Here is a 144,179-nt window from a genome sequence, read left to right on the forward strand (position 1 = left end):
CATTTTTAGTTTGGAGGTGAGCCAGTTCCTAAGATTGAGCACTGTATGTAGGGATTACCTCACCCATGTTGACAAACAGGCAGCACTGTTGGTAAGAAGCCACTTAATGACTGCAAAATATTTTTAAGATGGAGTTGGAGAGTAACTTTAAATCTGAAACAAGCAATCCCTTTTCTGTATTGGCAGCACACAAATGCCTTGGTTTGAATTTTGGCTGTGACATTTGTGGCTCAAAAGGAGAAATTAATTGTTGTTGCTAGGTCTATATTAAAGAAATGAGGGGGAAAAAGTAGCCAGCATTTATCAATTATTTCTATACACATCTGGTTTTCCACAAGCATTCTAAGAGCTCTCGTTTTAGGATCAGGAGAAAATCTGTGCACACGGCAGGCACCATTGTGACTGCCACACATACATACAGGAAAACTCTTTTTGAATAGATGAAGCAATAACACTATTAGCAAGGATTTTACCCATATCTAAAATTGTGAAATAAGAACTCAGGATCTGTGATGGCTTTTTACTGCTCTTTTTACTGATGAAACCATGACACCCTCTCTTCAGACTTCTCATCTTTCATTTATTTTGGTGTACAAATTAGTTAGATCAAAAGTCATCCAGTTATGTAAAAAAAAATATCATGGAGTATTGGTAATTGAGGAATGGGAAGAAATGAGACAGCTACAGCCCAAGAGAATGTTTATTTGCCCTCAAATCTCTGATGGGTTGCATTGGAGTCATGGTAGCCTCCAAAGAGTGATTGCTCCTGGCTTTCTGAAGCTGGTGTATCAGCTTCGCCTGGCTGGGTTCTGGCCAACCATCTGTCAACAGAGCTTGCATTGTTTAGCCTAGCAAAACAAAAGCTGAGAGGGAATATAGTGTCTCTCTATATAAACACTTTGGGGATAAACAAGGGAGATGAATAATAACTATTTAATCTAAGGGACAATGCTGACATTAAACCAAATAGAAACAAACTGGACATGAATAAATTTTGGTTAGAATTTAGAGGGCCTCTCACAGAAGTACAGTTCCACTATAGCATTCCTGCAGCTGTAATAGGAGTTAAAACAACTTCAGGATTTTCAAACTTGAAGTTTACTCCATTTATGAAGAGAATTTTATGATATTGTTTCCAAAGCTGAAGTAAAATGCAGGGGCTTCCTTCTACTCTATTCCTTCAATAACATTGGTTACAACTGCAAAATTAAAAAAATTATGCCTCTGTACCAAAATATTCACCACTGATCATTACTTCCATTCATATTGCCACAAAACAGTTGGCTTTTCAAGGCCGAATGAATTTTAGTTTCATAAGACCACTGATTGGATGCACTTCTGAACACACCTTTGAACTTTGCACTATCTATTTGTTTTAGCACAAATTCTGGGGAGTAGCTGAAGCAAACTAAAATGACTTTGGCTGCAAGCATGAACTGTGTCAGGTAAGTGGCATTCCAGTTCTCTTTGAACAATTGGTGGTGCTGTCACAGGTAACTAAATACCACCTTTAATGCAGACCCTGTAGAATTTTAGAGGAACTTCTACATAATATGACCAAGACATATATGCAGCATGATACAAAATACTGACTATGAGGGACTGGAGGGAAGATGTACATTCCATTAACTTTCTACGTAAATCCTAATTCAACTACATGAAACCTTGACCTAACTCACTAGGTAAATCCATGCTTGGATAAATCTGCAATTAAGGCAGAACTTCAGCATTATCTTCACAAAATTTGGTTTCATCAAGGCTTCTGGCAGACTCACATTGCAGAACTGACTGAATGCACCTATTAGTTTTTTGCTGTAGCAATAGTGTTGTTGTGGTAAATTTGCTGCTGATTCTCGGATTTGTCAGGCACAATTTGCCCTTAGTGAAATGCAATTGGTGATGAATGTCTGAAACAGTTCAAAGATTTGGGTGCTATGATAAATCCAAAGAAGGTACGTTTGTGTCCAGAGAGCAGCTGAGGAAGTCAGATGTACATAATTAACTTATTTGTGACAAGTTTGTGTGATTTTTCATATAGAAATCATTTCCATGCACGAGCTGCATATGAGAAATGTTTTCATATCTTTTTTATTTACTCAGTATGGAGGTATGGAGGAACTGAAGACTTGCAGCTTTCATGAAATTGAAAACTAAATTGTTCTTCATTTGTTTAAACACTATTCTATACCTATCCTTTGCAACGTCTTGTTCTGATCCTGAAAAGAAATTTCTGCAGAAAAACCTTGCAGCTGACTAGATTTCTTCTTTTATTTTACTTACTGTGACACTCATCTTGTAAATTTACATTTCATGTACACATAATACTATTCTTGAAGGAGACAGCAGCCACCAGTTAGATACAGATGCAGACAGCACTGAATGTAGAAAGAAAATGATGGCCAGCATTTCCTGGGCCATAATGGAAAACTTAATGGAAAACTGTAATGGCTCTTCAGAATTTAGGTTTAAGCCAATGTTTCTCTTTAGTTATCAAATCAGATATATGCTAGAAAATTCTTCATTTGCTGTACTACTAGTAGCTACGTTTTCACCTGGTGGGCAAAAGTTACATTGCTGACACCAGTAAGACTCCATTTAGAACTGCTAGAATAAAAAAGATGAATTAAAGTTTGACCAAAATACTTTCAGATATGAGCAACTCAATCCAGCATGACTGTTTCTTATCACACTTAAAATATTTGCTGTTGACTTTCATTGGTGAGTCATAAAAATGCTCTAATTAAGCATGGTAGACCTCACTGGAGCTAAGAGTTGGGAGCTAGATTCAGTGATGACTTCATACTTGCACATAAGTGAACTTGAATCTACCTATAGGTTTCCCATTTGGAAATGCAAGGGAGATCACGTTTTGCTGTATTAATTAACATGCAACTATTTGAACTCATTATTAAAATTTAAAATATCAGATAGAAAACAGGTGCTTAATGGAGCTAAAGGTGCTGTGTGGAGTCAGTTGAAAACATCTGACATTTCAAAGTGGCTGATGAAAAGGTCAAAATAATCTTTAGCACTGTCATGTGAATCCCACTTTTACCTATTTGTGAATCTCACAAAAATGCTCGTATTTTCCTGTGGTGGTGAGATGCTGCTGACAGTCCAACCTTTGCAGAACATGCTCATTGTTACTGAATACTAATCTTTTTGCTTGCATGGTTATTATGGAATTAAAAAAAAAAAAAAATTCAGACACTGCCTAAGCATAGTAAAAGGTCTTTACTTTTTTTCCAGAAATTCAGTATTATAAAATAGTCAAGACACAGCAGTGAGAACACGTGACTCTCACTAAGGATGTTTACCAACACCACTCTCAGGGATCTGGGTAGCCTGGGGCTCCCTCACCCTGCACATGGCCCAGGACCTTATGTCAGCTCCTGGGGCTCCCCCTGCCCTGCCTACAGCCCTGAGCTCCATGTCATCCCCCCTGGGACGTCAGCCCTTCCCCCAGAGATGCTGCAGCAGGGCCAGTCCTCCATCTCCCAAAAGCCCTGCCCTGCTGTGGACCCCACCAAGCTGGGCCAACCCACAGGCCCATGTTCCAGCCTGGCTTCAGCCCATCGTCACCCCATAGCTTTGCCCATCCATTCCAGGGCAATGACTGCCCCTGTCCTGATGTCCTGGCTGGACCTTCTACCCAGCCCATCACCATGATACTGTCTTATGATGTGGGACCTTGGTTGCACCTGGCCATGATCTCTGGGTCTGCCCTGCTCCCTTGCTTAGCTGTGCAGCTGAGCCCTGTCTTTAAGCCCCTGCCTGGATGGCACAGGGACTCCTGGGCTCCCTGCTCCCCGTCCATGCTCTGGCTGCTCCCTGACAGCCGTGTCCTCTCCCTAGCACTAGCTATGTAGGTAAATCCAGAAAATTTGCTGCTTATCAGCTCTTTTTCAACAGAAGGGATGTTTTATACGGTTATTAAATAGTTAAGATTGTTTTCATTCTACATTCAGTTTAAACCATATGTACAAGCTATATACACACAGGAAACTGGAAGGGACAAATGCTGTTGCTCAGCAACAAGAAACTGGCAAAAGCTCAAATACTCCACATTTTCAGCAGACAATGGCTCTCGGAGCTCAGCAATCAATAGCATTTGATGCAAAGGAAATGCCCGGTTTATCACACTTGCCGTCTAATAACACCTCAAGTGTATTGTGGCTGACACACATAAAAACATATCTGAACTCCAGCTGTTTGAATAATGTATTGAAAATTTCACCATTTTTTGTTTGAACGCCAGTTACAACAAATGAGTTTGTTATTTGTAAGGTATTCAGTGAATAATTTATGGAAACAAATGCCACCCTATAGGTTATTCAAGAGATTCAGTTTAACTAGTCACATGCCAGGCTATTCAAAGATGACTCCAGTCCATCACAAAATGAAAATCTGAATTATGTCTCCTTCTTTGTTCAACAGCCTCTTCCTCCAGGGTTCTTTATAGATCACCTTGTTTTTCTGCATACACAAATAAGCCCCACATTCTGTTTCTTCCGTTACAGCTGTTCTTTTCCTGTCTCTCCATTTCTCTTCAAGCTTTTCCCTTCAAGTTGTCTCTTGCTGCTTCCATAATTTCTTCTCTCCCCTTAGGGACCACTAGTATCTGCTTAAAAACCAAGTTTGTATTATCCCACCCCCATATACAGCAAGTTGCTCCTTTGAGGCAGCGAGTTTCTCACTTGGCACCTGGCAGAGGCTGGCATGGCCTCACAAGCTGCCGCAGAGGTGGAGCTAGGAGCTGCTGGTCCTCAGGGAGGAGAGAAGGTAGCAGAACCAGCAGACAGGAGCCATGGAGCTTGGAAAGGTTCTGCTGCCAGTGCCAGGATACAGCACAGAAACACTCCTTAGAGAATCTGAATTTCCTGGTGTTGAACTACTACGATGATAACTTCATTACAGAATGAGGTTTATTGCCCTTCATTTTACTAATAAAAACTAAGGCGTCATCTTCTTGTCATCCAGATATTACCAGAGCCAATCATGAAAGAGAGGGAGAGGCATTGCTAGAAATCACATTATCTGTGTCTTTCAGCAGGAGGAACCAGTGTCTGGCACTACCTATTTTCTTCATGGGATATAGAGGGATCCTAAACAATTAACTTAGACCAGGTGCCTAAATTTAAGAAATTGAATGTTGGATGAGATTGATCCCTCCAATTTTCAAAATTGCATAAACTGTCCATAGGGTTTAATTATTTTTTTCCTTGCAATCAGAATTGCAGGTATTGAAAAGGATAATAGATATGGGGCCAAGAATTCCTTCAGGGATTCTTCTGGAAATTTATAGTGGTGGAGAAAAAGCTTTCATTAAATGTTGCAGTGGTTAAATGTAGCTTCCTCATCCTATCTGAGATATGCTGAGATTGGTGAGATATGTTTATGCTTAAACGTATTGGTATATGTTTAATTTAATTTCACACAAGAATAGTGAAAAAAAGTTATGTCAGCGAAAGAAAAAACACAGGAGAATAGGAGAAGGTTGACCTTGTGAGGACTATGTTTTATCATTATGCGTAGAATGGTCCCAAAAAACATGTTAATATTTTAAAGGCCCTTTGTTCCTTTTTATCTCTAAAATGTAAGATTTCCAAGCCACTCAACTTTTGGTTATTAAAGTATTAATATTAGTGATATTATTATTCTGTTAAAAACAATTATATGTGGTCTTAAATCAAGCACACTTTGGTTTGTAGATAAACAGACTGCCTAAGATAAAAAAATACCTTTTGAATTTTCCTACCTTCATTTGTCTGGAAAATGCAAATAACATGAAAGATATAATCTAAGTTAGCACTTCTCATATCTTCATTCTTCCTAAGGTTAAACGAAAGTCTTGTTTCTTTGCTTTCATAACAAAAAAAAAAAAAATCATATGCAAGACTCAGGGAACTTTTTGCTTCCTTTCACTGAAACAAAATCATGTGTGTCTTGAAAAACATTTTTTCTCTCATGTGTCTCGAGATTTTGATCCTATATGACTGAAGGTATAACCTCAAAAAGTGTAGGTCACAAAAAACAGCTATAAAAAAACCCCTTTGAGGTTATTTTTATTTGTTTTCTGGATTGTGTGCCTTTATGGGCTTTTAAAGTCATATTTGTTAGTTTTTATCTGCTTCTATAAAGATGGGATGTTTAATAAGGAAGACACACAGAAAACACTTGCAGCTGAAACTCTTTAAGTACACAAATGCAGGAGATGGTTCTAGAAAAACAATATGTGATTAAACCAGTAGATTTGGCAAAGGCATGATTTAGGGAAAGCACTCAAACATGTCCTTCAAGTAATCCTGGCTTTAGGTTTCAATGACACAGTTAAAGTTGAGCATGATTTGAATCAGGATGAATTATTGAATAAAGTCAAAGTGAAGTCAAAAAAGAACCTCACAAAGCAAAATCCTGGCTTCTTTTAAAGCAACACAAAATTCTTACTGATATTGAGTTTTCTTTTGCAATTGATATATTTTTATTAATTTCTAAATAACACTTCCTTTTTATAAAGAATCAACAGAATGGTTTTATTTTTGTACTGTTGTTCCTATATTTTATCTGCTAATGCTACCATTTGTATTTTCATATGAAATACTATTCTCATAGATTGCATGAGAATGCCTTTCAGTGGATTTTTAGTTTATGGAAGTTATTTTTAAGATTTAGAAATTGAAATGATACATTTTACTGTATTGTTTTATCTATTCTTATCTATTTTGTTTTTATGGCACTCATTAGTTTAGTACCTGAGCAAGTCACAAGTTACAGGCTTTTTGTAACAGTACCTTTGTGAACAATAGCAGTGAAATATAACAGTAATACCATCACTTAATGGTGAAAAACTAAAGCAGAAAAAAAGAAAAGATCAGATTCAATAAAATATTTCGGTACATCAAACAAATGTTAAATACTATAATATTAATTCTTTGATGTCTGCAAAAAAAAAAAAATAAAAGAAAAAGAAAGAAAAAAAGCTTTGAATAAAGCACTTTGCTTATTGACTTGCTGGGACACACAGTCAGCAGATAGCCCCCTGGACTATTCAGAAGGCAGAAGGCAAAGACCCTAGCACCGCAACCAGAAAACAGAGGCATGCCCTGTGGCCAGAGTCCTCCTTTCGGAAATGCTTTTGCCATATATTCAAAATCTTTTGCATGAAAAGTACAACCACTCATAGGAGTGGAGGGTAAAAATCTTTGATCACTTAGTCACATGGGAGCACCCAAACCATCACAGTCCATCATGGTCATGCTGTCCATTCACTATTAAGAGAAGAATAAGTTAATTGCTGTAGAGTGCACAGCTTCAATTGAAAAGCTGGAGGGTATTTTCACCCAGCCTCTAAACGAGGAGTTAAATGACTTGCGCAGAATGTATCTTAGGTTAGATTTGAATCACTTTAAGTGGAAGAGGAGAATTAACCCAAGATTTTAGCTATATATCCAAGTGCTCTGACCATTAATTTTCTAGGGGTATCACATGCTGGTATGTCATAAAAGGTGGGGTTCATCATGACTGATTTTTAAGTACTACTAACTGTATTGGTTTGTAAGGTATTGAAAACATCTAATATTAAATTTGTCAAAAGAGATGGTTGAAAGAACTGTCACTACCAACTTCAGAAAGCCAGTGCTTATTCCTGGACTCCTATTCCTTCTCTTTCTTCCTGTATTTTTTGAGTTGCAGATATCTATTTAAGTAATAGTTTTTAGAATAATTATAAAGAACCCATGGATGAATCCCAGATCCTTTAAGATTATTAAAATAGCAATTGTAATAAACTAAATTTTGCTGGTAGTCTTGGCGAGAAGTCTATGAGGGTTGGTGTCTACTTTTTGTTGAAGAAACCAGAACTGGGATGTCCAATATTTGCTTACAAAGTTTCCTGTGACCAACAAAAGAGAATAATTACTTGTCAAAACAAGAGAAGATAAACCAGAGTTAGAATTTGGGTTGATGCCCAATATTTCAGGTAAAAGTACTTCTGATTTGTTTGCTTCTCTGATGATACAGGATACTTTCTTAATAAAGTTGATCTAGATGACCACCAGAGTAAAATGCCCATGTACCCTAAAATACACGATTTTTTTCAGAAGACAGTTACAGGTATACTGAAGACCATAGCTATAAATTCGCTAAACCAATTGACCCAGGGGATTTTGATGGGTTAATCCCACAAGACAGCTCTTTTAAACAAAACACATGCTTTATTTTGTTCAGGTGTTTCTTGCTGTAGGAGACGGTGCACTAACCTTGTAGAAAAAGCAGCTGAAGAATGCTTTAGTCCTAGAATAACTGTCAGTTCACCTTTAGAAAGAGATAAATTTCCAGTGGTGGAAACTTCCTAGGATTAGGACTTGTGGAACAATAATTTCTCATCACTTGGATCAAATTCTTTTTCTACTGCTTTCACTGATAAATTCTGACTAACTTTGGTGGGATTATGACCTCTAATATTCTTCTGTAGGATATTGATTAATAAGTATTAGTATGCTCCAGTTATGCACATAAATATTCAGTTACTCTTCACCAAAGTATCTTATCTCCAAAGTATTTACAAGTAATCATCTGTGTTAAGGAACATTAGCAACTCCAAGAGTTATACAGAAACTATGGGAGTCATCATCAGCTTCTTTCATTCAATTTTTCATAACTTTAGTTTCCATGACAACAAAGGCGGCAATTCCTCAAATCCAGCAGCTCATTATTTGAAACAGTTTGCTGCTTTCTCTGGAGAAGTGAGAAACTTTTTTTTTTTTTTGAAGTCTCTTGTAAGAAATTCATAATTCAATGGATGAAATCTAAAGCAAAAATAATTTAAGCGAAGCCCCTTTTTGGAAACAGGGCATATTTTCTGAAGAACACTTACTGAGCCTTATATTGGTTCTTTCTCCACTCCCAACTCACTGACTTGTTTTACTAATATTTCTTCTGTTGTTGACAAAATCTGACATAATTTGAACTCTCATTAAGAAAGAAATACTTGTAAGGTCAGGAAGAAAATGTTTGAAAACACAGGATCTAGAAGAACTCTGCAGTTCCACAGTCAGTGACTGAAAGTACTGTTGATCTCAGCCATGTGTGTACTACCCTTATGTTAGGAAACATAAGCTTTTATAAAAGTAACTTTTTATTACTAAGCAAGATCCCAAGTTCTGCTATGAATTTTTTAAAGGAGTTTTTTATTCTTATGTGATACATTTGAGGAATCCACATAAAGGAAAGCACTTTTCTGAAGAACTCGCAAATCTGATTTGTTATAAAAATACAGACAGTAAAGCAAGGTTTCTTTATCAATGACCTGATTCTATCCCTGGAAAAATATCCTCTTAGGAAGGATATTATTGCCATGAAGAACATGGCATGCCTTCCACATTTTTCACTAGTTCTCTAAATATTCCACATACAGGCAAGACAAGAGAAAATAAAAAGCATCATGAACATTTGAATCATGAAATGTAAGCAGAAAATCCTATAAGAAGCAGCTTTTCTTGCCATTATCACCATTTAGAATGCAATACCAAAACACATGAATATCCAGTTTCAGGGTTTGGTTCCAAACAAATTCTTCCATGGGTTTTAAAAGGTCACGCTAGCGGTGACCCTAGTCAGATCTTGTAGGAAATTGTTATTTTCTTCACAGCCTTCATATATCATTACTGAACAGTACTTTTTATGGCTTGAAGATAGCCTTATTATGACAACTTTAGAAATGCTGAAAGCCTGACACCTCTGTTGAGCAGTAAATGTATTGCTTGCAATGTTGCTTGCATTTTCTAGTTTAGCAGATTAGCTGCACAGAAGTTCAGGTCTGTTAAATCTAAATTCATCCACAGTTTGTGTTTCCTGATATTGCATGATGTTCTTGGATCCTGGAAGTTTTAGCTAGATGCCAGAAAAAAGAAATTAAAAGCTTCACCAAAAGAGAGGAAGTGTCAAGTATCATGTAGTGACACAGCAAGGTCTTTCAACAAAAAATGTCTAAAACATTTAGTAAAGAAAAATGGCCTGTGCAAATGGTAGAGGGGTCTTAAGTAAAGCAGCAGCAGAGGGATGTATGAGGGAACCAACTCTTCCTCTTCTTCAGCAATAAAAGTACATAATCATAGGATCAAGTAGGTTGTAAAAGACGTTTTAAGATCAAGTCCAACCTTTACCCCAGGACTGCCAAGTCAACCACCAAACTATGTCACTAAGGGCCTCATCTACACTTTTTTTGAACACTTCCAGGGATGGTGATTCCACCATTTCTCTGGGAAGCCAAAGTTTCCCTGAAAGCTATTTCAAACTTCTCAGATTATTTTCTGATGCAATGAGCATATCCAGCTCTTCTTCCTTAGACTCTGTTCCTTATTGTTTGCATGTGAATGCCCATAAATAAATCCTCCTACATGGAATTGACTCTCCCTACTTCTGGTGACCTGAATGGCCTCTCCTCAGAATATCCTGCCCACTGTACCAGGGCAAAATGGTATTTATGAAACCACTACATTAAGAAAATTGTGACTACATTAAGAAAATGCTGATTTAAAAGGGATCCATCTAGAAAGATGTCTAGCGAAAAGATGTAGATACTGCCCTGACTCTATTTCCCTCCTTCCTGAATGTGATTTGTAGCTGCTGGTTTCCAATCTTTAGCTGCTTCTGACTTGACCTCAGCATCCAGACCCTAGTTATAAGTATGATTGCTCAATAGCACACACTGCTTTTTGGCTTGTTATCCACACATTCATGAGTTTCCATGAACTACTTGTAGGGAACTACCAAAATATGACAACCAAAACAAACCTAAACAAACCAGGACTATATATTTTCATGCAGCAAATCTCTTTGTCTGGGTTTTTTTTATAAAGTATTGTATGTCATCACTGGAAAAATTCATGTGTGTAGACCACAACTAGACACAAGAACATCTGCTCAGTAATGCAATGGTACGCTACAGTAGGATTGTAAAATGTGTAAAAACTGACAGATATAAACAACCTAGACATGTCATTATTTTTGACTGAACTTATGCTCCATTTTACACTAGCATGAAATCCACCAGTGAATTTAAATCCATGAAGCAGTAAAATTAGTAACTGCATAAGTATTGAGATTCCTCTGTAGAATTTTGCAGTTTGTTTTCAGAATTGAGTTTTGTAAATGTTTTAGTGACCTTGTGGTTGAATGCAGAGACATGTTTATTCAGACTGTACAATTGCTAACAATGCTTTGAAATTACATTTTTGGCTTTCTCTCAAGAAAATGTTATTTGGGATGTGCAAAGGGAATCTGGAAACATATGATTTCTGTTAAGATTGTACTTTATTGTTTCTGTAAAGGATACAAGAAAGATTCGTTCATCTGCCTCAGAGGTGAACCGAGAGCACCAAAATTAGAAGTTATTGGAATTTACTTTCTTTCTGAAATGCCCTGAAATGCTCTCTACATGCTGCATGAACACAGCATGTTCGCAGCATGTTCTACAAAATGGTTTCCTGTACCATTGTCACACCACCAAACAGATTTGCTTTTCAAAAAGATGGCCCTGAGTGCACATCTGAGGTGAGGCATTTGTTCCTCGACACCAGAGGGAAGGTGACTTAGGTTTGTTATAGGAGGTACTACTCCCTGTACACTGATACATGGTATTTCCAAACAGAGGAAGAAGTCTCTAGCTGTAGCTATTTGAAAGAGGGGGTGTGGTGGTATAATGAGAAATCAGTGGTTCAACATGAATTGACTGCATTTTCCTTTGAGGTCATAAAAATCTGTGTGTTCTCTATCACAGAGCCAGCAAGGTCTTGACATGCTGTGTTGGTGTTGCCATCTTCACACACCAGCAAGAAGAAATAAAACGTGTTCATCTGGAGATGTTGCAAGCTTGCTTTTACAGTTAGAAAGTTACTGACACATCAAATTAAGAGCTATGGTCCACCAGATCTATCAGGTCTTACGATCAGATCTTTGAACTCTATCATTTCAAGAAATGAAAGACTGGAATGGGGGCAAAAAAGGTTAACAAAGAAATAGAACAGAAAAATTTGGCTCACTGAAAACACATGGCGTAAATCTAATTGCCTTCAATAGAACAAAATTTTACTCCAAGAATCAATTAAATAAAATGAAGTTAATAAGCTGACTCAATTATGACTAATCATCACACTTAAGCATATGCCTTTTTTTTAAATATTAAAGTATCTGGATAATTTTACTACTGCTACTATGTCTTTATGACAGAAATCTAATTTTCTTTTAGCAAATAAGTTTTAAAAATATCCTGTTTTCTCATTAGAATAGTTCTAGTGAGTTTAAAAATCAATGGAACTATTTTTTGTTATTTTATTTTCCAGGGGATATCATGATTGTTATACTATGTTAACATGTAATGTAATAAAAGAAATGTTAACTCCACAGGGCATTGCTGCCTGCTATGAATTTTAACCTTGTTTGAAACCTACCCATTATGAGTAATGGCCTCATCTTGCATTGAGTTCTGCCACTCCCGACTGCTCTCTTGATCCATGTAACTACAAAGAGGAGTGCTGGCAGATCCAGCAGTGGAGACTGAATCCAGGGACTGTGTTTACACCAGTAAATTGCAAAGCTAAAATTCCAAAAGGGATCAACTTCAAACAAGTCTGCTTCATTACTTGGAGATTTCACTTTATTCCACGTTGGAAAAAAGGCAGAGGCCAAGAAAGCGGGCTTTGCTGACTTGAAGAGGAACCAAGAAGAAAGCTGATCAATCTGGAGAAGATGTGTTGGGTTAAGGCTCTCTGAGGAAAATAATGTCATGGAGCTCTGTGGGAAAGGGATATTAATAGGAAAAGTAGGGGGGAAAAAAAGTTGGTGTTCCTTCTTTTTTACCTTTGAAGCCAGTAAACCCCCAAATCAAGAAGCATAACCAAGATATTGACTTGGAAAGAGCTTGGAAAGAACATTAACTTCATTCTATTCACTCAAGAAAATTGGCCAGCTACCAGAAATATCAGGTAAGATTATTGGTTTCTGTTCACCAGTGGATAGCCTTTGTTTGACAGTTACTTTTCCTCTGAGACAGGCTAAAAAAAGGTTCAAACTAGTTCTTCACATGATGGTCAGAGTGGAAAAGCAGTATCTTCAGACTTGAACATCAGTTTTCCTGATTCCGGGCAGAAAAATTCCAGGCTATGACAGGCCCAGATGAAACAATCTTACCTCCAGTTTTCAGGTAGTGAAACAAGAGAACCAGTATAGTATTAGAGGAAAAGGAAAAGTATCTGAACATTGTTAGTATCAAGTACTGCAACAAAAATAACAACAGACTTCAAAATAGATGGGAAAAGGAGAGCAGGTTCTTCAGTGGTATGGCTTCAACTCTTATCGCATTTTCTTAATATCATCTGCTTTGAAACATTATTTTATACCTTCGCATAAAGAACACAATACTCCCCTGGAACTGATCATTCTTAAAGCAGATTAATTACTTTACTTGATAGATCCAGGGTAAAATCAGACAGTGGAAAGTATGTAACAACGCTGAGTATGTAACATCTTTGCATTTTAAACATGTACACACACACCTTGTCTTTTTGGTCTCTGCAGGTCAAAATTGCAGAGATGTTGAAGACTGTAGAACATGTAATGCTACAGATAATTCTAACAGATAACCCTAAATCACCCATATTGACTTCATGAAGGTACACTAAGGAAAAAAAAAATAATTGCTACCTACTACTTACCAATCATTTGGTAGAACAATCAGAATATATGTGTAATATCAGATGAATATATAGTAGCAGCTTCAGTTGTACCATGAGTGGATGAAGATGTGCATAACATGCAGGCTGAATTGTGTTTCATAAAGCATTTGATAAACAGTGATGAATAACTGATATAACAGAAAACAGGAGAGTCCCTTATTATTTGCCCCACTCTCTCCTGCTGCCCACTGATGGACTGGTTCTGCTGGATGCTGTTCAAAGACAAAAAGACTATCTACACCACACAGGAGAGAGCGGTGCCAAACCAACATCATTCCTACCTATCATGTTTGCCCCTTAATATCAGCAGGCAGGCACTATCTTTCAGGGAGGAATTTACAGAAAGGAGCAGACTTGGCGACCCTCTCCGCTGTTCAAACTGAGATGACCCTTCAAGCTTCACATGACAGACACTACACTGCCACGTTCGGGTGGTCCTCCCCACTGTGCCTCACTTCAGGGCTGCATGAATTGCTACTTTACTTCCTCAGGTACGGCTGTAGCCTACGGATTCTAACCACAAATAAGCACAATTAACCTAAGTGGGAGTCAAAGAAATCACAATCCCTAGAATTCAAATTCAATGGTCTACAAGGATTGTATATTCAAGAGCCATCTGAATCAAAACCTGACATTTAAAAAACATTTGTTGTTATAAAATATTCCCTGTTGTACATACACTGTTGTTGTTAGAATAATGCTAGAGCTCCAGCAAACAAAATAATCCTTCAATTACGGTTTTCCCCAGGAATTTTTCCATGATATGTAAGTAATTGTACTGAGGAGTTTGTCAATCAGATTATGTAAACAAGTTCTTGGTTATGAGTTCACTTGGAAAACATCTATTTACTCTTAAAGCTCCTAAGAAAAATCAAATCTGCAAGTTGCCACGGTTTATGCATACTACACATTTTTTCTCAGGAGAGGAATAGTCAGGGAAAAAAAATCTGCATAAATGCACAAGGGCACTTTTTCTTGTAATTTTCTGTATAAGTTTAGTTCATTGTAAATCTACAAGATAAAAGTTTCAGAAATCAGAAACAAGCTATCTAGCTATTTTACAACCTTATAATGTAATAACCTTATATTATTTTGCTAGAATTGAGATGTCCCTGAACGGGGTGTCATGGTTTAGACCCAGCCAGTAACTCAGCACCACACAGCCTTTAATTCACACACCCCGTTTCCCCTCTCCCCAGGGCAGGGTGGGGAGGAGAATCAAAAGAATGTAAACCCCACGGGTTGAGATAAGAACAGTTTAATAACTAAAATAAAGTAAAATATAGTGATAATAAAAAGAATATCAACAAAACCAATAATAATTATTATTATTATTATAACAATAGAAAACAACAAGAGAAGAAATGAAAGCTCAGAAAACACAAGTGATGCACAATACAATTGCTCACCACCCACCAACCGATACCCAGCCTGACCCGAGCAGTGATCTGGGCCTTCTGGGTAACTCCTCCCAGTTTATATACTGGGCATGACATGCTGTGCTATGGAATACCCCTTTGGTCAGTTTGGGTCAGGTGTCCTGTCTCTGCTTCCTCCCAGCTTCACGTGCCCCTCCTCACCGGCAGAGCATGAGACTGAAAACTCCTTGATCAGAGTAAGCATTACTTAGCAACAACTAAAACATCGGTGTGTTATCAGCGTTGCTCTCAGACAAAATACAAAACACAGCACTGCACTGGCTACTAGCAATAAAAAATGACTGTTACAGCTGAAACCAGGACAGAAGTGTATGCCAGGGTAGTACTGTATCTTTTGAAGTATTAGAAGCTTACCGCTTGCTCAGCATGAATTTTGCACATCACAAATATAGTCAAGTCGTGATCACTGGAACTAAGCTACAGAAATTTGTAATTCTGTGATGTAACTCATCATCTGTCAGGATGAAGGATAAGACCTGATATTACGGCACTGAACGAAATGATTTCCAAAATAATTATATAAGATTTTTAGAATAATCTTGGTACAGCAAACAACATTGGTTCTAAAATTTTCAGTGGAAAGGCCTCTTTTTTTCCAGCTAGATACTCTACATTTGGAGCTCTCCAGGGTAACATAGCGGATTTTAGAAAACAGTAAAAACTACTCTTTAAAATATTCTTGTACTTCAGGATTGTTAGATGTCACAAGTATAACAGCTATTACTATCTTTATGAGGAGTATCACTGCCTCTTTTTCTATGCCCATTTTTTCCAGTAATACTGAATGAGCTGAATCTATGCACATAAATTAGTACTTCTACATTTTCACTTTTATTACATATATACATCACAGAGTTTTACAGATAAATAAAAAAATCCTTTTTATGTTCAAGAGAGCAGAAAAAGAGATGGATAATGAAATGAATAGCAATAAGAAATTGTAGAAAATCAATAGAGGAAATGAAAGGATAAAAAGGAAGCTCTATAGCTGGCAGTAAGGAAAATAAAACTAATTTAAGGACTATTTAGGACAAAAGGAATCCTATCAATGCTATTTCAGGAACAAACTGATTAAAAAAATCATAAACAAACCTAATTTTAATAAATATTTTTTCCCCACTACCTGGGGAAAAAAGCCAAATGAGATAAGCATTGCATATTTACTGTTTGAAAAATGATTACTAAGCAGGTTACTAGATAGGTAAAAAGCTGCTAGATGACTGCACTCAGTGAGTTGTGGGATGCTACCTGGAGCTGGTGACAAGTGGAGTACCACAAGGGTCTGTCCTGGGACCTGTCATGTCTAACACCTCTATAGTGACCTGGACACCAAAAACGGCAGATACCAATCAGACTGCCATGAAAGTGCTGTGAGAAGGTGTGTAAAGAGACAGAAAAGACAAAAGTCTCACCCAGGGGTAGGATTATTGAGACAGCATCATTAGTAGCTCAAAGATACAAGAGAGAAAATGGCAGCATGGGAAGGTTTAAAGTCCTAATGGGGGGGGGGGAGGGGGAAGTAGTGAGGATCATCGGTCTGGTCTGATTGGTTGAGATCTAGCTGTGAAGCACTGGGTTAAATTGCCAGTGTCATCAGGGTGGATACAGGTGGTGGCAGACAGCAACTTGAAGCCTGGAGCTTATGTGGTGGCATCCAACCCTTCCCTTTCCTAACTGATGCCAGCCTCTCGGCAAAGATCCATCATGCCAGAGGTGGTGGGCACACTGATGCTTAGGCTAATAGCTCATTAACTCTTAGCTGTCTCTTAAATGTAAACTAATACATTTTTGCTTTGATACTTTAAAGGTGCATTTACCCTGACTGCTGACTGTCTTTGTGCCCGGCTGAAGATGTCTGAGTGAACCAGCCCAAGGAACAGCCATAACAATACTGCAGCAGCACACCAGTCACTTGGGTTAACCTTGGGGCACCGACCTGTCTCAACAATGGGTCAAGAATTGCCAAGACTGCACTTACTAACTGGAATTCCTCTGCAAACTTTCTCCAACCATTTTCCAGGAAGAAGGAACACAGAATAGGCATCTAGAGACAAAATTGCAAAGTCTGATCTTGTGCCACTTGTCCCTCCATTAACTGTAGTTGACTATAAGGCTACCTGTCAAGCCTCCACCAGGACTTGACTTTAGTTTTTCTTCCCATACAGTTCCACAAAGAAGAGCTTATACAAAGTTGCTTTGAGATACACCAACAGAGGAACAGCCAATGGCAGATGTCGCTACCATTAGAGCTGAGAGGCAGAGGTCTGAAAATTTGTCCAAGGCTCAGGAAAGGAGATTAGGCAGAGATTAGCAAATCCCAGCACCTCACAGCACTCCGTTAAAAATCCATATACATATAAATGGCCTACCACCTCCAGTTCTGTCTGTGAGGTCGCCAGCCCTGTTGAAGCAACTCTTCCAGTTGAACCAGCGCAAGGGGATGCAGGCACACCCTCTTTATCATTTCAGGTTGGTCCTCAAGAGCAGAGGCTCACCTGTCCAAAAGCATTTGAGCTGTGACACTGGGACCACCAGAATTTGCAGCCACAACTGGCAGCACACATGGGAGAAAGCTGTAGGGGGAGGCAGCAGGTGTGGTTAGCTCCTGCTACTGCTCTCAGTTTCTTTTACAGGTAGGGTTGTTTGGTGATGCTATTAGCTGGGCTAATTAAGTTCAGATGAGAAGTTGAGGGGTTGTGGATAAGTCTCTTATTTAGCATGGGATAAGTATATAAGGTAACAGAAAACAAGATGTTGTGCAGCCTACAGTGGCTTGTGGAACAGTTAGCTTTGCTCAGCTTTGGTACCCCTAATAAGAGAAAAATGTTGATAAACTGTCACTTTGCTCGCAGAAGAGCCACAAAATTACTGAAATAGACTCTATAATGCAGATTAGGAAGCATAAATACATATGTAACATACATAATGAACAGTATTGTTCATGTAACTGGCACAGCTAGAGCAGGATATGGCCAAAAGTGTAACTGGAGAGCATAAAATGAGAAATTAGAGATACATCTGAGCAGTTCACAAAAGTTTTCCACAGATTCTCGAATTCCAGAAATAATTTCAAATTATAATCAGTAGGTTTTAAGGAAGGCGAGCAAACTTCCAATAATGATCAACTCTTACAGACTTTGTTAAGCAAGTCTACCTAGTTTTGATCTTAATGTCCCTTCCTCTTTTTACATTTATTCATCTATGAACGGCTGTCTCCTCATGAAATTCAGCTCCATGCCTCCACCCAGTGGGCTTTTTTTCACCAAGAACAAAAAGAGCCCCTGAGACGTGCTTGAACACATGCAGTACCAGTGGAAGCACAGGTGCTGCAAACTATTTCTTTCCACCCTTTCTATGGAGTGGCTCAGCTGAAAAGTAAGCAGGTATTTGATACTACCTTCTGAAGTTAGATAACTACAAATGTGACATGTTCAAAAATGTTTTTAAATTATCTTCATGTTTGTTGTTGCTATAGAAACAGTCATTGAGAAACATCCAAATCCAGTTGGCACCAGGGAAAACTAAAATTTCAGTGTTTGGTTGTGGGGTTTTTGTCTCTGTTTGTTTGTTTGTTTAATCTAAAAACCTGAAATGAGTTTCAAGTATTAAAATAAGTACAAAACAGATCACAACACTGGCTTTCGGTAATAAACAACCCTTTGTTTCGCAGTACTTATTTTCCACACTTAAGGCAGGGAAAAGTATTTTTTTCCCCCCAGTTGAGATTATTTAGCTACTTGCAATGACATCCCTGTTTTAAACTCAAAGAAATAACCTGGATATATACCCTAAAAAGCTTATAATAAAGTAAGTTCTGTAGATGTAAACTTTTCTGTTAAATTACACGAGTGAGTTATTTCACTAAATATATGCACTGGTTTGTAAAACACTAGTTTGTATGAACCTGTATGCCGAATATTACTTTTATTAAGAAACACACACTCATTACCAGTTCTCCCAACTGTTTGTGCCTTTCATCCCTTTCTTTTCTGTTGGGCCCCCAACTTTACTGTCATGGGTCGCTTTCCATTGAAAAAATATGAGCTTATAAGGAAGTGCACTCTTAATATATCAAAGAAGAAAACACAGTTTAGGGAAACACTTTTGTCCCAACCCAGGAAGAACAAGATCTCTTCCTTCATGCTGGTTAGACAAGTGAAAAATACACTTCTCTGGTCTCCCATCACTTTAATGATCTTCCTTACATCTAATACCAAAACCACTCCAGAATAAATCTCTCCTTTCACACACAACAGCCCTGCTACTGTCTGCAAAGAGCTGTTTACGATTTAATCCTACCATAGAACTGAAACTAAAAGATGATGATTAAAGGACAATGAAAAGCTTTTCTGCCTGTAATTAGTCCACAACTGTTAACAGATGCAGAAGTCTGCAGTCTCCAGTACAAATTGGATTCTGGCGGAGTAGGAATAATGCCCCTGAACAGATAATAATTCAAATTGCAAACAAATCATCATCTCTGATATTTTTTTTTGTAGCACACATCAAAGAATCATTTCTGTATAAAGTTCATAATATTTAGATAACACCTTTTTGAGAGACACCTAATGCAAATGGGCTGGAAGAGATACTTCTAGCTGTTCCTGCATTTGTTTTTTGAGGGGGTTGTTGCTGTTTTGTGGTGTTGTGGGTTGTTTTACAGTTGCCTAAGGACCGGGGTAGCTTAATTTCACACTTGCCAAATGACATTCTGAGGAAATAAAAGACTGTGACAGTCTTACCTGCCCATCATATTTTCAGGTTAAGCTTATTTCTGATTACTTTTTTTCCTGGTTTTGCTGTTCAGTTACAAGTTTTTCCCTAAATAGTAAATATTCAGTCTTCATCATACCCATGTTTTCGTTTGCGAAATCCGAGGCAGGTGATGACCTATTGTGAAAGAGTTTCTAATATACCAAAGAATCTTCAGAAAGTTAAAAATATTAGAAAATTAGGGGTGCTACTGTGAAAGTTGTGGCTATATGTTACTTTTGCAAAATACCTCTACCTTTCAGAACCAAGGAAGTTGGCAAACAATCTTCATTTTTATCATATACAGAATATTAAATGTAAGCCCACCTTCTAGCCAAAAAACCTTACTATTTCATCTGTTGTGAAGGTTGAACATATGAGCAATATTCAGAATTTATTTCAGATTTAAAACTTTCATGCAAAATTCCTCCTGCATGCTATTTATTGCCTGTGTGACCTCAGGATTCCCACAGAAATATGTTTAATTCTGATATATCCTGTCAGTGCACTCAAAAATCTGGAGTTTCAGTGAGCTTCCAACATGGTACTGCTCTTAATGAGCTGTGCCTGCCTACCACCATGGAACTACTCATTTGTATTTATGGAGCAGTCAGGTGCAATGTAATAAAAAGTACTCTGCCAGACAGAAATACAAACCATAAGACAAAGATTCCAACTTTAAAAAACCCCCAACCAAACAACACGAGAGGTCAGAGGATGGATGGGGTAGCCCTTTTCTTTCTTTTTTAGTTTGTCTTACTTTGTATGACGAACTTTGCTTAAGCCCCACTGATTCAAGATGAGCCCATTCCTAAGTGTTGTTCTAAGCAGGGATGGGAAGTGAGGGCATATGTTGAAAGAGCTGTCTTTCTCCACCTATGCAGCTGAAAATTTGGCAACTTGATCTACTATTAAGTATGATGCAGCAATGGAAGGTGTTCCTGTGTGTTGTAACTGTGTTTTGTCCTCTTTGTATACTCCCAGAGAAAATATTTGTTAAATACAAAGTACCATTTTTTGCATGATTTATTGCTCTTAGTGCAAAAGTAATTTATCAGTGTACCTCCACTGCCATCAGTGCAGAATTCTGTAAAAAGGGATCTAGGAGCAACAGCTCATATATGTGCATGTTCAGAAAGCCAAATTATCACAAAATGATGTATATAATCGGTTTTAAAATAACACTGACAACAGCAATCACTATCATCTGGACAACAAGACATAGTTTTAACATTAAAAAATGGCCATCTTACTGAATTACCTGAAAATCAGTCCACTGGTTAGAGATACCTATATGTGAGTATGGATGTGTATGTAATTTACATCCCCTTCCCTTTGTTTTAATCTTGAGCACAGTGGATATGAAATACTGTTTTGTGTTTTCAAATCTGCAGTGCAATCCAACATGTTGACACCTATACAGCAATTATAAAAAACAAACCTTGAATACATTGACATTTCAATGTGTATTAGTTTATCAACCACTATACTAATAAATACCAGATTATTTTAAAAGGAACACTGTTCTCCTCATTAAACCCAAATACCATTTTCAAGCTAAGGTACCAGCTTTATTTATACTATTTATAAGGGGGAAAAAAAAGGGAAAAAACAAAAACAAAATCCCAAAATAAAATAAGTAGCAGAAAAAAACCCCCATAAATATCAGTAGAAATTATGATGCTGCATGAATTAATGCTTTTTATACCTATAATTTCTACAGATGGACCATTATTTGGAGAAATCAAAACGGCATTAAAAAAGCTGCATTGTTTTTGGAGAATGAAATGTATGTGCTGTATTCAAAAGCAGAGATTATATTATAGCATATTTCTCTGAGATGGCAAAAACACACATTAATGATTATAATGGAATATAAAATATCATATATTACAGCTTTATATCTGAGAGGAGACATCCTACCTCCAGCAGATATATGCTTCATGATCCTAACTGCAGAATGTTGCTTTTTTTAGCTAACATCAGAAAATAAGATACAAACTGAAAAAAGACACTGAAGCAAAAGCAACTGCACTTACAAAAAAATAAGCTCGACTTTAATTTATTAACAGGTAGGGTTATGAAATATTAGATGTTAGCAGACTTTTTGTATCCAGTAATGTTGTCTGATGAAGTTTGATGACTTAACATTTTCACATAACTTTAAAATACCTAGTAATGTGGATGCAGACTTGAATACTGCATTGCCAACTGCCAGGGATGCTGAGCAAGCTAGTTTTGTGCCATGTATGTAAACGTGCAGTAAAATTTCTAGAAGCTTCAAATGCTAAGTATCTGTACAGATCAGCTGTAAAGCTTCATGTCATAATTCCGATGAGTCTGGGCCAGATCAGACATACTGTGTGTGCACTGAATGCAGAGCTTGTATGTCCACAGTAAGTCCTAAATGCTCTAAGTGCTGAGACCAGATGAATTCCCTGCCAATGAGGCAGCCATCTGTGGAGGGCAGCTACTTCCATTCCTCCCTGGAAAATCCTCAACAAAAATACAGCAGTCCTATCATCTGGGAGCAAACCCAAAACTGGAATAGGTAGGAAACATAAATTTTAACATAACAGCCTGAAGACTGATTTAATTATAAGCACTCAGTGTATGCAGGTCTTGGGGAAAGAAGTTTTAACAGCACCAGCCTTACTAGTTGGGTGTATACTTCTACATCCAAAACTGCAACCAGTTCTTGAAACGAAGAACAAATTTAAAAATTCATTGTTAAGTATTCAACTTAGGATTCTATTCTAAAAAAAAAAAATAATTTCTTTATTTTACCTTTTATTTTCTCTAGCTGAATGCGACAATAAAAGAAATTGAACATAAACATTAAACATTAGCAATCGAATGATAAACCATGAAGGCTTTACCATAGTCTGGCATTATCTTGCTACTGTACACATTTCATTACCTGCGTCTCCTTAAAGACATCTAAGCCACATGTGTAACTGATTTGAGTTGGCCGTTGACCTAAAACATACTATCTCTTACAATACAGTTTTAATTTTTTAAAATGTTAATAGCTTCCCAAATTATTAGTGACAGCTTTTTCAAAATGAAATTCTGCTGGTAGCTACCGAACCACTGCTCTTATTGGCCAAATACCATAGCTATTGGTATTTGTCTATAGCTCTGTCATGTCTCTTTTTTGGGAAAATATACAAATCCAGACTTGAAAATAATTATCCAAATTTCCCAAGAAGTTACCTGCAAGAGGAGTAAGGGAAGCTTCACATTCTCTTCCTCAGAACTGAAAAGAGAAAATTAATGTATTGTACCTGATGCTTTCTTCCCTCCTGATTTCTGATTCACAGTTTTACTGGTCTATAATGAAATAAAATGAAAGAAAAAAAAAAAAAGAGGTGTCTGAAGTTGCCTCTATGCACTGACTATCCAACTTGGAGAATAGAATTTCAAACTGTGCAGCCCTAGCCCTTCCACTTCATCTTACACAGAAGATGTACTGGAAAGAAGACGTAACTACTTGAGATCTGCAGGCTTTCAGAGAATAGAAAACAAGCTGCTAGAGTGAAGTTGAGTGTGTGACCGGGGGAAAATAAATAAATAAAAAAAATGAAGAGTGTCCTGGGTTCAGCTGTAGCAGTCATTTTTCTCCTTCTTAGTAGCTGGTGTAGTGCTGTGCTGTCGACTTTAGTCTGAGAACACCGCTGACAACACACTGATGTTTTACCCTGATCAAGGACTTTTTTCAGTCTCATGCTCTGCCAGTGAGGAGTGGCACGGGAAGCTGGGAGGAAGCAGAGACAGGACACCTGACCCAAACTGGCCAAAAGAGTATTCCATACCACAGCACGTCATGCCGAGTATATAAACTGGGGGAAGTTACCAGGAAGGCCTAAATCGCTGCTTGGGCCGGGCTGGGTATCGGTCAGTGGGTGGTGAGCAATTGTATCCTCTCCCCTTGTTATTTCCCTTATCATTATTACTATTGGTGGTGGTAGTAGTTTTGTATTATATTTTAGTTACCGGACTGTTTTTATCTCAACCCGTGGGGTTTACACTCTTTTGATTCTCCTCCCCATCCCTCAGGGAGTGAGGGGGGAAATAAAAGCAGGAAGCAAGCAAGCGGCTGAGTGGTTCTGAGTTACCGGCTGGGCTTAAACCACGACAAACAGCAACAGGATTTAGGCTGCCCTTTTTCACATTTCAAAATCTTCACTACATATTCATAGCAAAGTTTAATGAAAAACTAGTACAAGTTTCATATCCCATTGGACTAACTGCTCACATGTTTAAAATCAAACCACACAGTTGAAAGCAGCAGCTTTGCTTTTATAGGTGGCCTCCATGGACTCATAATTGCTATTGGACTATTTCCATAGAGATCACCATATCAAAAAAAGTAACCAGGTCTTTTATTTCCTTCCTCAAAATATCCCTTCCCTTCATTCTTCACACTTTTCTCCATAAAAAGATGATGGGTCAATTGTTACAGTGCTACTCGGCAAATGAAAGCAAAGGTTCCATTCTCTTCGCTGCCTGTATGACCTTGAGCCACAGTGCATTACCACTGTTGCATTGCCGCCTTCCAGTAGTACCAAATTAATTTAAGAGGCTTGACAGTGCAGAAGCGGGGGCTCAGGAAGCAGCTGAGACTGGACTGCACTGGCTTCTCATGACTACTCTCCTGGGCTGCTACCTCATGGTAATCAGCAAATGACAGTGTGAGGAAATACCCAATTTTAACATCTTCCTTTTAGAACTGTTACGTAAAGAATCAAATTCCAGTGGAAAAAAGGTCTCTCGTATGAATATCTGTGAGAAGGTAGGCTTAGCCACAACCCCTTTTTATCTCCAAATCAAATAAACCTATGAAAGAGAGAAAATGATGGGGAGAAATGACAGAAACTTCTCCTCCTCCTTGAAACCAGCAATGCTGGGCTAAGATCGGGTACTGCACTGCCTTTTTATTAAGCACTCTGCCTGATCAGGTTATCTGAAGCACTGCGAAAGAGGGAGGCATTTTCAGTGCCTTTTCAGAAAAACTGTTTCATGTTAACTATCACCAAGAACATGGAATAAAAAGACTAAAGATTTATCACCAAGCACAAAGTATATGTTAAGTCTAGGAGAATGACTAATAATAGCCCTCCGAGTATAATTTATGTTCTTTGCTTTCATGTGCCAAACCCTATCCAACAGCACACAAAACATTGTGTGTTTGATACTCTGAGCCTTGGCAGTTCATGAGGTATCAATTATGTTGCGTTTATCATTTTATTCCTCTCTAGTAAGCATAACTTCAGTAGCCACAATTGCAGGAAGTGTTAGAACTAGAAAATAAATGCTTTACACTATGCAAATGCATGTTCAAATGGTTCTACGCGCTAATGATTTGGAATTCAGGATATTAATTAGCTAATAGAATTTAAGTTTAGAAATACAGACCATTTATTTTCAAGGTACGAAATCTCTCTCTCTCAGCACGGAATACCTATTTTCAGGATGAATATCCTCCAATATTGGACTGATGAGATAAAACAAGCCAATGGCAAAAGTCGTACAGAAGCTAAGACATCATTTATTAAAAGTAATCTAAGAAAGTGTCCACAGGTAACTCAAAACCTGCAATTAAGATGTATGCAGAGGTTTATGTATTTTGTTGTATTTTCTGAAGAAGAAACTCCACTTGTAAGTTTAGATTTGGCTGTCCTCTTTTTGTTTTCTTACTCAGTATTTTATAAGCTTCCATTTTCTTTTGCTTGTACAAACGTTGAGCTGCTTCTCTTTGTTGTTTTATTCTTTCTGCTTCCTAAAATTAAAGAAATAAGTAAGATTAGGAAATAATTACATACCTTCTATAACTATGAAGCTATCTATAAACAATAAAATCTCTTTTTGCAAAAATACTAGCAATTAGGTATTGTACTGACACTAGAAACACCATTAACCTCAAAGCTTAATCGGGACGCTCTTCTAGCACATACTGCAATCAAAACATTATATTGTCTAAAGCTTCAAGAAAAGAGACAAGTTTTCCTCAGTAGAACATCCTATGACAAAGTTTGTTGCTAAAATTCATCCTACTTCCTTTCTGCAAAATGAGCTCCTTGACTTTTCTCCTTAAATGATAAACTGGCAAAAATTTCCCACTTTCTCCTCTTAAGCACAAGAAAAGAAAAAAAAGAAGTTATTCAGCAGGCCCTACGTAAATGTCTTGCCAATCCAGATAAGTTAGGATGCTGGACACATCTACACGGGACTGGCAGATAGGATACGGGACATATCTGGAGCTAGAAGTTGGGCAGGTTTGTGATACTGCGACAGCACCACAGGAAGCATTACCTAGGGCAACTTGATCAGGACCAAACTGTTAGTGACCTGTCCTTTTCAAAGCAACACAGACTCCTGTCTTTACTGAGAGAGAGAAGGTGGGGGCAGGAGATAACCAAGTTTTCAACTGTACAAACCTTCCATGTTGAGGGGACAGCACGTATGCAAACAAAACGCTATGGATAATCATCATGGTAATGTGTTCAGGTTTTTATCAAACAGCTTACACCCTCTTCTATAGCGTTCTGATTTTAGTAAGCAATTTGGGCAAACATCTACAACAAGCAAGTTAACTAGCTTCCTTCACATATATGATGTCCTCTACGAAGATATGCAAGACCTCACAAATCAAACTGAAGGGCTGGCAGCTTCAGATCATTTAAATGATTTCTTCTCAGAAAGGTTATTTTTTGAAATGCAGTACCATGCTGACCACAAACGCAGATGTTTCTGCAGAATGCCCAGATGATAATTTATCACGTTTTTGTTTTCCATGGCATAGTAGTTTCTGTGATGTACAAAAATTATTAAGAATGTCCCATGATGTAGAATATAAAATTAACTAGAAATAACCCAAGAAAATACTTCGAAATAGACATCTAAGAGGTTTCAAGGAAAAAAAAAACCAACAAACCAACAAAATTGCAAAGATACTATCTCTCCATTCAGAACACTTCAGTTATTTTCCTGTAACGATGATTAATATCATTCATCCCTTTTTTTTTTAAACCAGAGTAGCATCAACTCTAACTTACCTGTAATTCACTTCTGATCTAATAATTTTACTGCTGTTCAGCATACTATTGTAAACAACATCCATTTAAGCTACCAACCAAATGCTTACTCAAAGCAAGAACATTCATCTTCCTTAGGTGGTTGTTACTTACATTAGTATTTTTTCTGCTCTCTACTAAATCTTACCTTTCTTATGGAGTGTGGAAGCCAAAAGTTGTGCCTTTAAGCCTATTCCTTTTCCCAAAATATATAACAGCAAATCCAGAGTGTGCTAACATATGTGAGGATAAAGTATGTGATCATCATACCAGTATTCCCCATAAATGATTACTGTTATTTTGGCACTTGGCTACTGTTTGTTTTGCCTAAATATCTTGAATAAGACAAAACATGCAAACACCTCCCCTCAGACAACTCATGTGCTGCTCAAAGAAAACTCCCTGCAGTGTTGCTGGGTTTTTGTTTATTCACATTTCCTCTAAATAAGCTGGTCATAACATTAATTTGTTTTATTATAATCTCCATCTGATATTCAAAACAGCAGCTCTCTGCTGAACAACCATGTAACTCACCCAGAATCATGAATCGGTTGGCATAGAATTACTCTAGTTTTCAATCAGCTAAACTAAAGAAATAATACCTTTTATCCAGCTATGTATTTCTATAGTATTTAAACAGTAGTTATTGAAATTTAGTTGGTCAGCAGTGAGTTACACAATTTCTACAACGTTACAACGTGTGCCCTTTTACAGCGCAACAAACAACATACTGGCAGAGAACAGAACTAGTTAAATAAGGGTGCCTCTAATGAGTAACTCGACTGACTATTCAACAACGTTAAGATACACTCTGTAAGAATAAGTCCCACTAAATTAGAATGAGGGGACAAATTAGATTTTGGCCATGGATACTATTACGTTTAATGGCTTCACTGTTGGTCAAAGAACATAAACAGGTAAAATGAAGCCCGCATTATGGTAACACCCTAAGAAAAAGGAAGGATATTTCAGTTTTCATCACGAGAGTATGGTATTGTTATTACTTCCCCTTCTACAATATTTAAGAGGTTTAGTATAATTCACTGGGATATGCAAATCAAGCTCTAAGTTTTTCTCGATGTACCAACTGACATAATAAAATCTTGCTAATGGCAATTGCAAGACAAAAATAGTAAGAACAAGAAGAATGATAACTTTGAAGACTTGCATGCCTGAATATTACTGTCAAGTTGAAAAAGGCTAAAAGAACACCAATACTTGTGTTCCTCTCCTATGGTCCTATTTGGGTCCAGATGGAAGACTGACAGGTAGAAATGGTAATCTAGTCTTTGTCTACAATTAAGAAATATCTCTGTTTAAGATTTACCTCTTTCTTTCTAGCACGCTCTGCCTTTATTTTCTCATACTCTTCTTTTGCCTTCTGATTAGATGTTTTCTTCTTAAACTTCCCTTCAGTCATAACTGACCTGCAAGCAAAAGTACATGTACTTCAGGTACGGACTATCACCAAGTACACATAATCATTTATCCCATTTCCACTGCAGAATCAGAGTACGGTCTTCCACTCTTCCACTATTTTATATGCATTTGGGGAAGTTGATTAGAAATACAGATTTCAGAAGGTTTATCCTTCCACACTGACTGGATACGTAATTGCACCACTCTTACATGATGCCCAACACCATTACACATCACGAAACGAGCAGCTCACATGAAAACACAGCAAACTAAACTCCTTCAAGGCCAAGTGTACCAAAGACTGGACTGCGCACAGCTTTTAGGAACCCATATCCCTTATCTGCTGGATCTTCACACGGATGATGCTTCCTGAAGTTTAAAGAGCATCTAAAACTTTTCTTCCCCTATCATACAAGTTCTTCAGAGCTACAAAAACTGAATGCACCAGCTTAGAGCTATATTATCTCTTTCTAGTGCTGACATACGGATGCACTTGCAGAGATATGAGGAGAGCCAGCTGTTAGCAGACTGCCTGCCAGAGATGTCAGGCTAACACGGCAAGCAGAAAAAGCATAGTAGTAACAATGCCTTTCTAAAAGATTCTTCTTGAAGAAGATGGAATTATTATTGTCCTTAATGTTCCGAAATTAGGAACTGAAATTACGTTCCCTCCAAATTTCAGTATTAAAAAACTGCGCAAGTATCTTTCACCAAAGGAAACAGGAAAAGCAGTTTCATTTGTCTGGTGTTTACGGTCACACTACTTTAAGTGGATTCTTCTTGTTATTTAGTCCCTTTTTTTTTTTTTTTCTGATTCACACCACAGCCATTACATAAACAGTGTGGCAGCAAAGGCACTTCACACCTGAAAAATACATACCTTGTTAGATTTTTAAGAACTGTTCAGAAAGCTTTGATTACTCTATTACATTTAAAAATTTGAAAACTCGCCATCATCATCTAGGAGATTTCAGACAGACAATCAAAAAATAAAGAGAAGGCATTTGCTCACACTTTCATTTAGAAATACCACTCCTCTGGAGAAAAAGAAAAAAAAATAATCTTTGCTTTAGTCTCATCTCCATCTTGTGGCAATATTGTGTAATGACACTTCATTGTCCCAAGTACAAAACTACTTAAATAGCAGTGTGTGCGAAAAATAGAATTACCTAACCAAAGTCTTATTTTATATTCTCATAGTACACTGAAGTCTATTTAATCGACTCTATGCATTACACCACCTCACAAATTAGCAGTCACACTCGTGACTGAAATTCGTGGAGAAATACTAATTCTGGTTTACAACCGTAATGACCATAGCATAAACAAAATTAACGCACCCTCTGGTTTAAAGAAAAACATCAGGCCTATTTCAGACACCTCCACGAATAAGCTGCCTATTCTAGACAAAAACTCTACCTTTCTCTCACTGCTGACCTCAGATCTGACTGCCTTTCCCCACTCTCCTGAGCACTCTTCTCAGGAAAGTTTAGATGTAGATACACCTTGGAATTCAAAGACTTAGGACACTCCTTGTACTGAGAATGAAAAAGCATTATCTCAGTCACTGTATTTGAATGCTCTTTTAAAATACTGCCATGATAATGTTAGACCTGAGTGACTACACTTTCCATTTTACTGACATAACTAACCAAGATTTCAGGGGTATTACTGTCACACAGGGAAAAAATGGTTTAAGTTGTCTGACGTTTGTTAGACAGCAAGTGAGAAACTCCATTTGACTTTTCCCAGCTATTATAAGTAAATTAAAAACCAAACAAATAACCCCAACAAAACCCCCCACCATTGGCAAGCTATAATGACGTATCTGTTGTTTAGATTATTACTTTGATAAAGAACACTTTACTGCCTTAAGATTCTATTAAATCCTCCTTTAAGTTCATAGTTAAATTCCCCCCAAAACTAGCCATACCATGAAAGGGTAACTGCACACAATAATGCTCATTCTAGCAGAAAAACAGTGCAATATGAAGACAACTTACCAAACTGGGAATAACCTTTCTGAAAAGTGACATTAATTTTAAAATACTGAGAATCAATTCAAAGGAAAATTCTGCAGACTCAGAAGCACACTACCTGAAAAGCAGGCTCTCATCTTTGTAGATATGGTAAGAAATTAGGCAAACATTTACTGCGCTTGGGCTGAACCTTGTCTTTAAAGTACAACGGTAACTGTGATATCGTTTCTGTGGAATCAAGCCCTAAAATACTGCTTTCTGATTCTGATGCAAACACAACAAAGCTGTAGGTTCAAATTTTTTAACAAATAAGAAAAATATTTAAGACCTAATGGCATTTTAAGCAAATCACCATACTGAAGTTCAGGTAAAGTGTAAGATCTAAAATATTTCTTTAATGATGGAAACAATTACTTGTTTTTAGAGACATTTACAAAACTTACTCTACTGGTTCACTAAGTTTTTCTTCTGATAAAACTGAATTATCTGGAGCCCTGCGCCACCGTTTCTTGAGCATTTCTTCCTCAGCTAGGTAAAGATGTTTCAAGTGCTCTGGATAAGTATCAATAAACTGATTATCCTGTTGTGAATGGACCTTCCTTCCCTTTCTCAGTAATTTCCTGTATTGCCTTTCGACCTTTTGTTTTCTCCGAAATGCAAATCCTCGTCCTAAAAACATAAGAAAAAGGGAGTTAAACAGACCTGCGCTGAAGTTTTATCAAACCATTCAATTGTTACCAGGACCATTTCAATCCATTTACTTTACAAAAACAGAGAAAGACACTACTTGTGCTAATTTTAATAAGGATCAGTCAAAAATTCACGGAAAAAACACTTTTACAAACCTGCCTCCTACTGTAATATTGCAGCTTGTACAGATTTACTGAAAATTACTGCCTAAAACCCTTGAGAGAACATGCCATGGCAAACATACTACTTAATAATGCACGCTCAACATGATATACCTTCGGGAATGCTTTTTAAACCCAGTGAAGAGCTGCATTAACATTTCACTTCCCTCTTACTTCTGACAGCTTCATAAGCAATAAAATAGATTCCAAAATAGATTCCTAAAGATAATCTCAAGAAGGCACTGATAATAGTAACACCAGCTGCCTGAGTAGTCTGCAGCTGCAATGCCACAGGAAAAAAAGCAGCCTCTAAATCATTATATTACACTGTATTAATATCCCATTATATCTTTCCATACAAATAGTATTTTTATTGCTACTACTTTTTTTCTACACCTGCCGAGGAAGAGCTCTTCTACACTTGAGAAGTATGCTACATCACAGAGCTATTTAGCCTGAAAGGAAACAGCAGAGAACAGCTGTTTCAGTCTCAATCATTGTATAATGACTTATGATCCTGAAATTAAACGTTTTTTCCGAATATGTTAATATCTTATTTTTATTGCATTAGTCTTAAGAGCTACTGACTTCTATAATATTCATTTTAAAAAGTTTCCAAAGGCAGCAAGTCCAAATCAGTCGCAACTTTTCCTTTGATCCTTTCTCTAACGTTGACATTTCAGAAAAGCGCTGCAAAAGCCATTCTGTTTCCTGTTCGTTTTTACATTTGCATAACTACCTTTCAATAATGTGAACCTATTTCCACATATGCCTCTATCTGAAACACGCAGCTCACACTGGCCGGCCCCGCCAGCCCTGCAGCCACTGGCCCCGATCCGTCACGGAGGTCCGGCCCCAGCCGGGCCGCCAGGGCCGAGCCAGCTCGGAGGCACAGCGGGAGGCCGAGGGCCGCGACCAGCGGGGCCGGGCTGGGCCGGGCCTCCCTCGGCGCCGTCTCTCCCACCGTGACGCCACCCCGGACCCGCCGGGGGCCAGTCGCGGCTGCTCCCCCACCCCCGACTCACCCTCCTGGACGCTTCCCACGACGTTGCGCATCAGGTCAGGCCTCCACAGCCGCTTTCGCCGAGGACCTCGGGCGGCGGCGCCCGCATTTTCAGCCGCCGCTCCGGGCCCCCCGCGCCGCGCCGCCTCCATCGCTCTGCGGGCGCCGCGCAACGAGATGGCGTCACCGAGCTGCGCCGCCGCCACTCGGCCCTCGATTCACCCGCCTGCGTGGCGGCAGCCCCGGCGAGCCCTGCGCGGGCCCCGACGGCGCCATGTCTCGGCGGGCCCGCGCGCTGCCGCCCCAGCTGTCGCCGGCGGCGGCGGTGCGGACGCTGCGGCGCGTGTCGCGGTTCCTGGCGCGCGCGCTGCCGCTGTGCCGCGCTCACACGGTGGAGTTCTACACGCGCGGGCTGTGGGACCGGCTCGTGGCGCCGCGCCCCGCCGCCGTGCTCCAGGCGCTGCGGCGCCCCCTGGCGGAGGCCTCCGGCGCCGCCGCGGCGTGGTGGGGTGAGTCGGGGCAGGGCCGGGGCTCGGGACCGCGGGCCTAGCCGGAGGGACCGGGTCGGGGGCGCGGCCCGATGGGGGTCACGGCGCCGTTGCTCGGGGAGGTGCGGCGGACTGCGGAGCTGTGGCGGCGGCAGAGCGGCCTGCTGCTGCGCGTGGGCTGATGGGGCCGCCTGTGGGGCGCTCGGTGACGGCCCCGCCATCCCCGCCTCACGGTGACATGCCTCATGCCCCGCCCGTGGCATCGCGTTCAGACCTCCTGTCTTTGTTAAAACCGATCTTCCTCGCTTGAATAAACACCACTCTGCCGAGCTGCTCTGATTTTTCCTGCACTTTCACTCTCTGGCTTCCTGCGCCCCCCCCCCCCGTTGATCCATTACTCTGCCGTCTGCCAAAGCCGCTTTTGCCCTTTGGTGCCGGTGCTCTCACCAGCGCTGATTAAGTTGTCCTACCCTTTTCCAGGGTAACGGGGTGTATGTGGAGCTGTCACGGCTCAAATGAGGTACAGCCATGTTGGGAGGAGTTGCCCTTTGGGAGGCTCTCGGTCGTGGCAGTTGTGCTGATGGTCTCATTTTATAAGTTTCATCCTGTTGGCTCACAAGTGAAACTCCTGTCAGGCTCCTTTGCTCTGACTAATTACTGAAGAACGGAAATAAAACGAACCCCCACAAAAAACTCTCCACATGAGTGCAAAGATGTAACAGTTGAAAGTCCTTCAACTGTTGAAGCTCTGGAAATGTGGAGGACAGCTGGAAAAGGCTTAAACACTGCTTCCCTATGTATCTGTAATAATGAGTGTCTGGCAGAGGAAGAGAGAAAGCAGTTTTATTTCTGACAAGACCTATTTAAGAAGCACTTCATATTTTTAGTAATTTTCAAGTAGATCCAGAGGAAGCCAGCTATGAAACTGTGTGACTGAATTTACTGCAGTTCTAGCAGACGGGAAACATATACCACTAATATGCTTTCAGGCAGGGCACAGAAATGAAGATAAAGCTTCTGAAAGGTATGGCATTTGGGGGGACTGAGCCCAGGCAAAGAGATCCATTTTGGAACGAAGGTAGTAAAATCTCTGACAAAGCACTTAGCTCAGAAAAACCTGTATCATGCCAAAGCTTATGGAGCACAGATAGCTCTCACGTAGCATTCGCTCTGAAATGCTGCATTAAATGACACATGAGACAGGAAAGCACGTTGAGTGCAAGAGAAGGGTCCACAGAAAGCAACATGTGGAGCTGTGCACTTTTTGGCATAGAAGACAAGCTAAGATAATGATTTGGATTTGGAAGGAGATTGAGGAACTGTGAATTGCTACATCACTTGTAACATTGCTCTCTTGGATCTAAAGACCTTCAAAATATTAACTGTAAGAGTCATTTTTAAAGGGTTGAGCTACCTGGAAAAAAAAGAATAAAACCCAAAACACAGTTTATTTGTGCATGAAAAGGACACTGGATTATGCATTAACTTTGAGAGCCAGATGGAAACAAGACAATGTTCCAGTCAGCAAGCAAAAGTGTTGGGAAGCAGTAAGGAAAAATTTCTAATGTTTTTGACAGGTAGTGTCAGAGCCAGAACTCATTCAGAGGAATGGGACATAAAATTAAATGTAAATAGAGGCTGGTGCAAAACTAATTACTAGATGAAGTCATTAAACAATAAAATGCTAAAGGAAAATTACCCTGATTTTACCTGTTTCTATGAGAAAACCCATTAAATGATTCAGACACTGAAGTCGTGGCTGGTAAAGTAGGAGGACAATCAGGAAGGCAGAGCATTGTTCTGCAGATTTTTAAAATTGGAAAATCATTTAATGATCTGTATTCAAAATGCGTGTTGCAGAATTTGACACAGAATTACTGCAACAAAAGACACAATTTGCGTATCTTTAAAATGAAGACTCTGTTTTAGAAGGGTATGAAGCCTTCACGTTGTGGCCAAAATATAACATTTCTTTGTTGGTTTCTGCTTATGGGGAAAAAAAAAAAAGAGAGAGAAAATTGCTCTTTTTTCCTAGCCTCAAAATTATTATGTGTTATTTAACATTCAAAAGGTTTTGAGACAATCTCAAAATTCCCTCCATATTATGACAAAATTGGAGGTACTGTAAATGAACGGTCATGTGCTTGCTGTTTTGGGAATTCATGCCTGAGTTGTTTGACTGCATGGTATCTGTCCACTGAGTCATATGATGAAAGTACATTATAGTACAATATGAATTTTTCAGTGAAGATGCCCATGAACATCTACCTATATTTGAAAATGAATGCTTTGTTAGCCTGTATTAAAATTAGGATTGAGAAATTTACTATCATTATTTGAGCGCCTCAGTACAACTTACTGACATTCGAGATCAGAAACCAAGCATTAGAGATCTTAAAACCCAACATAAACAGAGTGACTTCCTTATATTCCTCTCAAATATTAACTCTATGTGTGGTTGTTCTTCAAAATTATCAGATACATTAATGTTTGTTATTTATGTTTTCCTTGAAATGGGTACTAAAAGGCTCTCATAACATGCTGTCATTCATAGAACTACATTTTTTTGGAGTGTGGCTATGAGCGTAGATTTATTTTGCATGCCCAAATGACACTGTGGTCATGTACCCCAAATACCTTACTCAAAATATGTGTTAAATGACATTTTGATTTCACAGGGTAAACGCTTTGCTCCCTAAGAGTTTGAGAAGTTTCACATTTATACATTCACAATCCCCAAACTATTATGACAAGTTTTCTAGAATCTGTTCTATTACAGATCCCAAATTAAATTATAGGGTAACATAAGCTACATTTGACAGAATTGATGTGAAAATGTGAAGTTGTCAGTTCGTACTCACACAGCTCTTCAAACTAAAAAGTAACATTATTGCAGATTGGCACAAAACTGTTACTCTGCACGATATTTTATGTTACTATAGGGATTTTGACAAATTTATGTGCTGAATTGTAGATTTAGAAGCTAGCAAGCAAGAAATTACAATTCTGTTGTACAGTATTACATGCAAGAAGATAATCATGCTATAGAACATTACATCTTCTGTAACTCAGTTTTAAAGAATATTTTCAGATGCTCATCAGATGATGTTTCATTATAATGACCATATGAAGGGTGGAACCCTTGTTTTCAGTTGGACCCCACAGAAAAATTGCAGATCCATTTTTAAAGATAGAAAACTGGTTTATATTTTTATACATCAAAAAGCTGACATTTGCCATATTGCATCTTGTTTATCATGTCATTGCTGTAAATTGGACACAGGCACAGAAAAATCTGTGTTTTAAGTATTTTCGTATTTTACTGTAAATTACTGTTTGTAATTCCAAGTTTTTTGGCATATGTTTCTTTCCTATGAAGATTTATTTCAAATGGAGGGACTGACTGGTTTAAAGACATACTAGGTTTCATTTTATGAGCAACCAAAGTAGAAACATTTTGAGAAAACTAACATTTTTAATATTCATAAATATCACGTAGTCCACAAACTGCTTGAAGTCATGCTTCAGATACCTTAATGTAGTTGGGTTTTTTTCTTTCTTCTAGTTGGCAAGCTGGGACAACAATTTATATTTGATAGGAGTGGTATTACAGACGATATGCTAGTGATTATACATGAGATCCTACTAGTTCTGTTCATGTTCTTCCATCAAATAACTGAATTCATGGAAGTTATAGAACATGAGTATTACTATGTTTAATTTCAATTAAGTGAGGTTTGTAAGGAGAGTTGATATGTTTTATGTTATATTGTCGTAGAATCATCAACTGATTTGGGTTGGAAGGGACCTTAAAGCTCATCTAGTTCCAACCCCCCTGCCATGGGCAGGGACACTTTCCACTAGACCAGCTTGCTCAAAGCCCTGTCCAACCTGACAGGTGCTGAAAAAGTGAAAGCAGACAGGCAGTGGGTTTATAAGCTTTTTATGAGTTCTGAAAAAGAAGCAGAAAAGTCCAAATTTCAATAGTCAGTCTTTAACCTAGGAAAGTGATGAAGTTTCAAGGTAAGTTGTATTTTTGTGATATAGTGGGATCAGCAGGCAGTAAGGTAAAAGCAAGGTTGGGTTGCTAAATCTCGTGAACTTTAAATCTGCAGAATATTTGTTTATGCTGTTGATGTTGGTGAGCTATTTGAAAGTTAGATAGGAAAAATAAGGATAAATTTCTTCAAGAGTATAGGTTTAATGGTTTTCCATATCAGTATCAGGGTCGTGTGGTATAAGATGGGTATGTGTGTGGTTGACCACAGTTTTCTTTTTATACCGTAGCAAGTTTGTATATGTAATTCCCATGATGGTTATTTCCACGGTGAGTCTATAAATTTTCTGGAATGCTGTTCATTCACAGAAAATCTAAAATAAATTAAATGAGTGAACCTCCCTTAAAAATTAACTGAAATTTTCTTATTCAGCAATTACTCAAGCTGTGACATTTTCTTGTAAGAACTTGCATAACATTTACTCAGCAGAAAGCAAAAATACTCTGTGTGTGTAGATATTCACCTCATTTTATGGTTGTTGAAACTTTTTTGAGGGAAAAAAAGTGCAAAACAAATAAAAAACCCCTCCAAACCCACAAACAAACATCCCCCACCCCCTAACTCCAAACAGTTCCGTACGTTGTCGAAAAGCATTTTCTTATCCCATTACAGAGATCCCACTACATCCCCTACAGAGACATAGGAAAGCAAAATTACCCCTTCTGCCTAAAACCTGCAGTCTGGTTTAGCATTTCTCTTTATTTGTGTTCTCTAGTATCATGTTACACCTTTATCCTTCATGAAGGTTCACTAACTCAAAGTTACCAGATGTTCAGAAGTTCAGATAAGTTGTTTATAGAGAAAAGTTGCTTTCATTTTGTATTTTGTAGTAGAAGTAAAGTAAGAAGCGCCGTGCAGACATTGAAATAATATTGATTCTGGTCATAGCTTAGTATTCTTTCTTAGGTTCAAAGTTTGTTTGCTGGTCTCATGCCTTTGTATGTGTCATGTAGTACCATGAAAATTAATGTGTTTGGACTGTTTTCAGTAAATTCTAATGTATGCATGACCTTTAATTGTGGTTATGCAAGAAAATTAAGAGCATTAGAGGTGAGATCAATCAAAACAGCTGTATCTGTTGTCATGCTGGTGGGCAGGCCAGATTTGGGAAAGCTACCTCGTGCTAGGTATGTAGTTGCTCAACATCATGAGACAAAAGGCAAGCTAGGAAACATTTTCTAAATCTTTGTAACCATTTGCTGGACTGGTTAACTTTTATATATTTGAAAAGAATAGCAAATACTCAAAAATTACTAGCAAAAGCATGTAGAATCCACAAACAGTTTTAGCCACAATAGAGGGGAATTAGACAATAGAAAACAAACTCAGAATTAATAAATGATTCATACCAATATGTTTCACTTAGAAATAAATGTACATTTCTGACAGTAAGAACTAAGTAATACTAAACTGAAGCATTTAATCCTGAGTTAAACAAAATATGCAGTGGAATCTAACTTTGGCTCACACCTGATTGGTAATAAAAATCTATTTAATTCTCCCAGCAGATTCACCAGTTACAAAGCAGCTTGGAAAGTGTGTGAATGTAGTGATTATAAATCAAAATATTTAATATATTGAACAGCTGCATTTCTTAAGCAATCTAGTAGCATATATTGTCAGTTGGGGCTGAGTGAGAAACGTATTATGAGCAAGTTTGTAAACAAAAGAGAAGTGATAATGTTGACTGAATTCTCTTGTTGATTATACTAAAGTTGCTCTGTTAAAACAATAGATTTTTCCACATTTACACTGGTTCAGCTAAGAGCAAAATTTGACCTTGGTTCTGAAGGGGAAATACAGCTGAAGAAAAACAGTGAGTTTTCCTACTTATGGAAGCGAAATAAATGGTTACTTCTGGCTGATACTAAGTATTTATTGCTTGTAGTTTTTTGTCAGCACTGTTACAAAAGATGTTAAGCAACGTTTACAGACATATTTCCTTTTCTGTACAGATGATGACACATTTTCCAATGTGTTTTGTGAAAACTCAGAGAAGCTTATCAATGTACATTTGTTTGCCCTGGCTGCTAAGTATTATTCTTCGTCCAACCTTGGAGTGTGTACCCCATTAGAAGATGTACTTGAAGCACTGAGAGGAGACAATCAAGGAACAACAGGTATATTTACATCTGTACTTATATTTTTACTTATTCACTATAGGACCTGTAGAGTTTTGGTTTTGTGTAGTTTGTTGTGGGTTTTTTTTTGTCTTCCCTACGTGCTCAACTCTTCATTTGTTCCTAGTAAGTTTCTTCATTGCCTTTGTTTAGAAAACGGATTCTCATGCTAAAATTTGAGCAGAGGGGTCACAGCATTCAGTACGTATAGACCCTTCCTGAGATTCAATTTTAAAGGAGATGAGATATGTCTAGTAGGCACACCATTATTTGAGATACCTTGTTAATTCTTTTTGTTTGTCTTCTGTCTAAGCAGTAGGAATCATGGTTACTATTCTTGTGGTTTTTTAAAAGTCACACTGTAAAACTTGGCAAGTGGGTTTTCTTTTGTTTTGTGTTAAATATGTGTTTTGGTGTTTAGCTGAATATGGCCAAATAAGTGTTTGATGTCTCAAAGGAAAAAAAGTTATTCATTCTGTATGTTTTGGACCAATACCAGTTATATGTCATAAAACTGGAGTAATTTCATTTTCTTTAGTTAAAGAAATTGAAATAAAACACTCTTAAGTTGGCATCAAGTTAGACACTGGAAGTCTTACTCCTGATTATGTTTTTTGTATGTGATGATAAATTGGCATTTTTACTTACTTGGACTGCTGTCATTTTCACTGAAAATGTGTTCTTCATGGAGTCTTCAGTCTTTGTAGATCTGTCACTGTCTTTCAGATTTCTCATTAGTTTTTCAGAGATGGACTGAGCAGCTTTCTGCCTTCTAGTGTGTTTTATCTCTATAATGCATTAAAACACTGACATTTCTTATCCTAAGTGGTAAAACACCATTATATATACTGGGCATCTCTCCCATTTTCTTCAGCAGTTTTCTCTTTCCAGTTTTGCCATTTTCTATTGTTGGCTTCCTGGTTTTTCATTTCTTCAGAAATACTAAAATGCCATATCTAAGATAGTTTTAATGGTTTGTTGTGAATTGGTCTTACTTTCTGGCTTCTGCTCTTTGTTCATCTGAAGCCCTTTTTTCTTGTTTGACAACTGTATGATGCTTTTCTTCTGCTCGCTCTTTAGCTCTTCTTTTTTATTATGTTCTCATTCCCTGCATTCCACTTAATCTTCCATAATTCTCTAGTTTACTGTGTTATACTTATACCTGAGTTCATACTGGGATTATCTTTCTTAGACAAAACTAGAAAGATTCTTTCATCTTCTTGTCATGCGGAATTGAGCATCAGGAATAAGGCAATTGCTCAATATTTTCTTCTGTGTGTTGCAGGAGTGGTGCTCAGTTGGGCATCTAGGGCCTGGGTTTGTGATGCAGTAATTCTAAGTTCTACTTCACAGAGAAAATAAAACAATAGTATGTATACTACATACCAAATGTATACAAAAGTATTATAATTCAAAAACTTTGTGCTGAATTGGCAGGAAGTATCAGTTAAATTAACTTAATTGAAGTTCCTGGTAAGCATTTAGCAGAAGCAAAATACAAAATTATGGATTCATAACATGCAAATTTCCAAATGAAAGTTGTGATCTTTTAACTTTAAGCTATTTTGGATATTTTGGATTTAATTGTGTATTTCAGAAAATACATTAATTTGCTGACATACTAAAGCTTGCAAGTCAACAGAGGTGTAAGTCTGAGAAAACTGTCAACTTTACAATGGCCTTGCTCATATTCTGAAAAGTATGCAGCAGGATAATTCCATTTATGTTTCAGATGTTTTTAATACATTTTGTTGTTCTAAGACAAACACACTTAGGAGCCTATTCCCACAGTTTGTATACTTGCATAGTTCTCTAACTTCCTTACCATCTTAATGCAGACATATTGCTATCCTCCCTTGGAATAATTGGTAAGCACAGCATTTTAAGCATGTTGTGGACACAGCTACTCAGAATGGAGTTTGGAGTCTAAAGGTCTTTCTCCGTTGCTTCCTAACAAAGGACACTGTGGTCCTAACTGCACCATCAGTTTGCTTGCACTGAGTGCATGGTGTCCAAAAGAGCCTGGCCCAAGGGGAAGAGGCCAGCAGGGAGAATTTCACTTATTACAGAGAAATTTATCTGATTTATTTATTTATAAATAGACTTATAAAAGACAGTCTCAATTTGTTCAGCTTCACAACTAGAGACATAGTTTTAAATGGCATTATAGAGTTGAAGCAGTTTTTCAAATGGAAAACATGTACCTGTGCTAGGGGTTCACAATGGAAATAAGCAAATTTCAGTACGAACTAAAATTAGTAACATTAAGCTTTCTGTTGCTCTCTTATATCCAGGGTACTTCTGTGAAGAATTCAAACCCCACTTTCTTTTTTCTTCACAAAAAGAAATATATCTCTAAATTTCTTACAGTTTTTGAAGTCAGTATTTGTTCTGCTTGCATTAATTGTATACATAATAAGGAAATCTGCATGTATAATTATTTGTTTCAAGAAAGTAATTTTGTAAGAGCCAAATGAATTTACACAGTTTGCTTACAATTAGTATACATATTTTTTTCAAATTTGCAGTTAGCAGTATAAAACAGTCACCACATTCAGTTTTTCTATTATATTGTAATATGTCCACTTGTTTTTCAAAAGAATGTAAAAAAAAAATCCAACCTGTCAGAATTTTTCAGAAATGCAGCAACAATAAAATTTATTGAAAATCCATAATTTTCTGGAAAGAGTACCATTTTCCTTGAGCTGAGATATAAACAGAGTGTTCGTTCTGCAAAATGTAGGAAAAGAAGTCTAAAAATGGTTAAGAAACTTTAGTAGCTAAACTGTGAATTTTCTGCCTGGACCATGTTTTTGTAAGCTGGTTCTTGTTTCTGGATTTCTGGATTTCTTACATGTTTGAAATACTTAATTTGGCTTAAGTGCTCTCTGAAATGGTACTTCACACAGCATTACCCAATTCAGTCTTTTGATTTCACACTATAGCAAAGAGTAAAAGATGCAATGTGTGATGATAGTTCAAAGTGACAGTGCTGCTTCGGACAACAGTCAAACAACTTTTATTTCTGTTAAGAAGTCAAATATCTGTTTCTTCCTGTTCCCATTCTGCTGCTTCTGATGATGAGACTATCCAGACACAAAAATGTTCAAATATCAACAAAAAAGCGACCTTTTTTCTTTCTTTTTATGTTTTCCCTGTCTTTTTTCCTTTCATTTCAAATGCTTACAAATTAAGAGTTTTTTAGGACACTGATCTTCACAGTTTTAAAATTAAGCAGAATCTTCAGTGAAATTACAAACACTTGTTTCTGCTATTTATTTTGCTTAAAAGTATTTTAGTCTATTTTTTCCTTTGTCAGTTCATAGAGTCTATATTAGATTGTAAGTATTGTCATAACAGTTTATTATAAAATAACAGATGTTTAAGAAATAGAGAGATCCTGTGGGTTTTGGGAAAAATAGAGAAACATGAGCTCAGTTCAATTCCCCACTCTCTTTTAAAGAAGTAACACTCCTGGCTCTGTTCCCAGCATGATCTGATCAAGGAATGAACATAGCTTTTGCCTAATGATCAGTTTCTGGACAGATGAACACATACTGTGCAAAAAGCAGAGAATGGGAAAGTATATTAATCTGCCTAGTCATGTGGAAAAGTCTTGTTTTCTAGGAGCATGCTCATGAGTAATGGTTCAGTTTCTTCTGCCATCACTCAGACTTACAAAAATTTCCATCAATTTAACTAAAGCCAAGTGTACTGTAGTGTTGGTCCCCTCAGAGAAATGTGTGGGTTTCTCCCAAGGGAGTGACTTCTGAGGTCCATCTTTGCTTGGGGGATGTAGAGATCAGCAAGTGGGTATTTGGTATTCTTAACAAGCAGTAAACCTTTGGTGGAGATTGACTCCATCTCATTGACACATCCTCCAGCAACATTTGAATTAGTAATTTTCTACCGTAAAGATACAACAGTTTTACAACCAATCCATAGGGTAAATAAAATAGAAGTGCATCTTCCTTTGAATTTCCCCAGCATCACTCAACTTTCATTGAAGATGTCTCCCACTTGATACTGTGAGCAAATCTGCAGAATTAACAAGCCATACTGTGTGATTATCAATTGTCTCTGCCCTTGTATTTCATTTATGTAAAGGTAAATATGATGAACGACACAAAAATAAATATTTTTTGATGAACAGGAAGAAATAGTACAAATTTTCTAGTAGTAGCTATTGTCTAATATCTGGTCGGGTATCAGATACGCTCTATCTTTTAAAAACTATACTAGTAGTACTGAGTTTCAGAGTGTGTAAGTCAGAAGTTTAGTCTTGTAGCAATTTAGTGAGTTTTTAATTAAAAATTACTATTCTTAAAACATAAAAATACTATAGCATATTTTTAGGCTGGTATTTTTTCTGATTGATCGCAAATCTTAATTATTATGGGTTGTGTTAATGTGTATTAATCTGATACAGGTATCATAACTGATGAGTTTATGAGTAATAAGAAATCACATGAAGTGCAGGTGATGTCAGAGCTGGTAGTCAACATAGCGAATTGTTGTGATACAAAGCAGGTAAGAAAGCATTTCTTACTGTATGTTACTGTGTACCTTCCAAATTATTATCCTCATTGTGTTTGAAATCATCATTTTGATATTCTGTTGCTGCTGTTCTTAATTTTCTTGTAAATAATGGTGGCTAAAGAAGAGTCTTTAAGGCCAAGCTGAAGGATAGTTCTGTTTACAAATGTGGTGTTCTGAAGGAGCTGCCTTTCAGTGAGTTATAATCATTTTGTGACATATGAAAATAAATTAAGACATTTTAATCATACTCTATCTGTTGAACAGCTAAAAATTGTACTGCTTTTTGCTGTGCATGGGTACTGCCTTGTTTATCAGTATTATAGTGCTGGCAATTTACCATAAGCATCCGTAGGAGAGCAAAACTTCATTTTTCTCCTTCTGTCAAGCACACAGGAGTGCCGCATAAGAGACCAAAGCAGAAAAATCTGAGCAATTTTGAAAGCTCATCTTATTCTGGCACAAGAAAGTTAAATTATTTCCTATCGTTTGATGCTGTTTACTTAACATGGATTGAAATCTATCAGTTACGAATTTAGTTATGACCTTTTTAGATTGAAGAAAGACCAGATCAAGCAGAGATTTATGCAGCAGAGTATGCATGATGTACATTTGGTGGAACACGGGTGAGATCCGGACACCCGACACCATTATAACCCAGTGGTTATTCTATGAATTGGCCATTTGGTACATCAGATGTCAAGTTCATCCTTGGATGGTGAAGAATTACAGATTTCATTTCTCAAATTTGATTGTAACTTAGCTCCTTTTTTGGTTTTTTTTTGTGTTTTTTTTTTTTTTTTTTTACATGCAATTATGACTCCACGGTGTGCTAGATTACTGTTGCATTAAAATCTTGTTGATTTTTACTTATGGATCTGTTGACAAAATGCAAGCATCACAATAATACTTGACTTTTTGAGTACTGTATTTCACATTCTGTTAGACAAAAGAACAATACCATTTCCTCAGTTTACATAGATGTAATTTTTCTGTAAGCTCTTTCAATGTTAAACTTTTTATTAGATTCCACGTCTTAGAATTTTGTTGCGGTAAGATATAATTTTTAATTATTTATTTTAGCTGAGTTGGTTTAATCATTTTAATCTCTCTAATGCTAGTAACTGGTTAATGTAGCTTCACCCTTGCTTTAAACTGTGGATGGCTCTGGACATTGTGTTTGATTCCTTTCTACATCTGAGCTGCACTTGCTTGCTGTGCAAGGAGCTATAAGCACAAATGGAGACTAATTTCCTACAGCCTAATGTTCATTCCCACAAAGATTGGAGAACAAACTGTATATGTTTAAAACCAAAGATTAATAAGATATCTACCCAGATTTCATGCTGAACGCACTCCCTCTGGAACTTCTTTTTTCTGATGTAACTATGTCTGAGTGTAGTTTAAAATTAATGTATTGGATGTGGGTAAGGCAGAAGAGACAGCTGCAGTTGGGCAGGCCAAGTCTGTATTCACAGAATCATGGAATCATAGAGTACCAGGTTGTAAGGGACCTCAAGGTTCATCTGGACCAACCTTTCTAGTTAAAGCATGACCTAGACTAGATGTCCCAGCACCCTGCCCAGCCAGATCTTAAAAGTATCCAGCATTGGGGAATCCACCACTTTCCCGGAGAGATTATTCCAATGGCTGAGTGTTCTCTTTGTGAAAAATTTTCCTCTTGTGTCCAGTTGGAATCTCTCCAGGAATAACTTGTGACCATTACCCATTGTCTTTTCCATGTGACTCCTTGTAAAAAGGGAGTCTTGTAGCCATTCTTTAAATACTGGAACATGGTGTTAAGGTGTCCTCTGAACCTTCTTTTCTCTAGGCTGAACAAACCCTATTACTGTGGTTTCTGGTACATCTTGTCCCCTGTATTGTGCCTGGCATTTGTAATGGAGAGTGCTAGTTGGCCTGCCTCATACCTGCACCAGGGGCATTGCTAAAAATCAATGGCGTGGCCAGTCACACGCCACAGGTAGAGTACCTGGCTGTGCTCTGTTCACTTCAGCGGTAGAAATGTAACCACAGTGTCCTGAGTTGCTGCTGCTGCTACTGCAGACTGAAGGGCAGGCCCTAAAACTTGGATTCAGCTCTGAGTTGCTGAAGCTGAACTTTGATTAGGAAGTTATTTGGCTCAGACTGAGTTTAATTTAGATAATGTAAACGATGCAGTACACTTGATATGTTTGGGTTAGGCCTGTGGAAACAGAGATCAGAACTCTGAATCCTGACCGTCTGTTTTATGAGGAATGACTGACAAAGGTAAAGATTTAGGCAGTCTTCTCCTTACAACTGGGATTACCAAGTAAATGGAGAGCTGCAATTAAGGCCAAATATTACTGCATGAGACGCAACCAATTTGTGAGCATCTGTGACTGCTTACAGTGATGCAAGGCGATCTCTCCCACAGCTCTTTCAGGAGCCAGCAATGGTGACAAGTGTGGGTGCCTCAACAGCCATAACGTGGGTGTGCTCTGTAAAGAATAGAGATACAGTAGCAGCAGTTTTGTAAAAGTAATTTATTCGATCATTAGCATGTTTTTTGCCTTGTATACCTTCTGCTTCAGGCAAGCATTAGTTGTTCAAGTGTTGAAGACTTTCACATACTGAAAAAACTGTAGGAGAGTGTAGTTTGCTTATAATGCAATATTAAATATTGTCTGTATTTGCTGGAAGGTGGTGTTTCATATAGTATTTTCATTTAGATTTTAAATAGTTCCTGTGAGATTCAGGAATCAAAGGAAAAGAAAACCCATATTCAGAGAGTAAAAAAGTAGAGCCACCTTAATGACCTAAATTCCGATGTAGCTGGTTACTCATAAAATCTCAAACCAATCATTATTAAGAATCTGTCAATATGCTGCAATTTCATCCAGTGATTATGCACTTTTATCAGGTGGCTTGGAGTATCTTTATGCAAAGGATTATTTTCTATTTTTTTTTGAAAAAGGTAACATTTAATGAAAAATATTGTTGCAATATATCACTGAATATGAAATGCTGACTGCTCTGTATTAACTTTTTTCCATCTTAGTCATACACTGCAAAGTTACAAATCCCTAATATATGAAAAGAGCTTTCCAGTTACATTAAATAAAAAAAAAAAAAAAGAAGAAAGAAAAGCCTCCTTCTCAGTTATTAAAAATCAACTCCTTTTGTTTTGGTTACCTTTCAACTTAAAAAAAAATACAGGAATTGTAAAGTTTTAGGAGAGTTTTTTCTTATTGATTTTTTTTCTATCCTTCTCACAAAACAAAATATATGCAGCATTTAATTAAAAAATCTGGAGCTATGAAAACACTACATATGTCTTACAACACCACATGTCCTCAGGGTGTTTCTTTCAGATAATACAGATCACTGACGGCTTGAAAAATGCCCTCCGTTTCACCTTCATATCCATGATGTATAATGGGTGGTAGAGGATATTGCTTTCTTGTGGTATTTTATAACATAGTATAATAAATAGTAAAATGAGAATGAAAGCAAAAAATTTATTGCTACTGTAATCACTTCTAGGTTAATGGTTTGAGTTAAAACATCAAAGGAAACTAGCTAAAGGTTTTTTCAGATGTTTACTGCCCCGTTTAGGTATCTTTCCTGTCGTACAAGTGGAACTTATATAAAGAAGTTCTTGATTAAACTCTGGAAAGAAACCCGTGAGGATTCCCCTTTGCTTCAATGCACATTTGTTTTCTTTAATGTATTTGTGAAAGTTTTCCTTGGAAATTGCAGCATGTGCAGCAAGAGTTGCAATGTGTAATGTAAGTATAATATAGTTCTTCATTCAGCATCCATTAAATTTGTCATTTGATGCTGGGAAATGTTGGAATGCTTCTCGAAATGAAGTTCTTGATTGCTCTGTGCCAGAAACTTTGTTTAAACATAGTACTCAACTCACCATGGACAAGACCTTTGGCATTCATTGTATCATGGAAATTTCATTTTAAAAGTTCATGCTTGGCAGATAGGCTGTGGGTTGCTGATTACCTTTCCTTATATAATCAAGGGAAAGTAAAGTGGGGGTTAATTTAATGTGGTCTGGTTGTTTAGCACAAGATCATTGCCTGCTTATTTTTAGTCAAATTTTCCTTTCTCTTTAAAACCATTCTCCCAGTGCTAATTTAACAATGTATTGCTATTTTCTTTTTACTTGGAAACAACTGAAAAAAACCTTACCCGAAGAGCAGTTTGTCTTTACAACCACTAGAGGTCACACGTAGGAGTTAGGAATAATTCACTAGCTGAATTGTGTCCAAATGCAGCCTTTCACAGAAATAATTCAAAACCTTGTAGAATTGGAGGTGTGCATATTCTGCACAACAGTTATATCTGTTACATAAAAGAGTGGGTAAAATTATTCCTTGAACACTTTTCTTTCCTTCACTTTTAAATAATCTAGGAGAATGTTGGTGATAAATGTGACAAATGACATTTTCAGAAAGTATGCTTAGATTGTATCAATTCTACTTCAGTAAATCCACTTCTGTAGTGATCTAATTCAAGAAATCTGCAGATTGTAGTATACCTAGATGGCAAATATGCAGCAATATTGCATGATGAGTGCAGATGAAAAAGCCATGTGTACCCTGGGTAAACAGTTTTTACCTGATACTGTGTATTCTCCACTGTTTTACATAGTTTTTAGTGACATTGCTTCAGATTTTTCTCTCTAATTCCATGGACATGCAAATCTTTAACTTTCTTAGAATAAGTAATAAATCTTTCATTTCAGTAAGAGTATTGCTGTACAAAGTATTCTTACCTGGTAAAAAACTATGCAGTTGAGTTTAAGATGAATCCATGTACTGTATGCTGCTATTTGGACTTACAAATACCAGTGTAAGCTTTCTAATGAATGTGTGACAGACCAAGAACAAGACATAGACGTTCTTGAATCAAACACTTTGAGGAACATCTACAAAGAAGTCAGTATATCTAGTCAATATAATTTTTGGTAGATGCCTGAACAGAAGTGAACGTTATCATTTTCTTTCCTTGGAGAAACATCACTCTGCCCATTCTTGTAAACCATTTTGTTATATTTTTTTTACAAATTAAACCACACATGATATAAAGCTGTGATTATGTTCTTAATGGTCTCAGGTTAGTCTTGTTTCTGCTACTTCTCTGTACAATGTTTTCCTTCCTGTGTCATATCAGTCGCTGAACTATCATGTGCTATCAGCTGTGAGACAAACTAAATTGTCAGGTGGTTATCCCCTCTATCCACTCCTTCCTCCAGAACAGGCAGTGGAAAGCACATGTGACATATGAGCCCCTTTGCTTTATTACAAAAGCATCCTCATGTTAACCAAAACTATATGAGTCATTTTCACAGAAAATGAGTAGCAGTATAAAGAAGCATTCTGACATGAAAGAGGCTATCAATATCACCTGTCTTTAGGTCACATCTGAAGTGATTAAGTTAGGCACTGAATCTGAAGATGCTTATTTCTGTACACCAAATGGTAGTAGACTGCTCAGTATGGGAGTTAGGAGCCCAAAGCTCAATTCTGTGACCGTTTTCTTTGCTAACTCTATATCCTAACCCAGTTTAACCAGGGCAGGTGGCCATGTTGGTGGTTTATGGTTATTTTTTTTTGCAGAAGGAAGTTATGTGTCAAAAAATATACTGAAAGTTATTCCCAGAAGAGTCAGGACATGTGCATTGCATAAGCATTGCAGTGTCTGTTTTATGGAGCGAATCAGTTAAGTTCTGTGTTTTAAAGTCAGAAGGTGGACCAACAAAGCAAAAGAACTAAGTATATTAGGAGGGATGATTCTGATAAGGTAGCTATTAAATCTATGCTTAAATTTTTAGGGAATTATTTTGCATTTGATTGAAGTGTGTCTTGTTACTCATTAATACAGCAAATTTTATTTTTTCTCCCTCCTTCTCCCCTACCATTATCTAGGTGATTGATATAGGCTCTGGAAAAGGCTACCTGAGCTCTTTTTTGTCCATGCAATATAACTTAAAAGTTTATGGAATTGACTCCTCAAACACCAACACTAATGGTGCTCATGAAAGGAACAGAAAATTGAAGAAACACTGGAGAGCATATCAGAGTCGAGGGAGAGCAAACCTCAAAAGCCAGAGGTTGGAAAAGGCAAATGACAGGCCAGTGGAAAGTGAAATTAAATGTAAAGCAGTCAATGAAAAGCCCTTAAATAATGACAGCAGTGTTCAAAGGCAGGACCAAATGGCTATCCAAGATTTAGTTGCTTCCTGTGGTTTCACAGGAATAGCTACATCTGAAATGAGCAAACAAACTGAAGCTGATTTGGTGGCTCGGACACAATCTGATGAGAGCAAACTTTCTGAAGAGGTTCTTGCTATTCTAAACATTCTGCCTGCTGATGCTGTAGAAGTTTCTTCATCTCAGCGTAACTGTGGGGAACTCTGTGCAGAGGAAAAGGCACGAAGAAAAATGGCGTCTCTCAAGGCTAAAGCGAGCAAGTCAAGTGAATCAAATCTGTATTTTCCATTGACTTCTTGCATCACTGCAGAAACAGAACTCAGTGACATCATCACAGATCTGGAGGTTATTTTACTAATATTTGAATTAGATTGTCTATTGTCTTTATATCGCCATTTTCATATCTACATGTTTGCTGGGTGTACATAGAATACTATTAGTGGTGTAAATTAATATTCTACCCCAATAATGTTTTTCAACCAGTAAGCAGAAGTATGTCTAGCACATAGAGATTGTTCTTCTATTTTAATATATGTTGGGATTATTTTGAATACATAAAGCAGCCTTTAGAATTTACGGGGTAGATAATAATCAGCTGTCAAAGTTAACAGTATATATATTAGCACATTCATGTATTTTACAACTGTGCTTATAGATAACATCTAATTATTATGAAAAAAGTTCTATTTGCAAGGTAGATGGATATATGAAGCACCGGAGTTTCCATTTCTCTGAAATTTCTTAAGTAAGTTTTACATTTTTGTAATTTCAATTAAACTTTGAAGGCATAGGAAAATTTATTGTGTGTAGTACTCAACATAAAGAGTTTGTAAAGAGCTCTGTTTGCAAATGATGTTTTTATCTTTTGATTTGTCAGTCACTGTAAATTCATTTAGTAATCTACTATCTGGCAGGAATTGTGTCTACACAAAGAAGCTTAAGCTCAGCTGCCCAAAGACAGTGACACAAGTCTAGAAGCTGTGTGGTTGTTTAGTTCCTGTGCCTGAGCTAACACATATTGATGGGGTAGATACAATCAGTCTTTTATGGAAAGATAAAAACCTGTCTGTGTTCAGTAGAAACTGAACAATTATATTCAGGTGTGATTAATCTCTGTTTCAAGACTATAGGTTCGTGCTGATGGCCCTATAACTTGAGCTAATAAGTCCTATTGACTATCTGAGAATATGTGGAGCAAGCTCTTGTCTGTCTGCAAAAGTCACCCTCCATAGCAGGATTTGTTGGTGAAACATATACATTTACATTGGCACAGTTGGATTTTGTATTCTCCTAATATGTAATTTGTATAACGTAGAAGATATCGCTGCCTTTCTTTATTAAAAAAAAAATATACTGGCAGAAAAAGCAAAAGCTTCATTGTTAAAAAATAGTAATAACCAAGCCACATTGTGTGATGAATGTGTGTAGTTAAAAACTTTTAAATGTGCAATAATTTTCATGTTTTAAAAGTATTTTGAGAATTTTTAGAAATTAAATAGGTTTTAGAAACAGTTTTACAAATATTTTCAATTTTTTATTGCAACCATAAATTGATGTTTTTTTCTTAAGTTTTCCTAAGCTAAGGACAAATGGGGAATGGGTAAAATTAGTAGTTACTGATTTATGCCATAAGTTCTGAAATTAATCTGCGGATGAAGTATGGGTATAGGAATGCATGTTTGTATATAGCCCAGGATTAATATTAAGATATCAAATTTTGCTACATGTAAGCCAACTATCCAGAAAGTACTTGCAGTTATACCCAGGCAATCTCACTGAAGTCAGTAATGGTCTCAAAGTGTACCTGACACAGTCAGGCTGACCTCCTATTGTTCAGAAATTTTGAGCATTGTAATGTGTTTCCTCTATCTTGCATGCAGTAGTCATCTTCCATTAGCTTTCTCCTGAAAGAATCTCTCTTAACTTTTCCTGTCCCGGGGTTTAAATGCTGCCCCTTGCAAGTACACATCTTCCCTTAGCTTCCAAACTTTAGTGTGGAAAAAAGCTTTGTGGAATGGTGAGCTGAAGCTGACTGATAGGGAAAAAAATCTTTAAAAGCTAAAATTGACTGAAACTGAACTTTTGCCACCTAAAAATGTTGGACAAGGTGAGGGCAAGCACAGAGAAGCAGCACAAAATGGAAGGTGAGAAAGGGGACAGGAAGAATTAAAAAACAAAGGAAAAGGGAGGTTTTACTGTTTCATACGTACACCTTCTGTATAATACAGAGGGGTGAATAAATCAGATACAGAGCAGCAAAAATCAATGTGCATATAAATTCAGAAGTATTATAGACAGGTATCCCAGTTGAATTTCTCTGGGCTAATTTCTTGTTGATAACCTTGTTAATAAATAAGGCTGAAATTCAAAGCAACGCCATGTTGTTTTGATTAGATTCCAATAGATTCCAACTAATAATGCCAAAAGGGAAATATCTTGATAAGAAGGGTGAGAAGAGGGATAATTTGGATGGAGAAATAGAGGGAAAAGGAAAATTGAGAAAAAAGGAGAGCAGGCAATAGAATACAGAGCATCTGAAGCTTGAGTTCTGTGTGTTATAGAGGAAAATGCTCATTTGTTGTTGAATAGTAGTAGATATACTGCAAAACTGGGGCAGAACAACAGTTCTGGAAATAAACAAAGCCTGCTTTTCACATTATGTCTATATTTTGGAAGTGGTTTTGATTTCAGCAATTTAAAGTAGCAGAAATGCCATAGATAGGTCCAGCCAGATTTACAGCAGTAAATCTGAAGTAAGAAAAGGAAGTAGCAGTAGTAGTAATAACAATGATTGAAAAGCTAGGAAAGACAAGAGAAATGGCCTATGTCCAGTCAAGGGAACATAGATGTTCCCTTCCATGCAAGTATACCAGCTGCTCTTTATCGTCTTGAACTTCTGCTTCCTCATGGCTGGTGAAGGTAGAGTGCAGAGATGGGTAGTTTCTTACCTGAACAAAGCAATGAGCAGTCTTTCTCTCCACAGAGGCAGTGCACCATGTTTTCTTAGCACTGAAGAGCTTTTATTATGCATTGAAAAATTCTAGAACAGAACAGCAGGAGTCCTCATGGAGTTATGTATTTAAACCTTACAGCGCAATAACCATTTGTAGCATAATTGAGTTTTGAAATTTGTTGTTGTTATTCATGCTCTTTCAGTTGAAGAGGGAGATGCTTTATTGTTGCTTTTTTTTTTCTTTTTCTTCTTAGGACTGTATGGTGGTGGGTCTTCATACATGTGGTGATCTTGCTGCAAATACATTACGAATTTTTACTGCCAAGCCTGAAATCAAAGCAGTTTGCAGTGTAGGCTGCTGCTACCATCTGTTGTCAGAACAGTTTGAAAACCAAGAAGGTAATTCTTCTGAGCTTAACTTGTGGCTGCCAGTTTGTATGTTGAGAGTATTATAACTTCTAATTAATAACCTCCTTGTGTTTGTTCCTTTCCAGTGGCTTATTTAGTACTGGTTTTAATTACATTATGTGGGTCATTCACTCCCGGATGCTCTGTAGCTTTTCTGTTATGCCAGTATTCCTAATAGTCTTACTAAGATCAGGGACATTAATGCAGAATGTTTTCTATGTGGTTATGAATACAGCTGGTTTTAGTCTATTACTTCACTTGTAAAATGTGGAGGCTTTTTTAGTCCAATATGTTTTCATCCATTTGAAATATTTTGTACCAGATTTTGCCATTGGCTGTCTGCATACAACATCCATTTATGTTGAGTTGTACATATACTACTATGAGCAGAATGAAGTCCTTGTAATGTAAGTTGTTACTCAAAAAACCACTCATCTGAGTGCTGTTCTCTGAGGCGTTACGAGTTTAGAACATTATGGAACAGTACATATATAATAGGTTTCTTTTGGGGAGACAACCTGAAAATGATTTGGAGATTCACACTGTAGGCAAATTTTCCTTCCAAAATTTGGAAGTTTTTTTCATGTTTGATAGAAAGTTCTTATCTTTACTTGAAAGGTAAATTCTGCATAATGGAAAACATTACATAGCTGGCTTTCGTGAGACAAGTGGTATGTAGCTGAGCTGTCTAAATGACCAGCTGATGAAGTCCTAAAGCCTGATCATCCTGTCAACCAAATTTGAGAGAAGGACGGATTGGCAAAGTTTATTTCAGCTCTTTCCGGGAACCTCATGAACAGAAAGGCAGGTGGAACCCAGCTGCTGCTCTGTAACAGTTGGCTGCTCAGGCAGCTAAGGCACAGCTCCAGTCTGACCACAACACATGCTGGCTCTTGCTTGCTTTAATGATCTTTTCATGTTGTTTTTATCTGGCTTTGCAACAATTTTAAAAGTTTTTGCAGTGTATTAGCTTCAGTTATTTCACAATACTTAAGATCACCCCAAAAACAAAGAAAATACAATCAAAATTTCTAAGTTATAGAAATACAATTAGTAAAAAATTTACAATTCCTTTTAGATAAGAGTTTTAAAAAATTATGAACTTTTCAGGTATTTGTCATTAAGCATGTGTGTCTGAAACATTTGGTTGTTTCTTATTATTCCAAAGAGGACACAACTTCCAGTTGTAGCTGTAGGATTACTTTTTCCAGACCAGTGCATAAGGCTTTACTATCACACCAAAGGATCAGGTGTGATAACCTATTCTAAGTTCAAACAAGCAGATGTACATGCATGGTGATAAGAGATACTGCAGTTTCATAGCAGCATGGAAATGAAGACAAATTGCATGTTGGAATTTCTAGCTGTTTGGTTTTTCTCAGCTTGAACAATAAAATCATTCTCTATGAAGAACCTTTAGACAGAAAAAAAGGAAAATGTAGTATTATTTTAGAGGGAGAACACATAAGTAGTTCTCAGTGATACTAAAAAAATTCGTTGATTTTTTTTTTACTATTACTATGAAGGTACATATACTAAAATCTATAATGCTGTAGTATTCTCCTGAAAAGTCATCTACTGTATGTTTTTTTTCATAAATGTATGGTAGAGGGGTAAGAGCACAAGGACCGATAATATCTTAAAAGCTAATACTTCTTGAAAGGGAAAATGGGAAAGAATTAAGACAAGAGCTTGTGTCTACACTTACTATGCATGGATTTCAAACTGACAAAGCATTGTAGAGGATGCTAGAGGACTCTGTAACTAATCAGATGGTATAGATCCAAGAACTCACTTTTACAAGAAGTAAGCTAATTCATCTTGTAGCTGTCTGAGGTAAGTGGATTTTGGTACTGCGTCCAAAATACACCAAATCATAGAATCATGACTGAATAATTTAACTTGGAAGTGGCTTCTGGAGGTCATCTGGTCCAGATCACAGTACAAGACAGTGCCAGCTTAAATCAGGTTGTTCAGGGCCTTGTCCAGTCATGTTTTGAATACCTCCAAGGACAGTGATTCAGCAGCCCATTCCAATGTTTGCCATCACCATGAAGTTTTTTTCCTCATATCTATTCAGAATTTTCGACTCTTGTCGAGAGTATTTTCATTGTGCACTTTCAAGAATAGTCAGCCTTAATCTTTTCTGTTCCCTTCCATTTAGGTAGTCGAAGACAGCAGTTAGATATCTCCTTGACCTTCTCTGCAACCTTGTAGTCCTCCTGCCACCACTGAACTCATTCCAGTAAGTCAGTATGGTGGGTTGGAGAGCCCAAAGAAGTACTCTAGATACTCTCGCAAGTGCTAAAAAGGGGAAATAATCACATCCCATGACCTGCAGGCTTCACTGTTAAGCTTCGGAGTCCTGTCAGTTTTCTACTCATCTTAGAGTCCACCTGTCTGAGTTATATCTTTCCAATCTGTCTATAAAGATCCTAAGGAAACCTTGCTGAAAGTCTCGCTAAAATCAAGGTAAACTGACTATGCTCTCCCCTAGTTCATGGAGATGGTCACTGCATCACAGAAGGCAATAAAGTTTGTCAGTGCTTGGTAGATTCCTGACAGCTATTCTCAATCTCCTGCTTGTTCATTATGGGCCTGGGCATGGTTTCCAGGAAAATCTGTTCCATAAGCTGATTGAGAACTGAGGTTAAACTGAAGATGGGTGTGATAGTCGTCTTTTTCCTGTCACCAGGAACTGCCCTTGATGGATGTGACCTTTCAAAGATGATAGGGCGTGGCCTTTGTGTGACACCAGCCAGTTGCCTCAGCTTCCTGAAATGCATCCCATCTGGTCACATGCACTTGTATTTCCAGTTTGCTTTTGTTCTCCTTGAGACAATATAATCTCTACTGTAGGTAGTCCTTCACTTGTCCAGGCTCTGACACTAAGCTCAGGGAAGCTACCGGCTAATCTAGACAGCAACCAGAGATTGAAGAGACATGTAGAAGATCTACATGGAGAGGGTAGTTTCAGTATTAGGAAGCAGACTTAGAGCTAGGTCTCTGTGGTAATGGATAAAAGTTCTTCCTAAGAAGCAGAGAGAACCGGCGAGAATTTGCTGCAACACAGGAAATCACTTTTTTGTTTGAAATCAGTCCAAGCAAGGCAAGCAAGGGCTTGCCTGTGAGGACACAGTGGGAAGTTCTGTTATAAAGCATTTTATACTTATTTTATCTTGACTTTGCATCTCTGAGGCTTTGAAGTTTTTTAAAAATGTTTTTTAAAAATGCCATTGCTCTATTTTATATTTATATTGTATTTTTTGTCCGGTTTAAAAGCTTGCTTATTTTCTTGAGGTTTGTTCCTGTAAGGACAAGGTTGAAGCAAGTCCACCTGAGAATACCCCCAAAGTGGCACATTTTCCATCTTTGTTGCTTCTTTAATGTAAAAGCAGCTGGTTGTTCTCATACGTCTAGTTGAAGCAGATGTGCCAGCTCACAAGCTGCTGTGGACTGATGGTTGCCATAACTTCAGATGGCTGGGCTGTATGTTGTTTGGCAGTTAAGTTTTATATAGTACTAAGATCAGTCTTGTTCGAGGCCAGTGAAAAATTGCTTTTTCACTTCATATTAACTGGAATTAACTGATATTCATGGGAAGAAATTTTACTGGTTTTGATGCCTAACATAATCTTTATAAGTCTGAGGCGGTGAGTTGACAAAATACCAACAAAATGTTACTATGCTATTTTTGGCAGGCTATTCAATCACCTTGGTTATCACAAGATTGGGGTTTCTTGCTTCTGAGGAGTTGACTACAGGCCATAATGCCTTACATTTCTTATATATTCTAAAAATAGTAAGCATGTTGCAAGATTGCCTGATTCAGTTTGCCATTGGACCCACTGTGAATATTTTGGGAGCACTTCTGATGAAAGTAGTTCCCAGTAGTCAGTCTTGAATATTGCAGTCATTGTACGGTGTCCTTCCACGTGTCTCTAAATAAGCTAAATTCATCAAGAAATTTTTGTAACGAGACCGCATTTCAAATTATGCTGGGAATAATTTTAAACTCTTAAGATCATGAAAGCCTTTGTTTTGATTTATTAGTAACTACAACAACCAAGAGGTGCTGTGTAATGTCAAATTCCAGTTCAATTTTAAAAAGCTGAAGCCAGTGACTTTTAACACCTGTCTTTAAATCTCACTGCTGTTATAAGCTGTACCAAATACTACATTTCAGTTAATAATGACTATTATGACAGCTTTTGGAAAATTCTAAGTAGTTTTTCTTTGGTTTTCTCTAAAGAGAATGGGCTGTTTATACAGAGATTCTTCTATGGATGAAATGCACTTGGCCATTAGTATAATTGATTCCTTTGAGGTTTTTCTTCACTGTTGCTGCATCGGATAGTCAGTTACATCAGAGTAGTAATGATTTTACTATTTGAGACTTTTTACATAAACCTATTTACATAGTGAACCATTATGGCAGGTTTTCTGGAAACAATCCATTTGCTAATGATTTTTAAGTTAAAACAAATCCATGACTCTGTTCAGGAGCTATTGTTAGGATTTTTGGGAGCTGTTTTATCTTTCATTTAGGTAATACATTTCTGGGGCAGCGAACCAGCTGGGCTATAATTATCCTTTAACAGACAGTAACTGCAGATTTAAGATATTTTAAAAAAGACTTGACTTTCCTTAGAAAGGAATTGATGTGTTTCAGTATTCTCATTCTCTTCCTTCCATCCTCCGAACCACTACACACATCAGTACCAGTCTAGAAATCAATGAAAGTTTTCAATATTGTATCCTCTATTTTGAGGAAAAAGCACATGAGCATTACTATTGCTAAGGAGCTGCTTATTTATAAGTATTTCATAATTTGAAATAAGACATCAGTGTAGTTGTGTAGGTAGCTTCAGTGATGGCTGTCTGACAGAAACCCTTTTCGAGGTTATCTTGAGGTTAGCAAATCACAAACTCCAGCTTTTGTTAGGATTTTCAGTATCAGGTCACTGCTCCAGGAAGATGCATGCTGGGCAGCAGAGTTCTAGAGCCATCCTGGAAGCTTGGACTCTCAGGTTATATAAATATAAACTTTGACTACATTTGTTAAGCTCTAACTTTTAAAAGCTAGTGAACATAATTAGGGGAACCAAAAAGGATGCACAGAGTAGTTGAAATTCACATATAGAATTTTAACAGATTCATGAAAACTGAAAATGCCTTGAATAAGGTGCATTCAGCAGACAAAAAGTTCAAAACTAAATTTCCTAAAGGATTCCTTACACAAACATAATGGCTTCATATCAGTCCGTTCCACTGAAAGATTTGGAAAGATTTGTCACTGTTTTAGAAGCATTAGAGGACAGATGATTTATGTGTTGCCTAGGTATATACTCAAAGATATTCCACAGTCAATGTCTTAGAATAGCTATCACTGATACCATGGCAACACAGGAAAACATTTCCAAGCAAAAGATCAAAATGCTTGATTTCCTTTCCAAGGCATCTGTAGATATTGCTGCACAGGGCACATTTCATGAATTTGTGACAGAGCTAACAAGTCACTGAAACCCAGATGGTTTCTATCAAAATTTATCCTGAAAAAAATATGAAAATATTAACTAGGTAAGTTTTTTACAGATGTTAAATAACAGCATTACCTATTTAAGTTATTAAAGTCTTTTTCATTAATAAATGTAGAAAAAATATATCAAGACTGGAAACTATCTTACATTTATAATTTTGCATGTGTATACACAGTAAGAAATTATAATTCAGAAAGCCAAGGTTTCTAGAATCATAGAATGGTTTGGATTGGAAGGGACCTTAAAAATCTTCTGTTCAACCCCCACCTGCCACAGGCAGGGGACACCTTCTACTACACTAGGTTGCTCAAAGCCCTGTCCAACTTGATTGTCTTGAACACTGCCAGGGATGGGGCATCCACAAGTTCTCTTGGCAACCTGTTCCAGTGTCTCACCACCCTCATAATGAAGAATTTTTTTCCTAATATCTAATCTAAATGTACTCTCTGACAGTTTAAAGCCATTTCCCTGTGTCCTATCCCTACATGCCCGTGTAAAAAAGTCCTTCTCCAGCTTTCTTGTAGGCCCCCTTTAGGTACTGGTGTTTTCTGTGTTTTGTTTGTTGGTTTGTTTTGGGTTTTTTTTTTTCTTAATTCTGAATGGTTGGGTTTTTTTTTCCTTTTCTGGGTACCAGGCTGATCTTTTCATTGGACTGTCAGGTCTCAGTTCAAAGTCATTCATTGTATATTTAAAGTTAATATTTTTCCCAATTTGAATGACTTTCAGCTACATTGAATTTTATATGCCAGTTCATGTCTAATTTTTATTAGAAATTGCTCTATTTCTTGTTACCCCTAGGATCATCAGAAAACTTTGTCCTACTCTTCATTAACTGTCTCAGATCATTTGTGAATTTGATCAAGAACCCATTCCAGCTGAAGTCTCCTTAGGCCTCTGCTGGTGATCTGTGTCCTCTGTGAAAAAATGATACTTTATTCCCATCCATTGCTTCTGTCAATTACTTACCCATAGGAATACTTTTTATCTTGTTCTGTGTTTTGATACTTTCTCTAATGGTCTTGTTGAATGCCATTTGGAAGCCTTCTCTATCTTTCTTCTCTAAGTGTTACTTGAAGCCTTAAAAAAAAAATTGCAATATGTTTGTGAGATACGACTTTTTAAGAAAGTCACATTGACTCTTCCCAAATATGTTATATTTCCTCAAATATCCAATGACTCTATTCTTTAAAATATTTGCTCTCCATAAAAATGTGAAGCTTCCTGTTTGGAAACTATCTGGACATTCCCTTGAGCTCTTCATAAGAATTAAAATTACATTACCTGTTTTTCAGTCTCTAGAATCAAAGAGTTTTAATCAAGAAGCTGCATACTGCAGTTTGACAATTTCAACTTGGTTTTTGTTTTTGGATTAATACCTTATCATCTTAGCATTTTTTTGCTGTTTACAACTTATGTTTTTCTATAACTTTCTGTAACTAGGCATCCTTTAGATATTATCCTTTAGATATTTCATCTGATGAGTTCCTTCTCTGAAGCAGAACTGTGGCTTAAGAACTGTATTTAGCTTTTCTTCCATGTCTTGTTTCCTTGAGCAATTCTTTATAGTTTTATTACAATTGTAGTCCTATAGCTACTACAAGTTTCTATTTATAAGAAATTCTGTAGACATTCAGATATCTGCAAAAGGTTGAAGAGTTTTGAGATTAAAATTAAAGAAAAATTGAGGTCTATACAAATTATTATCAAAGAACATACGGAATTATGTTTTACTTTTATAAACATCGAATGAAAAATCGTTTTGGTTCTCTGTGCCAATTACACTGCTGACATAAGACAGTTAATTGTTAAAAACCTTCTTTCTTCTGTCACTGTGCAGAATACAGTTAAATAGCTTGTGCTCTCTCAAGGAGATTCAGAATAATACCCTAACAATTTCATGCTCTGAAATGGAGTCAGAATATTTACAGCATAATAAAAATTACATAGCTGAGAAGAAAAAAAACTTCACATTTTTTATTATGACTATTATTCGAGATCAAGTGCAAAAAGACTAATTTTACTGAGAATTACTAAAGCTATTCATCCTTGGTAAGCAAGATTAATCTCCTGTTGGGATGATAGTATTCATAAAGCTGTTGAGGCACAGTGTTGCTGTGTATTTTCTGCTGGTCTGAATAGGGTAATTCCTTTCCTAACTTCTGTAAGAATAAAGTCTGTGGATGGTGACAGCCTTTGTTTGTGAAGAGCAAAGAGCTTATGGTTTGTTAGCTGGTGCCTGCTTGTCCAGCACTTATTAAGGACTCTGACATGAATTCTCTGGGAACATAATATGAAAGTGATGAACAACAAGTGTTCAATATACCATTTATTTCAGTAACATCTGCAGGAATGTAATAATAGTCTTATGAAAAAATAACAGACCAAATAATTGTCTATTTACCTTTTTTCAAACAGGAAAAAAGAATCATTTTTTTCAACATAAAATCTCTAACATTGTGCATTTTATACCAAACTCGGCAAATAAACACATTGTCTATTTGAGAAGGGAGAGCAAACAGAAAAGATCTTTCAAACTGAAATAAGACAGGAAAAGCTTTCTTCTAAATGTAAAGGCCATTTTTAAACACAGAACTTCAGAACACTTTCTTCCATCTTGAAATACAGTTTCTCTGAAGTCATTTAAGGTCTCTTCCGCAGTTTTAGTGACAATGATCAATTTTTGAAAGTCTCAGGATTATTTCCTTTTTATACATCTTTATAGCATAATGTTAACATAAGTATACAATTGTACATGTTCTAATCCTTCAGTCTACAGCATATAAGTAGGCTACATAATTTGCAGTATTTGAATGACTTCAGCAGGGTTCCTTTTAAGCGTAATATTCCACATGGACTGTTGCAATTTCAAGGCCTTGGTGAGAAAAATCTGAGGTACACTGTGACCTTTGGGTGTTAATACAATGTGGATGTTACAGGGTTTGTCATGCAGAAGACTTCTGATGTATTATAATAAGAATACTATAAACACTCCTACAGTTCTCACATAGGCCTATCTCATGTTTGTTACAGAAGACCTATTTCCGCTAAGATAATATATAAATTTGCCGCTAGTGACAACTGAGATGAGGAGAATTAGAAGTAGGAGGTATAAAATACAGTTCTGTTAGTGTTACTGGTTACATTAAAAGATATGTAAGGATAGCTACATATTGTGCCTGTGCATATATTACATCTCTTTCTCCTACTTTGCAAATAGGATTTGTCTGATTTAGCATATAAATGCTTTTACTTCTTTAAATTTGTGTCACACCTTGCTAACTGAGTGCTATGAGAGATGTTCGGTAGTATGAGAAGGTGGTAATTGGCTTCAGTGGGAGTTTCCTCCAAGTGAAAGAGGTAGACAAGTCTAGTGTATAAACCAGTCTTAGCCAGTGTTGAGATTCATCTTTTTGTTTGGAGTTTATTAAAAGCAACTGCAGGAAATTGCATTGTCCAGTCTAAAAAAATAAATTTTTATATGTAAGAAAATTGAGAAAAAGTATTGGAACACAGTACAAAGATTTTCTATAAAAATACTCTTCCTTTAGCTTACACATTTTTAGGGCAGTTTATGGATTTTTGTATCCTATAATTCCATTTTATTTTTACACTAAAGAGAGTTTATACATTTACTGTGTTTACTGATAAAAATAAGACATTTTTTTTCCAGATAATTTAACTTAATAATTAGGGGTCATTTTCCTTTCCAATTAATACAGTTGCAATTAGCAAAAAATGTAGCAGTTTTTAACGTTATAGTAACAATTCTGAGTACCAGAATATAATGTTCGTTTTACTAGAAAATATTTTAGTTTGTGCATATGGAAAATGACTACTGTCTCTTGAATCATCATAGAAGTGGAAATGGCGTAGCGTTTAATACATATATATATGTCCAAATCAAGGGCCATGTTTATTTCTTATTCACTGGGTGTTTGTATTGGACTGTCATGTTTCTGTTGTTGATTTTTGACTAGTGCTAAGTTCCTAGAATTAGGTAACAGGTCTGAAAAGCAATATTTTAATGCCGTTTTAGCAAAGAATTTATTTTCATTTCCTGTCACAGCTACTAACCTCAAGTTTTATGGCAGTTGCTGGGTTTTTCAGTAGAACTAGAATGAACTCTCTTTTCTCCTGGGAGACCAAGCTGCTTCTTCACTGAGCTACTTCTGAGCCTGAGCTGCTTCTCTCTCTCCTCACTCTGCTTCTCTGATTTGTCTAGATTGTAGGTCCTTCAAGGCCTTCCAAGTAGTAATGAGTCTAGAAGAATGGGGGTCCCTGCCTTCCTTACTTGTGACCCTACTGAAAAGCCAGTATTAACATAAAACTGTTGGTAACCATTTCTTCATCTTTCACTTGCTATTGCCCTACAAAGTTTCTTCTAGCTTTCAGTAATGTTTCTATTATTAATCATATGTTACTGTGCTCAAAGTAACAGATACAAAATCCTTTTCCCTAGTCTTATGAATAGCAGCTGAGGGAACCGGGGTTGTTTAGTCTGGAGAAGAGAAGGCTCAGGGGGGACCTTATGACTCTCTACAACTACCTGAAAGGAGGATGTAGTGAGGTGGGGGTCGGTCTCTTCTCCCAGGTAACAGGTGATAGGACAAGAGGAAACAGCCTCAATCTGTGCCAGAGGAGGCTTAGGTTGGATATTAGGAAAAAAATCTTCACCAGAAGGGTTGACAAGCATTGGAGCAGGCTGCCCAGGGAAGTGGTAGAATCACCATCCCTGGAGGTATTTGAAAGACGTGTAGATGTGGTGCTTAGGGCCGTGGTTTAATGGTGGACTTGGCAGTACTGGTGGCTCATCTTGATTGTAAAGGTCTTTTCCAACTTAAATGATTCTATGATTCTATGATGGAAATTAATTTACATTGCCATTTACAGTTCTCCAATGTGCCCTGCTGCGTTTTTGCCCACCCCCCTTTTTCTTTTTTTTTTTTATTAGTTTTACACTTCTAGGAATGTTTACTATCTTCCATGGAAAAAGGAAGATAGTAATTAGACAAAAGGAGATCTTCCCAAGGATTTTTAGATCACAGCTTTTTATATGAGTTAAGATGCAGTTTAGGCATTTAGTCTTAAAGATACGTTGATTGTCTAACAACTTCAAATGCAGAAATAGGAATGGCGAGACAAAGAATAATAAGGAACCAGGGGAAAGGAAATAATTTAGTGCTGTCTATTACAGCTTTTTTATTTACCTGACCATCAATATGCCAGGAACTACCCAAGCAAGGATATGATTCCTGTGGTTGTTATCTCTCAGGTATTGCTCTTTGAATTAAATAGCTGAAGAGCAGATCTTAGTGCCAGCCTGGCGGATTCAGCCATACATGTTTTAGGTGCCATGTCATGTGACCTTTATCTACTTGTCTTTGATGAGAATCCCAAAGCATTGTTGGCCAAGAAGTGTATGGTTAATACAGAGATTTTTCAATGTGCTTGGCAGTCCTTGCACAATTACCCCACAGTGATAGCTGTGTCTGATCTCCAGTCAGTTGTGCTTTTTCTGTCCAGTTGGCACTCATTTTATTTTTGGCTTGAGCATTCTCTAGCTTCCCAGGAGTAGTTCAAAATGGAACCTTCACATAGTTGCATTTCTTTTATTTTCACCTTTGTTTTTCTTTTTCATTCATGATCACAGAAAGAAATCATAGATACTCAAATGCACTGGATGTGAAGTACAAATATGCAACTGAATTTAACTAATAAGTGTCTGAACCCCAGGTTTCTCATGCTTTGATACTGAGAAAAGGAAAAAAAAATCAATAAAACCTTTGAAAAGCAGCTGTATGAATCAGTGGGAATTGCCATCATGAATATCTAAATCATGCACTGAAGTAGAGAGGCAAGTTGGGCAATTATAATTCGTAACTGTAGTGGAATTTGGAAATTGGAAGTACAGAACGAATCAGCTGAAATAGATGGCAATATCAAATTAATAGCAAATGGATAGATGATGTGACTATAATGTAATAAAAAAAAACCAAAACCAAGATAGGAATTCAAAGTTCTCTTAGGACTACTTCTACATTAACTGATTACATTGCTACATGCAATATTTTACATTGGCTGATACTGATCACACTTTACAAATAAATGTAGATGTAGATGTTTTTATCCAATGCAGCTCTTAAATGGTAAAAGACAAAGATGTATTTAAGCATTCAGAACTGACAAGATTATACTCACTGAATGGTATTATTAAGAACTACTCATAATAAGCCATTTTGAAATACATTTCAAATTCTTAATATTAACATTTTAATAATATAATTTCAAATCATTAATACATTTCTGTATTAAAATAAATGAGAAAAATTGATAGATAAAGTTCAATACAGAAACTGATTTCAGTCTTCATGATAATTTTTAAAGGAAAATTTAAGATATCTGTCACTAAAAACTACCATTAGAGTGGTTTCGTAAGCACTAGCTGTGGGTGTACTATCAGCATAACAGTGCTAAATTAGAATAAACTCTCTTTCTCTTGAAGTTACGTTCTCATGCTGAAAACTTCAAAAGAGTGGTGTTTCACAACATTTCAATAATAATTGCCCTAAGTAAAGATAAAATTTAGGAATGAAGCAAGCAATGCTTTTTTTTTTCCTAAGGAGAATATGATTTCTTAAACAAAATAAAGTGAGTGGGAACTGTGCACTAAAAGGATATTTCTGCCGTCTCTTTGCCACATGCTATTTACAATCTGATGAATTTCATTACTAAAAAGTAAATATCTTCTGTTATCATTATGTATATACTAGAAAATCTTAAACTCTTTAAAATAGAAAGATAAAGTGCATTTCAAGAAAATCAGAATCCTCTATTTTATAGTACTTTGCCATTTTCGTAAGTTATTTGTGTTACTGTGTTTTTAAAGAGATGAAAAATTTCCAAACAGACATTATAATCATCTCTACCATACCACAAAGAGCGATTTTTATGTTGGCTTTTTTTTAATAAATTATCCATTAGCCATTGGGATAGGCAGTGGTTTGTGACAGAATTGGGATCATTTCTGTTTAAAAACAGTGTTCAATACATTAGCTCAATAAAATTATCTCTTCCAGAAGGCGAAGTGGAAAACACAGAAAGTTAGTTGTTATATTGGGAACTGTAGTTCAGAATAGTTTGGGATTGCAAGAAATTAAAAAGATGAGAAGTGTAAATACAAATACATTTTCATGAAATGTTAGCAAAGAAAGATAAACAAGAAACTGAAAGACCACACGGAATCCTAGTGAAGCTTATTTCTCTAGTAAAATAAAGTGGTTTTGTCCTGGTATTTCATAGAAACTATATAGTGCCATAAAGCTGTGCAAAGTAAATTTTAACACACTAGAAGTTGTAGTTTCTTGCTTAGACATGAACTATGGAAGGCTAAATATTAAAGATAGTGGAGAAGCTTGTCCTATACTCTTGAAATTCCTTGGAAACCTCTGTGCATATACAGGATTACCTAGTAAAATCCTTTCATCTGACTTCTACTGCCAGATATTTTTCCTGTAACTACCAAAAAAAGAAACAAATAGAAAACATTCAGTGTTGTGTGTTTTGGAAATCCAGTTTCCTAGCTACACAAATCGTTTTGTTAGTTAGACAACTCTTTTAGAAAATTTGTTTGAAACAATGCTGAGCCAGCAAGAGTCTTACTGGATTGGTGAATGAGATGGTAACAGCAGCTTTCCTCTGCATCTAGACAGAATTAAATACCTGAAGTTGTAGTTGATCTAACTATAAATATATATTTGTTGTGATTTATACTTTTTTATTACTCAGTATAGTGTTTTCAGTATATCAGATGGCCATATGTATCGCCTTTTTTTTTTTTTCATTTTGAAGCTGAATAGAAAGACTACCCTTTACACACAAAGTTCAAAATAGTACAGGTGCTCCAGATAGTATATGCCACTACTATTGCAATATTATAAAAATTACACAAAATGGGAGTTCAATTCCTTTACAAAACTTAAGAGCAATTTACTGACGGTCTTATAAAAAGTTACAAATAATTAGAGGACAGGAAATAACATGACTTCCAGGACCAAGTTAAGAAATAAGAACTTCATTCTGACAAAATATTAAAAAACAATAGCAGTATTGGGTTCCCAGAAGAAGTGGAAAGGTAATCTGACATACTTTATAGAAAATTTTGTCTTGTTTGGTCAAAGGTAAAGTATGAGACTTTACATTTATTTAAATTTAAAATGTTTTACAAATATAGACGTGAGGCTTTGTATTCTCCTTTGCTAGAGAGCACTGAGTGAAAAATTCTATTAATATTTTTCTGTTGTGGCTGGCATCTGGATATATTTGCACTTGTTTCCTGAAGTGTTAATCTTCCCCACAGGGTTTCAAGTATGTAATAAACCAAAGACAGCTTCTCCATATAGTATATGGTATAGTGTAACATTTCTGCCTGTTAGAGGAGTGTGAGAAATTAGCTGCTGAAGGGTTAGTCATGAGACATCGATGTGGTCACAGGAAGAGTTGGTAAATCCATTGAAGGATTGCTTAATGTGAATATTTTAAAGTATTTTCCCACCTATGTGCTAAGATCCATATATTTCCTTTGTTTTTCAAAAGAGATGAAAAAAATGGTAATGAAAAAAGTTGGTGAAAATTTGGAAAAAATTCTACTAAAATCCTTTTCTAGGAGAGATGTTATGCGTACCAGAAAAATGTTCTTTACTATTAAAAAAAGAATGGTAAGGACAGGATTAGTTTGTTTAAATATGTTATATACATATTTAAACAACTCTTCCATGAAACTATGAATGTTAGTAAGCTCAGTCAGATGGAAATAATAGGAATTTTTTTCCTTGGTTAATGACTGGAATTGTTCTTTTCTGTTCTATTCAGCATTATACATTTTGGAGTTATCTACACTTTGTTTATCCTGCTGTGTAACTGGGTGATTTTGATGAGAATGTTTTCTGACTTCTGCCAGATGTCTCCAATTTATGGGGACAGTGAGCAATAACAGCCAAGTATCTTCAAGCTACGTTAACCAGTATTTTATCTGCGTAGGTTTCCAAAGAACCATCCTGTTCCACAAAGCTGAACTAGGATACAAGTTTGAATGTTGTTCATGATGCTGCTGTAACTCTATCATGTTTCCTATGTTCTCTTCCTCTGTAAGTTATTTACTGTGAAATTATAGTTTGGTTTATAGATTTTGTTCTAGAACATAACTTTATTTTTTTCTTTGCAATTATTTATTTTGTTGCAATATACAAAATAGAAAATACAGTGTTTCATTAAATTGAAACCTAATGATGTTTTTTAATGAAGACCTTTGCTCAAAAAAAGGATTTTTTTTTTTTCTTCTTTTTTTTTTTGAATATATAGATATGTTTTTCTTAGCTCTGGTGGCAATTCTGTATCATGTAATCTTCCTGAGTCTGTAGACTTGAAAATTTTACTCCTGCCACTGAGACATATTTCTGAAGAAAGGGGTGCGGAGATTCAAAGGTGTCTGTGAAGGTGACCTGCTCTGGCCCAAGCACATTGGTCTTGACTGAGCGTCGGAATAGGTTGCCCAGAGAAACTGTGAAGTCAGTTTCCTTCCCTGGAGATAATCAAGAGCCATCTGAACACAATCCTGAGCAATGTGCTCTAGGTGACCCTGCTTGACCAGGGAGGTTGGAGTACGTGACCTCCGATGATCCCTTCCAATCTCAACCATTCTGTGATTCTGTAATACTTGCAGCAATTCATTTTACTAAATGCGTGATTTAGTGTTTTTAAGAGGTTAGTTGAGAGAGAAAGTTATAGCTATTTAACTAATAGGTTCTAGGATTCTACCCCAGCATAGCTTCAGTTCAGTTCATCAAATGATTACCTAGATTCCTCAATTTCTTAACTTTTAATGGAATGAATTCTGTCTGATTGGTTCCTCTATACTGAATTATAACATAATTGCTTCATGCGTTGTTGAACACTTGAGCTGTTTGCTGTGAAATCTTCCATAGAATACCCATATTTAAAGTGTTGATTGAATGTTTTGGGAGATTTGTACAGATCAGAACAGCTGCTGTCTTATCAGATAGATGCACAATATGGTAATTAGTGACTGTATAATATTAAGTATATCTGAAAATAGTTACAGGCGTTAAAAGAATTTCCAGGGTTTTAAAATGTAGCTGATAAACTTTATAACTTTATAGCGATATATTCATCCTACAATTTTTTATTTTTTTTTAAATCAGCAGTGTGCTTGAGAGTGGCCTGGATGTGGAAAACTAAATGAAACTCAAGGCAATACTGTATATATGTGGTCAACTTTGGATATACACAAAAATTTCTAAGTTAGAGCATTAGTTTCCCTCTTTTTCTCCTATTTTACAGCTTCAGTAATTTAAATGAAGATGGTGCTTTGCCTGATTATCTTTTTCAAAAGTATCATAAATTCTTCAGAATCATGCATGAGTACAGTGCACTAATATTGAGATTGTAGCTCAGTGGGTAGCAACTTTAACTTGCATGAATTAGTTTGCCTAGAGGACAGGGTGCAAATTGAAAGGGATTACTTAAAAAGATAGTGATTTAATCTTTCTAACTCAGTTTGCAAATTTTTATTTTGAAATATTTTAATAGATGTATTAGAAAGACTTAATAGTGTGAATCATACAATAGGAACCATGGCAGTCATTGTTTTCTTTGCAAAAAAAAAATATATATATTTAATAAGTGCTTATTACAATCCCTGCAGTAGAAATACTCAGTATTATTCCAGGTACTCAGTAATTAGACTTGAAGTTAATGAATATTCTATAGCTTGTCATTAGGCACTTATAAAATAGAATTAAAATCCTATTCTTAAATCATGGTTCTCAAACCAGTATTCATCCCCTAAGAGCCTCTGCCATTTCTCAGGGCAAAAAGGAGAGCTAAATGTGAGGTTGCCTGCAGAAGATTGCCTTGTCACTCTCTAGAGATCAGTAGAGACTGCGGACTGCCACTAGAAAACAAAGGGCTTTCGCTGCGGGGAAAAGGGTCATATCCTTTATAACTTATGATTTCTCTTTTTCTTTGCTTAACTTTCATGAAATTAATTCTACTTACATGTATGTGTCTCAGATTGTTGGTAAATTCGAAGAGTCGTATTTCTGCTGTCCTCTTTTTAACACTGTTATATGATTTATCTTTATGCGCCAGTCATCTTTCTATGCTAAAAAGCCAGGATCTCAGCCAATTTGGGGGTTTTGTTGGTTTGTTGGGTTTTTTTTTTAAAGTTGTGATTCTTATTCAGCATTCTAAAAAATCAGCTGACAAATGTGCCAATGAAAATTCAATACATTGCAGGTTTTGTCTACATTTAAAAGTGGGTATTAAGAGCATCTATAAAGTAATCCCTATACTTTTAGTTTTTCCACATTTGCATTAGTGTTAAACATGAAGAATCGTGTTGTTATTCAAAATATAAATGTTACTGAACACACTGAGCACAGACTGTGATGCAAATGCCTCTCAGTGTTTTGAAGAAACAGCAAGAGCCTTTGCAGCTGCTCTTTTCTGGAAAACAAACATTCTGCCTCACAACAGAAAGGGCCTTCAGAACTGAAATAAATAAGTACTGAAATAAACAACTTTCTGTGTCATGTTTGGAAGATGTTTATGATTGAAGAAGAACCCAATGAGAGGGATACTGAAGTCCTGCTACATTAAACGACTGCCAAGCTTACATTTTGTGACTCATGGCAAGGCATAGGGTGCAATGAGTATTTGCAAATTCTTCTCTTGTCCCTTGGAATTTTTTTTTGGGTGAATTTTTGTAAAAGACAAATCATTTTGGAAAATTTGACGTTTTCAGAAATTCAGCAAGCTAAAAACATCTGGTACAGGGAAAAATACATTTTTTATAGCATGACCATGGGTTTTGGTACTGTACTAGAACAGTTAAGTGTTTCTGCTACTGCTAACTACTGTTCATTTTGCTCAGTACTTTGTATTCTGTAAGAGAAAAACAGCCCATGAAAGCTGTGCCTTTTGGGTTTTTTTCTCCATTTTGCAGAATGCCCCAATGAAGTGTGTGGATTTCCCATGTGTCAGTACTTGAAGGACAAAGGCTGGTGCTGTGGTCGCAATGCTAGAATGTCAGCATGCTTGGTATGATTCATCTTCTTTTCTTTTTCCTACTGAGAGCTTTATCCAGATGTTACAGGATTCATTGTTTTTGGCTTCTAATCCTAAAGCCATGAGTTTAATCCAAGACTCTACAGAATAACATCATTAATGTTGTAAGCATGATGAATTATATCTTAAAAAAATAGTGCTGACCTTCCAGCTTTATACATTTTATTCTTGCTGAAGGCATGAAAAAATGAGTATTGACAGAAATGTATTTTAAGAGTGGACAGAAAGGCCAAACCTTTGTTGAAACCTAAACAAGGTAACCCCTCAGGGTAATAATTCCTGGCCAAGGACTTAGGGTGAGCAAGGTAATTGTAGAAGGATTGCAATCAGTAACTCCCCCAACACCTTCATGATTCATAATATTGCATGTTCTGACTGTTTAAAACCCGGACAAACCTGCCTATTCCAAAAACTAGAAGAGCTCTAAAATCCATATGGCTTAAGAGACTGGAAACATCTTTTTAACATTGCACCAAGAGACAAAGTGCTTTTAAAGACATAACCTCATCAAGACAGGATGATGAACTGTTGTCTAATTTGAAAAAACAGATAGGTACTGAACATTTCAACCACTGTTTCAATTAGACCACTATTCCTTTCCTGTATTAATTTTTAATTTCTGGTATCAAGGTGAATCACATCAGGTCCTGGCTAGCCTCTGCTGCTAGCTCTATGCCTCCGTTACAGAGAACAGTGTAGACTAAAGACAATTTAGGCTAATGCACCAAGGTTATATAAACTTGAACTAACATGATAGTTAAATGCTATCAGGAGAAAGAATAGGAGGACAGTTGTTTAGTATTCATAAGGCTTAAATGTGTTACTCTTGGCAAGGTACTAGAAAAAAATTGTTCATTTTAGAGATGTTACTGTAAATCTAATCACAAAAAGTACTTTGTAAAAGGGATTTGCATTTTCACTTTTTGTTGTCAGTGTTATACAATACCAATTCTTCCTCAGCTGACACATTAGCTATTTCCCTTCCCGTTCCATTTCTTTTGGAAAGAAAACGTTTGGGCTGTTTTTCAACAATGGTAGGAAGATAAATTTTGTAAGCAAATGACTCCCAAGAGACAGTACCGATCGTGACAAATATATCTATTTTCAATTTCACAGAAATCACAGAAATTTGGCAGTTTAAAACATTTTTGTTTAAACATTCACAAAAGGCAAAGAGTTCTCCTGTGTCACTGGATTCTTTTCCTATTATTATATTTGTAATTCTCTCTATGCATTTTTCACGACTATGCATTTTTCTATGCATTTTTCATGACTAGGATGTCTTCTAGGAGGTACAAGGGAGACAGCACAGTGCAGCTAGGCACCCATCTTCCTAGGGGTAATGGCTGGCTAGGAGAAAATCAGTCTGCTGTGCAATGATCATTATTGCTGGTGTTCATTATTACATGTCATTCAAACTGGTTAAAGTGCTAAATGCCAAAGGTTCTGGATGAGAGTTTCAGTTTCAGACCCCTGCAGTACATATTAGAACCCACATCCATTTTCTAAGCAGCAGCGGGTATATGCTGGTATGAAAGTTATAGGTTATACAGCAGAAGTCAGATTTGAGAGTCAGCCAAAGCCATGAACAGAGGAACTGCAACTACTTGGACCGTGTTGAAGAACAGTCTAAAATACAAGATCAGTTCTAAAGCTAGAAGAAGGAGAAGTGGGTGATTCAGACACAAGCAGTCTTATTTACTGAAGTGGAGTTTGGGGACTAAAGGTGACAATGACCCACAAGTGGTGAGGCAAATTTGGTTTGCTATCTAATATGTTGTAGTGTCAGATAATTTACTGAATTTTTGTCCTCATTTCTACTACGATCTTTAATACTGGGTTGAAATTTTTATAAACGCAGTGTCTTTTCAAGTGTGGAAAAGTATTCCATGCTTCTAATTATTTGTCATTCTTTGTCATTATGAATCATAAAAATCAAGTACTTTCACACCTAAATCAGGATTTATGATATGAAGAATCTAGTGAAAGGTAATGCACAGTACTTTAAACTGCAGTCTCTCTGAAGTTTTTGTTTTCTCTACATACAGAAGTTCAGAATTTATCTGAATACAAGGGACTAAAAGTATTTAAAGATATTGTACATTGAACTTTAAAATAGTTGAATATACAAAGTGAATTATTTGTATTTTGGTATGAACAGACTCAAGAAAAATGCATTTCTTTTTAGCACTTCCACAGAACGTAATCCTCTAAAATTCTTTTACAATACTAAGAAAAACAAACAAATTTTACATGCATCTATTTCCATACAGTTAGTTGTCATTGCTTCTGCTATAAATAAACCAAAATAACAGGAGTGAGCTGATTATGAGTCCCTAAAGGTATTAACACATTAAAGTGTGCAAGCTCATGTTATGTCACACCATTAATCTTTAAAAATGTCATCTCCTCTGACTTTTACACAATGTGTTTATAAAATGTTCTGATAAAGAATAAACATATCAGCAATTTAATTCCTTTACACTTAAAGGCTTTGGAGCGAGTTGCAGTTGGCCAAATGGTAAGTAATATTGTTTATTTTAGCCATTCTAAGATAAAATGTGTTTTTCCTCCTTGAACACACTTAATCCCTGGCCTTTTATTGAACTTCTGCATTTCTGGAATCTAAAAGACTAGCATACACTACTTCGAATCCTGATAAATAGCATGTGTCATTATGAAATCACATCTCTATTGCTGTGATTGTACCTAGTGAATCTGTTTTCTTTTGGCAATTAAGAGTTTAGAAAAAAAAGCTCAGCTTAAAACTTAAGGCATTAAACTACCCTTCCTACATTCTTTCGCTATCTTTCAGCTCAGACATAAATTCACTACAAATGTCCTTCTGATATCCCTGGTTTGGATCACTCTGTCCCAGTGTTTTATCAACTAATGTAAAAATAGAAATTGTTATGACAGAAGCTTGAACCTGTTAGAAACATCATCATTCTCATTTTTAATCCTTCTATGTTTTTTACTAGTGAATACCTTGAATTATTGTTGTGCAAGTTATCCTTTTGGGGGTGGTGGACACTAACAATGCAAATATTTAAAAGCCAGGGCTGAGAGACCTCTTCTTTCCATATGTAAGCCCACTGGCCCTAGTAAATGCATTTTGCTGTGAATTTTTAATTGGCGAGCATTAGCTATTTTTATACAAACAGATCTCTCATTCACAGAGATATGAAGTTTCCAGTGTAATCTTTTTTATGAGCATTGTACTTTCTGCATGGTTCAGACTACAGTGTGTGGTGATTCATGTAGGGGATTACTCCTTTTGTCTTTAAAACAGCTTAGGTAAATTATTATTTTCATTTTGTGTAGTAGAATTTGGATCATGATCAGTACTTTTTCCCTCTGCCAACCTTTGAACTTCTACTTCAGAGTTTCAGTTTCTTATTTTTTTCTTGCATTCACGTTTTTGTTAGAATCTGACCCAAATGTAATTTTAACTGGATGCAAGAACATTAGTAAATTGTCCTCTTCAACTTTTTATGACTGATTGTAAAGAATACAAGCCAATAAGTAGTCAAGGAATACTGTTTTGTTACTCTGATCTTAATTTCAATGCCAATTTTAAATCCTTGCTGTGGTAAAATTTTTTGCAGCTGCCTACAGAATCATTGTTTTATCGAGCTGTTCTTCAGGTTATTATAGAAGAAATTTATGGTGTCACCAGAAGGTAAGAAGCTCTGAGTTCACAGAATAGGAACCAAAGATCTGATTCTCTTCTACCTCTACCATGTAGAGAAAGTATTTATCAGAAAGCAGAAGGGTGTAAGAATCAGTCTTATCAGACTGTTTATGCATAGTGTTATTAAAATGCAAAATAGATTTGTTCATCCTAAATCCATATCACAAATATATTGCCCTTCCTTTAGCCATCGCTGAATTAGGTACTCTTTCATACTGGACATGTGGGTAAAACTTCACCAGAGAACTGAAAGTAAATTCACTAAAAAGTCAATACAATCCTGGGCTACCCTTTTATGCAGAGGTTTTGGCAGCTTTGATACTGCAGAAGACAGACATTTCCATCTGTCCTGAGAAAAACTGCTTAAAGCTCAATGGCCATCGTGGCTGTAAAGGGCTACTTACAGTGTCTACACTGGCATGTACTGGAGTCTTATAGGATGGCATTTGAATAGCTGTTTCTGAGGGCCTGTCATCTGAACTATACTCTTTTTCTGGAGTTGTAGTTGGATTAGATGTTATCTAATTCTGTGGAATATGTGCCCATCAGCACTTGGAGCACATTCAGAAGCACACCTTCCAGTTTAATTTAAATTGAATTTGAGCTCTGATCCTATTCCACAGTATGAATAAGGCATTAGAGGTGGGGAAAACCAGAAAATTCATTTCAGAAGTATATTCCTAATCTAAAAGAAGTGCTAATGTAGATACCCCCAAATCTTTTGCCAGATGTAGAGCCAGACAGCTTACCTTTCAGAAGGTCAAACTCCTGAAAGAAGAAATGCTTGTTCATTTTAAAATTATGTAAAATATCGTACGTAAAATCATGGATACTAAACTGCAAAGAAAAGAAGTGTGAGGTAGATCATAATATGTTTCATTTGTTAAAGGAAGTATAGCTTGGAAGAAGTGATTAAAATTATACTTTTGAAATAAAAGCAGTGGCTACCTTGGGAAGACTCTCCCAGCTTTATTACTGATCATAATGTTATATGGTGTAGAATATCTCTATGGTCCATTCAGGTCAGCTGTCCTGGCTGTGTCCCCCCACATTTTTTGTGCACCCCCAGCCTACTTCCTGGAGTGCAGAGGGAGAAACAGAGAAGTCCTTGATGCTGTGCAATCACTATTTGGCAGTAGCTGAAACATCGGTGTGTTACCAGCACTGTTTTAGTCACAAATCCAAAGCACAGCACTATATGGGCTGCTGTGAAGTTAGCTCCATCCCAGCCAGACCCACTCAGTTTCTTTCTACCTAATCACAGTAGCTTGTGATTAGGAGGCATAATCATATGCATAAATGTGAACATAATACATAAACAACATAATAATGAATTGATTTTCAGACTGCATCAGCCCAAATGTTTAGGTGCATCTGAATATTAAATATGACCACAGAAATGATTCTCAATGAGTGAGAATCCTTGCCACCTAAACAGCATTAGAGATACCACTGAGTGAAGTCTTTCTGTTGACCTCTTTAAATAAGGAGAAAGGCAGTTTACAAAGAATAAAGAGGGTAAAAAGTTTTGAACTAAAATATTTCTATTCAGTATTTCACTGAGTGGAGGGGAGTGTATTTCTTCCTAAGTAATTCGGTAGCTAAAAATTCTGTAGCTGAAAATTTAACTCCTATGCGGCACAACTGGAAGAGGAATTACATTAGGACACAGTCAAGAAAGAGAATTCAGACTAACAAAAACTTTGCGTGTTGTTTCTCCACGATATTTTAAACACAGAGAAAAGAACAAATGTAAATGTCCTGTCAGGATAAAGCTTTCCTCTTTTTTTTTTTTTTTTTACTTCTTGGTTTTTGGTTTTTGTTTTGTTTTTTTTTTTAGTTTCCATGCATTTTTTTAATATGCTTTCTGAAACAACTCACATTTTTGGCTGCCTTCAAAAGCAGGCCGCTGAGTTGTAAACAGGAGAAAATTCTGACATCATTTACTGAAATAAAAATTGCAAGCATAAGAACACAAGGTAACAAGAAAAAGTGAAATTTTACTCCAACTTGGCATTTGGTCATTCCGGTGGTTGACAGTAAATAAATGACAGCAGCATTATAGTAAATTATATAAGTATTATAGTAGTATAGAAGGAAATATCTGTCAGCAAAAATAAGAATTTTGTCATTCATGTAGGGAAATAAAAATGTGAGGGGAGAAATTAAATGCAACCTTCAACTGACTAATAATAACCATACTACAACCATAGTACAACTGCACAGTTGCTGTAGCTAGAAATTTCTTCAAGTTCTAGATAGCTTGTTTTGGTTTAAGTAGTAGGGATAAAAGAAAAATTGTTACTAACTTGGCAGTAGTAGCCATCCAACTGACTTATTTCTCCTGAATTAAAAATTAAGTTAAAAATGTGTAAATGTCTGTTGTTGGATGTGTAAAAGCCTGCAAATCAATACTGTATTTGCAGTGATCGACATGTTGGAAAAACTTTCTCTAAATCATCCTCCTTCATAGATTATGTCAGAAAGTCTCTGAAAAAGCTGGAACTTGATGATTCAAAGGTGAGTCACTAAACAGAGATTGCATAAAATTCTTATATTCATATAAGTTCTTGAAGTCAGCACCACAATGCAGTGTTTAAACCACTGAGTTGATTTAGTTTATATATTGCTGTATAAATATAAAGTATTCTTGGTTTTATTAATATTAATAGAGCCAATCCATACTTATATATTTAAAAAAAAAAAAAAATCAAAGTTTTTTTTTAATGTTGGGTTTGTTGGGGTTCTCTTAATAGACTTCCATGTATAAATTCTTTAAAAGATTTTGTTTTAAAATTGCTTTATTCTAATGACTTTATGTACAACGAATCCTTTTTTATACATGCTGCTCATGGTTGGAATTTTTTTAAGCCTTTCTGGTATTTCTGAAGTTAATCCTACAAATCTCCTTTGAGGCAAAAAAAATGTAATGCATAGTCTGACAAGCTGTCATTTAGAGATAAATAAACTTTTCAGATGCCAAGTGAAGGAGACATGAAGAACTTCTTGCCTGTGCTATTACTATACATCCTGATAAAAGTAATTTTTGTACCCTTTCAAATCCATCTGAAATACTATCCTATACAAACATGTTGCTTTTTTGTCTGTAGTTAAGTTTAAACTGAACATGATCCAAAAAGAGATGAATAACGAATCACATAGTAAACACTTTGACCCCCTTTTTATTTTCTTTTTTTTCTGCAGCAATATTATCTTGATCCCTTTGGACACTTTGAAACTGAAAAATGTAACATTATAGCAGGATAGGCAATTCCATCCATGCAATATGTTTCTCTTACAATATAGTTCCCAAAGTATTTCCAATTTACCCTTTAGACAGTCTCCTTAAGTGGATCTCCTTTGAAGATCTTTGAAGGCCCAATACTATTTTTTCTTTAAATTAATAGATGTTAAGGATAAATACTAAGATTTTTAAAAACTTTCCTACATAAAAAAAAAGAAGTAAATACAAATTTGAGATTTAAACTTAGAAAATCTTTTGGATTTTTTTTTATGTTCTTCAGTGTTTTGTCTTAGTACTACAACTGCTAAATTGGTCAACAGATGGCAACATCGCATTAGGCGTGGAATATGACTGTGCGAAGATCAGAACACTGTGAGAACAAGTTGCGCAATAGAGACTAGAGACTATGAGACAGATTATTAACAAATTTAGTACAAATCAAAGAAAAAGTAGTAGTGGCAAGTATGTAAATTATTGAAGGTAAATGTTGTTGTAGTCTTTGGTAAAGCAATGCTTAAAATATGTAGTCAAAATGCCAGATCACTTAAAATTTTCCAGGCACAACAAACCATGAACTAGGGGGAAAATGCAAAGCCAAATAAGTAAGTAAATGCAAATAACATTGGAGTCATGCTTACAACGTTTAGAAAAATACTTATGCCTGATGTTTACTGGCTTTTAAAAAGATTATATTTAATTCTGTTTGCAAATTGAGTTACGTCTTTGCTTTTCTGTATAAACAGGCACTAACATCATGCATTTACTCCGGGTGACAGTAAAATAGTGTCTTCCTCAGTATGCATACAATCACCCAAAAGCAATAGTGGACTGTTTGTGCAATAATCAGTTTAGTAAATCATTGATTAAACTCTGCTGGTAGAGAGTTATTAATTCTTTTCCTTACAGCCAGTAAGCATGGAAACTTTGCATCAATATGTCTGGTTTTAGACATGCTGCTTTTTGCTAGAAAGGGTCTGGACAAATGCAAATTACCCTGAGAGAAAGATATCTGTCAACACTACTTCAAGCTGCACGTTTGTGTGCTTGCTAAAGACCTGATTCAAGTAAATCCTCATTTTTGCTTATATTTCTCCTCATTTTTATGTACAGCTGGCTGCATACTTAAGACTGAATTGTATGCTTATTTAAACAATATTATTTTTTATTTCCCAGCTATGTTGAAATCTGCAGCAGCACAAAACCAGTGCTATTTTGATACTACTGAGAGGAAAGTTGTTACTGCTCCCTCAACAGTGGTTCTGACACTGCAGTTTTCATTTTTCAGCACTGTATCTACACAATATTGAAGAATGCGTTAAATTCCTCTCTTCAGAAAAAAAATACTTACATAGCTAAAAATGTGATGAAGCCTAAACATTTGCTCTCATAGACAACAAAAATCAAAGAGGAATTTATGCAGAATTTGTTTTCTAGCACTGTTGTTAAAAATTAACAAAAGAGCAGCTGTACCGCATAGACCAAATGTCTACTTTGTCTCCAGCAATGGCCAAAAACCGATGCCTTGGGAAGAATATAAGGCGAGAGTAAGCGTATGTGAAGAATACTTCCAGAAGTTTTTGTATTACACTGTGTAATACAACCAGAGAACAATGAGGAAATACTATTTGCATTTGAGTCTCTGTTTCACATGTTGAAAAAGCATTTTGTAAAAAACAGAAGTCGGAAAACTGAGTCTCAGGTCTTTTACTATGCTTGTCAGAAAATTGAAGCGAGTTTCATCTCTGTACGATAATAAATGTACTGGGAAGTAGAGGGGCAACAGCACTAAGTTTTTAGGAGTCACTGTCAGGGTTTGGTAGCTTGGCATGTATAGTAAAGTTGTGGACTTTGATCACTGTGGCTGAATCTAGACTGTTGGGACATAAACACCTTTCCAAACTCATGGTTCATGAATATCACAACTGCTTCCTTTTTAGACATCAATGCCTCTGTTCCTGATCAAGGGGTAGCCCTGATGCAGTCTAGTAATTTTCCTGTAAAGATATGTTCTTTAATCCTGGTGATTCTTCATGTAAACAAGCTTCTCTGCCTCTCTCACTTGTGAAATAGATGTGAAGATCTTTGCTTATTTGAAGACCTAGACCCTTTATGAAAGGATTGTCAATCGCAAGTGAGTTAGAGTGAGATAAAATAGTAAAATAGTTTTTCTGAAAAAAAAAAAAAAGCATTTATCAATCACCTAGAGCCGTTCATTGCTACAACTTACTGTTCAGGGACTGATGTTTCTCATTACTTCAGCCAAAATAATTTCCTCTATTGTGTTTGTTTTCAGTGTGGAAGAGCCTGTCAAGTCCAGATGAAACACTTAGATACAAATGAACTACTTTTTCTGCCTTTTGGTACAGGACCATCCCTTTCACATATCCCTCCACCTCAGTAGTAAAGCTGAGACATACACCATGACTACTGAATGTCTGACAAAATACTCTCATTTCGTGAGGGCAGAGGGAGGTCTTTTAGTGTGAGCTTGATGCTTTACAGGTGTAGTTACATTGCTTCTAGCTTCAGAACTAATGGAATTGCTTTGTGAGCCATGGATTCGTGAGGGCTTCAGTAATTGGTCTGGATACACACCAAGGCAGTATTTTATTCCTGGCTGTTTATTTTGTCATAGCTCACTCTGTTCCTATACACTCCATGTTGTAAGGGCATAACATTCAGTGTCACATAGATATGAGAGGAATTCTATCAGAAAATTTCTTTTCCCTTTCATTCACTCTTTCACCTAATTTAACATGAATGTGGGACTCTCACTTCAGAGTATGAAGTATTCAGCCCTGCTCCTTCTCTTAGGGGAGCTGGCCACGCTTACACTTGCATTGATTCTTTCAGTCAGCAAGAGCAATTTCTCCTTCCTCTTCAACAGAACATGTTTCAGCTCTGTGATGTAAGTGCTACAAATGGCATTGCCACAGCAAAAAGTCCTCGTATAAGTATTTATGTATTTCTAGAGTATTTGAAGAAAAAAAAAAAAAACAAAAACCAAACACAAAGCTTTCTTAAATTTCCTATACTTATTGGGGTAGATTAGCAAAAGATCTTTCACAGGGCCTGGTTTTAAGGTGATTAAAGGGAGAAAGAGCTTACAAGGTTAAGGCATGGTTGCATGTCTGGGAGACTTAGTGATCTATGACCCAGCTAGGATCTGTTCTGCTAGTAAGTGAGAGCCTCAGCGGGTGGAGCTGTGTAACAAAGAGAAGCTGGCCTGGATTCATGCAAAGTGCAATCTGGGAGTAAGGAGAGAATTCTATTTAATGCCATGTCTGATTGCAGGAAGATAAACAGGGCTGGAAACACTCCTGACACATCCACAAATAAAAGTTATTAGTCACTTTGATTTCATCTCCTGCTGTATTCATACTATAGTTACTGCTATGGGCTAATAGCATACAAGATGGTTAATTTGTCTTAGTCAAAATACTTCACAAATCACTTAACCCTTTCAGATGTAGACATATGCTAAAGAGATGTAATAGTAATTTCAGAGATAGGGTCACCTTAGCTTTCACACACAAAAAGAAGTTTATGTGCCTGTCAGCAAGTGTTTTGTTGCAGATTTACTTGGTTTTGCTCAACCAAGCTTCCAAGTCTCCCGTGACTCCCGTGTATTTCGGTTTTGAACAGTCTAGTGTCTGCACATAACTTGAAGTTGCTGGGGCTTTTCCCCAGGAAAAAGTCAATGATTTGGCGCGTGCCCATCTGACAACCTGAGGTGAGATCTGCAACAAGAAACAGATGCTCAGTTTCCACCATCCCTGTTTGCTCTAACCCTGACCAGACTTCTCATAAACATGCTGCCCATGTGTCTTTTCCTGATCTGTGCTTCAGGTAGAGCATCCCAAAAAGGCACAGCTGTCAGGTCTCAACTGGCAGTTCAGTGAAGGGCACTTTCGGTGAGGCATTCTACCCATCACAGTAGTATTTACATTAATAACATAGTAAGAGAAACTCACATCCTGTAAAAAGCTTATTCATCGTCTTAAGTAATTTAAACAACTTTGATATTTGATACCTTATGTCTATCAATGTTATCAAAATATTTCAAAGCCTTGATGTAGCTATGTATCTAAATTTTTATATGTCATGTCATCCTGTATATTCTGCAAAGAATTTAGAAGTATATTTAATTAAATAAGCTTGTTAGTGGTTTCTTTCTCTACAATAGCCAAAACTTTTAGGTTTGCTTATAGTAAATAATTAATTTTATATAATTTTGTCTTATAAGAATCTCTGAAAATATTACATATCATTAATTTATAAAGTAATCCTTTTCCTATATTAATTACACTTGCATTTTAAGATAATTAAATAAATCCAAAGATATCTAATATACATTGGGCTTACTCGTTCAGCTATACTAAAACTCCTAAACTACTTCCCATTACTACATTAACTTTGTGGTTTTGCAAACTAATTAATTTTTTATTTTTATAATTCTGAGTGGTAAAACTGGTAAATAATACTGGAATCAGAACTTGTGTGAAAATGTAATTTCTTTTTCACTAATTGATTATTTTTTGACAGACTTTTTTTCCCCCCTCTTAAGTCTTGGGAAACTTTTTATATATTTAGCGTAAATAGTTGTTATATGTTTCATTGATGGGCCAAGACCAATGGTATAAGGTTCAACATGTCTCAGTGCCAGGTCCTGCTCTTGGGTCACAACAACCCCATGCAATGCCACAGGCCTGGGGAAGAGTGGCTGGAAAGCTGTTCGGTGGAAAAGGACCTGGGGGTGTTGGTTAACAGATGAACATGAGCCAGCTTGTGCCCAGGTGACCAAGAAGGCCAAGAGCATCCTGGCTTGTATCAGAAATAGTATAGCCACCAAGACTAGGAAAGTGCCTGTTCCCCTGTACTCAGCACTGGTGTGGCCGCGTCTCAAATACTGTGTTCGGTTTTGGGCCTCTCACTACAGGAAAGACATTGAGGTGCTGGAGCGGATCCAGAAAAGGGCAATGGTGCTGGTGAATGGTCTGGAGCACAAGTCTTACAAGCAATGGATGAGGGAACTAGGGGTGTTTAGTCTGGAGAAAAGGAGGCTCTGGGGGGACCTTATCGCTCTCTACAACTACCTGAAAGGAGATTGTAGTGAGGTGAAGGTTGGTCTCTTCTCCCAAGCGACAAGTGACAGGACAAGAGGAAATGGCCTCAAGTTGCACCACGGGAGATTTAGACTGGATATTGGGAAATATTTCTTCACCAAAAGGGTTGTTAAGTGCTGGAACAGGCTTCCCAGGAAAGTGATGGAATCACCATCCCTGGAGGTATTTAAAAAACATGTAGATGTGGCATTTCAGGACATGGTTTAGTGGTTGGACTTGGTAGCATTAGGTTAGTGATTGGTCTGGATGATCTTAAAGGTCTTTTCCAAGCTAAACGATTCTATGATTCTGTGATACTATATAGCAGTAGTGGTTTTTCAAAACAGTGATACTTTTTAAGAAAATACAAGGGCATGAATATGTGACTTTTTGCTTTCATTTTGATGATCCAAATGCCTACAAATAGCAGTAGCATATATGTAAAGCCTGAAAACTAAGTAGCTGAGCAGAGTGATCTCAATGCTAGAACTGTAAAGTAAAAAAATAGTCAAAGGTCTGAGTTTTTTAAGACAAAAGAAATTATTCTGTTAATTTATTAAATTTTTTTATAAAATAAGGATATGTTAATTTTAAAAATAAGTGTGTTTATACTTGAAGCATATTAAAGATGACAGTGATTTATCGCTGTTTTAGAACCGCAGTTTTAATATATGTTTCCTTTTTATAATTGCTCAGATGGCAAGAGTGAACATGGATTAAAGAGATGTCTTCTCTTATTTTAAGATTAGGCAGCTATTCATGTTAGCTAAAATCTATATTTAATATATTGGTCTTATATTTAATATATTCAGCAAACAATTTATGCTGTGCTTGCTTTCATTTATTTATATATTAGTGCTCTTTTTAAATTGATAGAAAAATAGTTCAAATTTTCTTTGTTCAGATTCCTATAGTGTTAGATGGAAACACTAGTTAAAGCACTGCAAAGCCAAGAACTTAGAGAGAGTACTTTCAAAAACTACTGCTAAGAGACTCAGATGTGCTGATTCCATAAATGCTTTGTGAAAATCAGTGGTAAATTATTGCAGATAATTTCACAGTCAGTGGCTGGGAAAATGTTTGGAAACACCTCCTGAGTTTCTTGGGATCTATCCCTAAGATTATATTTTCCCCCTTTCCAGACCAAACCAGAAGTCATCTGACAAGCCTTTACAAACTTTGTAGTCTATCTGAGGACCATGCAAGTAGAAGGCCTGCCCCCCATGTTGGCTCTTAGTCCAACCTGTGTCATGAGCTGTCCTGGCTTTAGTCCCTAATCATGTTCTACTCATGTAATGGTGAGTAGGCTTTAAGGCTATTCCTTTCTCTTTCCACATACGTGCTTCTTATATGATACCATTTTCAATTCATCACATATGTTTCCTAGTTTGGTCCTACACCAGCTGTGCTTCAGATGTTCTTATGTTCTTCTGATTCATTGAACACAACTGTGTCAAAATACGTTGAACAGAATGTTCTGCATGTTTTTTCATGATTTTAACCCATATAATTAAGAAACACTGTGCTCTGTACAGATCACTGACAAGCAATGTTGTAATTAAATGAGCAGGTGAGCTGGGAACAAGATAAAAAGCTTCTGTCCTTGTGGAGCTTGTCAGGATAAGTTGCATTGCAGTATTTACAAAGCTGCATTCTTTTAAAACAAGGTGTTTGGGCAGTTCCATCCTTCCTAGAAAATGCATAATAAGGCTTCCATGGCCATGTGAGAACATTCTAAACTAATAGACTGATCTTTACTTTATTCCTTACAGGCATGTTTAAGTTTTTGCAGACAAAAGTAGTTTTTCATATGGATTTCTGATTTACTGACCTTACAAGATTTTGACCAAAGGAGTGTGGTATTCTCTAAACCTGTCCCAAAGGATTAGTTGAGTGAAGAATTTCTAAGCTTACATATCAGCACTGGTATAAACTCTTTAACCAAACAGATTTCTTTTACTTCCTAAATTCAAATGGCTTAATATGTTGTTCATTTCTCATCTGTAATGTTTCTCAGTTTCTGAAAATTGAGTCTTAACTAGAGAACTATTACTGGCAAATTCATAATTTAAGTTTTAATTTAAGTTTTTAGCAAATTTCATAATTTAAGTGATGTACTATTTGGGATACCAATAGGCTTAATAAGTTTTGTTTTCAAATAGATTTCTTTGAAGAATCCTTAGCGCCTCCACAATGTTTTCTGAGAATCTTGTGGGTTTTGTGATGGTCTCTCTTTTTTTTTCTTTTTTTTTTTCATTTCTGTCAGCTAAATTGCACTGAAAGAAGCTACTTTCTTAGAAGTGAAATATTATTAAAGTAGACAACACTGTTGCTACTGTGCAAAGAGTGTGACTGGCTCTTTTGCTGTGACAAAACATTTAAGAGCACCTCCCCTTCTTTGGCATTTATCAGTATCTATCTTTTAAAAACTTCATTGCAGTGTGTTCTGTTATGAAGTTAGTAAAATGCTTACTTTGACTATGTTACAACCCTCACCACTTTAATCCTCCCAAACTACAGTCCTTGTAGGAGGTCATCCTGAGGTGATCCTAAAAGAGAAAAAGCTACATTTTATAACTGGTGATTTTATAACAATGTGCTGAATTATTAAAAAATGCAGCCATCATTTTGGTCAGTGTTTCATATAAGACGATTCTTTACAAAAACTTATTTCAATAAACAGAGAATAGGACACTGGGTGAATGGAGATGTGTTTCTCTTAGCTTACAGTAGTGTCCCTGGACTTGTAATATCTCCTCAGCAATGCCTACTGGAATATCATAAAATGCAGTTTGCAAATGAAGGGAATTAAGAGGAAGAATCTTACTGCGTGGTGTAATTTTACTGTTGTTTTTAAAGGTTTTGAAAAAACACATACTTAAGACTGTGGAACTGTCAGTAATGGAATTGTATAATACATTAAGACATGAACTAACCTCAATATATACAACTATACTGGAAACTAAAAAGGAGAATTTTTGCAGAAACTGGAAAAGAGAGGGACTTTCAACCTGAGAGTTCTTACAATCTTCATGTCTACCCCTCACCAAATTCAGTGTTGATATCTTTAAATGACAGCACATACCTCAAACTGGCTGACCTTTGCTACGATTATTTCTAATTTTGATGGTTTTTATTGTGTACAGCCATAGGACAAACATGGAGCCAGAGTCAAAACAATACTCTCCACTTTCCCATGCATTCTAACACGGCAATTAATTGAGTCTAAACAGTCAAAAAATGAAGGCACTAACTGAATTTACACACCTAATGCATTTTACAGTTGTTGAAGAGTTGACTTTCTCTACTGTTTTCTTGGACAGAAAGAACTTAAGCTCACAGATTTCCTGGTTCATTTGTTAGTTAGCTCAGGTAACACTTGTATTATAGCTTATAAAGTGTATGTGCATAATGCTGTTTTCAAGTGTAATTGTTTTTCAAACAGACAAAATACTATCCATCCCAGCTGTGATAGCATAACATTTTAGTCTGATGAGGAACCTTAAGAGACGTGATTTTTACTTCAATTATATATAATTATAAATCATATAGATTGTATTAATTTGAAATGCATTTTAAACAAAGTTTTAAATAAAATTAAGTTTCTCAGTAATTTCATTATCTATTTTACATTATTTTACACTATATTACATTACAATATTTTTAACTACCTTTGTCGTGGGAAAATTATAAAAAGTTGCTGTATGGTATGCTCTCCCAATGTTTCAAGCTGATTTAAGACACTCCTTTGCTAAAAGGTTTGCCTGGCTGCTTTCTTGTACTCTTGCTAGTGTTCATGATGATGCTGGTACAAGAAGAGGGAGTGTCCTGGGTTCAGCTATAGCAGTCATTTTTCTCCTGCTTAGTAGCTGGTGCAGTGCTGTGTTTTTTAACTTTCAGCCTGGGAACAACGCTGATAACACCGATGTTTTTAGTTGTTGCTAAGTAATGTTTATTCCAACCAAGGACTTTCTCAGTCTCATGCTTTGCCAGGGAGGAGGGGAAGCCGGGAGGAAGCAGAGACAGGACACCTGACCCAAACTAGCCAAAGGGGTATTCCATACCACAGCACGTCATGCCCAGTATATAAACCGGGGGGAGTTACCCGGAAGGCCCAGATCACTGCTCGGGTCGGGCTGGGTATCGGTCGGCGGGTGGTGAGCAATTGTATCCTCTCCCCTTGTTATTTCACTAATCGTTATTATCATTGGTGGTAGCAGTAGTGGTTTTGTGTTATACCTTAGTTGCGGGACTGCTCTTATCTCAACCCGTGGGAGTTGCATTCTTCCCATTCTCCTCCCCATCCCTCCGGGAGCGGGGGGAGGAAGAAGGGGGGGGGGGGGAGTGAGCGAGCGGCTGTGTGGTTCTGAGTTACCGGCTGGGCTCAAACCACGACAGGGAGGAAACGGAAACGTGCAGTCAGTGCAGGGGAAAGCAGTCCCTCTGAGGCAGCAAAGATGAATTGCCTCTGTTTAAACAGACTGGAATAGCATCCTTATTAGGCTGTCTCCTCTCTGTAAGGCATGTGCAGTATCGGACAGTAAACCAGACTTTCATTCAGTCAAAATACTTTTAGTCTAAAGAAATGCACAACTCTGAAAAAATACTCTCTGGAAAAATGTTAAGTATGATATCACTAATTGTCACACATCTTGTGCCTGAACGTTTTCTTTTTAGCCCATGCTCAGTCATGGGCTCAATGTTTGTGGGATTGCAGTCTAACTCAGGTGCGCTCAGGTGCATAGTATCTACCGTGCTCCCAGGGCTCTGTTGACAGTCTCCTAGTGGTCACAACAGGTGAGTCTGGCCTATCGTATAGTTTTAGTGCCACCACCAGCATATGGTATAGTTATAACTAGGTCAATGGAGAGCTTGCTGTCCTCTAGTTCTGTTGCATAGCCAACTCCAGTGTCTAAATGGGGCTTGCTTTGCATGTGTAAGTACAATACTGTTGCTGAAAATGCAAACAATAATTTACTCCTACTTTGCCTTGAAAGGACAGCTGAAGATTGTGTTGAGAACCTTTTCAAAACTGAAACCAGGTGGCAAGCTGTTGCAGTTTCAGGAAAAGCCAGTGTTATCTGGGTTTTAGTGTTCTTCCATTAAACTGACTATGTAATATAGCTAGCTACCAGTTACCCTTTTCATGCTTTTTTCTGTCAATGCTTTTTGGTGGACACTCTCTCTTTTCCAGCTGGGCTGTTGCATTGAATTGGTTCACTCACCAAACTTTTAACTGAGGCATAGTTTGCAATAGTACCTAATCTATCTGTAGCTAATCCAGTAGTACCTAATCTATACACATCGGAATGTGTAGTAAGCAAGGATGGAGTGGAAAAGCATTTGGGCTCAGTACTTGAGTATGGCAACATCCAGGAGACGTTTTTGACATGGCTTTTTATTTGGCAAACATTTCACAGCTTGTTTTCTTTTAATTTGAATGCTTCATGCTAAAAAATGGATAACATAAAGGAAGCGAAAGCAGAAAGGTTTTGTGATTGCATTTTTACAATACAGAACTTTGTATTTTAATTCCAAATAGCCTGTAATTTCAAAAATTCAGAAATTATACTAAACCCCTTTTAATTCTCAGTTGAAATGAAAAGCTTATAGAGCAGAGGTTAAATAAACTGTTTTGTTTGTCTCATGACTGATATATTTTAGTTGGTTTGACTTTTTAGAGGGGGAGAAAAAAACAAATCAGATATTCGCACAGTTTTACTGAAAATAAAATATCAACAAGATCAAAAAAGTCCTTTTAGTCTACATTAGTACTGCCAGATCAGCTACTCAACTTTGGCTTTGTAGCTGGGAAAAAGTGCTTTATAAATTTAAAAAATAGGGCTGAAAGACTACAAAAGTTTTTCTAACCCATCCCCTTGTTTTAAGGCAGAGTTAGAATTTTGTGTCATTCCTGAAAAATATTTGTCAAATCTTAAAGTTTCCTGTGATGGAGACTGAGAACCACCCCAGTCCTTAGTTAACCTCAAAGAGAAAGTTTATTCAAGTTTTTGGCTGAGTTGTTTTTGCTGCAGTGCAAGCCCATTAGGTCTTACCCTATACACCATGGACATGCTGAACAAACTGTTCCCTGCTTCTTGGTGATAGCCTTGTAAAAACTGTTATGCCCACTCTCAATTTTCTCTTATTTAGCCTGATCAGTTCCAGTTCTCTCAGTCTTTTTTCATGGGTGATGTTTTCTAGATCTGTGACCTCTTTTCTCTCTCAGGACTTTTTCAGACAGTTTGTTTCTTTGAAATCTGATGCCCAAAAATGGATGCACTATTCCAGCTAGAGCTTTGCCACTGCCAAGCAGAGTTGAAGGATTACTTCCCGCGCTTTGCAGGCTGCTCTCCCATACATGTCGCAGAATGGTGACTGGGTTTTTTTGCAGTAGCTCAACTGTGACTCTCACTCAGCTTGTGAATTGTTGTATCTCCCAGACTGTCATTCGGTGTTCCTCATCCTGAACAGCTGATTATTTATGCCTGAGCGTAGTCCATTATGCTTTTCTGTACAGCGTTTCAAACTTCATTTCTAATTAGTGCTCTAATTTCTGAAAATTATTTTAAGTTCTAGCAATGTCTTCCTGTTGCACATTTGCAGATTTACTTAATGTGGTTTTTGTTCAATTGTCTGAGTTCTTAATGAAAACATTGCATTTTGTAATGGACCTCCAGTCAGCAGGTCTTTTTAATTGTTCAAATACTCAATAACTACTCCCTGGTTGTGGTCATTCAAACAGTTTTCATTCACATTATATTACTTTAATCTAAAACTTTTTAATTTGCTTATGAAATGATGAAACCAGTTATGAAACCAGTTGGTTTTTTGGTGTCGTGAATCCTTTCACCTTCCTTACAAGCAAAGAAGACTGACATAGGATTTGTTCTTGACAAATTCATTTTAACTATAACTCATCTGCTTATCTTTCAGTGCTTTTAAATTCTTTATTTATTCAGGTTTTTTTGGTGCATTGAATTTGAGCTTACTGCTCTATAATAGAAGGCATACATCTACTAGCCATCTGACATACCATCTTTGAGAACTTCTCAGTGACAATGGGTCATAAATAGTTCTGAGGTGACTTCATTCCCTTCTTGGCTGTCCTAAGGTGAAGTTCATGATACATACCTGATTTGAAAACTTTTAATTTGTGGAAATGTTCCCTAGTTTTTTTCCCTATTTTATGCTGAGATTTTACTTCTTTGCAACTGGATTAGCCACATGCTCTCAGATGACTCTTCTAATAAACGTGTGCAAAAACATATTAAATACTTCAGCTTTCCTAGTCTTTTGTTATAGAGCCATAGAATCATTCAGATTGGAAAAGACTTTCAAGATCATTGTATCCGACTATAAACCTAACACTGCCAAGTCCACCACTAAACCATGTCCTTCAGTGCCATATCTACATGTCTGTCATACCATTACTTTTCTGATGAGTTTTGGACTAGCTTTTTCCATAGCTGCAGCAGAGTAGCCACACTGCAAACTCCCAATATTGAAGGAGTATACCAGGCTCTTTCACTTTTGTTCTTTCCAGAAGCCTTCATCACCAATAACATTGCAAACCTACTTCCTCTTCCTCTGACAGGCTCCTGGACAGGCTCCTGTCTTGTTTAGCATCCAGGACTGTGGAAAACAGAAGAGTAGATATCATGACTTTTGAAAACTGGAAGATGTTGTGATCTGATTGCTGTGTAGAGAACAGGCTTTGTGAAGGGCAGTTATGGCTTAGTCAAGGTCTTGAGCTGCCACATTCAGCTCCAAACCGTAGCATTTGCAGTTGTAGTGGTGGTGCTGGCAATGTTGCATGATGTGATTTGGAAAGGAAGAGGGGGAATGTGTAGTAATTCAAAGTAAATAGAGGAAGTTTTATTTTAAAGATGGGTAACTTGAGGCATTTAGAAACAAAGTAGTATTTCCAGACTCTGATAGTAGGTTTACTAATGTGAAATACCATCCAGGAGTCCTGACTGAAGCATGTTACTCTCACACCAGAATCCACTACTCAGCTATTTATATAAATCTCTTGGGGATGGGGGTGAGGAGGGGACAAGATATATGAGAAAGGAAATGAGAATGTTATCTCCACTTTACTGTGTAATACTCATTTAAGAATGGCTAGAGCTTTCTGAATAATGAATATATATCAGTATTTCATGTCAGTGCAAAATGCTGTCTGAATAACAGTTATTGTAAATGAAAACTGAGAAACTCGTATTGGAAAATTATTATAAACCTTAGGAAAGTGCTAATTTGAAAAACAAAAGACATTTAGTTTTGTAGTGAGACTTTCAATTAGGAAAAAATATTTAATTTTAAAGTCCTCTTGAAAAAGTAACCAGAATAACTGATACCTTTTTTGTTTTGTTTTGTTTTGTTTTGTTTTGTTTCAATCCCTTGCAGCTCCCAGACAGCTGTATAATGGATTACTATGAAAAATACAAGCACAGAATGAATGAGCTCGAAGCATTTAATATGGTAAAAGTTATAGGATTAATACTGTTACCTTGTATATGTGTGGTAGTCTAGAACAAAGCCCTGTTAAGTTTTATGTGGAGGTGGACTGTCTTATGCTGTGGTATGCAATCTCAAAAACAAAGCAGCTCCCCCTTCCAAACTTTGGACCATATCCTATTCCAAAACTATATGAGGTGTCAGTAAAATAATAAAGTGAACACATGGAAGATTCTTTTTCAAGAGGGACTATTACCCTGAAAAATGAAATGTCAGTCTCCTTTTAAACCTAGACTGCTCTCCATGCAGTTATTTCATAAAAATTCTTTTTATTAAAATTCACTGTTTCCCTCTTTAAAATTGTTCTGCTTCATGTAATATCATTTTCTTGCTGGACAATGTCTCAAAACCAGCTAAATAACATAGTTTCCTGGCTTTACAGCATTCCGTATATTTTTGATCTTTAATACAATCTGTTTTGAAGACGTCCATCCCAAAGGGAAAATTGGCAAGGTGTCATTTGTACAACAGAACCACTAGAAAATGATTGACCTTCCTGGAATTGTTCTGTGGAAGTGTAGCCATTTGGAAGTGTATTGTCTATCATTCCTAAAATCATTATAGTATCTAATCTTTCTTTCAGTTAAAGGTTGTGCTGGCTCCCTGCGTAGAATTTTTGATACTTCTGGATCGTCTTTGCTACCTCAAGGAGCAGGTATTTTTGCGTTATATTTTATGATACCTAAAGGCTACATCAGTGAAATTAGACTATTTCAGCCAATTTATTACTTTGCAGACCAAAAGTTGCTGTTGCAGAATTATTATTCTCATCATATTTGCAAAAGTATAAGCATTCATTCCAGGATATATAAACATATGCCCAGCAGATGTTTTTATTTTCAGCAAAGCAGCAACATTAAAGTTTATGTTCTTTTAATTGTATGGTAATTACTAGTCAATAGACAGTAAAAAACAAATTAATTAAATATGCAACAAATCTCAGTTTATACAACATATTGAGATGTTTAATAATTAAAAAGAATATTGGAAATGCTAAACAAACATTGTGCTGTATATGCTAAAGCTTAAATTTAGAACATATAATTCAAGATATTTTGAATTAGGTCCAAAATGTTTATGATTTCCTTTTATTGTTTCTTAATTAAGATCAATGATGAAAGAGGGTGCACTTTTTCCAGCTGTATGGGTCAATTGAGGTACATTTGACTAACATACAGCCTGGATATATTTTACAAGTGTAAACCTGGGATATAATAAGCAAATGCCACTGCATTTACTCCATAATGATTTATATTACAGTGTTTCTTCTAACACTAATTTTGAGCTTGGCCTGATTAACTCAGAAACAGCAATCATAAAAACAATCTCTGTGCCAGAAACGTTTTCAGGACAAATAATAATTTGCCGGGAGGAAATGGTGGCATCTTCCAGCTTCTGCTCTGGCCATGGTCAAAATATAATTTTAAAATAAAGTTTAAACCCATTCATGTGAACAGCTCTGTTTTTCCACCATAAAACTTTGATTTTAACAGCTCTGTTTTATCGTAAGTAAAAATTCACTGTATTTTCTGCCACACTGCACTTGGAATAACTGAGTTGTAGTAAATGTATCCTTTTATTCTAACTGGTATTTTTACAGAGAGACAATTTGAAATTTTTAAATAATTATGTATTTTCCCAAATGCCAACCAGTTCTAAATCACATAGAGATCTGTATGATTTCTGAGATGGGAAATCAGACTTGCTGTGTTTAGCACTAGTTCACCTTTTCTAAATGTAATATATGCATTGATTCAATCTTGGACTGGTTGATTCACAAAATGTGTTTAGGAAGAAAAAATAGAAATTATAAAAGCCATATGCAACAGGAAGACTGGATCCAGCTGGCCTGATTCATTTGAAAAGTCAGTTAATTAGCTTCAGTACTAGAATGTGCTGCATAAAATGAGTAGGACTTGATCCTTAATTTTTTTCTAGTTCAACCGAAAAAAACCTTAATTGGTGAAGGGGGTGCTAAGCTAACATTTGGTAGTGCCAGAAATAATTTAATGACTTGAAAATACATCCTGGTTTGGGTGTTCTTTTTTCACAACAAACTGTCTGTGATTTTCTTGTTAGATAAGTGTTTTTCCTGTTTCATATTAAGGATTTATTTTTTCTTTTAATTCTGTGTTTCAAAATGTGGACCTAATACCATATCTTAGCTTTTAAGTCAAACACATTTTCATGTACTTGAGCCATATATCGTTTTACAGGAAAACATTGCCTGGTCTGGACTTGTGAAGTTATTTGATCCTGTGAAATCCCCTAGATGCTATGCAGTTACTGCTCTGAAGAAACAGTCATGTTTTTAAGTGGAAGCAAATTGCAGATAGGTTGGAATCTCTGAACTGATACTGCTCTTTCCTCATTTTATTCTGTTATTTTTAATTGGTTCCTCAAGAACACTGCTTTTCAGCTGCAAAAGTAAAAAGTGCAATGCCTCTTTGAATCATGAGAAATAAATGTCTTTTAAAAATACCATTGCTTCCTTATGTCAGTTATTAAATAGTGTCGAACATCTAGCTTTGTTATAAAAGTTATGACCCATATTATGTGATTATTATTTTAAAGTATTTTTTATGTTTCTTCTTTTTAAAGCATCATACTAAGTATCAATACCCCTTCTCATGATATTTCTAATCACAAGATCATACCTTCCTAATTTTTACCAGGGGTTGGCATCAGAAGTCTCAGAGTAGCCTCACCTTTCTCTTTTCTGGATTTGGATGGTGCATAGTAAAAACAGAAAAATAACCTGCTCTGTGAACAAGAGATTCATAGACTAAATAGGGTCTTTGTACTTCCCTGTTCTCCACATCTTCAGGACCACCTTCTTATAGAGCAAACTAGAAGAGCCTAGACAGTAACTACCTTCAAAGAGCAGTTTGTATTGAACCCTTCTTCCTTCAGGAATGTTCCTGGCATGCAGTTGTTTGCCTGTCACTCTGAAAGAAAAAAATGTGTGTGCTCTAATTCAGTGGGAGATTTCCCAGTACTTAAGAATCAGCTGCCCTGCTGGGGTTCCCTCTGTAGTCCGTGGATTGTATCAGAAAGCTATTATCTGGCCCAAATGTGTTGGGTGTAAATACTTTGGTACCCGAGTGAATTAAAACTTGCTAGGCAGTTTCTCTGCTGTACTGCATTCCCGTGTGGGAAATTTATTTGTTGATGCATTTATCTCAATGGGTTACCTAATTAAACTTGCAGATTTTCCATCAATTGAAAAAGAGAAAAGTTTCTATTCTAAGTCCTAGTGCTTTTATTAGAATTTTCCTGCATACATAAAACATAATTAACTACCAGTGCACAATAAAAAGGACAACAAATAAATAATAAAATATAACATTAAAAAGAGAAGGGGAGAATGCAACTTTGGTGGGCAGAAGATGAGAATAATAGAAAATATTTTTGTATTAGTTGTATAGTGACAGTAATAGTCATGGGAATCAGACTGAGATTCAGATGTGAGTAGGAACAAATCTTACTCTCTTTCAGTCTGCAAAATGTAAGAGCTTGTGAACACAGCCACTCGACAAAAGAGAAGTAAGGTATTTTTCTAACAAGTGACATCTTTCTTGATGTATTCACCTGGAAGAAATACTTTTTTTTTTTGGTGGTGTAAGTTCACCGCTGTTTATTTTAGGACTCACAGTCCTTATTAGCTCCATGGATCCACTATGAGCTTCTCACATTTGTTCAGTCTCAGTACATTCAATCCTTAGAGCTGCTGAACATCTGCAATACCCAAGGAAATTAACAGAAGTTGCAGGTTCTCACAGCATCTTTGGAGCAGAGGTAAGAAAAGAAAATGAGGCCTTCTATATATGCCACTTTTTGTTATATAGGCAGTACTGAGGAAGCTAACAAGCTGGTAGATTCTTTTCCCGGGAGAAGAATCAAAAGAAATAAAACCCCTTACTAACCTCTAAGTATCTGGAAGGAAAAAAAAACACTAATATCTAATTCGAAAAGGCAATCTAAAGTACATGATGTTAAAAAGAAAAAAGATTAACAAAAAATCTTGAAAAATAGGTTTTATTATAGTATGTTCTGCTAAGACATGATGAGTAATTATTAGTGAAGTGTTACAGTGTTATCATCCCAATCTTATGTGTTATCATCCCAATCTTATGTTGGAAAAATTTACTCGGTGATGAATTGCTTTTTTTTTTGTGTGTTATGAATTGATTCTTCTGCTTTTTCAGACCAAATACTAAAACCTGGGCATACATGATGTCCAAACAAAGATAGCACAGTTTCTCGCTGAAAACAAGTTCTTAAAAGTACTCTCTTGTGGCCCAAAAATATTCATTTCAGGGAGCCCCGCCTGTTTTAAATTGACCACAGTCAAAATTGAATAGGATATACAGACTACTGCTATTTTCTTGTGATATTTTAATGTATGTGATGCTATCTAAATTCAAAGTTAAATTCTTATTACTATTTTAAAATGACATTTGAAAGAGTTTAGAATAGCAAGCACATCTGTAGGATTAGTCAAAGTGCTTTTCCACTGATTCAAAAAGATCTAAATAAATTTGCATGCCCTCCCCAGCAACTTCTCAGGCTCTTTCAGTACCTTTCGTGCACTTTGTAGTCTATGCAGGCAAAGACAGAGGCGATGTGCTGCTTAGAATAATAACTATCAAGAGGTTTATATGATGAGTTTGCATTCAGCAAAGTCAGTTGCTGTCTGCTCTCAAAGCTATTTTGAAGCTTTGGATGCCTGAATTCCTATGAGCTGTTGTTTACATAATGGAAAAATCCCTGACAGTGATCAAGATGAATAAAATGATTTTTTTTCATGGTTATTGCCAGAAGTTCTTCCATAATGTAAACCATATCCTAAATATGATGAAGTCTTTTGATAGAAAAGAATCTCCTTTTTCTTTCAGTGTGACAGAGAGCTATCTATCTTAATATGCTCCCTGAGGAATAATGGATATACCTGCTTTCTCTCAGGTGTTTGCCCGATTCTGTTTGTGGCACACCTATGCAGTCTGTAGCAGGTTTAGCATGTTGTATTTATTTTTCTTAGGGCTGAAACTTGTTCTTGGGTGAAGGAACAAGAGTATATGTAGGGTATGTATGCAAGCTTAATAAGAGTATGTTGTAGCCTTAAGACCTCCAAGCATGCTTTTGTGACATAAGCTTTAATTCTGCAGTTCTGATTCGTGCCTTAGAACATCACACCACCAAAAACCAACCAACCAAACAAACAAACAAACAAAGTGCTGTTTTAGTTTCAAGGTTTTTCTGATTAACTACTAAGTAATTTTTATTACAAATAATCTTCTTCATTGACATTTTCAATTTACTGTTAAAACAACCGTCTGCTTAGAGTTAAAACGCTTTTGCTGTGTCATGGTGGAGTTAAAATCTTGAGACTCAAAAACCTGTATATTCTATGATGGAATTAAATCTGTACAGGGGAAGCAGGCTAAATGTATTGGGCCTGGTGGCAGCTATATGTCTTTTTGATGATGGAGGTATTCTTTTCTATCAGTCTTATTGGTTCAGATTTACTTTTTTCCTAAAAACCATCCTAAGTGTGTCATTATATTGCCAGAGATCACTGATACTAAGACCAAGTGGTAAAACAGGACCAGCACCAAGAAGGTCTTCCCTGCTTATGTGTGAAATAGCCAACTTAGTATGGTGCTTCAGACTTTCTTTTCTCCAGGAAGTAATTGAATACCCAGTCTTTGTTAGCATCTTTAAATCTATTTATCCCATGCATCTTATCATTCTTCTGATATGTGTTCTTCTTGCTGATGTATATCCTAGTGTTCTGAAAGGAGAGGAATCCATGCTAGGTTGTGAGCCATGAAGAATTTTCAGTGTCCATAATCAAATCAGAACTGAAGTATGGTTGCCCAGACATTTAAATTGGCCACCTAACCCTTAGAACTGTGACTTTAGCTTCCTTAGTTTCTAAGATCCATTCAAATTTTGCAGTTTCCAAACTGCAAAGCCATCTTCCCATACTTCCTGCCAGATGGGAACATAGCTTAATTGTCTGGGATCCAGCTTCAGTTCCCTCCCCATGTGAAATAGCCAACTCAGTTTGATGGCTCTATATTCTGTATCTCCAGGCAACTGCTGAATAAGTTGGTTTCTTTGAATTTGCTTAGTGGTTGTTATCTTTGTCAATGTTGTATCTCAGTGTACTCCAAGAAAAGGACTAAAATCCTTCTGAGATTTAGGATGCCTCAGAGAAGTTGCACTGCAGTTATGCTTCTTGTTGCTTTCTCCTTAAAGCCTTGAAATTAATTCCTGACGATCAGATTAATGACAATCAGATTAATAAGCACCAGACAGCATGATAGGCATAGGTTATTAAAAAACACTATGCACATTATCTTCTCTTCAGGAGTCCTTTTCAAATCAAGAGCTCTGAGGCATATCCTTCACAGAAATTCCAGTGCACATTATCACTAAACTCAAATGCCCAAGGAAACCCATCAACATAATGAAGATTTCCCTCAAACTGTTAGAACATACTGTCATACACCAACCTTCACAGTATACACCTGCATCCTGCTCAAGGCTGTCTGCAATGTCTGCATCAAACTGGAGAGTTTTGTCCTGTGCTTTATGTTCCACAGGTAGACCTTTCTCATAATATAGTTTTGCTACTCATCAAAACAGTAAATTACTTCAGCAAATTGCTATAAGTGGGAACTACCTCTAGATTTATTTATTTTTTGAATTTACAATAATTTTAAGTTGTTTTGTGTGAGTGGAATCCTACTATATACCCTCATTTCCTCAGAATGGTAGGTTTGAAGGAAATCAGAAAACGGTTTCTAGATTATTAATGCAATTTAGAAGAAATTGAAATTGCACTGTATAAGTGTGTTCTTGGGTAGGAAGCACAGTATATGTACAGGTTACATCATGAGGCACACTGTTTTAACCAAAATTGGTTAAACTCACAAACAAATAACATATAGGCAAGATTATATGGACAAAATACCTTGAAGATTTGCAGTTACCATAAAGTATATTGCTAGTCTTTATAAACTGTAGGAAGAAATGTAATTATCTTATTCAGTGGAAATACAAGAAAGCATGACATTTCATCAAGTAAACAAGAGATTCAGATTTTTAAACTCTCCTAACATCTAGGAACTAGCTGCAAAAGTGCAAAAAAAAATTAAGGCAACAATCTGATATACTGTTCACCCCAGGAAATCAAGCTGTTTTCTACACAACGTTAATTTTATACCTGTTGTATAATCCATAGTTTTGGTCTATGCTTAATAGTTTATCATTAAATTATCTCTTTTCAGTCTTTTGCAATTACAGTCACAGTAAGCAAGAACTTTCCTCTTGTATTTAACACATGCTAACAAGATATGTTTATTTAATATCTGTTTTAAATGAACAATGACTATTCAAAATCAAAATACTACTTCTAAATTTAGCTACAGTTTATCTGTGGATTGAAAAATTCTGCATGTGAAACCAGTGAAAACTTTTAACTTTTCATTAAAGAATTCTCAATTTTATGTAGTCTCTTTCTCTTTGCATCTGGGCCAGTATGAACATACTCATGTAGATAAAGATGTTTTCAGGGCAGCTGGTATTGGGTTTCACACGGAATTTGTCAAGAAAATCAAGATGCAGTAAATCTACTGAGCCCACAAATCAGATTGTTAGACTGAAGCTCAGACTGCCTTAACACACTAACTGTCAACTCTTTCATGAATCACCGATGAAAAGAGCAAAGCTGTTTGCTTACTCAATAACTCAGTAATGTCTGACACTAAAAGAGAAAATTCTAAATAAGAAGCAGTGATCACCTCTCCTGATTACATAAACCTTCAGAAACAATAATTAAAATGTACAGTTGTAAATCTATGTTGTTTATTACACCTCCTATTATTAGAGTAATGAATAAAGACTGACAGCAGAAGCAGCCATGCTGTTTCTCAACTATAAATCCTAAATTCACTTGTTGTTAGACTTAGAAAGGCTGAAGTAATCAAGAGGACACACAGATGTTAAAAAGGGCAGAATGACCTGTACATTACTTAGATAAATGTGCCATTTGTTAACCTATTTATATTCTAAGGCATGGATATCAATTCAAAGAACCCAACTCACGAAATACTCTATGGACAGCATATAAATCAAGTTTTATCAATTTTAAGCTGTTCAGTGTTTATTTATTGGCAGACAATTATTAGCTAGCAAGGACTATAAAGGTGATTTCAGCAATCTTGTTGCTATGCTGTTTATGATTAAAAATTTTAAGTAAAACAAATAAAAAATATAAATCCTCACTTTCCCAGAAATTTTAGTTTTAATTTGAGAATATGAATAATAGTACAGAGTCATGTAGTGAAAGTGCATATCATTAAGAATTCCCCTAGACATAATCTTGACTTAAGTAAAAAATGTCTGGCCAACAAGAACTTTAGAGAATTGCTCTTTTGGTTGTTTTTTTTTAAGTCACGCTTTTTAAAGCCACACTTCTGTAGTGATGTTGAAATGTTTTGGGGTTTTGGTTTTTTTTTTTTTTTAGTAAACATAATTCAATTCAGTTTATTTAGAAAAATAAAGTATTCAAAGAAAAAACTTTGAGAAGCATCATTTTGTTCCTGTTCTTATCCTCAAACAGTACTGCAGAAGTGAGAGAAAATGTAACAAGTTTTTTCCCGCAAGGTTTTATTTTTCCCCCAAGTGTATCTAAGAGGTGATTTCTTGGATAACCATTCCTTTTGCACTAGTTAATTACATGAATCACTTTTAGTGTCATCTATCTAAACACCAGTTATTGAAATCAAGAGTTACAGAGAAAAGATAATTTCTTAAGTCAGACATTTAAATAGCATTGAAACTGAAATCATCACTTTTCTGAAGGCATTCATGTCCTTTGAATAACTGTGATTTATCTATATAAAAAAGAATATAGAAAAGAAAGACAATTCCAAGCATTCAGCATTATACGAAAAGTCCATAGAAAAAACATTAACATTAATATGAAACAATCCGTTACATACACTTACACAGTGAAGACCTGGGTCGTCTTCATTTGAGTCACTGGCAAATTTATATTGATTTCCATGGGAGCAGGCTTGGGTACAAAAGCATCTACTGAAGACAAACAGAGTGGATGATCAAATATCTTTTGTACAAAGACAGTTCCAAATTTACATTTGTGAAGCAAAGAGATTGTGTACACTTCCTTTATTATACATACTGGAGTTGAACAGTATAGAAATTATTGTGAATACTGGTTCAACATTGAAATCTTCCTGATGTATAGTAAAAGAAGGTTCAAATGGATTTTTCTTTATTTTTTTATTCCAGATAATATGTTTTTATTCATTTAAACTCTCAGGATTTTCTTTTCTCCACTCACTGGTCCTTTAACAATAAGAGCACTGATTACAGTCATACAGAGTGAAATAACACTTATTGTTCCTAAGAATAACTCAAGTGTCACAGCTTGTACTTTTCACAGAAGCCAATGGTAAAATTCACATGAGCTCTAACTGGTTTTACGAATTAAAAGTAAGATTTAGCCTTAATTCTTCAAAAAGCAACATTTATTACAGTACTTTAACAGAATCTCTCCATAGCAAGATTTCACTGTAAACCTGTATTTCTCTTCCTCCCCTTCCTCTGTGCAGAAGTTTTATAGAACGCTGTAAAACAAAGAATTGTATTTATATAAATGATATTGCTTCCCCAATTAGCCACCTCCATCAGCACTTTGCAGGCAGCACATCCCTTATTCATGAACTATGTGTTAAAGACAGTAATGTTAATTAATAACTCTTTCTGCACAGCCTATGAATTCAATACAAAACCTATAAATGCAGGCTGTGAGACATAAATTTTGATTGATTTTTACAATTCCATTCAAGATGTATTTTCAGAATGGATTTCTATGGAAAACATTTTTTTAAATGTGATTTTATTGAAAATATTTTCCAGCAGAACTTGAAAATTAGGTAACTGGAGGTAGGATCTCAGAATGGAAATATTTCAGGTTTTCAGTGGGAATAACATTTTTTAATTTCCTGTTTGTTATGATTTAGCATTTAGCTTTAAGACAACATACATTAATTAAGCGTAAAATGTATCAGAATTATTCATTCACTTCTAGTGTAATATTGAAATATTGCAGTTTCATATGTTGCTAATTTGTTTTTCCTTGGCAAACCATACCTAAGTTTCTGGAAGAGCAAATCTAGGAACATTCATGGTTTTATGCACTAGAGTTTCACAATTTTATTGAATGAAATAGGAGTGTTGTGGTATGGTAAATAATGTAGTGTTTCTCCATTAAAGCATCTGCCAAAACAAATCTGAATACATGCAAGAGAAGATTACAGTTCACAGTAAGCACTTAGTTTCTTTACCAGTTTGTCATCAGAAGTTAATGTCAGGTTAATTCACTGCTTTCTAAGTCAGTTATACTTTCAGACCAGCTTTACATTCTGATTCTCCAGCTCAGGAAAGGAAAGACATCTCTGCTTTGCACCACGTAAAACTGCAATATTATTACCTTAGGTCCCAAAGGCCACATAAGCCTTATAGTATCGTATTACCCCAAATCAATTCTATGCTTTGCAGCATCATCAGTTGACTGTGGTGGAGTGGTGCCCTGATATGACTCTACTCCTGCTTAGTCCAGAAGAAGATCAGGTGTATCCTCTAAGCATCAAGTCTGAGTTTTTGAGACAAAAGCATGGTCTAGGGGAATAAAGGAAGACATTTTTTACTTCTGTTCTCCCACCCACTGCTGTGTTATTCCTTCAAGCACTTTAGGCTAAGATTTTTCTCTTACTTTCCAAGGGTAGCAAAGAACAGCTTGCACAATGCTTGTGGCTGATGAGCAAGCAGGTCAAGCATGGCTCCTGTAGAGCTATTTCATGTAATTAGTGTCTGGTACACACTGCTACCAAAGGCTGAGTAATTCCAGTTGTGGAAGTCAGCCTGATTGATACCTGATGTGTTCACTCATTGCAGCAAGTAGCCTTATTAATACAATGATGTGGTCAGCCATTTAGGGTACTGTTCTCTTCTACAGTGAACTAATCCAAGCTATGACTGTCCTCAGTTCATGTTGAGGATGGTTCAATTTTTGTGTACCTATATCTCAGCTCCAGGGAAGTTTTGGCATGCAGTTAAGTTTCTGAAGACTGGGGACCTCACATACTCACCAGCTGATGTTTGGAGTGTTTTTCTATGTATATTTTCTCTATATATTTTGTCTTTATGCACACAAGTGATTGGGTTCAGCTGGTGAGAAAATAGTTAAACCACTGTAGACAGAAACACAAATACACCATAATAAAAAAAGCTGAAAAAGCTAAAAGATCAAAACGTTCCTTGTCTTACTCAAATACCTTCAATAAGAACACTTTTCTGGTCTGAATATCAGTTCTCTTTTCCATCACTAAAACTAAAACAAAGTGTTATATCAGAAAAAAAAATCTCTACTTGGAACAAGTGGGTGGGATTCAGACTAATACGCATGCTTTGGTATATCCATTTGAAAATGCGGATCTAAGAACCCTAATTCCAGTTTTCATTTTGGAGATAATTTCTCATTAATTCTCCTCTTCTTGCTTTCTTCATATTTCTATTACTTACTTTCTTCTCCTGCCTTTACGGAAGGCTGGGGAAAGATATGAGAACTCCTGTATATCAGCAGTGACAGCCAGAGCTCAGTATGCAAAATACAATGATGTTGTTTTCTTTCCCAAGAAAATTGTTGCAGGACTTACTTACTTTCTCTTCTAGGAGAAGTGAGACTGTTTTGCAATATGGTGTGATGTTGTCGTGGTTTAAGCCCAGCCGGTAACTCAGAACCACGCAGCCGCTCACTCACTCCCCTGCTTCTTCCCTCCCCGCTCCCAGAGGCATGGGGAGGAGAATCAAAAGAATGTAAATCCCACCAGTTGAGATAAGAGCAGTCCAGTAACTAAGATATAATACAAAACCACTACTGCTACCACCAATAATACTAATGATAAGGGAAATAACAAGGGGAGAGAATATAAAACTAAAAGAGGAAGAGAAAAAAAACCAACAATAAACGCAAGTGATGCACAATACGATTGCTCACCACCCACTGACCGATACCCATCCCAATCCAAGCAGTGATCAGTCCCTTCTGGGTGACTCCCCCCAGTTTATATACTGGGCATGACGTGCTGTGGTATGGAATATCCCTTTGGGTAGTTTGGGTCAGGTGTCCTGTCTCTGCTTCCTCCCAGCTTCCCGTGCCTCTCCTCACTGGCAGAGCATGAGACTGAAAACTCCTTGATCAGAGTAAGCATTACTTAGCAACAACTAAAACTCGGTGTGTTATCAGCGTTGTTCTCAGACTAAAGCTGAAAACACAGCACTGCACCAGCTACTAAGAAGGAGAAAAATAACTGTTACAGCTGAACCCAGGACAGATGTACTATTCCAGGTTTTTCTAAGTGTTTTTTTATTGAACTAGAGCGCTTCCCTTGGACAGTGAATTCACAGGCTTGCCACTAAACATTCCAATACATATTATTATTCCCAGGTTGCCTAGACGACATTATTAGAAAGAACCAAAAAATAAATAAACCCAGTTTCTGTTCAGAAAAGTGAGCATTGCTATGTGTGATAAATCATAAGCATCCCCCTTTGTTGCAGAAAAGCACCTTGGATGTACACTTTGCATTATCAGTACATTTGCATTCTGACAGTCCTCTTCAAACCAAAATGTTCTTTAAAATGCTTTTCAAAAATTGACCTTCACTCCTGAAACTATCTTGAAGTCGCCTCAGGGAAACTATCCTTTTTGTATTAAAAATGTAATTTTTTTCTTTAATATTTAATTTCCATGGGCTTTTCACCTGTTCTTTTTGGTTTATATTCTTCAGCTGTGTGATAAGGTACTTTTGGAGAGAAGTACCATTTTCCAGTTCAAGTAAAAGTTTGCAACATGTATTTTCAAGTAATCTACATAAGCTTTCATATAGAGAAGAAATCTGAAATTTGTTTTGTAGATGTTGAGAATGTCTGTGCCTATTAGAGTTTTAGACTTATGAAGTTCCAATGCCAATATATGTAATCACTTCCTTGAGTTTGTATGGCTTACGAATACAAAACAGTAATGCACTGAGCAACAGGAATCCCAGTGATCCACTCTCCCAAAGAATGAGGCAAATTATTCTAGACAGGCAGTTTTATGTAAGACACAACTGATCAATGAAAACCTGAAATCCCTAATGTTTGTTATGAAAGTTAGCTACAGCTCTATTAATATTTTAAAGTTCTTTTCATCCTTTTAGTGTCTAATCAATGTATCTTCTGTTTAAAGTGATCTTGGAGGTGTTTACATTCAGTTCCTGAAAAATTCTCTATCTGTCTGTGGTCTTAAAATGCCAGGGTTTTTTACCTCTGCAATTTGTTGCTAAGAGGATGCCCTAAAATGCACATAGGTAATAAATTACTTCCCATGACAAAATAAGCATGTTTCAGCAAACACTATCAGAAGAATACTACAAAGTGTTCTTTGTAAAAAGAATATTTTTCATTGAGTGTGTATGTATGTGCTACATAGAAGAACAGAAAAACATTGTGACAGATTGATTAATTCAACTGTTTACTTGGTTTATGTGAATTCTGCTCCTACGTGTAAAATACTTGAACTAGTTAAGTCTAATTTAAACCTTATTTGAAAAGCTAAAAAGCAGCCTGCAAGATGCCTACGTGATTCTGTCTCCCTACTTGCTGCTGAATTCTGCCTGACATGAATTGTACTAGCAGGTCATATTTATCTCTCATATTTGTTGTCATGAAATATACATTAATTTCTTCAGGGAATAACTGTTGGCCTGCAGATGGTTCACAAATGGCATGGAATGATTATTCACATTTTCCACTACTTTTTGCTTTCTGACTGGATAATTTCTGCAGCAAAGTAAGATCCGTTTCTGCAGACATTGGTTCCTCTGCTTAGCCTCACTACTCTAGTCCTGTTTAAGTCATGAGGCACTTCACTGTAGTAAAAATAAGTGGGGAATATTTTAGAGGATTATGAGCTAGAACAGCAAGAATGGCAAATGGGGTGGGGGGGGATTAATGATGCAATATGAATTATGAACTATATTTCTGGCAACTATTAGAGCATCTGATCAAAATTAGCAGTTGTAACTACTCATTTAATGAAGATCATTTACAAAAGTATTTATGTGACATGTACACAAAGTAGGCACAAACAAAGCCAAAGAAATATGCCTTAAAAATTAAATCGATAGTTAAAGTAAACATTTCTGAAACATATTTACCCCAGACTTCTCTGCAGGATAAATTGAGTATGTGCAATATACACATCTAATATTTATATTCATATCTTGATCAAATTAGTATGCCATGAACCAAGAACAGAGAGGCTAGGAAGGAAATTCAGACGTTTGATGCCAGAAAGAACATATCATGATATGCAGATTGAACATTCAAAAAAAGCACACAAAAAATAGCCAAATACATAGTGAATTGGACATATCATAGGATGTTTTGGAAACACAGCAACAGCAACAATGGAAATTTTTAAACTTTGTTTAGCTAGAACAGAAAACAAAGGCAAGACCAATTTAATTAATTGATGAAAAAAACATGTTGGCCATTTAGAACATAGCAAATGTAAACCAAAATAATTGAACAGAATGGAAAAGAGAAATGTTTCCAGTTAGTGTATCTATTTTTACACATCGTATGCTCAACACACACAAAGTTTTATAAATAATTATCTCTAATGGGAAAACTCTAAGCCAACTCAGTGGGCGTTAAAAATGTGAGGCAACATGTTTGACTCAAATCTGCTTGAATATAACTATTTGATTTAAAATAATTATTGTGCTGGTACTATCATAGTGTATACATTCAACTGCTATGTACCAGGAAAGTCACCTTTACTTTTGTGATGTATGAAGCATTTTGTATTAGCAAGTTGTAGACAAGAATGTTTGTGGTAATATTTTACAACTACTTCTACTAAGGACGCAAGAAGGATACATAATGGTTTCACAGTTCTGACCAGTTACAAGGATTTTTGTAATTTTTTGGGAAACAGAGATAAATGGTTGAATTCCTCGGTTCAGGTTCCTCCTGCAGTCAAGTAACTACTTAAGGGAGATTTTTCTGAACATTATGAAAGGCGTTTGTTTAATGCAGTCCTTGCACGCTCTTCAAGAATTTGTCAGGGCTTTCTTGAACTATTTTCATATTTTCCTTTGTTAGTATGACAATAAATCACCAGATGAATAATCACCATTTCTACCTGTATTCCTACCTGTCCAGGATTTCTTGTACAGCCTATGCAAAAGCAAAAAGTGAATTGATGAAGACATAATTCTTCTCTGTATAAACAAAACCTCCTTTTTCCTCCAGTGGAAAATATAAGGAATTTTCCTGATCTTAATACCTTTTATATGGCATGTAGCAAGGACACCAGCATATTTTCTATTACAAACAAGTATCAACAATCTAGCCTAGTTCTCAAACATTTTTCCCAGGAAGTTAAATTAAGGGGGTTTTATATATATATATATACAAATGCTCCTTTTATTGTAGTAATAAGCAGAAAAAAGTAGAAATCAACCCAACGGCACAGTATCTTTTTCACCATATAAAACAAATTTTGAATGTCAGAGTATCAAGCCTTCAAGGCATCAACTTCTAAAGCCGCCACCCCCCATTAACTAAGGAATGTTACAGTTATCTTAAAAGTAAATTCCTTACATTTGCCAAGAAAAGAAGCTTAGATTCTGTCTGCTAGGTTTCCCTGCTTAGAGACTTCACATCTGTACCTATGTATGCATAACCATGGGTGGTATTATTATATGTTTTTAAAATCCTACCTGGACTTTAAAAGTCTTACTGGAAAAGAAAACTATGAATTCAAAGTATTGAACTAGAAGTTGCTCTTGGTCCACTGGAATTTGTTCAGCTGTGGTCTCAAGTTCCATTGAGTCCTTTGTTAACCTCGTGACTTACTCTAGTTCAAAGCACTGTCTACACTGTAGCTTCCCAAAAATGGAAGTGCTTGACAGAGGCTTATTGTACAAGCTCAGTATGGATTGTTTTCCCCTCAAGAAAACTTTGGTTATGTTACACCATAGTAATTGCAGAATGGTGATGATGTCACCTTGCCAGGTTTCTGGCAATTTTTCAGTCTTCTAAGCTTGCAGACCTCAGAAATCCATTTAGTTCCCCACAGAATATAAATTTTAGCATTTGCACATGGATTTTGTTCACAACTGAAAGTTTTCTGTTCAAAATACACATATTCTCTCCCTGAAATCCAGGCAGAATACCTGTAAAGGTTCAGAGAAAATCTGAAGAGCTCTACTCTAAGAGTAAAGAAGGGAGATGTTACAGGACCATCTAACAAGGGATGGAAAGAATTATTTTTATGGTGATACGCGCAGTAGATCATTGATCATCACAGATAATCAGCTTTTTCTATCCTACCCTCTCAGGCCTCCCATGTCTCTATATACAATCTAGCCCCAAAGGCACAGGGTTCTACACCTCCCATCCTGTATTTTGTAAGATTGTCTTCCAGCCCTGTCCATAGTAACTCACAGTATACAGCCTTTCATTGAACACAGTAATAAGCACAAAGCCAGCCAGAAGATGAGCATTAATATGGGATGAGTGCTCACTTCATCCTATTTCAGTTCAGCATTTTCTCTGCATGCTGCTTGCCACTTGACCTCCACTCATGAGACTGCCACTCCTTCATCCTCATCCTCCACAGGATACCTTGCCTACGCATCCAAGGGCACTCAGGCTTCACTGCTGAAGGATGCTTTTATGCAAAACTGATGGCACAAATGGTGATAAGTTGGCACGGAGCCAAAACAACTCTGAGAAGCTTGATATCCAATCTAATAGGTGACCTTCATCCACTAGAAACAAATGGGCTAAATGATCCCTTGAGAGTATTTCCAAACCCATATTTTTATGTCTCTATCCCAGAGTATCACCTTCCATGACTTTCCTTGTCAAAGCTGCAAACAGCATTTTCCACAATGTCAGGTTTCAAATCTTCCCTATCCTTTAGTCTACTTCTGAGGACTTTAGCAAATCACGAAATAAGATTAGTACTGGAGTTCATAGTGACATAAAAGATATGTTCATAGGTGTTTCATACTGTCCTGGATTCAGCTGCAAAAGTTATTTTTCTCCTTCTTAGTAGCTGGTGCAATACTGAAGAAGCCCCATCATATAATAAACTGTCAAAAAGTGAGAAGCAATATGCCTTGTTTACAGAAGTTGTGGCTGCCCCATCCCTGGCAGTGTTCAAGGCCAGGTTGAATGGGGCTTTGAGGAACCTGGTCTGGTGGAAGGTGTCCCTGCCCATGGCAGGTGCGGGTGGAACTAGATGATCTTTAAGGTCCCTTCCAACTCAAACCGTTCTATGATTCTATGATTCTATAATTCTATGATTCTAGGATTCTGTGATTCTGTGACAGGCTTTCTGAAGTAAAATATTCTTTGGTTAACCTGCAACCCTCTCCCCATCTACAACGGTGACTTCATAGATTAAATATAAATTTCATTTATATTCATAGATTAATATAAATTAAAGGCACACTTAATAGGAAAAAGTAAATTGTTAATTATTAATGAGCATTTTAATTATTTGGGTTTGAAAGTCAATTTAAATATATACTGATGTTCATTAAGTGTATATTTAAATTGACGTTCAGGCCTAAAGCAATTATCACGATGCAATTCTGGACTCTGGAACAGGCAGGGAAAAAATTGACAGACTAATGAGAAACATAGTAGAAAATGCAAACATTTTAAAAAGGTTTAAATTTAATATCAAGAAGTCCTATGTCATTGTGTATGGACAAAAATAAACTGTTACACATCTTCATCTTTGACCCTGGTTCCTTTGCGTAACTCACCTAAACTAGTGGGGAGTTATACACTTTAGATAACTGTGCAAAAGCCACAGGGAATGCATTGTGTTCTGCTGAAGCTTACATTACACCATGCTGTTAGCTTATAAGTCAGGTGCTGAGGTCGTGGTCTGACTACACATTAAAGTCAGGTTTGGAGCCTATAGTGCAAGGTCAAAAATCCTGCAGTGTAAAGACAGCATTAACACCATGTTGCGTGCTCTTAATTTTACAAAACAGTGTTTGTGTGACCACACCTGATCTGCATCAAAAATACATTACTGGGTGATATGGAAATGCATTGATCAAGTGTTAATGACTGGGATATTACAGCCTGAAGTAGACATTTGTCAAGCACTTTGATACTTATGATTCCTAACTGATGCAGGGTGCTAGGAGGGAAGCAAATGAAAAAACAATTATTGAATCATAAATAGAATGATTTTAAATATCTGAAATCCTAGAAAGATGTGGAGAACTTTGAGCAGAACATGACTGTCTTCACAAGCACCAGGGCAAAGGCAAGGTCTGAAGCTACCACAAAAATGGAGGAATGCTCTTCTCCATGTTACATGAAACGAAAGAAGGGTGTTCTCAATCACAGAGAAAGGACAAATTACAAAACTTTCTGAGTTATAGAGAGCTGAAACACCTCAAATCTTGGACACTAAGTTTCTGTATAACAAATCATGTTTGAAATATGAATTAGAAGACAGTAATTAATAGGATATCCAGTTTCAACTCTTCTTCGAAGAAGTGATTTTGACAGAAGATGCAAAAGAAGATGAATTACCACAATAAGGAAGAAGGAAAGCATGTCGAGATGAAAATCAACATACATGAAACAGTTCCATGCATTGCGATAAACAACATAGCGCCTGGCCTTCAGAAGAAAATGCAGAAACTGTGAGTAATTACATCACTTTCTAAGAGCTTGCCACTGCCAGGAGAGTCTGAAGAGAGAATGAAGAAACAGGAATTTTTGGACATCATTGCTACAGAAGATGAATTAACCACAAGTCCAAAAGCAAATTAAACGTTTATTTATTTTAAGTTAGACACAAGTGCACAAGCCTGTGTGCTGCCAGAAACCATGATATTATCACTGAAAGAAAAGCCACAGTTAGTAGAAGGTAAATGGTTAGATTCAGGGTTTAATAGGAGAGACCTTTCCCCTATTTTGAAAGGAAGAAAACTAAGTGTACAGGTAAAAATAACTTGGAAACTTCACAATTTCGGGGGGGGGGGGGAGTTTTTCCTTCTTTTAAATTATCTTCTCGAGAAGATGTGTTGTTGAGAGAAACAAAATATTGAGGAAGAGTTTAAGGATTCTTCCCAGGAGGTAACATATTTTTTAAAGGAGTACATGGCAGGCTTGACAGAACTGACAGTTCACACCTCCAGCAAAGTTCTGCGTACTGTTAGCAATCCGCACAAGACATCTTAGCCAGCAGAAATAAACATGTGAGCAAGACCAGAAGCTTTGTATTGTTCCAGGCAGTACCAAAGATATAGATCTAAACCCTCCCAATTTAAATTGAGCATAAGGAACAGAAGCAAGGAAAGAACACAGTAAAACACAGGGGTAGCCCTTTGCAAGGCCTTGTGGGGTACCATCACTCTCCTGTAACTCTAGGGGCACGTGGGGATCAGAGGGCGAGTCTGCCACTCAAAGCCACAACCTGAGGGTACAGCTATGCCACACTACTACTCAATGGCCAGATGGAAATGTAATCTCTGCAGCAGCAGAGATTAAAAGTGGTGGTTGAGGTGGCTAAGCGAGAAGCACATCTGAGTAAGGATTTAGAAAAACTGTAAAAGACCCTGGCCTAAGGTGCTACGACATTATGGGCAAAAACCTTTGGATTGCTCATAGATGATTAAGAGAAGATCATTCGTTAGTATGTACAAAAGCGTAAACTTACTGTAGGCAACAGATGTTGTCAAAGGACATGTCCACATGGTATCTCAAACTATGCCTGTTTATTGTTCATTCTCGCAAAAAGCAGGGCTCAGGCCTGGGAAGATTTGCAAAGCCTGTAGGCACAAGGCGCTAACTTCCCTTCTCTTCCAAAACAGACGGCATGATCCATCCTTGCCTATTTGGAATGGTCCATGGCCCTGACTCAGGGTGCTGAGGGCACCAGGATCTGCAGGGTCCTGACCCCTCCTCAGCACTGCTCCAAGCCTGACCACAGCTCAGGACCCCATGCCCACCCCTGGGGCCATCAGTGACACCACAGCAGTGTTGGTCTCCAGCTCCCCACAGCCCTGCCCTGTCCTGGCCCTGCTGAGTTGGACCTACCCACAGACAAATGTTTCAGCCTCAGCCCCTTCCCCAGGGAGGTGCCCCCCAGCCAGCTGTCCCCAGCTGCCCTGTTCCTGGCTGGGGTGGTGGGATGGGATTTGGTGCCAGGCCCTGCCCTGCTGCCCCTGGAAGCCCTGGGCCCCCACTGCACCCAGGCACCCTGAGCAGTATCTGAAACCATGGCAGCTGACAGTCCAACACTGCTCAGGGCTGCTTCTATGAGAGTTTAGCTTGAACCTATGTCCTTTTACTGCTATTTATGTATACAGGTCTCAATTCTAGTTGCACTCTGCTGGTAGCTTATGAGAGATTGGACAATAATTTTACATTTTCTACTGCATTAACATGATTTTCAGTTGATTTTCAGTTTACGTTCAGTTGAGGAAGAGAGGTGAGGAATTAAAACTTCAAGAAGTTATTTTAAAGCCAGAGCCATAACCTCTGGGCATGAGGACTTATTTCATGGCTTGCTGCTCAGCTCATAATGGGGCACGAATGAAAGAACTCTTTGCCAGACTTCACCACAAAATCAGAAATGGACTTGCTGAATAATGGATCTCTGTGAGAAACTGAGCTGCGTGAGCTGGTACCAGAGCAGCTGAAGTTGGAGTTCCCTTTCCCCTGGGGCAATGATGTTGGTGCCACATCTGAATTTTAGGGACTGAAATTTTGGCTCATGAATTTAGGAAGTCTGGGTGCCCAAGCGGTACCTGAGAAAATTAAGGGATGCCAGAATCATACACCCATATGCACAGTGAACCATCTACAGCTTACCAGTTCACAGGATTTACTTTCCTTATTCCTTATTCTATGAATAAAGAATTATTTGTCTTTGAATTCCCCAAATAAGTCTTTCTATTTTTTGCAAGAATAATATTTCTTGCAGAAAATTAGCAAGGACTGCTTTTAAAATGCGAGTAACAGATGATAGGCTCACGTAATGATTTAGGTTGGAAAGGACCTTGGGAGGCCAGCTAACTGGGCTAAAACCAAGGCAGACAAAAGCTGAGATGAAGAAGATGCATCAGTCTCCATTTATGAGTGGCCAGAATGCTTGAGTCCCACATCTGGATGGTGGGAATTCAGTCTAGCCTTCCTCATAGCTACGAGGCAGTGGCAAGTGCCACGCAGAAGCAAAAAGCGGAGATGGAGACAATCAAGCACTTCTGTCTCCTCGTCATATTCTGAAAGTGTTTCCTGCTTCACCTGTGTGCTGTATGGAGTGCAGGCATTTCAGATGTGTGCTGACCAGGCCCGGAGCCTAGGACCAGGGCTCTAAATCCCATCCCTCTAGTCCTAATTTAGATCTAGCATCAGGCACAGGAAGCCCTGCTCAGCCCTGCCAACGTAAAATACATATGCACGTGCCAAGAATAAAAGCCACAGATAAGGATGGAAAGTCTGTGTTGAAAACAAGAGTGACTACAGAGCTTAAGCAAGTCCAAGGTCTGTTAGCAGCTGTGCAGAGACTTACAGAATTATATTTTTGTATATTGGCACTTACATGTGACCTAAATTTCATTTGAAACGCTGCCCTTTTTTGGTGCCTGCAGTGCTGCATTATTACTGAATGTAAGAGCACAGTGTGCATCTGTGCAGGTTTGTCTCTGCAGGTCATTAGCAACACTTGAACGCTGCACTTGCCCTTCCAAATTCTGTTTTCAAAATATAATTTACAGAATATCTTTCTGCCCTAGTACATGTCGAACCACTTCTGTGAATTACCGCAAATAAAGACTGTGGTTTCTCTTATAATTGTCAAATTGCTTGAGGATGATTTTCTCCATTTATCTTCATTATTTTATCATTGCAAAAAATTATGTCAGTCTTTATTGGAAAACCACTAGTTAAAATCTTCTAAATTGCTTCTGCAAAAGAACTATCTATTGCTTTCTACACCTCTAGCACCTGATTTGTGTGCCCAGAACACATGCTTCATTAACCCCTTTCACAGCTAAGTGTCTGCTGTTCCAAATGTAATGCAAATCACTTTTTAATAGTCACATTGACTAGATAGGAAATGCTTTTGTTGGAGCCATGACTTGTAGTTAATTAAGCCAATTAGCATGTGATATAAGCACTTCTGGAACGATAAAGCCTAAGAATAGCTCTCAAGAGATGGTGGAAGACTTTGATGCAAATAGAAATGTTACAGAAGGGAAGTGGAATAAAGCAAGAGGAAGTTTAAAAATAATTCCTAAATGCATTTGGTACTTTTCCTAGTTTACAGTAGTCTCAGCTGAACTTCTGTGGGAAATATGCTTGTGGCAGGGAGAATCTACTTACTATGTCTTTGTGTAAGCAGATAAAACTGGACTTTTTACTCAGCAGAGAAGATTGGCAACAACATTTCTGCTGAAGTCCTGCTTATATCATGAAATTATCTGATTTACCAAGTGCACATTTGACTTCCTTCCAAGAGATTTTTGACTGCTTAACACCAGAAAAGAGAGCAATACATTCCTTGTCAGCTGGGCCTCACGTTTTGCTGTGAGGGTGAGGACTGTCCTTTCAGCAAAGTAAAAACCAAATTGATTCTTGAGCGTTTAAGATGAAAATCTATCACATTCCTTCTAATACCGTTTCTCAAAGAAATGGATAACACCAAGACATTTTATAATTTAACCATGTGCTATCCTAGGGATGTCCAGTGTACATGAAGTCTCAGGAAGAAGTTGTTTCAGTCTTTCAGAAATTCTACTAAATTGGCTCCAAACGTGGTTTGAAACAGGTACTGACAGAGAGGTGTAAGTTATGATGCATTTGTTTCAGTGTATGTTATACCTGGCTTTCATATGCTAGGAATTTCTCAAGGCTTTTGAGAAAACTGTCATTGCTCAATGTACAATAACAAATCTTTTACAGTCCATCCTCGTACGTTTTGAACTTTATTTTTTGCCACTTGCTTCTCCTGTTATATTCTGGAATGAAATGTTATTCTCAAACAAAAAAACCCCTCCATCTCATTTTCTCAGATAAAGTAGAACTTGCTTGGCATACTAAACTGTTTAAGTGGTATTGGTACTCTAATTTTTTTCCTTCTAATTAAATTAATAAGAGGAAAGTGTCAAATCAGCTGGGAGGATTTTGAACAAAGGAAATGAGATTTTATGTCTACATTGCACTCTTATGCTTACACTGGAAATTTTCTAACCTCTGCTGCAAAATTCAGCTAGAAAATTGCTGCCTATGCATTATTCCCCCCTGCAATTTTGTTGCAACTTTCCTCTTTTTGCATATTTGTACCCTTTCTCCCTCTCAACCTGAACACACAAATTACAGTGTAGCTTCATTAGTCATAAGCTTGAAATTGGCTTTATGAAACTGGAGCTGACATTCCGTGACTGCTGTAGGATTTCATTACAAATACAAATGCTTGTTTGTATGACAGACATCTTTTGCAAGAGGAAACTTTGAATGATTCTAGTCCTTCAGTCTTCATCTCAAAAAGAAATAGACTCTGCTGTGGTTCTTTCATGTATGTAAAGATGCCTTTCAAGGAGATTTTTTTTTATTTATCACACCATGCTCCACAGTTGCTCCATAATTGTTTCTCTATTTCTCTACGTAAGGATGCCGGAATGGCCATAATCTTTTGAGCCATAATCTTGTAGTACTCAGTAGCAATGGCTAAAGGAGTTGATGTTCCTTACCCTTGATTTAGATTTGGGAAAGAGGTCTTTCTATTTCTCCAACAGTAAATAAAGATTTTTTTTATCAAAATATGTCCTAATCACAAGATGATCTTGAGTCTTCTTGAAAAGACTCATGAGTATTAAACCACCAAAACTCCTACATGTTTATTATGCAACAGTTAGTTAATTTTCTTTCCTCATAGAATAATCCTTTGTCTTATCATTCAGTTCTGCAAAGTGCTGAATACTCTTGACTTACATTGCCTTGACTGAAAATGGAGGTGACTCACTGCGTTACAGAATTGTGACCAATATTTGGTAATTCACAGCTGGTCTCTCAAACCTGGCCTATACACACAGTTAAATTGGATTTAACTTTAATACAAGTTAAATCAGTAGCTGACAAGGTTCCATTCGTCAATGTGATTTATTGATGTTCTAATGCACTTTCTATTACTGAGTCATCTACTAGATAAAGTCTTTTCACTTTTAGAAAGTCTACAAAATGCTGAGCTGAATCTCTATTATTCACAAAAGGATCCCACAGGGCAAGTGAGTTTGGAGGTTCCTCTCATAGTGCAATACTGTTTGCAAACCAGGATGCTAAGAAATGTTGTACCTATTGACAATGCTACTGTACAGGCAAAGATGTTTGAGAATAGTATGCACTGCATGAAATGACATTAAGGAAAAAATCCCTTTATTTTAATATCAGCTTCAATTAGAAACATACTTATATGATTGAGGAGAAAGACAGTCTGCAAGAAAATATTTCAACGTGCTGAGTGGGAAATTAAAATCAGCATAATGTAAACATCACCAGCAAAATAGCTCACAACATTCAAAACTACTATCTTTTTATATTAACACTATTGCATGTCCACAGTTGAATTTTTGCAGTGACCTATGCCAGCTATTGCCATAGTGCAGCAGCTGCATACCCAGATGAGATATGAGGATTTGTGTTGGGCAGCAGTAAGGTGTAGATGTGGACCATGTAGATGTGGACCGTCCCTATGGAATTGGTGCTGCTGGTTTCCTCTCTACCCCTCTCTGGCCCTGCATTGCTGCAAGAGGCTGGGCAAGAAGGGGCTTATGCAGGTGACAAATGTCATCAGCCAGGCAGAAGAGGTTCAAGGATTATGTATGTGATGATGTGTATTTTCCCTGGGAACTGTGTGCTCTGTCAGCTCAGCACACCCAGCACCTGCTGTTTTGGAGAGTTTGCAGACTAAATTGGATGGCTCTTCTGCACACAAGACCTTCCATAAACAATGTGTGTCACTAAATCGTTGGCTCTCTTTTCCTATTGACTGGCTTTAGAGTCTAAAGGTTGAATTAAACAAATGTTTTATTCCACTGTGGCTTACACCACTATGATATCTTTACTTCCAGATGTCTATGTTTTCTAAGGCTTCCTATTTCCCATTAATCTTTCTTTTACAGGCTTTCCAGAAAAGGAGCTTTGAGTCAATCTGAAATGTGGACATAGTAGGATAACTGGAGCCATTTGACTGTTCATAGCATGTAGTTATATCTAGCAAAGTATCTGTGTTTTGTATGTAGCAACACTTCAGGATCAGAAAAAGATGTAATGTCCCACTCAAGCCTACCTATCTTATCTATACAGAGGCTGAGGTGGACTGTTTGCATGCTGACTGAGAAGCCTGAATGTGACAATTTCTCAGATTAAGACGTAAGAATATGACAGATTAAATTTTTAATGGTGTTTTTCAGCACATTGACAACAGCCCTTGTCCCAGAGGAGGAATGTTTCAGATACCAATTAAAGATTAATGCTCAATAAAGAATTCTCCTTCCAAAGAAATTGGATAGACTACTGGATATGCTGACTACAGAGTCACATAGTAAACCACGATAACAGAAGGCCAAGTTTGGTTTATAAAAATAAAAAAAAACAATCACAGGAAGACTGCTTTTTATCTCATGGACATCCATTTGCAGTAAAACTTCAAATCACTCATAGAAGCCTTTTGGTGCAACACAGACTATGTTTCATTCTACACAAAGAAGTGACAAAAACTGTTTCACTTTTGTAAACCTGTGCCTTCTACCATCGGTATCTTACAACTCTGTACATTTCAGTTTCCATGAATCCTGAATTTGTATGTTGTCTCTCACTTCTGAATCAGGAAAGATTGCCAGCTGAGTGACTGACCTTTAATTAGCGAATCACTTCACATTAGCAATTGAACTGCTGAAAGTCAATAGACAAATTAGAGCTTCTGTTGAATTGCTGGGTGACCTACCTGTAAAGAGTTCTGTATAGGGGAGGAACCTGAGAAATAGAGTTCACTCAGGACCAGTTTAACTTCCGTTACGAAACGTGGGTGTTGCACAAATATGGAATTAGTTGCTTTCTATTATAGCCCAGGAAAGAAAAATTGGGAAGTGGCAAGTTGGAGGAAAAGAATTATCAAAATTGTTTATGCTCTTACATGCAAACAGTGCAGAGGAACAAAGCGACCAGAGGGTAAGAGAGTGTGTTGAAGGCATTTAGCAAGATGCTGTTCTGCTGTTCTGGACAAGTAGCTATAGAGAACTCATCATCAGATAAGATGTTCAGGTGTGTTTACGCACACCTATGTCTGGGATGGATATTATTTAGCTGATTAAACTTTCTAAGAGGCTTAGCCAGGAACCAGATGCTCAGAAAGATACTGTGGTCAGGCCACAGGTGGTTGTTTTCCTAGTCTTTATTAGAAGTGTTCATCACTAAACACACCTCACACCATGAAGTGTTAAACCAGCCTTCCTAGCTACTGTTAACTAACTGGTTTAGACTAGATTAATACCTCGAGGAACTTTCAATTTAGATAAACTCTTACTTTAACTGAAAGTATTAATTTAAACCTGTGGGACCTGTCACCAAAAGGTAGGCATTAATTTAAAATGGTGAATTAAGTTCACAATTTAAGATGAACCGAAACAAGGAGTGGGAAGCTGAAATAATAGACTTCACATGGATTTCAAGTGATTGTTAAAGGAAGGATGGTTGAGTAAATCAGTGTGACTTTCTTATGCAATAAGCCCTGCCACTTCATCTAACACAGCCGAGCTAACTGGAATAAAGAAATGCCATATAGAAGTGGAATTTTAACTCAGAAGATGGGGTTTTGTATGTACTGACAAACCCAGAAGCAATCTAGTTTTTGGTTTTTGTTGGGTTTTTTTGTTTAAGAGGAGTGAACGCTGCAAAAGGGATTCACAGACTAAACTTTTATTTCTGTTTTCTGGCAAGGTAGAAGGGTTTGGCTGTGGGCTGAGAGACACTCTGCTTCCATTTCTGTTCCTGCAGAATCATATGATATACATTATAATTTTTGAGGCCAGACTTTGGACTGTGAAATCATATCTGGAGAAGATCACAAGGGAAAGCTGCTCTTTTTGTATACATGTATATATCCCAAACAAATGAGTGTAAATGTCTTGCTAACGCTCTACTACTGGTATACAGATGTTACAAATCATGTTTATGTTCATGAATATTCATTGCCTAAACAGTAGCAGGCATGAGAAAGTCTGAATGGGAAGCTTAACAGGAACAATCCTGCTGCCCTTTTTTTTTTTTTTCAATTTTTATTTTAAAAGTTATTTCATTTTAAAAGTGACTAAAAATTCTCTTTAAGAAAATATCTTTGTTGAGTTCAACTAGGAATGCTTGTATTATGTTTTCTTTGTATTATTGGGGATTTTTTCCTGATTTAAGTGTAGACTTGCAGACTATTAATCAAAAGTAACTGCTCTGTCTTAGAGCAGTGCTTTTGCAATAACTTGTGCAGTGTTTCATGGAAAGCCTGACAAACTTTACATTACATACCTCAGAATTTCATCTTTATGTGCTCTTATGTGTGGGTTGCTCAGTTACACCATAGCACACGTAGTGCGAGCAGGCTCTGCCATAGCATGCCCAGGGCCAGGGCTCATGGGCCAGTCTTTCTCATGAGCCATGGTGCAGCCTGGAATCATGTGGGATGCAGCTTTGTCCCATACACCATTTATTAGCCCTTTAGAGATGCTGCACATTTGAAATCTCCTTTGGGGTCTTACCAGAATCCTGAGGTGCCCTGGTAATCCTTGAGGATTATTTTATACTGGATGAAACGGTGTTGGAGTTAAAGCACGGATGAAGGACTAACCTGCAAAAAGTTGTGGAAACATTCATGTACTTCCAGCTTTTAACCAGGCTGGAAGTTTCAGGATTTAGAAATGTTCTTGGTTTTTTTCCACTCCTTTCCCCGGCTCCCTTGATTTTCTGTTTTGCCACTTAGAAAGCGGAAAGGAACAGGTAGAAGAAGAGAACTGGCAAATGTCAAAGCTGGTAATTTAAAGGCAACATCAATTATTCACAATATTTTGATCTGAACCAAATTTTATTGAATTCTTTTTATTCCTGGGGCTCTACCAAGACCAAATGACATTGTCCAGGCCTTGCATGACATAAAGGGTGCCTGGAAGATATACAACATATGAGAAGATGTTTTTAATCTTGAATCTATCAAAGGGTCCTAGACAAATGTCACAGTCCCAGCTACTGAACCTGGCTCAGCATTTGCTGGTGTCATACCTTCTGGGAAAGAATATAAATAGCTTTAATGACTGGACAAGAAAAAAGAAAGGCAGCCTGGGAAAAGCCTTTTGTTCCAGGAAGAGGGTGAAAATAGTGGCACTGTTTACAGTGACTTGGGTACTCTCATCTTCTGATACAGCTGCCATTTCAGGTTTAACAAAAACAGTCTGAAACTTGCAACAGAACATATGTCAGTGCAAGTCATAGACCTAGCAAGCGCCACCTTACTTTCTGTCAGATTTTGCATTAGTCCTTGGTATCCTAATTTTGTACTGATACAGTCTTTTTTCCATGACAATATTGTGAAGTGAGAGTGAGGGTTGTATGGAGGATCTGTGGGTTGCCGTTGAGGTGTTGATAGTATTTTGCACAGAGAAAATACTTTCTAGCATGTTTCTGTATCTTATTGCATGCTAAATCTTGGCATTTATAATTTAGAAAATAATAATAAATGATTTTTTCTCCACAAAATTAAACGACATGTATTATATTTCAATTAATATGCACAGTGTTCACCCTCATAAACAGTAGATGCAGCCAAACATCTGGAGTTACAATAGCATTTTAGCTGAAATTATATAGCGCTGTTATAAATCTGTGAAAGAGACACACGCTTTTTGATATACACTGTTTTTTCTAGACTCAAGTGGCTTATTGTGCAGCTGGTTATCTGAGACTGTCCCAGAGTAGTCCAAGTTAGCATTGCATAAAAAATATTCTTTGTTTCCACAGTGAAACACGTAAGTTGTTGAGGTGCTCTGCTTTTGCTGAGCATTCTACAACTGTAGCACTGCAAAAGCAGCAGAGGTCACCATGCACCAAGCTCCACCAGCCCCCAACGCTTCAGCCAGGAACTGGGCTGGGCATCAGTTCCTGTGACATTGGCTCAAATTGATCTAAAAGTCAAGGAGTTCTAGACAGCAAATGGCCGCACATGGTGGGAGGAACATTGTAAGTGCTACAGCAATAACTGACTTCAGGAAAAAGAATACAAACATGAAAGTGATTGTAAGTAATAATAATTTCAAGATGTTTGCTGTGAATTTGAAACTTTATTGAAAACTACCCTGCTTAACTAATCATCCTGTACTAGTCCCTGTACTTTGTACAATGCCTCTGAAAAAAACTGTAAAATGACTGATCCATGCCCTTTAAAACTCATTAATAATAAAGAAGTGAAATCCAAATGTGTCCATTTTAGCTCTAAAATAAAGTTCAAGCTCCATGCTGAGCACAATTATAAATAATATATGAACTAGCACGATGCTAAATACAGATGTCCAGCTGGTGAAGAAGAGGATTAACTATGTTTATTAGCACATATGCTCACAAAGTTTAAAATGTATGACTTCTCCTATTGTATCTTGCCTTCTTAACAGTGTACAACTTCCTGCTGATACCACAATGTGTTCAGCTGTGTTTGGATATTTCCATGGATAGTCCCTAGAAGAAATGTTCTCACTATAAGGACAACAGTAACTACAGCACTTTAATATATATACAAATTACAGGCCAAATTCATGCCTTCATACCTTCATTGTAAATTGTGTTTTGATGCTGTCACATCTATAACAATGGCAGAAGCATGTAGATTTATTTATAAAATGAATAGGATGGCATCTTGAGCTCCTCTGACGTTGATAGGAGCTATACTGACTTAGCAGAACCACAATTTTAAACCTTATTCTTTGCATGCATGAAGCATTTGTGTTAAACTTTTATTATTCTCTTTTCAGAGTCATTATTTCAATATCAGAACATTTTTTGTGGTACCATGTAAATGGAATGAAACACATACTCAACAATTTTGAGTAACTTTGAGCCAGTTTGAGCATAGAAAGATTTTTTCCCTTAAAATTAGGTAAAATGAGTTTGGCAATTTAAAGAAACAGTGAGTAAAAAAGGAAGATTAGATCATTGTAGCTGTGCTTTATTTCCTTATCTTATATAATAATTCCTGATTTTAATATTTTGCCAGTTGTCAAGGTATAATGTCCAATATACCGTTTTAATTATGTTTTCTTTACTCAATAATTTAAATGCAATAGCTATGAAAATGCTGTTAAAACTAAGTTGTCTGGGTGTTATGTTTTCTGAAAATACTGGACTGAAGCATTTTGTATGTAGTCTTTTCTAATTCTTTTGATAGAAGTGGCTTCTCCATTTGTGTTTTAAAGAAGCATAAGATGAGAGAAGATGAGCCTTTAAACTGAAGTCAAGGTGTGGCTTCATCTCATAAAGATGAGGGACTTGCAACTACAGCTGAAATTCTGTCCTTAGGTTATGTTGTGTTCTGACACTGGCTCAGGAGCACAGCAGTCAAACTGAAGAAGAGGGAGTGACCAAGGACGTGTCAGTGAGGAGCCTTGAGGGAGTAGTTACAGAGAAACAGAGATTAACTTTGAGATTTGTAGCCATGGGTTATTTACAAAAGTTATTTTAAAAAACGGTTTGTGAGTGAAGTGTTTTAACTAAGACAGTGACTGCTTCTTATCTATTTTGTGGCTGAGATGAGAAGGATGCAAAACCGAATGGCTGGTAATAGTTTGGTTACATTCTCTCTGAACTCCTGTCTCCACTGTTTTTTGTTTGGCCATTGCAGTAACCCCAGGTTGCACACCACTGAAACATTCCTTTAAATGAAGGTAAAGCTAGGATCAGTGCAAAGTCTGCTAACAATCAGTTTAGACTTGTAGAAATTAGCTAGTGGGATCTCCCTCCTAAAAAGAAAGGGAGGGAACCTGTCTGTTTTTCCACTGAAAAACTTTGATTGGATGACTACTGCATGCACATGAGGTCTCCACATGGAGGTTTTCTTCTTTAAGTGATAGATTGTCCTACACATTCATTAGCTGACAGGGTTGACAGGAGGAGACATGGTTCCTAGATGGGGATTAAAGAAAGATAGGACAGGCTAAAGGAGAAATGAATTGGATGAGGTTTAGGGAAATGGCAAGCATCCATTCTAGCCACAATTGCTTTAGGATTCTGGTATTATTATTTCTGCTCTGCCTCTGGGCTTTTATTAGGGTCAGTCAGAGCCAGAGGAAATCCCATACAGCGCAGGTACAATACAGCAATGTTGCCAATAAACCAGAAGGCTTGCCTGGGGCCAAAGCAAGCAGGAATAGGCAAAGCCAGCTCCTTAAGAACGTGAACAAATTAATAGTGCAAGTGCCCTTTTGGACTGAGGAAAACCTGGGCCCTACAGTGGAAGAGCATGCATCTCTACAAAGAGGTCCTCACCAAATCTTCTTCTTCTAGAAGAGGTCCTCATCAAGTCTCTTTTGAGGACTGTAATGTGGAAAGGGATGATGTGGTCCAGCTATTGTAAAACATAATTAAGAAAAAATAATGATAATGAGTTGAACGGGACAAATGCAGTGGAATGCCATAGAAATTAAATTATTCTTTCTGATAAAATTACTATTTTAAAATATTATAGAACTGATTTCTAAAGATATCTAAAATCAGTCTAAAGAATTTAATGGAGAAATATGCTAAAAGTGTATGCTAATTCTCTACTGCCTGTAGCAGTAGAATCCTGTAGCAGGACTTTTCTATAAATAAATAGGTTAATTCACATCTTAAATGATCCTTGATCCTTATGACAGTTCTTGTAGCTGCTTAAAATTTACTATAGTTTCACCTTTTCTCCCCAAACTAGACAATACTAATTCATTCTGCATTCATTTAATATACATTCCCTCTAGCCCATATATACATTATACTATTTGCAGGCAGAACATTCTATTTAACTAGCAATCTAAAGTTTCACAGCTTGCCAAGAAAATGAAAGGTTTTTGAGTATGAGAGATTAAAAAGAAGAAGAAATCCCAGCACCGTAAATTGTAAAACTTTACACCTTACAGCTGCCAGCTGTAATCCACAAGGAGACAGTGTTCTTAGACTCCTAGGAACATAGACTGGTCTATTTTTTAGCAAATACTTTTCTTGTTCTTTCAGAAAGGTAAGGAAAGAGGAGACAGAAGTCCCAGACCCCAGAAGAACCCTTTCTAGGGTACATAACAATGATGAGGAGTTATTTTGTCCTTGGGTGTGGAAGGATTGTGGTGATTTGATAAGTTCTGTTAAGATTATGTTTTGCTTGTTATTACAGTTGAAATACAACAGCTGAAATGTTATTACACAGTCTATGTTAGCTTAAGCCCGAGAGGATTTTCACAATGTAGCATTTACATAAGATAAGGACATGGCGATTTCTGGTTCTTTTTAACTGAAATACTTTCATTTTATTATCATATTATCTTTATCTTAAACTAGCTTTCTCTGTGAGATTAAATGTATTTGTTTTAAAGATGTAACAAGGCTATTTTAATAACCAATTTTCTTACTAATTCTAATAAATTAGCATCAGACAGAAACTGCAGTGCAGTGAAGATTCCTGAAGTTACAGATAACTTGCAGAAGTGAAGCAATGCATTCAGCACTGAGGAATGCTGGGCAGCACATCGCTATGCTGAGACCTTCAGGAAGGGAAACCATGTCCTCTTCTGAGTAAATAAGGGGCCCAACAGCTGCCTCTTTTTTCTTCTAACAAAAGAAGAAACAATGGAAAACTACTTCGGGCAGGTCCACGCAACCCTGAATTTAAGGAGTGCAGAAAGGGAAGGGAGAGAAGGGAGAAACACAGGACAGATTGCAACTGTGTGTTCTCCTTTATCACGTGTTCATCTGGCTTTATCTTTGTGATGAAATAAAAAAAAAGGGAAAAAAGGAGCATAAAAAATACTAAAGAATCAATTGAAGGTCAAATCTGAAGATGAAATAGGCTCAAGAGCAGAGCTCTGAAGAAAAAGTGGGAGAGAGAAAAAAAACCACTTTTGAGCAAATGTGGGTAAGAGCATGTTCCCTGCTACTGGCTATTGTTTATAAGGAAGTATCTGGATACACCATGAGTTTATTTTCCTAGTGAAAATATCCCAGAGAAGCCTCTATATGATCTAGCTACCCAAGACAAGCAGAACAACAGTTTGAACCTGGTTTTGTAACCCTTACAGTTCATTAGACCTTAAAGCAAAAAAAAAATCTGTATTCTTGACAATACTAAATATGTGCGTTAGAGAGGAAAGGGTTTTATTTATTTATGTGTTCACTTGTTTAAAAACAGTGGATATTTATACAACTATTCCTTGATCGTTTCTTTTAATTGCACCCTTGTTGTCAACTGATATTGATTTTATTGGAGATTTCTTCCATGTCCATTTCTATGGGACATACTTAGGTCATCTCACAAGTCCTATATAGATAAATAGAATCACAAAGACAATAATTTGTGTTCGCTATGTTTGTGCTAAGTTTGCATGTATTACAGTGCTCCTCTGTTTCACTCTTACTCTCTTTTTGGTTGGTACTATAAATCTCTTCTGCAAAATGAAATGGAAAACAAATGCCTTGCACTACGGAAGAACTCCATGAAGTCCCTGGACTTAGTATGCTTTCAGATTCACATAGGTAGGTTTAGTGCTAGGCAAGTCTGTGAGTAGAATTAGAAGAGAGATACTTCTTTAAACCACGCTTTAAAAATGACAATCTCTTCATCTGTGGTTTTCACCATGACTGTCACTTTATGATGTTTTCTTCTAGTTAGGAAAGGAAGGCGAGGATCATATGGAAATCTACTCTTACTCTGTGGTTCTTTTGGTCTGGAGCAAGCCACAGGAAAATGGAAGTAGCAAACACAAGAGAAATTGGAAGTTAGGCTTGTGTTAAGCTGCAGTTACTTGGTTTGACCAAGGGACAAACACATGAAATGTAACATCCAAAGGAGACTTGACTAGAGACTTCTGGAGTTTCCTTTTTGGCTTGAAATCCTATGAACCCAAGTCCCTCCACGGTGCTTTGGAGACAGGTCATTAAAGAGAACAAACCTCTTCACTGGGCACAGAAGATGCCTTTTCCCTTCCAGCAGCCCATATGGTGTGGCTGAAAAAAGGTGACTCCACCATCAGGAAGCTTAGTTATCCATAGGGTCAGCATTTGGTAAAAAATGTTTTCCTTGTAGATAGGGAACAAACCTGCCAGCAATGTTCTAATGCTGGAATGCAATACTTTCCAGGTCAGATTTTTATACTAATTTCCCATCAGTATCACTCTAAGAGAAGGTACACTGCATTTAGTGTGAGCTCTAAAAAGCATGAGTCAAAGTATCATTTGAATCCCATGTCAAAGCCAGCTACTCAGTGAGGAAGTATCTCTGGCAATAGTAAAAAGAAATCTAAAAGAGACCCAAATTTCAAAAGACTTCAGGATAGTTATGCTTTTCACATTTTAATCTTTTCTGACACAACAGAACCACCCTCCCTGCCACCACATTTCATCATTGATTTTCTGTGGCAGAAACTGCATATAGAAGAGCTCTTTTCCTCCAGCTGAAATCATGGATAAAGGGGCTTAAGTTGGAGTCTCTTAGACTATAGGTATTTTTCTACATAGATATTGAGGAAAGCTCCAGAGAATGCATTCACGTTAAAATTATTTTGATAAGGAGCTATACGTGTTTTATAGAAAGCATTTTTAACAAGTTAACTAGATTTGTGAGGGTTTGGGAAAATATGCTTTTCTTAAAGTTTGCCAGGCTAGTGCAGCAAGAGCTGTTGAACACGTTGCTTTAATAAGTAAGTGACCACTTGTCCTGGGTTCAGCTATAGCAGTCATTTTTCTCCTGCTTAGTAGCTGGTGCAGTGCTGTGTTTTTTAACTTTCAGCCTGGGAACAACGCTGATAACACCGATGTTTTTAGTTGTTGCTAAGTAATGTTTATTCCAACCAAGGACTTTCTCAGTCTCATGCTTTGCCAGGGAGGAGGGGAAGCCGGGAGGAAGCAGAGACAGGACACCTGACCCAAACTAGCCAAAGGGGTATTCCATACCACAGCACATCATGCCCAGTATATAAACCGGGGGGAGTTACCCGGAAGGCCCAGATCACTGCTCGGGTCGGGCTGGGTATCGGTCGGCGGGTGGTGAGCAATTGTATCCTCTCCCCTTGTTATTTCACTAATCGTTATTATCATTGGTGGTAGCAGTAGTGGTTTTGTGTTATACCTTAGTTGCGGGACTGCTCTTATCTCAACCCGTGGGAGTTGCATTCTTCCCATTCTCCTCCCCATCCCTCCGGGAGCGGGGGGAGGAAGAAGGAGGGGGGGGGGGGGAGTGAGTGAGCGGCTGTGTGGTTCTGAGTTACCGGCTGGGCTCAAACCACGACAGTTCTTTTTGGCGCCCAACGTGGGGCTCGAAAGGTTGAGATAACGACAGATCTGACCAGAGTGTGTTTAATCATATTTGTGATAAGCATTCATTGTTACTACTCGTCACAATGGTGATTATTTGGCTCTCAGACGTGTTGCGCTTGATCTCAGAGTTTCAGCATGTTGTACCTTACTTACAGCCACTATTTGCTGTTTTAGTGTTTATCGGCTGGGGGGCCTGGGCTAAGGTTCTTGTTTCACTGTACTTCATGGTAATGACTTGTAATACAATAGACTCATTGATCATGAAACTGGTCTGGTTTGTGCTTCCAGCGTGGCCATCACCACTATACATTGGGAGGTATATAATGAAATATTTTAGCAATTGCATATCTTTTTTTTTCTCCTCGGGGGGTAAACTTACGAAGGAAGCATTCTCTTTCACCCCCCGTTCCCCCACCAGCCTATTTGCAACAGCAATTGAGAGTTCTGAAGGTTTTAGATGGCCTTTGAGTACCCTTGAAACCTGCCCGCTGATTGTGCTGGGGATCAGCATGTTGGCAAACATACGGAGTGTGTTTTACCCACGGCCATCCCGTCGTAGGAACATCCTATTTTGTTTAATGACAAAAATTCAGCAGTATCAGGTTCGAATCTGGTCTAGGGTTAGACGACGATATAGGAGGACCACCAGGAGATTTTCCCTGAGGCTGGACAGTTATGAGTGGCAGGGTGTGTGGGATAGTATGGGCAAGTACCTAGGCCAGTGGGCCCCTCCAGTGCTTTGGAACTTCACCACTGAACAAGTGCAACATCCGGAAAAACTAGTAAAACACTTAAACGAGGTGTGCTGTCGTCCTGGTTATACCAGAGAGGGACAAATTTTGGCAACGTGCTGGGGCTTGGCCTATGCCTACAGAGCCCTGCTCAACACTATCCAGCACCTTCAAAGGGAAAAAAATGTCTCTGGATCTGATGGCAAAGCAACAGACAACGCAGCTATGCCAACTACAAGCACAGCAGCTACTCAGACCCTGACCACAACAGTCAACACAGCTACTCCAAGTACAGCAGCTACATCAACCCCAGTGACAAGCACAACAGCTACTCAAACCCTGACCACAACAGACAACGCAACTACTCCAACTTCAAATACAGCAGTTACACCAACCCCAGTGACAAGCACAACAGCTACTCAAACCCCGACAGCAACAGACAATGTGGCTACTCCAAGCACCGCAGCCACACCAACCCCAGTGACAAGCACAGTAGCTACTCAAACCCCGACAGCAACAGACAATATAGCTACTCCAAGCACCAAAGCTACACCAACCCCAGTGACATGCACAGTAGCTATTCAAACCCCGACAGCAACAGACAATATGGCTACTCCAAGCACTGCAGCTACACCAACCCCAGTGACAAGCACAGTAGCTACTCAAACCCCGACAGCAACAGATAATGCAGCTGTTGGTGTTACTCAACTCCCAAGCACAACAGCTGCACCAACCCCAGCAATAGACATTGCAACCACTCCAATCCTAGTGGCAGACACTGCAGCCACTCCAACCACAGTGACAAACACTGCAGCTAAACCAAATGGCCAGTTTGTGACAATGTCTGTTGCCCCTGTAAGCAAAAGCAGACGAAAGGCACAAAGAGCAACCCGCGAAGCGAAGAAAGATGAAGACCCAGTGCCATTACTATATGCAACAGCACCTGAACAAGAGTTACTACTACGTGGGTCAGAGGAAGAGGAAGAAGAAGAAGAGGTCACTTCTCGACCCCGGACCTCAACCGAACTACGGAATATGCAAAAAGATTTCACCCGTCTTCCAGGGGAGCACATTGTCACCTGGTTGCTCCGGTGCTGGGACAATGGGGCCGACGGTCATGAACTAGAAGGTAGGGAAGCCAAGCAGCTGGGATCACTTGCTAAGGAAGGAGGAATTGACAAAGCGATTGCAAGAGAGAAGCGAGCCCTCAGTCTTTGGAGGCGGCTCCTGGCAGCTGTGAAGGAAAGGTTTCCCTACAAAGACGATATTACGAATAGCTCAGCCAACTGGACCACGATAGAGAAAGGCATCCAGTCCCTGAGGGAATCAGCCATTATAGAGATGATCTATCGTAGGCCGGATTCCAGGAACACATCCGTAGACCCAGATGAAGTCGAATGTACACGACCCATGTGGCGGAAACTTACACGGAGTGCGCTATCATCATATGCCCACACATTGGCATCAATGACCTGGAATGACGGAGTATCACCAACAGTGGATTTCCTGATTCGTCAACTCCGAGAGTTCGAAGACAATCTCACCCCTTCCATCATTTCAGCTGTGGAAAAACTGTCCCAGGAGTTCAAACAATTGAGAGACGATTTATCCGATCTATCCAGCTCTCCACGCGTACCAACCCATGTCTCAGCTATTAACAGAAGGCGCCCTACTGCTCGAGAAAGAAAATATAGGAGGTACACGCCACGGGCCACCCTATGGTTTTACCTGCGAGATCATGGAGAAGACATGAGAAAGTGGGATGGAAAACCTACTTCAGCTCTGGAACAACGGGTGCGTGAACTGAAGAGGAGAACAATGGTCAAGGATGATCCTCCCAGGAAAGCTGCTGCTCCAGTCTCTGGCGAGCAGTTTCCCAGATGGAGCGAAAGAGCTGATTTTACTCCAGCTCCTGTGATAAGGAATACTAATCCCTTTCTACAAGACAGAAGTGGAGAATTTTGTGATCACTATTAGAGGGGCCCTGCCTCCAGCCAGGTGGAGGAGAGGGATAATCGGGTTTACTGGACTGTGTGGATCAGATGGCCTGGCACATCAGTCCCACAGAAGTATAAGGCTCTAGTAGATACCGGTGCACAGTGTACTCTGATGCCATCAAGGTATCAAGGGGTGAAACCCATTTCTATTTCTGGAGTGACAGGAGGATCCCAGGCGTTAACTATGCTGGAAGCTGAAATCAGCCTGACTGGGAGGAAGTGGCAAAAGCACCCCATTGTAACTGGTCCAGGGACTCCATGCATCCTTGGCATAGACTATCTCAGGAGAGGGTATTTCAAAGACCCAAAAGGGTATAGATGGGCTTTTGGTATCGCTGCCTTGGAGACAGAGGAAATTAAGCAGCTGTCCACCTTACCCGGTCTCTTAGAGGATCCTTCTGTTGTGGGGTTGCTGAAGGTCGAAGAACAACAAGTGCCAATTGCGACCACAACAGTGCACCGGCGGCAATATCGCACCAACCGAGACTCCTTGATTCCCATCCATAAGCTGATCCGCAGACTGGAGAGCCAAGGAGTGATCAGCAGGACCCGCTCACCCTTTAATAGCCCCATATGGCCAGTGCAAAAGTCTAATGGAGAGTGGAGATTAACAGTAGACTATCGTGGCCTGAACGAAGTCACACCACCATTGAGTGCTGCCGTATCGGACATGTTAGAACTTCAGTATGAACTGGAGTCAAAGGCAGCCAAGTGGTATGCCACAATTGACATTGCCAATGCATTTTTCTCAATCCCTTTGGCAGCAGAATGCAGGCCACAGTTTGCTTTCACTTGGAGGGGCGTCCAGTACACTTGGAACCGACTGCCCCAGGGGTGGAAACACAGCCCTACCATCTGCCATGGATTGATCCAGACTGCACTGGAACAGGGGCAAGCTCCAGAACACCTGCAATATATTGATGACATCATCGTGTGGGGTGATACAGCGGAAGAAGTTTTTGAAAAAGGGAGGAAAATAATCCAAATCCTGCTGAAGGCCGGTTTTGCCATAAAACGGAATAAGGTCAAGGGACCTGCACAGGAGATTCAATTTTTGGGAATAAAATGGCAAGATGGACGCCGCCAGATCCCCACAGACGTGATCAACAAGATAACAGCAATGTCTCCACCAACTAACAAGAAAGAAACACACGCTTTCTTAGGTGTTGTGGGGTTCTGGAGAATGCACATCCCAAATTACAGTCTGATTGTAAGCCCTCTCTACCACGTGACCCGGAAGAAGAATGATTTCAAATGGGGCCCTGAGCAACAACAAGCCTTTGAACAAATTAAACGAGAAATAGTTCATGCAGTAGCCCTTGGACCAGTCCGGGCCGGGCCAGATGTGAAAAATGTGCTCTATACCGCAGCTGGGGAGAATGGTCCTACCTGGAGCCTCTGGCAGAAAGCTCCAGGGGAGACTCGAGGTCGACCCCTCGGCTTTTGGAGTCGGGGATATAAAGGAACCGAGGCCAGCTACACTCCCACTGAAAAAGAGATACTGGCAGCCTATGAAGGGGTTCAAGCTGCCTCAGAAGTGATTGGAACTGAAGCGCAGCTCCTCCTGGCACCCCGGTTGCCTGTGCTGGGCTGGATGTTCAAAGGCAGGGTCTCCTCTACACATCATGCAACTGATGCTACATGGAGTAAGTGGGCCGCACTAATTACACAACGAGCTCGAATAGGAAATCCCAGTCGTCCAGGAATTCTAGAAGTCATCATGGACTGGCCAGAGGGCAAAGATTTTGGGATGTCACCAGAAGAGGAGGTGACGCGTGCTGAAGAGGCCCCACCATATAATGAACTGTCAGAGAGTGAAAAGCAATATGCCTTGTTTACTGATGGCTCCTGCCATATTGTGGGAAAGCATCGGAGATGGAAGGCAGCTGTGTGGAGTCCCCTGCGACAAGTTGCAGAAACTGCTGAGGGAGAGGGTGAATCGAGTCAATTTGCAGAGGTGAAAGCCATCCAGCTGGCCTTGGACATTGCTGAACGAGAAAAATGGCCAGTACTTTATCTCTATACTGACTCATGGATGGTGGCAAATGCCCTGTGGGGGTGGTTGCAGCAATGGAAGCAGAGCAACTGGCAACGCAGAAGTAAACCCATCTGGGCTGCTGCATTGTGGCAAGATATCGCTGCTCGGGTGCAGAACCTGGTGGTGAAGGTACGCCACGTAGATGCTCATGTACCCAAGAGTCGGGCCACTGAGGAACACCAGAATAACCAGCAAGTGGATAAAGCTGCTAAGATTAAAGTGGCTCAGATGGACTTGGATTGGCAACATAAGGGTGAATTATTTTTAGCCCGGTGGGCCCATGACACCTCAGGCCATCAAGGCAGAGATGCAACATATAGATGGGCTCGTGATCGAGGGGTGGACTTAACGATGGACACTATTGCCCAGGTTATTCACGAATGTGAAACATGTGCTGCAATTAAGCAAGCCAAGCGGTTAAAGCCTCTCTGGTATGGAGGACGATGGCTGAAGTACAAATATGGGGAGGCCTGGCAGATTGACTATATCACACTCCCACCAACCCGCCAGGGCAAGCGCTATGTGCTTACCATGGTGGAAGCAACCACCGGCTGGCTGGAAACATACGCTGTGTCCCATGCCACTGCCCGGAACACTATCCTGGGCCTTGAGAAACAAGTCTTGTGGCGACACGGCACCCCAGAGAGAATTGAGTCAGACAATGGGACTCATTTCCGGAACAACCTCATAGACACTTGGGCCAAAGAGCATGGCATTGAGTGGGTATACCACATCCCCTACCATGCACCAGCCTCTGGGAAAATCGAACGGTACAATGGGCTGTTAAAAACTACACTGAGAGCAATGGGTGGTGGGACTTTCAAACACTGGGATACACATTTACCAAAAGCCACCTGGTTGGTCAACAGTAGGGGATCTGCCAACAGGGCTGGCCCAGCCCAATCAGAACTTTTACGTACTGTAGAGGGGGATAAAGTTCCTGTGGTGCACATAAAGAATTTGTTGGGGAAGACAGTCTGGGTTATTCCTGCTTCAGGTAAAGGCAAACCCACTCGTGGGGTTGCTTTTGCTCAGGGACCTGGATATGCTTGGTGGGTAATGCGGGAAGATGGGGAAGTCCGATGTGTACCTCAAGGGGATTTGATTTTGGGGGAAAACAGCCAATGAACTCAATTGTACGCTGTTGCCTGCTCTATAACACTTTTATAGCCCACCAGCTAGATATCTTCAGGTCACCAGCCATTGACCCTGACTTCCCTCCGATCATCACCTCAACAAAGAATGAATTTTGAGGAAACCAGACGAGCTCAGCAGTGACCAGATGAGTTTGGCGGTATCATCAGCAGGCAACAACCCAACACTATGTACCGTCCCTCCTGCCCTGAAAGACTATTACAAGAGATGGAGCCTGACATCATGGACTGGATGAGTTCAGCAATTTTACAGGGATTGGTCCATGGACTAGGGAACGATATCTTTCTCTGTGTGTGGGTGTGGGTGTATATATATGTGTATATATGGGACAGGGGTGATGGTGTGCTGAGAGATGTGGGATCTGAGCATGACGTGAATGGTATGGAATAAGGGGTGGATACTGTCCTGGGTTCAGCTATAGCAGTCATTTTTCTCCTGCTTAGTAGCTGGTGCAGTGCTGTGTTTTTTAACTTTCAGCCTGGGAACAACGCTGATAACACCGATGTTTTTAGTTGTTGCTAAGTAATGTTTATTCCAACCAAGGACTTTCTCAGTCTCATGCTTTGCCAGGGAGGAGGGGAAGCCGGGAGGAAGCAGAGACAGGACACCTGACCCAAACTAGCCAAAGGGGTATTCCATACCACAGCACGTCATGCCCAGTATATAAACCGGGGAGAGTTACCCGGAAGGCCCAGATCTCTGCTCGGGTCGGGCTGGGTATCGGTCGGCGGGTGGTGAGCAATTGTATCCTCTCCCCTTGTTATTTCACTAATCGTTATTATCATTGGTGGTAGCAGTAGTGGTTTTGTGTTATACCTTAGTTGCGGGACTGCTCTTATCTCAACCCGTGGGAGTTACATTCTTCCCATTCTCCTCCCCATCCCTCCGGGAGCGGGGGGAGGAAGAAGGGGGGGGGGGGGGAGTGAGCGAGCGGCTGTGTGGTTCTGAGTTACTGACTGGGCTCAAACCACGACACCACTCCTATTCAGCTCAGTAAAGAAGAAAGTAATTATTTTTTTCCTTTTATCTTTTGTCTCTCAAAAGCAAAATTCTATCCAAGTTTAAAAGATTAATTAATTTATAGTAATTATTATTGCTCTTGCTTGTGACTGTTATTTACACTGGCTGTATAGAGAACTTATTGAGGTTTACAGCATGGAAAACTGCTGTCAGTTGAGACACCCATAATACTTCAAGCGATGAAGAGCTAGAAGAAAAGAGGTGTGATATGTAAGTATGGTCAAAGGAAAGGAGGCTGAGAGACTTTCTGAATTATGCAGTTGATATGCAGAAGGCTCTGGGGAGACCTTAGAGCAGCCTTCCAGTACCTAAAGAGGGCCTACGAGAAATCTGGAAAGGGACTTTTTACAAGGGCATGTAGTGACAGGACAAGGGGGAATGGCTTTAAACTGGAATAGGGTAGATTTAGATTAGATATTAGAAAAAAATTATACCCTGGAGGGGTGGTGAGATGCTAGCACAGGTCGCCCAGAGAAGCTGTGGATGCCCCATCCTTGGAAGCACTCAAGGCCAGGCTGGACAGGGCTTGGAGCAACCTGGTCTAGTAGAAGGTGTCCCTGCCCGTGGCAGAGGAGGACAGAACTAGATGATCTTTCAGGTCCCTTCCAACCCCAACCATTCTATGATTCTACGATTCTATGATACAATTTAGGGGTTAATTTGCTCATGTATCAACAGGTTTTGCATATTTTTTCAAATACAGCCTTATTCAAAATACTTTCAATTTGTCAGTAACTATCCTTCTGTTTCATCTGCTTGATCCCACCAACTGACATCACATAGCTATATTTTAGAAGTGACTGTGTTATCAATTTTTCATCTTTTCAATAAGAGGATATAAAAAATACTATAGATAAATTCTGGAGGAGTTCAATGTGACATGCCAAAAAGACAGGTGATTGTGGAAAGAATAGCTTCACAGCTATTAGAATTTCCAGTATTAGAATATCTCTTATTTGATTCAAATGAAGCACACTGTCATGATAATTTCTTTTAGCTTTTCATTGTTAAGATTTCTTCATTAAGTTTTTTGGGGTCGTGTGCTTCCTCTTTTTTCTACAATTTTTGTTTGTCAAGAGATAAACAATATCTTACTTGGGATGTGAAAATGGTTCTGGTTTGTTCATTTTCCGCACTTTTGCAAACTGGGCATAGGTAGCTTAGGAGTAGTCAGTATATCTTCTTTGAAAAATTTCTTCTTTCTTCAACTTCTTGTCCTCCTGCTCTCAACACTGTAGTGATCTAACATTGTCAGCTTTATAACCATTTTCAGCATTGATGCCTCTTCCTCCTTTCCTCATCATGTATCATTTCCAAATGCTTTGGGAGTGCTCAGTAAAGTTGCACAATATTCCTTTTCTGAAGACTTCTTACATGCAGGTTCTCAAGCTGCACATGTTTTCTATGGGTGTTTGAGTGCTTTATTACATCTCCCTCTCTTCTTTTTTCCTCCTCTAGTTCACCTGTGGCCTGAGCTGTCTTATCTGATGCACTTTTGTTGGGCCTCATTACACTGATATTTCTATTTTTATGGACGTTTTCCTCTGATGTTGACTGTGAAGTGAGTAGGTTTCCTAATGAAATGTACATCAAAGTGTTTGTTCACTCTTTCACAGATGTTCTTTGGAGAGAGATAAGGGGGACACATCTTGAAAATTAAATTTAAATTGTTCAATTGCTTAAGCTGCAGACTAGTCATCTGAGTAAAACTTCTGGCCAATGCAAAAAGCCAGCTGGAAGGGAGAGCCACGACCAGCCCATACAAGTGGGAAGATGAAAGGGGTTAGTCAGGCCTTTCCATAGCCAAGAGCTTTAGCAGGAAATTTTTGTGCCCACTGTCATCACTCTTCCCTCTCCAGACCTCTTCCAGCTAACCCACCTTTTTCCTTGGACTCTTTCCGGCTACTGCCACTTTTTTCTTGAGTGGCAGAAGCCAGCAAGCCTTAGCTGTGTTTGCCCCTTCTGGCTGTCCTTACTCTGCCTTGGCCCACGTGCACCATCACCTCCGTGGAGCGCTGCCTCCTCTCACAGCTCACCTTTGCTACAGGCTGACCCTTTCTGCAGTTTCCCCTTCCTCCCATTCTGTTTGCCCTGTGCTTCATTTTCACAAGAGATTTTCTTTCCATCGACACAAACTCTTCTTTATGTTTCCCCTGGAAAATAAAGGATTCATTCTGCAAATAAATATGAATACCTGAATGCAGGTACATGAGAGAGAGTGAGAGAAGAAAAAGACAAGTAAAGAACAAGAAAAGCTAGAACAAGGCACGATAGAATTAAAAATACTCCCTAAATCCCTCTTCTGACTTCACTAAGCTACTGTGCAGAAGACAGGAAGCACTGAAATAATTCAAACTGGGAAGCAATAGAAGAAAAACCTCAATATGAGGGGAAAAATGCAGCACTTCATTGTCACAGGCTGGTATATAACACTACATGGAGGACTGAATCAGGAATTTTTGTTGAGGGAACATAGATTTAAAGGAATACTATCAAAGGCATATGAATATAGGAAAAGGGAACATTATTCATCTGTAAGAATAATGCCTTTAATCTTTTGCCATTAGACTCTGATCTACTATGTAACACATTACGGAAAAATTATTTGCCTGAGAATATTGATATAGATAAAGAGTTTCAATAGCATTTTTGCAAGGATGTAAATATAACTTTATAAGGAAAGTGAAGAAGTGCAGATGATTTAGATCCACTGCTTGTACTTTTTAGATAATTGTATTGATTACTCGATTGCAAGTGACATGCCTGGTAATTTTGTTAAGTTAAACTGTATGTGCTTTATAATTCTGGGGAATGAATCATGGTAATGTCACTCTTCGAAAATTATAGACTGGGAGACTTCCTAAAAATTTGAAAAAGTTGCATTTTTGAGGATCTGCATCAAGTATTAAGAATCAGTCGTATCATACATTGCAGCAAATAACTTCAGTGAGAAATTATTATTTAGAGGCAAACACTGTTGTATTTACATGTGGAAATTAAAGCTCTTCAATTTTAAATCTGCTTAAATGAAAGTGGGCAGTGCACAACATCATTGTTCCATATAACAAGCTAGACAGTCTGTGTTTGTGGAGAACCTCTCAGTGTGCAAAAGCCCTGGACAGAAAGGTCCAAATCTTGGGTCATGTTGACAATTGTGTGCTGTTCTATTTGCAGATAGTTGCCCCAATAGTGCAAACTACTGGTCTTGATTAGGTTATGCAACTGCTCCTGTCTGTACTGCTTTCCCTTGGATCATATCTGAGTGAGAGGCACTTCATGAGTCTTCTGACTTTCACAGACATTGATGGCCTTTACAAGACAGAGGTGTCACCAAGGAAGGGGACCAAACTGACACAGGCTGAGTTACGGTTTTGAAACAAAGAGGTTTTGTTGCTTCAGGGTACTTATATGCGATAAAAGCACCTTAGCAATCATGCATTTGTAGAGACAGTAGCATCAGAATAAAGAAAGAAATAACATGTAATGGAAATCTCAGTTCATATGCTGATCTAACCTAACACCTGTAAATGAATAGCCTCCTGTGAAATGCTGGTGACCCACAGAGAGGTGCATATAAAATGCCTAAATCAAAATATAAGCTTCAAATAATGGCTGAAGTAGGTCCCCAGAGGATCTCCTTTGCTATAACCAAGTTCAAACATGACAGCCTGTAAAAGGGAGGAAAGAAACACTGCTCAATTTTACAATGCCTGTCGTAAGCTGAGCATCACCAGTGGATGAGACTGCTGTGGATCTACTGTTGTTTTAGGAGAATCCAGCACTCAACAATGCTAGCAATGGCATAAATTAATCTTGTAAAACACATTTTACTATTAAAGGCCTTGACACGAAGGTGAAGTAATTCCAGCTGTCCTGCTGGACCACATGAAAGTGATATGTGATAGCTAACTAAGATATTCATACCAGGTGCAAGTGACAGATGCAACCAGTATGATGACAGATCAAGAGCTCTTGTAAATCTCATCAGGAGGGTCCATTTATTAAGGGCTTCAGCACCTCCAGCTGTTTCACGTCAGCAGATCTGACTGAGTTGCTACATTAATAAACCTTATAAAGTTTCTGTGATTATCTTAGTCTTTATTCTAAATTTTTGGTTGTCAGTTTGATGAGCTACAGGAAAGATAGTTAAAAAGTTCCTTGATATAGACCTGATTTCCACCCCCATTTTGGTTTCTTTTTGGCTGTATTCAGGCATTTCCTGAGGCAAGCCTTTTCCTGCTGAGAAGCAGAACACAGCACAGGTATTTTGAATAACGGCAGGGAAAGTATATGTGGAACTGCATTTAGGACCATGTGTCCCTGTCCACATGCAGTAGTGATCTTGGAGAGCAAGGAGCCAAACTTAGATAAGCTGCATGAATCATCCTTTTCTGAACATGCAGAGTAGTCTGAGGCATTAATTCACATCTTCTTTATTTATCCTACAGTTTGTGGAAGCCATGGTCTGCATTAGTTGCTAAGTGTGACTCTGCAGTCACTTACTTTCTTATAGTCTCTAGGAAACGAGTTTCCTCTGACCTGGGCCTGACCTAGACATCCACTCCTGTGTCATTGCAGTCATCTTAAGAAATGAAAAATTAATGATAATCCTAGCAAAATTTAGTAACTGAGCTAGTATAAAGTGCACAGCTGGCTGAAAAAATAGTTTCTCGAATGATATTGATGTTATTGTTATACCCATTATCTGATTATTCCACATGACACTATTTATATATAATGAAATAAATGTGCTTTGTTCTCAGTGTTCAAGCGTGTTCTGTGTTCTCAGTTATGTCTCAGTTACGGGAGTAACCACAAAGCAACAAGGGCTGACACCGCTCTGGACAATGCAGGCAGATCTGACATGAACGGCAACAGCTTGATATTGTGACTCCGCACTGCAGTGCCAGCCATAGCTGTTATACCAGTCACAGACCACCAGATTTCCCTAGGCACAGGCCTGGTGTGGTATCTCTCTAGGACAACAGAAAGCATGTTTAAGGTCCCAGTGTGAACGCCATGGCAAAGCAGAAGGAAATGGGCCTCCAGAGGCAGCTGGGACAGCCCCATTGGTCCCCCTGCAAATCAGTCCTTCAGCTACACCGAAATAGCTCCACTGACTGTTGAAAAATGAAGGCTGGAATACTAGGTTGCATCTCTTATGAATGTAAATTAGTTTTCTTATTTATTTGGAGTTTTTGAACAAATAAGAGTAAAAGTGAGTATGTTGGTTTATATACATAAGGCTTTAATACAGAAAAATAGAAAAGAAGCAACTGAAATGCAGAAAAGCAACTGGTCCATTATGCTAATTTTATTCTAACCTCTGCGTCTGGTGGTTCTTGACTAAGGATGTATGTGGAAGCTGGTGATGCTTTGCTCTCAGTTCTACTCCAGTATCTGAGCTACGTAATTTAAAGTTAACTTGCCTACTTCAACATTATTTTTCAGTCTCGTCTGTGATGCCAATGTAGATGTATGTATCTCAGGTCTCCAACATTCATAGTCAGTTGTGGTGTGTCAAGGAACTGTTACAAGAGAATCCACAGTGAAAGAACTGTCTTAAAAATTTCTTCTTTCATTTCTGTTTTTCCTTTCACAAACAGCACTCTTGTATTTTCAGTCTGCATAGCCTCAGGCAATTCACGCAGTACAGAATACTATTCTATTGAGAAAAGAATTACACTGAGAGGTATTGAGAAGCTTTTTAACCCCAGAGAGCATCTGAAAGAGTGCTTCACAGAGGCATTGCAAAACTCTCCGTTATCCAGGTACTGCAAACCCGCAGTTACACCTCTGTAAGGAAACCACCTTATACACTGAGTACTTGTCCAGGCTATTCAGGAAGGACACAGGCTTAGAATCATACCTGTGCTCAAACCTCAGAACTTGAGAATGTATTTAAGAGCATCAAAACCCATTACTTGCATGTTTTCTATCCTTATTAGTAGCCGTTGCCCTGCTTCTGCTCCATCTTAAAGTCTTTTTGCTCTTGGGTACTTCTGCCCTCCTTCCTTGTTTAGTGACTTGAACATTTTTGGCTGGGGGAAGGGTAGAGCAGGTATCCAACTGCACTGCTTTTAAGTACTGTCTTTTAACTACTGACTTTGGCCAGTTAGAGGCATGATCATCAGGGAAACAGCTGTGTAGTGAAAGCCTAATAGGCTTACTGCTAAGGCATGTTGGTGCTGCCATCAAAACTGGCTCACAACCAGCCTGGGAAAAAACCCACAGTGTGACCACCTGCGACCACTGTAGACCCTGTGTGGACTAGTGGAGAGTTGTTGCAGCTACTTTCACTCCCTAGAAGGAGGACAGATAACTGTGTATAGCTCTCTTCCAGATGACTTGCAATACTGTGCTGTTTCTGTACCTGTCAAGTATGCCTTAGCCTTGGTAAAGCTCTCTTTTAAGACTTAGGGGTTTTTAGTTCTTAAAACTAGACTCTAGAGCACACCATCAGATTGCAGATGGTAATCCTGTTTCTTTTCCACTTGTCTTTTTCTCCTTGTCCTCAGTTCCCAAAACCCTCTGATTAGCATCTTGAATGTATTCCTTTATATACCTTAGTTTGCATATTACTGGCTTTAGGCTGTGTTTCTCACTTGCAGCCTTATGCACACCAATAACACCTTATGTCTTATATAATGAAATGTAATAATATTTGATTGACAACTGTCTTGGTTAGCATCATATAAATGCTTAATCTGGTGATAAAATACTTCTGATTAATTCATTATCCCTACCCCTGATAACCGCCATCAGTTTTACAGGGACTTCTACTGCGAGGTCTTCATTGAGGACCTCTTTGGGCAAGGGTACAGACTGAGGTGTCTTGCAGTTATAGGCCTTAGCCTAATTTTTGCACATTCACAGACTTTCCTCCTGGATTCACCTTCTGAGCAATGATTTATATTTATTGGATGCAAAATACCTGCCTATCAATCACCTGCAGATGAACCTGGAATGTCCCTGACCTGTTAGATCGTTGTCCTTCTCCAGTGCAGCTAACAAGGATTTTCTTCCTCCATCATCACCTACAGCCATTCTGTGTCAGGGCTACTAGATTCATCAGCTCTGCGAGAAACCCACTAGAAGAATCAGTGATGCTCTTCTCTTACCAGTCAGGATTGTCAACACAGGAATACCTGGTAAGGGTTTTAATTTATTGTAGATTTTTTTTAAAGTATGTTTTTAGAACAATCTCTGACCGAACTGCCATAGGGCTCCTTCTCTCAAAAGTTCTAATTCATCTTTCACTGCCCTTGCTAGTGCCAGGTTTGACTGACTGCAGTGGCAAGGCAGAAGTGATGTGCTGAAGCTGCTCACTTTCGGTCTGTAATGCAGCCCTCAGCACTGATAGCAGTCCTGTGCTCTGCCCTCAGCACAAGTAGCACTTGGACTTGCAGATGTCCATCCCCAGGCTCCAGGACAGACTCTCATACTTGTCCACCAGCTTTGTTCCCTCACAGGCCTATCCTAACCGGCTTCTTCCATGTCTCTTAGTCCACAGGATGGTTGCTCTGGTGGGAGAGTGCTGCACAGAGGTTAGCACCTTTTGTAATAAGCTGAGAGCCCAGCTACGGACAAAGTCCTGACAAGGAGCTGCCTAAAACTGACAGGAGGAGTCCTTACTGAGTACACAACTGCCCTAAAATGTCAGTTCCCATCATTGCACCATGCTAATGCCGGAAGGGTCTTTTTTCTCCACCCTGTATTACAGGGCCCAAGAGCCCAACACCCTGACTGAACACTGTCTTTCACAGTCCAGATGTTCGCCCACTCCTGGGCAGGGACAAAGGAAAATGTTTCATGTAGCAGGAACTTTAGCAATTCCTGGACATTCCTTAAAGCTTGTAATGAGGCTGAGACTCATTAAAACACACCCAGCTTTCACACCATGGGAGCTGAAGTGAGGGCACAAAATGCCAGAGCAGCTTTACTGTGAATGAGGAGGGTACACCAAGCCTGGTCTGGAAAAACAGGTCCCATAATCATTCTGGCACTACAAGAACTAAAAAGTCTGGTGAAGCCCCACTTGGCTGCACACTCTTGAGAGAGAGAAGTATGACAGAGGCCATAAGCAGGCAGTAGTACACCAATGAGACAGCGTGGCTGTCTCCTCCTTATGCACAAAGCCTGATATTTCTTTCTTCTCTACCTTCCATCAATCCCCACCAACACCTTCATCGAATGAGGTACTAAAGTCTATAGCTCTTTTACTGTGACCCACGTCTATGTCCCCTCTTAACAGAACTGATCACTCTCCTTTTCTTGTCTAGTCAAAATGTGCAGAGATCAGGAGAGAAATTAAATGTTTGTTTCAGATGCTGCTTCCTGAATGGATGCGTTCAGAAGAGGGATATCGGCTCACAGGTCTTTTCAGAGGAAGGACTTCAAGAGAAGTGGATAAGCAGACTATATTCTATAAAAACTAGAAGGTTCAAAGAGTCCACAACTGTAGACTTGTGTTTTTTATTTTCTGCTCAGAGTCTGCTCTATATGGGATCCCCTGTTAGGCCTGCTCTGGACCTGTCTCTGTGCCTCAGACAGGGCACCATGAAGAAGGACAGAAAGGACAGGTTCTGCAGTGAGGGAGAGCTCGGAGAACTTTCACCATGACACTTAAGAGATGCCAGGTTGGTGTACTGTGTGTTTCACTGAGGATGATCCCATGTTCCTGTCACAAGAGGTTAACGATCAACTAAAACTGTGAAATCTATGCATCTTTACAACCACATTTTTCTGCCCTTCCTACAGTGCCTGCAACACTTCCTCCATGTGCTGGCAGGGTGCTCCTCAGCTGTCATCTTGTCTCCCTAGATTCTCACCATACTGCACCTACAGGCTGTGAGTGAGCAGCCATACATATTGCACTGCTGCAAGCATGTCTGAACTGAGGGGGGCCACCCCACAGTGATGGGATAAGCATGAAAGTACCCATTGCTTGAAAATCTCAAGCTGAAGCCCTAGATCTTGAAGGTTAAATTTTAGAGGGTGTACAGCCCTCATTCCTGAATTTTCATTCCTGCCCTGGAGGACACGGTGGCCTAAAGACACTTACAAAGTCTTATTTTGTTTCCAAACAAATCCTAGTGCTTTTAAGCACACTTCTTATTTGTCACATTTCTTTAAAGAGTCAGATGAAAGGGGCTGTTTTTATGTTCCCTGCATATCTTTCAGCATTTTGCCTAGCCCAACCAGGAAGGATAGTATTTATATTCTCTATATTTCACAGCATAATCTGTGGCCAGAGGGTCTATGTATTATTGTTATTTTTGGTATAGTTTTCAGGGCCTGCACATTGCCAACAGCTCTTTTTCTTGTAAGGAGACAGTAAAAACTTTGTATTTGACAACGTCTGTGTCTCTTGACTCAGTGCACTTTTGGAAAGCCCTCTCCTCTGGTATTCACACTATATCATCCTCCACCGCAAGACAATTTAAAATAAGATATTCCCAGTCCTGCCAGTGTTCTCTAAACAAAGCCTGTGAGTTGAGACTGAGCTCAGTACATATGCATGACATGTATTGGCACAGATATGCCAATGGGAGGGAGCGGTTAGAGTAATTTGGGATATCCTGGGACACTTTGGGGAGAGCTGTGGATTTCTCCCTGTCCTCCAGCTGGCCTTCCTTCAGGGATCTTTCTTCCTTCTCTATTCATTTCAATAACGCACCTTCACCCTCAGACCATCAGCCTTAACAGACAACAGACCCCAAATAAAACACTGAAACAAAATATCTGGACAACAAAGTCTCCTATTCCTGCTGCTGCCACAGAGAAATGAGGTGAGGAGGCAAAAGCAGAACTGATTCTCCATAAAGTGGTGGTTTGAGATGCATCTGCTTCTAGAACAGCTAATGTATGCCCTCTAGCAAAGGTACAATAGGCATTCTGATGCAGTAGGGAGCTGCCTTTTTTTGTTTATACCCAAAGCTGGCTCTGAACCTGATGAGAGCAAATATGACATTATTTTACCTTTAGAATGGATAAAATCTGTATTTATTAAAGGCATGACTCAGTTAATGTGAATAAAATCTCTGTGAAAATATACACCTTGGAAAAAATGATTAATCAGACATGGTTTTAAACATCACCTACATGAATAACAGAGGAACCTGAAATTCTTATTTGGAAGTATCCAAATAATATAATTTAAGTGACATTTAAATATCACTAACTCTTTGAATCATATACGATATTTTAGAAACATCCAGGTGCCTAGCTCCCTTTAATATCATAGACTATG

The 144,179-nt window shown here is 37.8% G+C and overlaps 2 protein-coding genes across 10 annotated transcripts; one reads left to right on the forward strand and one right to left on the reverse strand.

The window, feature by feature from the left end:
• Positions 1-25,455: 25,455 nt before the first annotated feature.
• CCDC59 (coiled-coil domain containing 59) lies at positions 25,456-32,720 on the reverse strand. The gene is made up of 4 exons (XM_030478842.1): positions 32,275-32,720; positions 30,842-31,067; positions 28,328-28,427; positions 25,456-25,706 (listed from the first exon to the last, which is right to left on the reverse strand). Exons 1-4 carry the CDS (start codon positions 32,402-32,404, stop codon positions 25,545-25,547), a joined length of 618 nt encoding a protein of 205 aa, XP_030334702.1. The 5' UTR covers positions 32,405-32,720; the 3' UTR covers positions 25,456-25,544.
• Positions 32,503-93,755, forward strand: METTL25 (methyltransferase like 25). 9 transcript variants are annotated; one of them, XR_003990489.2, is made up of 12 exons: positions 32,503-32,761; positions 38,754-38,918; positions 43,348-43,448; positions 49,379-50,008; positions 52,871-53,015; positions 70,587-70,681; positions 73,200-73,229; positions 74,317-74,390; positions 76,876-76,922; positions 91,164-91,238; positions 91,858-91,929; positions 93,491-93,755. XR_003990489.2 is itself a non-coding variant. In XM_030478835.2 (12 exons), the coding sequence occupies exons 1-12, from the start codon at positions 32,527-32,529 to the stop codon at positions 93,587-93,589; spliced, it is 1,815 nt and encodes a 604-aa protein (XP_030334695.1). In that variant the 5' UTR covers positions 32,503-32,526; the 3' UTR covers positions 93,590-93,755. The 9 variants fall into 9 exon arrangements, 6 of the variants coding, with proteins under 6 accessions (XP_030334695.1, XP_030334699.1, XP_030334700.1 ...); XM_030478835.2 differs by having other exon boundaries at positions 76,829-76,922; XR_003990490.2 differs by lacking the exon at positions 76,876-76,922.
• The last annotated feature ends 50,424 nt before the right edge of the window (positions 93,756-144,179 follow it).

Source organism: Strigops habroptila, chromosome 3, assembly GCF_004027225.2.
Source record: "Strigops habroptila isolate Jane chromosome 3, bStrHab1.2.pri, whole genome shotgun sequence".
Lineage (NCBI taxonomy): Eukaryota > Metazoa > Chordata > Aves > Psittaciformes > Psittacidae > Strigops > Strigops habroptila.

Coding starts and splice junctions, on each gene's coding strand:
- CCDC59 (XM_030478842.1), bottom strand. CDS start 32,404: ATGGAGGCGGCGCGGCGCGGGGGGCCCGGAGCGGCGGCTGAAAATGCG. Junction 31,068..32,274: donor CGTGGGAAGCGTCCAGGAGG/GTGAGTCGGGGG, acceptor TTATGTTTTTAG/GACGAGGATTTGCATTTCGG. Junction 25,707..28,327: donor AGCGTGCTAGAAAGAAAGAG/GTAAATCTTAAA, acceptor CTTTAATTTTAG/GAAGCAGAAAGAATAAAACA.
- METTL25 (XM_030478835.2), top strand. CDS start 32,527: ATGTCTCGGCGGGCCCGCGCGCTGCCGCCCCAGCTGTCGCCGGCGGCG. Junction 43,449..49,378: donor ATTGTTGTGATACAAAGCAG/GTAAGAAAGCAT, acceptor ACCATTATCTAG/GTGATTGATATAGGCTCTGG. Junction 91,239..91,857: donor AGCTCGAAGCATTTAATATG/GTAAAAGTTATA, acceptor TCTTTCTTTCAG/TTAAAGGTTGTGCTGGCTCC.